The sequence below is a fragment of the Perissodus microlepis genome, chromosome 19, assembly GCF_051167445.1.
Source record: "Perissodus microlepis isolate ML-2025 ecotype Zambia chromosome 19, ASM5116744v1, whole genome shotgun sequence".
NCBI classification, from domain to species: Eukaryota; Metazoa; Chordata; class Actinopteri; order Cichliformes; family Cichlidae; genus Perissodus; species Perissodus microlepis.
The window spans coordinates 20,645,006-20,789,184 of NC_140479.1; the positions used below are offsets into that span (position 1 = coordinate 20,645,006).

General features: G+C 39.2%; 1 protein-coding gene across 2 annotated transcripts; it reads left to right on the forward strand.

Moving 5' to 3' along the window:
* Positions 1–9,817: 9,817 nt before the first annotated feature.
* Positions 9,818–77,106, forward strand: stxbp6 (syntaxin binding protein 6 (amisyn)). 2 transcript variants are annotated; one of them, XM_084914155.1, is made up of 7 exons: positions 9,818–10,156; positions 20,383–20,597; positions 60,841–60,971; positions 61,137–61,302; positions 64,846–64,944; positions 73,846–74,003; positions 75,273–77,106. In XM_084914155.1, the coding sequence occupies exons 2-7, from the start codon at positions 20,444–20,446 to the stop codon at positions 75,294–75,296; spliced, it is 732 nt and encodes a 243-aa protein (XP_084770281.1). In that variant the 5' UTR covers positions 9,818–10,156; positions 20,383–20,443; the 3' UTR covers positions 75,297–77,106. The 2 variants fall into 2 exon arrangements, with proteins under 2 accessions (XP_084770281.1, XP_084770282.1); XM_084914156.1 differs by lacking the exon at positions 64,846–64,944 and having other exon boundaries at positions 9,827–10,156.
* The last annotated feature ends 67,073 nt before the right edge of the window (positions 77,107–144,179 follow it).

Consider the following 144,179-nt stretch of genomic DNA (forward strand, 5'->3'; position numbering starts at 1 on the left):
CGTATCTAGCGTGAAAATAAAAAATAAATAAAATAAACAATAAAAGGTGAATCAAATAGACCATTACGGCAAGGCTGGGATGGTCAATTTGGTAAAGTAAATCTGTTGGGCATCTTTCTTCGCCTTTAGACAATAATTCTGATGGCAAAAGAACCAAACGGGACAGGCAAAAAAAAGAAGAAAAAAAAAAAGAATTAGGTGTGGTAATTAAAAACTGCTTTAAAAATCCAGTGATCATTATGAATATATTCTTTTTTTTTTAAGTTAATTGTTGAAAAATACTGGCCCTACTATAGAAACCTGTGGAACTCCATAACTAACTTTTGTATGTGGAAAACTTTGGGCCATAGGCTCACTGCCAATGCTTATGTTAAAAAATATAGAGAAGGTTGTACATCTGAAGTTAAGGAAACCTTAAAAATATGTGTTTCAGGGTCACAAAAAAATTACCGTAAATTGTTTTTCTCTGGTTGCTGAGATTTCAGCTTTAATGATCCCTTAAAAAGAAGAAGAAGAAGAAGAAGAAGACTCTCCAGCATTGGCGTTGAGTCCTCAACTCCTATCCTCCCACATTTCATTTAGTAATCTTACAGTGTATTTTAACAGCCCTGCGGTCATTTGTGCAATCAGATGAGGTGTGCAGCATGACAGCGGGAATAATAAATCCTCCAAGAACATCTTGTTCTTGCTGAAAAATGTGCCACAATCCAACAGTTAAACTGGAAAGTGTCAGCGATAACTTCCAAGAAACCATTTGATGCGGTCAACAAATCAAGTTTCATTTGGCAACTGGATCTAGATATGGAAGCATAAATGTGGCTATTCTTCTAAAGCTCTCTGATGTTATATAGCCTATACTCCAGTGGGATCTTGCCCTATTGTGTTCAAAGTGTGCACTGGAAGTAAAGACGTCACAATAACGGCTCCAGCCAATGACGTGGAGTTCTTTGAACATCTAGACTGCCTTGATGTGAGAGAAGAATATGTTGCAGGGGACCTAAAGGTGACATTTATAGACTATATGCTTCTCACAAACATTTTTTGCATTTTGCAGGAAGTAAACACATAAAAGAAGCAGCACAATACAGAGAGCAAAGTAGCACCTGTTGTCATTCAATGCAGCAGCTTCCCGGCTGTATAATTCAATTACAAGGAAGTTCTGCTCCGCTTTCCTGTAGTTCACAGCCAGTTAAAGTCATTGTTAATGTCATGGAGCTCTCTCTCTCTCTCTCCCTCTCTCTCTCTCTCTCTCTCTAGGAAACCCTTTCTGACATTTACCCTCTTTGCCTGCAGTGAGCAGTGTGCCACAGATAATGTCAGCTATGCCGGCAGATGTGCAGATTTTTTATTTATTTTTTTTGCTTTTCAAACCAGTTTTTATCTAGATCAATAGTTTTTATTATCTTCCTCAAACTCCTGGCACCTGCTGTTAAAATGTCATTTTCAGGGAAAATCTGTGGTGGTTCAACTACTAGCGGTAAATATAATGAGAGCGAAAACTGATTTTTGGGATGGCGATGCTGTTCTAATGGTTGGTACTCCAATACTTTGGATTGGTCCTGACTGTAATATTTTGCTTTTTTTTGTTAATTAATGGTTTTAGTTCCCCTTTTTTACCATCAAGAGCCACAATGAAGTAAAAACTTGAGTAGATTTCCATTGGATTTATGATGAAACAATCTTGGCATTCTCCTAAATTCTTCTCCATTTTGTTCTCCAGCAGCAAACAAATATATTTCTTATGTTTCAACTCATGTCAAAACCTAATCTTTAAAAAGTTTTTAAGCATAATTAATAGCCTTATTTATTTAGGTTTGTAAATCAACAACAAATGACTATAATCCCTGAAAGTCTAGTTTGTCTCCAGCATTATTTGAGTGTTTCTTTGTGCAAGCCAATTAATTTTGGAAGTTGAGATCCTGCTCGTTATGAAAAGAAAATAATGTCAGATTCATCATTCTTTCCAAGCCCTTTCAATTTCCTTATAGTATCTTCAGCATACACACAGTCAGTCAGTGAGCTTCACCGTTCGGTTTCACATATTAGATGACAGGAATTCCACCCTCGACAAACCTCACATATGTTATTGCCATTATCTTGGACAGTTCAGTGTAGATATTTCCATGGAAAAGGCTCAGTCTGGGCTAAACACTAATGAGTGCCAAGAATCTTATCTTGATGTCATCCATTACACTCTGGTGCTACTAACCTGACTTTAAAGACCTTATGAACACATGTTCTTTTGTTTTCAAGGCTAAAAAGTTAATTCAATAAGTTTTCTAAATCCTCCCTATTTTCTTTGTTACTCATAAATTCAAATGACACTGGTCAGGTCTTGGTTTACACAATCATACCGTCACTGCTTTAACCTGTTCTGGTTTTGATGGAAACCAGAAAGCAGTCCCCTTCCATGACCAAAATTAGGCATTCCTATGTCTCATGTGTTGGATGAGCACTGTGAACCTTTGACCACCAACTTGTTAGCCTTGCTTTGAATTCCAGGACACCTCACATGCATTTGCAGAAATATAAGTGTGTCATTAAAGTCTCAGAGCCAATCCAGAGGGTGTCCTCTAAGCAGATGAGGTCATGTCACATGCTGTTTATTGAGATGAGATGGGCCTGTGGTGAGCCAAGACGCTTGCTTCATCACTTTCTGCAGGATTGCATGGTCGTGCGTACAAACAAGTGTAAGCAATAAGGGTTAGAAACCATAGCTAAAGATACAGATGTTGTGTATTTCAGCTCACGTAACAGTTCAGCCTAAGTCTGCTCTCAGGCTATTTGCTGTGAGAGTCTTTAAAGTAATTCCCTTCTCCCTCAGGGATCTTTTGGCTTTAAGCACTGTTGCACATAATTGGGTAATTTGCATCACCTCTCTCTCAAAAATGTATTTTGTGTGGCTAAATCATGCAATTTAAAACAGAGTTTTTGTCAGGGACCACATTTGGAACAAAAAGACAAGTGTCAGGTCGCTTTGCATGGCAGTAGGAGAACTTATGGTTGCCTGAGGCATAATGAGAGTACATCTATTCAGGTCTGCTGACTTGTCTAACAAGGAAAAAAACAGAAGTAATCTAATGGGGGAATGTGCAGTTTAGAGCAATCCGAGAGCACTTTTTATTGCATTATGACCTATTCCTTTGAAAAAAAATCAGGTGTCTATAAATCGATCCCTGCGCATCAATAGCATTAAAACAGCCTATCCAGCCATAACTTTTAAAGACCTCACTGGTGCGTTCTCCCTCAATTTCACCCTCATTTTTTATTGCTTGTTTGTTAATAGATCTGTGTTTGTCCCAAAGTCTCAGTGGCCCCCATGTCCATCTCTGCATAACTACCTTATCTCCGTTTGGACTCATGGGTATAGCAGTGTCTTTTGTTCTGTCGACAGTAAAAACGAAATTGAAACGGCAAATTGAAATAGGAATCTTAGCTTACTGTGTTACCTAGGGAGCTTTGCACTTTGATAAGCTAATTTAGGTGCTTTTGACTGTCAGTTGGCAGTGAAACAGTGATAAGAGGTAGAGTGAGAGTCAGTCACTGACAGGCAGAGATAGGAGAAAGAGAAGACACAGGACTCTAAGAAGAAAGTTCGAAAAGAGAGCTGAAAACCTGAAGTTGTCCAACCAATGCACAGAGTAAAATGATTCGCTAGTTTTGCACTGCTGTAAAGAAATAACTTGCCTCTTATTTATGGCACCAGGTTCCAACATTTGTTAGACATTTAGAAACGTATGTAGAAATGACCAAGAAAGTAGAAAGCTGTATATATTAAAAAAAAGTAAAAGTGCTGTATTAAAGGACGTCTTTAATGTAATGCATGAATACAGACAGAGTGACTCCTGTGATGATTGCAGGTGCCTTTAAAATGATAAAGGTGACAGTGTTTTGAAGAGTACCATACAATACCCACACACACACACACACAGAGACACTCACAAAGCTATCATTTAGCTGTCCCGCTGCTGTGATAGAGATGGATTAAGTTTGTATTGTTTAATGGTGCGTGCCTCCATTACGGAGTTTTTTGCCCAGTGAGCTGCTCTCAGATTTGGCTTCAGCACACCCCAGAGTATTAACTTTGATTCAGGATGAGCTCTTCTGAAAAATCATTCCCCCCCCAAACCCTGCATAAAGCAGCTGCCTGTGGACAAAATTACTTTCTAAAGTGTTTCCACAGTGCATGGTGACAGGCAAATGCAAAACAGAGGCAGACTGAACCACGTTTCACAATTATTATGTGTTTGGCATTTCACATTGTGTTTCGTTTGTACTCCGTACTACTGCAGCGGCCTTAGAGTGACAGGTTGAATGGTTCATTTTGTATTCACTATTTATTTGTGTTACTCGCCTCTGTCAGTGCGCCCCAGGGTGGCTGTGGCTACAATGTAGCTTGCCATCACCAGTGTGTGAATGTGTGTGTGAATGGGTGGATGACTGGATGTGTAAAGTGCTTTCGGGTCCTTAGGGACAAGTAAAGCACTATACAAATACAGGCCATTTACCATTTACTGATTTTCAAGGTTTTCATGGCTGATTTCTGTAAAAACTGCTAGATTTTCAAGCATTGTACTGGAATTTTATACTGTACATTCTGTAATCTAAATTAAATTATTATTAATAATAATTATAATAGTAAATAAAATCTACAAAAGTAGTGTTCAAGGTATAGTAGTTTACCACTTAGTTGTGCTAAATGAGCGAATGAATAAGTGTGAGTGGTGCATTAGATGAGTTTGGGACAAATTCAAGCAACAGTGTGAGACTGAAAAAACCCCTCTGTTATACTATAAGACTGTAAAGTAATTGTTGTTATTCTTGAACATTTTCTTTCATTTTTTTTCAACAAGTGCAAAGTTTGCCTTTCCCTCATAAGCTGGGTCTTGATTTAATTAGACTTTTTTCCCACACTGACCTGCGTCACTGATTCAAAAACCAGCATTTTATTAGGAATGCAGAATTCAAAACAGAGATTCAAAGCAAATATATTTGGCATTTTTAATAAAGAGACAAAGCCACGCTGATTGATCAGAGCATGAAAGTCATTACTTGCGGTTGGCTGGGCATTAACATGATTGATGGTTAATATCTTCTGCAAATCTAATTAAAGTGTCGGTCTCTGGCAAAGGAATGGTCCTGTGTTGGTCCCAAAATTCAGCAAAACTGTTGTCAAGAATTATGTCAGTGTGAGCGGTTATATGATTAGCTGGTGAGATCATTTTTAAGAAGTGACGGGTCCTTATGTTCCAGCAGTGGCTGAAAGATCATATGGATAAGTCCTGCAATCAAAATAAACAAATGAATGAGCAAATTATATGAAGCCTTTGGATAGGCAATGTCCTAAAATGCCTCACTGTAAAAGGATAAAGAAACTGTGTAATAACCATCAACACAGAGGTGCTTGTTTGTGTCTTCATGCTACACTGAGCACAACTGTGCACGCAGCCAAGCAGCTTGTTTACTCCAGGTGTATTAGAACTGGTTCTGATTACCAGAGGATTTTAACTAAAACTCACTCACGCAAAGAAACTTAATTGTGAGATTCAAGTGGAAAATGCAAATGATAATGTTAGAAAGTACCTTAAAAACAACACAGGTCAGATGCTTCTCTTTCAAATGTGATTAGCTGGGCTACGTGTGCATGAAGAGTGCAAATATACACTTTTCTTGATAAGTGAAATCTAAACGAGGAGTTTCAGACACACCCTTTTCATAACCGTAGTCCTCAGCTCTGGATGAGCCAAGATTCAGGAAGAACTACAAAACAACTGATGGAAGAGTATAAAACATACACTGTCTTGGAACACAAAGCCATACATGGAAAAATCAATGCACGCCACAGCTCACACACTGTGCATACTTACTGAAGTAATGTATGCAGCCACAATAAGACATGTTTTTCTCCCGAGTGAGCTCCCATGCAGCTCTGTAACCAGTGTCTGATGAGTGTGTGTGTTTCATACTTCACACTGTGCAGAGTAAGCTCCAAACCACATGAATTCGGTGTTTGATTTAGCAGGAGTGAAAGAGGGAAGAAGGGAGATGGCGGCCATCTGGCCATGGTGTGGGGAGATGAGAAGCAGAAGCGGTGGTTGGAGCAAAGGGTCCCTCGCATCATTCCATTCCTTCTGTAGTCAGATTCCTATGTTTACCCTGCTCACCACATGGGACTGAGGAACCTCCTTCTCCCTGATCTCACGAGTGAAGTCGCAGGCTGAAAGCGTGTTTATCTTTTCCAGGATTTTGGCGGGAGGGAAAGAGGGGGTTGGGGGGTAGTGATGGAGCCAAAGGAGAATAAGTGCCGGAGAGCCCTGACAGTAGCTTGGAATTGTATAATGTTCCTGGCTATGAGGAAATACATTCCTCTGTGCTAACAATGAGCATAAAATGATGCACAACACATCTAAATGTCTACTTGATATAATGGTGCAGCTGAAAAGAGGTTTCAACAGTGGTTTGAATATCACTCAGTATGACAGTAAAGCAGTTTTGAGGAAGCAATGTAAAAAAAACTAGATGCATTTTGTGCTTCTTGTGTTTTACCATAATGTTTTACTCATAAAACTAAGTGTCAGAAATTACAAAAAGTATAGATTTTACAATTATTGACTGCTGTCTTGTGACCACCTTGATAAAACAGAATGAGTGCCTCATTAATGATTGAAAATTGTTCCTCTAAAGAGTGAAACAGTTAACAATTCTGCATATTTGCAACAGACCTTACTAATGTTATATCTCTTTGCTGATAGAGTCTGTTTTTCAGTGAATGGCTGTAGTTTGTTTTTTTTTTTTTCCAACAGCCTTCCCTACGCAAAGATTCCACTCCTCTAACATGTCTTGGAAACTTCAAACCACACAAGGGGAACCTGGAGGATGTGTCAGTCTCTGTGGTGTGTCATGCATCCAAAAGTTAACCTCAGCATCGAATTGAGCAATGAGCATAGCCAAGGTTTCGACATTTTCGTTGGGCAATCAGTCTTGAGGCTTTTATTGAAACCTTGTCGTTGTTCAATGCTTTGCCTCTTTCATCAGAGAAATTCACTGACCAGGCTTTCCCTGGAGAGACTCAAGTGCCCCAAATCCCAAACTCAAAAACAGGAAACTAATGCCTGCTAATGCCCTTTTCACCCTCTCAGCTTGTGTGTGTGTGTGTGTTCTCATATATGTGTGTGTGTGTGGATCAGTTTCTCGCCCTTTGGCCACTTTCTGCTTTTTCCTCCACCTGGAAAAACGGAGTCATTACAGTAAAAAGTGTTTACTCATGTAGGAGAACACAGAGTGTGTGCAGTGTAGTGTCAAAGTACCTTCTTGTATTTGTCCCAGAGGCCTCACAGCCACAGGAGTCAAGTATTCCCCTTTCAGATCACAATTTATACTCAACAGAAGGGTCTCTGTAACAGAGTGGATGGTCACAAGGTAGCCTCAGGTAGTCTCAGAGGATCAAGAGGGTTTTTTTTTTCAAATTCCACATTCCTGAAATGAACTACATGTTATGCCAGATTGCTAAGCTACGTGCTGCAAGGAATAACAAAGCCATACAAACAGTAATACGATCCCAAGGAAGTTTTGGGAACGTTCATATTTAATTACTGCGGTGCTGTTTGCCAAGTGAAAATGTCCTCTGTTTCTGCATGAAGCAGAGTAATCTGACTATCAGCTGTACCTGTTGTCAGTGGAATGATAAATAAGTTGCATTCTTGAATGAAAAACCGATTGAAATCTGCCATAAATACAGTTAGCCTTATATTTCAAAAAATAGCATGTTGTAGTAGATTCCTCAGGCTCCAGAATGAAAAGCCAGGCAAACTCCTGCAAGTTGTTTTCAATGATTTTTTCCTGGACAAAACAGAAACATGAATTTCTGATTACAGCGTTGCTGTTTTTCCAGCCACAAGTGGTTTTCTTATCATGCATTTCATCTCATAAAGCTGACCTAAGGACATCTGCTATAGTACAGCGGGTCCTCTGCTTATCGTGGCAAGTAAGGATAGCTTAACCGCTCAACAGCTCCCTCGGCAACATGTTAACGATCAAATCCCCGGAGGCAAAAAAACAGAAGCACATAAAATATGAGCTATCTCAGATGAAGCAGAGGTTTCCAAGTTTCTTCAAAATGAAGACAGAGCGTGTAAAAGAAGCCAGATCTATCAGGAGAGGAATTAGGGCTCTGTGGGGAACACGGATGACTCACAACCAGACAAAATCATCCACTGTTTGTGTGTGTGTGTGTTTGTGAATCCCCATGGAGCAGATTTCTGTTGGCAAGGTTGTAGAAAAACAAAAGATGATGGTCCTGAACACTGACACCTCCCACACGTCCGGCGGGGCGTTATTGGAAAGTGTTCAGGTAGAGTAGGCCTGTCTAAACGACTAACTCAAAGGACTTGAGCTTCTTTTTTAGATGATCTTGGGAAATGCCCTAGTCAGCAGTCATAATGTGGGAAACTGCCGTATAACCACAAGTCTGTAATGTCTGCGCCACAGGCAGCGTGATGAGAGTCATTGTATAACACCATTATATGCTGTTGTTTTCTCACGAGGCGATGCTATAAGAACTCTAGTAAGCTGTTTCAGGAGGGGAGACATGTCCAAACAAATATGTAAAGGTGGATAAGCTAGTTTTTCTTTTTCTTTTTTTAAAAGAGAACTTCCTTTATAAGACTTCTTGAACAGTTACTGTTCATGAACTCTTACAGGGAGATATCACATACTATACTTAAAGTCTGAGTCATACAGACTATGCAATAAAACCTATTGGTGTCATAACTGCCAGTATATCATCAGAGGGACTGTGAGGTTAACCTCACCAGGCACTGTAATCCTGTCCAGGCTAAGACCAGGCTAAATTAGTTGTAGAAGATATTTTGTAGGCTAAATATGATAATCAGTCTTCTTCAGTGTTTGAGACAGAAAAAAACAAAAAACAATATATATAATTTCACCACTACACTCACAATATCCTCAGAAGCCAGAAAGCTCTTTTTTATGAGTTCAGCAACCTTGGTAGTGTCATATTTATTTAAAGTTGCAACTTGGGGAAGTCCGAATCACTGAAGAGAAGCTACTTTCTGTTTTTTTTAACCCCCATAAACTATTAGTGTTTCATTCCTTCACAGTACAGTTCAGGACAATTTTGACCCGGGCCACCAACTTCAGAAGCTCTCTCTCCTCTAGCTTACCTTTTGTCTCTTTTTACCCTCTTCTCTTTCCCCTCACCCCCACCTGGTTGCAGCAGATGGCTCTCCTTCCCTGAGCCTGGTCCTGCCAGAGGTTTCTTCCCATTAAAAGGGAGTTTTTCCTTCCCACTGTTGCCAAGTGCTTGCTCACAGGGAATTGTGTGTTTTTTGGGCTTTCTGTCTAATATTGTGGGGGCTTTACCTTGCAATATAGAGCACTTCCTGTTGTTGTGAATGCCATATAAATATAATTGAACTGAATTGAATAGGTGTCTACAACAAACTAACTAAAAATTAACTTGATTTTAACTTAATTTTAGTTTAATCTCACCTTAGAATTAAGTCTATTCTTATGTATTATAAATGTAAAAATGTAAAATCTGTTGGTGCTTGGTTTGTGTTAGGGTCAAGGTTAATCCTGGTAAGTGCTTATTGTACCGAATGATCATAGTTTGACACATTTCTATGAAGTATCCTTTTGCTTTCACTTTTGTGTTTGAATATTATACATATTATGAGTTTTCAAGGGGCAATAAACATCCAGCCACCGCCTCCATTCAGCCTGGGAATTTTCTCCGTCTCGCGAAGCGTACAGACTCGAGGAGCTCACGACGTGGTGGTGTGATACTGTACGTGATTGGCGGGCGGGTGGGTTTGGTTTGTGTGTCTGGGAACCTGCTACTGGTCTCCCATCCATACACACTCACACACAGAGAGAAAGAGAGAGCCACGGTCAGACAGACTGGCTCTCCAAAACCGACAGCAGGGGAAAAAAAACTCTCCTCTCGCGGCTCAGAAACCAGCAACTATCGCAGAAGTGAAGTCGACGCGACGTTAACCTCGAAATGCTCTCTTTTATTTTGAGAGGAAGGCTAACAACAGGGAAGAAGCTGCTTAAAAGTGGGTGAAGTGTGACAGCTGGAGACATCCCAAGGATTTGTTGACTGCACGTGGAAACTGCTCGCTCAGACGCATCGGTGAGTAGTCTCTGCGTCCCCGCTTACTTCCCGCAAACAATCAAAAGTTGGGCAGATATTTTACACAGGCGTACGGGGGGAGTTTCTTGTTATTGATGAACGACTGGAAGACTGCGCCAACAACCTTTCAGCCACTTTGCGGTACAATCAATATGAGCGTGCGCGCGCGCTTGTTAATCATTAACTAGTGCACGCGACGGTGTGACTTATATATATATATAGATATTTGTATCCGCGTTCACGTCCCTGTTTTTGTGCATTAAAGTGTACGTTTGATGCCTGTGTTGTAAATTAAAATTAAATAGCTCACATGGTTTCTGCCAAACGTTTAATATTTGAGCGCTAGCCCAGCATATACAAATATTCCAGTGAAATTCCTTTGAGCCCAACGTGAATGTGGGGAGTTGTCCAGCACGAGTATTATGATTGCAGGGTGTTCTTCTCTGTCATCTGTTTGTTTGCTCGTCTTCATGTCACAGTGGCAAGTTAGAGTATAAAAGCCTCCAGATATTATCCACATACTAATGCACACATGTTAAAGCTGCAAAGGGTTATTAGTTTGAATTCCTTCCAGTGAACCGTACAGAGCAAGATGTTTGAAGGCTAAATATGTTCACCTCTTAAATCTAAAGCGTTCAGTGTTAATATTTGGATAATTTGTGCAATATCCAAAACCAGGTTTTTGGCATCTTTGTGCTAAAACAAAACAGTCCAAATGTGTATGGAAACCAAGCAACTGTTTAGAGCCTCAGGGGCCACCTCTGAGCTTTTAAAAAGGGAATGATAAAATAGTGTTTTTAGTTAAAATGTGTATCAACCAAATGGCCTTTTTAAAGGGAAAAAGACATATGCTTTGGCTTTAAATATATCCTAAAAAATCTCAGGGGTGGCTCTTTACAAAGTCCAACACATGCTTGTATTTAAATACTACTATACCAAATCCCAGAGCAATTCCCACTTTTGTATCTCCACGACATGCTGCAGACCTTGAAGAATGTTTAGTTGGGATTAGCTGTGAGGCTCCTTATACTGCCCCTATGCTCCTGGTGGCATTAACTAACCCACTTACATTAAAATATTGCTTCTTGCTGCCTGAGTTCAGGGTTTAATTTGCTCCGGCATGCCATAAAAGATAAGCTTATACCTTTCCCCATAATTCAGTGTCCAATTACAGTCATGATGTAAACTGTTGAGCCGGCTCCCTCCCTGTGTGTCCACTACCTTGGCTTCTTCTGCTGCTAGACAGCACATATCCTCGAAGGCAGACATAAAGAGATAAAGATCCTTGTTTCTGCGATGCATCTCATATAGTGAACAAATACACTCTGCTGCCAGGGTTTCTGATAAAATGACATTGAGGTCTGGAGTCTGAGGCTTTCCCTGAATTGCTCTGCTCTATGCTGTTTTTTAATATACTTAATGGAAAGGCAATGAAAGGAAGACACAAGAAAGATATAGGGGTGTGTCCTTTAAGTGCCCCTCCCCCCCCTCCCCAATTGCCAATTGTTAACCTGCTAAAATTTGGGTAAAATACTGGCTGTCGTCCCTGTCACTTTTTCCCAGTCCAGTTAGCAGACAGCAGAGGAAGGGCGTGACAATCCTACTGACCAGCTGCCACATCTCAGCAGCTCTTCTGCAAATCTTGAATGACTAAACAACAGTGAGCCTTATCTGCACTAGATGACATCTAGAACTAGCGCTGTATTAATATGAAAAATAATACTTAAAGAAATGTCAGCTAGAGTGAGTTAATTCCAACACATTAAGTGATATTCTTTGTCATGGCAACCAACTCAATTATTTTCAGAAGAGAACCTGATGTTTTTGGCTCGCCTTCAGATTTTTAGTTTCTTTAAATTCAGAAATATGTAGAATTTCGTCTTGATGCATGCTCAATCATCCAGGTAAGTAAATCCACAAAATTTGATTCAGTTCATCTGGACGTAGCGTTTTCAGTGGGAGAAACGTTTCAAGGAACTGACCTCACAGCCCATTGTTCCTTCAGTGGTGCTAGTTTAAGTGATACTGTTTATAAGACTGGGGAAACCTGCAGTCAGCTGAGACTGAAGAAGTCACTTGGGTGAGTGATGAAACGTTTCTCCGACTGAAAATGTTACGTCCAGATGAACAGAATCAACGTTTGTGGATGTAGAATTTCATGCCTAACATCTCTCTCGCCCCATCACAGTTTACTTCAACTCATTGTTGCCAACTTAGTGACTTTGTCACTAGATTTTTTTGTTTTTTCAGCATCCTGCAAAAAAAAAAGTACTCAAAACGAAACACCCCCCACCCAAAAAAACTTCAGGTGGTACTCCTCTGCGAACGCTCTTGTTCTCCTGCTGCTGGCGCAGTTTTTTCACCATCTGCTCTGTTCAGCGAGTGACACCGAACAACAAGGTTTCAGCTAGTGACAGACAGCTGTGCAGCTTATGAGAGGAAAAAAAACCATCAAGTTGCATCTGTTTCTCTCAGTCATCATTTTACTTGTAAACGCAGACAAAAATCACAGCACAGCCATTATATCTAAGTTTGGCGTTTGCAAGATGATGTTGAAGGGCGGCCGCTGAATTTAAAAAAATCCAAATTTTGCATTGAGGGATTGTTGCTCTTATTCAGTATTTTGGCTGTATGGACCGGCATTTTTGTCTCTTTACCTTGATGTATATTTACTTCTGTACTGTTATGCAATGTGTCATGGCATTGGTCCTCTAACAGTCATTATGCTCGTGATCTCTGCAGTGTTTGAGACATCTCTCAGTAAGTGCTCTCTGTCTGCTTTTCTTCTGTTTTCCCAGCCCCCTTCTCAAATGTTTTATTGCTAGAGGGCACTGGGCTCTAAAGAATGAGCTCATATGGGGGCCTGGCATGTCATTCATTGATTCATGGTTAGCCCATGCTGCCCTGGCAATATATAACCTTCACTAACAGCTGACTTGCACAGGAAAATGGATGGGACCTTCCATATCTTTCTGTTTTAAGGGGAGAAAATAACATCCTATTCAGTCTGGTTGATCTATGGTGCTCCCTTTTAACACAAAATGGCCATTAAATGGCATGTGCACTATTCGTTCTCGTGTACATTGCTATATACACATATGCGCGCCATGTGTATTGTGAAGAGAAAAAGTTTACAACTCATTGAATTAACAACAGAATTAAAAAAAAAAAATCCTTGTGCAAAAGATGTTCCTTACCTGAGTAAGTAACAGAGCCTACAGTTTGAGCTTCTCTTAGATTATGTATGCAGACACAGATGTCTCTGTTTATTTTCTCAAAATCGGTGCGATCCCTCTGCTGAGCATGAGCTTCTCAACTATAAAAATCTAGAATGTGTGTAATATGATTTCTTGCCTTGCTGGCATTGTTACCCACGCAGTAAACGGTTGTTTAGGTGTGCATTCCTCGAGTCTCACATGTGGCAGCTCTTCATTTGGATTTGGTTATAAGGAATTTGGAAATTTTGCTGCGTCAAAAACAAAACAAACAAAAAAGTGATGCCTCAGAAGAGAAGATATGGCAATTCAGAGCCCAATGTGCTGGATGCAGATTTGCAGGAGTGGCTTTTATTTCTACTGGGAAAGTCTGACAAAGCTTTCAAAGCCTGGTGATATTGTTTAGTGTCATACTTTTGATTCCTTCTCAACAGTACTATTGTTTTTTCCATGTAAAGTACATTTGACTAAATAGATTATATCTAAAGTGTCTTATCTTGCACCACTGAAACAAACCCCATTGCTATTGGACTTGATTTTTATTTGGCTTTAAATGAAACTTTTTGAAGAGAGAATTTATTTATTTTTTGATATTTTAAAATCTATTTTCAAAGTGGCACTACTATAGAGAGCAAACTATTGGATTCTCCAAGCTATAAAATTAGTCCATTCTAGGATCACTGACCCTCTTTCATTTGCTTGTCTAGGTAACAGCTAGGTGCTAATCAAACAGAAGTTTAGGCACTGGAACATTGAGGTGGGTCATAATAACACAATACCCTGATGTTCCAATCCCAACAAATTCACTCCAAGGACATAGAATTTGCAAAAAAACGCAAAAAAACTCTACAGGCCTCAGCTAGCATGTTAAATGTTAATGTTCATGATTGTACATTTAGGAAAGGACTAAACAAGTATGGCGTGTTATGAAGCGTTGCCAGGCGAAAGTCTTGTCTCTCTAAAAAGAATATATTAGCATTTGTAAAGAAGATTAGGCTAATATCCCTTTGGGTGAAGAGAAGATGGATGAAAGTCAAATAGAAAATAATTGCTTTAAGTTACTTGAAGTTCTACAAGGTACTGAATCATGGGGTCTACTGTTTTTTTTTTTTGTTTGTTTTTTACCAGACTGGATGGAGTTCTGAGAAAAATCTTTCGCTTTCAAATGACTGTACATGTTTTTGATATATTGTGTATGCGAAACTGATTTAATTTTTTTGTATTTGTGGTGTAGTGCTGCATTAATACATCGCAGGCTGGCAGTAACACCTCAAAAACAGCAGGATCGGTGTCGTAATCTCTCAGTTATTTTATGAGAAATAACATTCACCATCTGTTCGCGTGGCAGTGTTGGATATCGCTCAGTCAGTGACACGGGTGAATGACATCACTCTCTAAAGATCTAATCTGTGAACGTAGGTGCGCTATGGAAGGTTTCTTTTTTTCCTGTTAAATCAAGGCCCTGAAAAGAGCCACGAGTCGATGTGAAAGATGTGCATGAAAGACTGCAGATGAGGGAGCGTGTTTTTATATCTTTGAGGCATCTCCCACAGTGGGGTGTGGAATGAAAGAAACTATTTTGTTTCTGAACATTTCCAAAGCCAGTCAAATGTGAGTGGGAGGAGTAGATATGTACTTCTTTTGAAGGAGGACTTATTAGTTAGTTATCGCGTCAGATCATTATATGCGATATTCCCAGCTGTACTTATTTCATATCAGTTCAGCTGAGGTTCAGTCTGCACCGCTTTTCGTATTGTTGGCTTATCAGGAATAAAAAAAGAAAAAAGATTGTTGGCACGCCACTGCAGTGCACCTGTATGTTTAATTCTCAAATATGGCACAAGGGACTTGTTTAACAAACTGTACACTGTGTAAAAATGTTTGGAATGTTTTTCTGGATATTAGTTATGGATTATTCTTACAACTTTCCATAAAGCTGAGTAAATTCCCCAACGTTAATTAACCTAGATTCCCAAATACGGCACCAGACTATATGCTTAGATTATTAAAGCTGTCAGTCTAAAAAGAAAAGTCTTAAGAGTTGGATTTACATCCAGACTATACTGCAGCTCACTGCTTTATATCAGTGATAGATAATTTACTAAACTTTTTAATTACACATACAGCAGAGTAAATATATTTAGTAATAGATGGATTTCAGATGGACTTGGTTGATGTATTTCTTTTAATTAATAATCTTTTTTTAGCCTGTGCCACCTGCTGATCTGGCTTTGAGCTTTTATGCCTCTCCAAAGGAAACTAAAGACACACCTTTAGTTTAGCTTGACAAAGCCTGTATCATCCACCTGTCTTTTGGGCCCATTTTCTCAGCTCCTGCTGTTTCTGTTGCGGTGGAAAGAAGTTGCGGTTCCTGTGTGCTTGTGAGCACAGACTGGAAAGCGGGAGGACCGTGTTGATGCTTAAAGAAGAGGATGTGCAGGCTAGCTCAAAGACCGCACTCCAATGAGGTCCCAGGAGAGCACTGAGCATTGACTGAACACATTTCACATTAACACAAGAGGGGAGCAAGGGAATGAGCAGGAACAGGGCTGGTCCTTTTACTGCTTGGCAATACACAACCACAGTTAATGAAGTGTTTTTGAAAGGAGGTTTTGCTTGAAAATGGGGTGATAAGCAGCCGTAAAGTATATGTCTGTCATTTTCACTGCTACAACAGCTCCTTGGCTGTGACTGTTCGCACAGCTCAGAATTGCATAAGACTGCTCAAAGTCAGACCATAAGCTGTGCACTGGAGCTGGCTACATTTCGCTGCTTTGAGGCTCATGTTTGCTTCCTTCTCCTATTTTCTGTTCCTTATTCTCTTCCTTGCATCCCCCCGCTTCAGCGGACCACCTGAGGGGGGCTATGTGCTGGTGACAACTTGAGGGGTGATGTGGGCAGCCTTCCTTTATAGCTAGAAGATAGTGTAGAAGAGGGAGAGGTGCTGTGGAATAGGGCTTTGAAAGTGAACAAGTCCACTGCACTGATTTGCTACTAGGTAGCAACGAGACCAAACAGTTGATGCATATTTTCTGTATTTGCTTTGCACTGTGCTATCTAGTTAAACAACAAGAAAATAAAATAATTGTGAGCAACTGAAAAGGTTGAACTAATTTAGAGCGGTGCGTGTTGAATTTAAAGAAAAGCTGTGATATACCCCCAGTATTGTTAGCTAAACATGCACATGCTAAAAATAGAAATACCGCATCAATATATTTAAAAAGCTTGTTATATTGGGAGGATTTGATAACTCTGGAGAGCTGTACAGTTTGTGCACATTGAAGTGGGGCTTCTGTCAGTTAATGAAATTAATTTTGTGAAGATTGGGCTCAGTGTATTCAAAAGGAAGAAAAAAGGCTAAACCGTGGCAACTACTCTGGAATTTCTGCTAATGGCCTCGAGGCTGGCTCTCAAAGCGGGTCAGTCTAAAAGGATGTTGGAACCATATTGCAGTTATCTGGCAAACATTATTTTCTGTGTGGTAACTTGCACTAACTTGTTTTGGTATCTCGTCTGTGCCATAGATAAAACCAAGGTTGCTAATGCTATCTTGAATGATAACTTAGCATTTCATCCTTTCATCAAAATGTGGTCACTCCTGACTTTGAAAGATGAACATGCTATTGGCCAAAATGCCAAAAATTAAAAATGCAGAGGCCATAAAACAGCTTTGGTCTGGTTCTGATTTTATTGCTCTAAAAGCTGTATTAACAGTATAGTAAGAATTATCAGTTAATGATTTTATGAATTAATTGGCAGATCAAAGACTTTCTGAATTTCAAATGGGACATAATGAATAAACAAACAGGCTATGGATGTGCTGTCTGCATATGTAACAGTAGACCGTCACTGGGGACAGTGTCAAATACACGAGGAACAACTGTTAATGTGTGTTACTCCTGTTGTTGTTGTTTTTCTTTTACTTTTTTCCCCTCTTGTTCAATTTGTTGGTGGTCTTTTGGCCCCCTCTGTGGTCATAGTGATAGCGCTTCACACTGAGCTCTACTCTTGCTCTGTTTTCTTTAAAAGATGTCTTTTCAACCAGTCAGTGTTCTACCTACACACAGCATCACAGCTGTTGAAATACTCCCAGCTGGAATTTATTGGGTGCACACAAACGCGTCTCCCTTGTTGCATACCCATAATCCTTTACCCAGCCAAGACCTATGCAAATGGACAGGATCATAAGTCCTTTATTAGGAGAATTTGCAAGTCAGAAATTGTATTAAATATGTACATTTTATGTGATATGAGATTTAGAGTTAACAGGTATGTAAAGTAATAGTTAGCACTCCTTAATGAATCAAAGGTCTGCACATTGTCAGGAATAATCTGAAGACTAAGCTCTAGCTAATTCTTTATAAATAAGGCTGCAAGTTTTTCAGTTGGTGCCGGAGCTCAGAATGGCAGTATACTGTGCATGAAAGGTCTAAATTGAAGGAGCTGTCTTATGTTCAATGCAAAATACTCCTGTGCATATTTTGATGGGAAACTGTGCTGTCTCTTAGCCAAAGTCTGCGGTTGTTGGACATCTCCAGTTCCAAAGAGAGACATATTTATTAGCCTCTTTAATTACGCTCTTGGCTGAAGTTTTTGTTTACTTTTAAGATTTGCATTGCTGAAAGAGCACACAAGAAGATGGATAGAAAGAGAGAATGTTTAATAAGTGTTGGCTGTGAAAGATTAAGTTGGAAATGTAGAATCGCTACTACTGCTAGATTGTTACTTAAGCTTTCTAATCTTCTGTGATGAAAGTAGTATGTTTACCTAAAATAAAAAACATTGTCAGCACATGGTGATTGACGTTGTCATTGTAATTTTAATTTGTAGTTTTAATTTCTTCAAAGGAAAAAAAAAAAGAGCCTTTCATATTTTTCAAGTCAAGACCATATTAACATCTTCAGATTTTTGTGGAAGGAGAATATGGTGACCTTGGAATACATTATATCTATGCTCAACGTGTTGCATCTTTGTGGGTGAGGTGCCTGTGACAGGGAGATGATTCATCTCATTTTATAGATCTTCTGTGTGTGATGTAATTCAAATGAAACCAACATAAAAGGATATATTAGAAATCACTTGGAGTGTGATGATGGGCTCCTTTCTCCATGACTACTTATTAGATTATCTTATATCGTAACAATGCTGTTGTGTCTAAGGCTTTTAAGTTCCACTTGTTTTGAAGTATTTCTTTTGGTATGATGTAATCCTGCTTTAACGCTTAGACCAGAAAACACTGAGGGTGCTTGGTAAAGTTTTTCTTTCTGCAGGTTTTGCTTTTGTGCTAATCAGTCAAAACACCAAACTGTACTTCCACTAAGCTGCTGAGGACTAATTTCAAAGCTTGTTGCATTGTTACAAAAGACTTTACTTTGTGGGCAGTTGTTTTTATAAGCAAGTCAGTTTAATGAAAATGGTGTTTTGCAGTCTTTGCCTCGCTGTAGAATAATTCAAGCGCTACTTGAGGCTGACAGATTAGTTCATAAGCAGCAGGGTGGCCTGTGCTGGCCTGTGATGTTTGCGGTTGTAAGTGGCCTGTGTCTGAAATTAATGTGTGTGGCTGAGAAAATGATTACGTTTCAGTCCTCATGAGGGGGTTTGGGCCTAATTAACCTACTTCTTTATGACTGTTTCCTGTGCTCACTCACAGTTAGGGCAACTAAGCACACCCTTCTCTGACACCATCACACGTACTGTTGTGTTTACTGTGGTCTAGTCTCCATCCTCCAGAAAGAGATTGACTAGTAGAAGTTGGCTTGTTGTAATAGAAATATGATTGCTGTTCTGTATCTGTGAGACTAGCAGTACTCTTAACAGCTTTAGCTGAAGTCATTTCATCTTTGTGAGTGGCAATACTTCCAAGGAGAATATTGCCAAAACATTTAGAGATATGCAATGCTAAGCCTGACTGCAAGGGAAATGCAGCTATACAGGATTTTGGAAATAACCTAATGAGCTATGCACTGTGAGCAAATTCAGATAGTCTTTTTTGGATTTTTCTCTGCTGGAAAACAAGATTAACTGGTCCAAGACTAGGTTTGTGCATGGACAAAAGATCTAAACAAATCTGCAATTAAGTACCTCAGCTTTGTGCTGCCATGGTACAAGGAAGTGTCTCCTCTTCTTTCCGAAACCATTAGAATTTTGTGTATAGCACAAAGGATAACAGAGTTCCAATATTTAAAGAGCACTTATAAAAAGTTACTTTAGGTAATGTAAAACTAAAATGTTTAGCAGTTATTTTATACTTTCAGTTTTTAGGAAAAAAAACTACCCGGGTTCCTTTCGTGTGTACATTTGACTTGTGCTGTACAGTGGCTTGCAAAAGTATTTGGCTCCCTTGAACTTTTCCACATTTTGTCACATTACAGCCACAAACATGAATCAATTTTATTGGAATTCCACGTGAAAGACCAACACAAAGTGGTGTACACGTGAGAAGTGGAACGAAAATCATACATGATTCCAAACATTTTTTATAGATAAATAACTGAAAAGTGGGGTGTGCGTAATTATTCAGCCCTCTGAGTCAATACTTTGTAGAACCACCTTTTGCTGCAATTACAGCTGCCAGTCTTTTAGGGTATGTCTCTACCAGCTTTGCACATCTAGCGACTGAAATTCTTGCCCATTCTTCTTTGCAAAACAGCTCCAGCTCAGTCAGATTAGATGGACAGCGTTTGTGAACAGCAGTTTTCAGATCTTGCCACAAAATGTGGAAAAGTTCAAGGGGGCCGAATACGTTTGCAAGCCACTGTATATTGCCCTGTCACTGCCATTACACAATGCTGCTTGCACCTTGTTTCAGTAGATTCACACTTCAAATTAGGATCCGTGTTATCAAAGACAGTAATTTATTAGAAAAGAAGAATGGAAAATGCCCTTAATGTGCTTGCTAAATGAAAAATGTGTGTTTCAGGATATGTGAGATCTTTGCTTTTTCTAAGCACAGTCTAGTTGGTCCTACTTAATTTAATTAGCTGGTTTTCTTCACTCTCTTCTCTTCTTCAGTGAAGCCTGGACTGCTCCACTTTAACTGGTGACCAGCTGTTTACGTCTGCCTAAATCAGAGATGAGTGCCAAATCTGTAATCAACAAGGAGGTGTTCATACCTCACGATGAGAAGATGCTTGCTGCTGTACAGGTGAAGCGGAGGACAAAGAAAAAGATCCCCTTCCTGGCCACCGGTGGTCAAGGAGATTACATGACGTTCATCTGCGTCTCAGGTCAGGACAAATTAAAAACCTCATTTTGTTTGCTTATGTTTAAATGCATTTTATGCTTTTTGCCTTTCTATTTGCGAAAGCGCACCAGTGCAACCGACAGTCACATTTCCACGTGTCTCCCATAATTCTTCCACTAATGTTCACACTGATGAGCATGTTTACGTTTTCCCCTGCCAACAGAATGACACACTAAATCAATTTGCTGCAGGGCTTCAGGTCAATCTTTTTAAATAGATTAGATTTAAGCTGAAATTGATTAATTGCTTTACCAGAAATTCAGGTTTCAGTTGTTTTAGTTTGGGGTTTTTCTCCCTTATTGTTGGAACATTAGCTGATGTATTACTTGTTAATTGAATTACCCAGGCAAATTGTTCATGAGGAGAATTTCTAGTTCCTCTTAATTCTCGTGCCAGAAAAACTGCTTGTGAAAATCTGATACATTTTTCATTATTAATCTGTCTTGAACACTGCTCTGGCAGCAGTAGATTACATGACCGAGGGTTATAGTTAACTTAAGGATGATTATGAGGAATTTAAAGTATAACCAAACAGCTCAAAGCCAGTAAAGCTCTGTCTATGTTGGATTCAAATTCAAGGTTGCCTTGCAGCAGGCAAGTTACTCAACAGTCAGCCTCTTTATTTACACCCTCAGATACATGTACATGAAAGGCAACTGTAGCGAGCGCAAGCCACAAATTGTCAGAGAGTGGACACTGTTTTTCTAAAGGGTTTACAATGAGTCATTTCGCCTTTCATGTGGAAATAAGTCTTGCTTGATATTCATTTCTTGTAATGCCAGTCTCGTCACGTCCCTTGCAGCAGCGTTCACCTTTGTATCTCATTTGAGCTTGGCCACTGTGAAATATATTAAAATCACTGGATGTCCCAATTGCTTATTTTGCATGGCAGAAAAATGTGTTAATTATCCGATGTTGTAGCTTTTTGTTAAATTCAAAATTACTTTGTATCTGAAAATTGGCTATCTATGTTGTTCCTTTGCCTGACCTAACGTCATGTGTTTTAATCTATCTGTATTGTATTTTCTATGTCTTAATCCTCACTGACTTTGATACTCCTTGTGTCTGCTCTACTTGTTTCACAAGAGTAAAATAAACAAGAAATGCATGTCACCATGGGCCAAGGGAGTCCAGACGTTTGTAGAGACATTTGATTTAGGTGGTGAACATCCGTGTGTGAGCATCAAAGCCCCTTGCTGACATGTTTTCTAATGACTCCACACCTACGATACTGTGTTGTTGTCTAAGAAAAACATGCTTGGTGTCATTAGTTGGCTTCCATTTGAGTTGCTGGAATTGCTGCAGTTGTTTGTCCTTTTTGCTTGTTAAATAATTTTAAGTTTGACTGGATATCTCTCCTCAGTATCTTTTTCTGCATTCATTTGTTGCCATCATTGTGTTGCTACTACTTTATCTAAGCCAAAAAATGCCCACTACTACACATTTTACAACAGTTGCAATCGGGGCAGTTGAGTAATTGGTCAATTCACTGACCATCATATCCATAGATGACGGGAACATAGTTAAACATAAAAAATACCTCCAAAATTTGATAACTGGATATTTTTTTTATTCATTAGCTGAGCATTATTCTCAAATTCTCAACTCTGTGTTCCAAACATAATCTTTACCCACATGGACCTCCTAAGTAATGGTAGTCAAAGTATATTTGGTGACTTATTTTAGCATTTTTAAACATCCTCAAGTGATTTATTAGTGGACAGTCTGCCTGTTGTTATTGCAAAAGTTTGGTGGTTTTGCATGCACGTGTCCAGGACTGGGGGAAGAAAATACTTTGGATATATAAACCCAAGATTAATTTGTGCCACAGTGATTGCAATAGAAATCTATGGAAAAGAAAAGCATACCATATCATCTGTCAAACATGGCAGAGGCACACATACATGGTCATGTCTGGCTGCCAGTGGAAGTAGCATTATTGATGATGTGAAAACTGATAGAAGTAGCAGGATTAATTCAGTCCAAATGGGCCATCCAGGCATTTTGCAAAAGCAACCCAAGAGTTTCTCGAGGCAAAGAAATGGGATGTTATTCAATGGCCAAGTCGTACTCCCTATTCCAGCCAAGTGGAGCATGACTTTTAGTTACTGAAGACAAAACTGAATGCAGAGACCAACTGAAGATGGTTGCAGTAAAGACCTGGCAGAGCATCTCAAGGCAATGTCTGTGGCAAAGGACTTTTACTCCCAATATTAAAAGTCATTTTGTTAAAACCTCTTGAATTACACCAGAAAGTATGCACTTCACTCTGGTTTGATTTGAAATGCACTGCAGAGATGTACTGAGATAAATATTTACAAAATCTGCCCTTATTCGACTGCCTTTGCCCCTAACTGTACTTTTATAGAGATTTTCTAAAGTCACTGGCTCCAAACTTGGTCTAAGGATGGATAGGCATGCTGTTGTTGAGTATGAGTAAAAGGACTGTGAACTGTTGCATTCCCACTTCTTTTATTATTTTTTGGTAGGTTTTTGCATTGGTTTACACAAAATTTATGTGGACATAAGAAACGTTTCACATGCTGTCATCATTTTTTTTGTATGTAGGAATGCATGTTGTACCAAAAGAAATCCAGAGAATACACTGTCTGAGAATTCTGCTATCACCACCATTGCACCCATTTATCTTCCCCTAGACACTCTGACTGTCTGCATTAGTGGTCTCCTGACTCGGCTGATGTTTTGTATCACATGTGGGAACAGAAGTAGTGCCTTCACTACTTCTGTTTCCACAAGTCATGTGGCTTTTAAGCCAGCACAGCATTGTTCTAGATTTTATGTGCGTTTTCCTATGAATGTGCTGCACAATAACACCACAAGTTTGAAACTAGTCAGCTCATGGCTCCCAGGGCATTTTAAACAGAGGGCAGCTTGTGTTGCTTACGTGTTCAGGATGTGTGTAACTGTAAAAGGTGTGTGTGTGTGTGTGTGTGTGTGCATAAGGGTGGGGTATGGTGCTCGTTGACAGTCTCATGGCGACAGTAGCATATACTTGAAGCCTGGGGGCCAAGCAGTGGCAGAGTTATGTAATCTGTGGGATGTCACGGCTAAAGGAAGCCTAAAGTACCAGAAGCTGTACTGTAGAGACAGCCACAAGAGATTCACTCTCAAACTGAGTAAGGTAGCAGAATGAAACCACATGACTTCTGCACTCACTCCAGGATCATATGCTTTTGTGTTGTCAAAAGAGGAGTATCTGAATACGTGAACAATCAAGATGTTTTTGTAATAAATCGCTGACCACTCAAGTCTTTGACTTGTGTGTTTGTTGAGCACATGGCTGTTTGTCTTAGGTAGAGAGCTACATTTATTAATGGAACAAAAAAGCCTGGACACCTGCCAGTTGGTGAGCAGTGCCGCTTACTACAAATTACATGTTGCTGGGGGAAAAATGAAACTAGTTTAGCTCACTTAGCTGGCTGTTGTTTGACTTTAGAGTGAAAGCTTGTAAATTAATCTTATGTTAGCAAAGAAGACTGATAATATTCTTAAATTCCCTGTAGCAATAAACTGATTTCCACTAGAGGAGGGGTTTTTTTGCCCACAAGGTCTAGCAGAGAGCTCTCAAAAAAACACTTGACTTTTTGGTGTGCACGATCATCTTCCTCTCCTAATTTGTTTAATGTAGTTCTCTGCATTTTTTTAGACTGTTTCAATCACAGTCTAGATTTAGTATGTATATACACAATGTAAAACTAAACCAGTGATATCTGTTATTCATATTACTGCCTATGCTAGTTGTTATTCAACTTAATGTGAGGTTGCATAATTTCTATTCTTTCTCACTATTTAATTTCCTAGCTCTTTCAAGCACTGTTGCGGTCAGTGCATTGTGATTGATCCCTGTTCACATGCCAAACCACAGTGTCATCACAGTTTAAGTCACTGGTGGATCATTAACTTTCATAAGGGCCTGAATGAGAACAAGGTGTGTTGTGGAAGGCTCCATCAATATGATGAACTCAATTCTGCTCAATACTGATTTTTATCTCTTTATAAAATTCCACTTTTAATAGTAGATTTTATAATTAGGCCATGAATATATGCAGTGGGCATAGTAAAATGCCAACAATTTATAATTTAAGTTTTTGCAAAAGTTCAGACTTTTATCAGTACTGTGGGCATTTTGCTTGTAGTCCAATTGCTTCATCTTCAGTTTTTCAGTTCCTCTTTTCTTGTTCAGAGAGAAAAATGTTAAAACCCAAAACAGACTACAACTGCACAAGAGTCTGGGTCAAAGTCTGTGTGGAAAATCCAAAAGACAGTGGAGAGGTGATTGTCATTGAGAATGGATCTGTAACTGGATTTGTTAAACTGTGGATATTTGTTCTCGTAGAACGGTGGATCCAAAGAGAACCAACATCTTTACTGTTGGCATGCGAGTAAGAATGTTGCTCTCAGGCTGGCTTGAAAGAAACTGCATTTCATCTGCAGATAGGCCTTTGTCCTGCAGTTTGGTATTTAGTTCATTAGTGCAGTCACATCAACAGCAAATGCATCTGAGGGCTCTAGAGTGTTCTTGCATTTCTTCTCACAAAACTCTTAAGTATATATGCTTTTGAGTCCCATATTCTTTTTAACAGTTTGCCCAGGCTGAGCCACCTGACAGCTGTGTGGTAGCCTCTGTCACAACGTTTAGTCTTGTGCTCCTCCGAAACGGCGAACAGACTATCTGTGATTCAGCGCTCTTGCCTTGACCAAGTTAACTATTCATTAACAACATGGTTAATTTTTAGCACTGACTTAGATCACCTGGAGTATAATACAGTGTAAAAATACCAGTTTCTGGGTTCGTTTCAGTCTTTTCATCTTGCATCTGATTCAAAAGTCCAACATTTTTCCCTGTCACATTTGGACAACCATCGGGTAAAACGCCCACGAGTGTGTCCCATTTCAGCCCAAGCCTATCAAAACATGCACTTACCTTTGTGAACAACTCACTCCCTGTCGTAGTCCCTTTCACTGAGTGCATTGCTGTCAGCGCCTCCATAATCTCAAACTCTTTCATTATCCCACGTACAAAGATGAATAACTGGCTTGTGTTGCGGACATCACAGCTTTTGTTCAGAGCCAAGGATAAAAAGGAAAAAACCAGTCTGCTCGATCTGTCTTGGTACAGTTCTTCTGAAGAAGAGTACATTCACTCATGCTTATTTTCTTCTTCCTCATGGCATATTAGCATGGCAGAGTCCACCAAAAAGTCTTTGATAAGCTCTCCATCAGAAAATGGCTTACTTTTTCAAAAGTTTTTATGGAAAATCACAAAAATAGTCTTGACTGCTCTATCACTGAATATGTAAAGCTTGATAAAAAAGTTCTTGTTGCTTTTCTCTGTAATTTCATTTCCCATGAAACCCCAAAACAGTAAGTCATTCTCTGTTGGAGTTTATCCAAAGAGAAAAGACTGTTTGGTGGCTGAAAAGGGACAAACTGGATGATGGGGCGATTGTGGCTCAAGAGTTGGGAGTTCGCCTTGTAATTGGAAGGTTGCCGGTTCGAGCCCCGGCTTGGACAGTCTCGGTCGTTGTGTCCTTGGGCAAGACACTTAACCAGTTGCCTACTGGTGTTGGCCAGAAGGGCCGATGGCGCGATATGGCAGCCTCGCTTCTGTCAGTCTGCCCCAGGGCAGCTGTGGCTACAACTGTAGCTTGCCTCCACCAGTGTGTGAATGGGTGGATGACTGGGTGTGTGAAGCGCTTTGGGGTCCCTAGGGGGGACTAGTAAAAGCGCTATACAAATACATTTACCATTTACCATGTATATTTGAAGCCTGTTTTTTGTTTTGTTTTGTTTTTTTGTGCATATTAAAGTTTTCAGGAGAACATGTTTGCTGGAACGATTGCAGAAGCTTAACATTGACCAAGTTGGTTGGTAACTTTTTGTCTTTGATCACTGGGCTTCGTGTAGTGACTTTTTTCCTGGCCCTTAGGGATGAAATATTTGACCACCCACTGAATATTTGGCCAGAGAGATGTGAAGCTCATTATGCTGATTAAGACACTGATGGTTTTTATGAGATGGGCTGATAATCTGCATGGTTTTATTTTTTTTCCAATCTGAGAGGGAAGGATATATTTGCTCCACTTTGTACCCTTTCTTGTTTGAACAACACACTGTCTTTTCTTTTCATTTTTTTGTGATTTGGGGGTTGATCAACTTTCCTGGGTTGATGTAAGCCGTCATCCTACAACCAGCTATCAGAGTCTCTGACACATCCTTTGTGCACTTGGGAGCTTTACATGAATTTCCATTAAGGCATTCAATGACATGGTTGTATTCATGAATTGCATTTATGCAGGCATCTTATTTTGTGGGTTGGATTACATGTTTAATTTCATATGTTGGCTGGCTCTTACACATGTGCTGAGGCTAATGCTGGTCTCCTGTTTGTGGTGATTGTTTTTAAAGTTTAAGCTTCTTTTTCATCACACCAACTTAATTAAATGTTGAATAATGTAATGCAGTAACCCTCTAGTTAATGTTGTAACACACAGGGATCATTTACTTTGAATACTGTTAATTGGAGCCAGTGACTTACGACAAGTGTGTTTATACATTAATGTTGCTGTCATCTGTCTTGCACCCTTGTGGTGTTAAAAATAAACACTTTCTTGCGTATTGCATTTGTGCAGTTTCAGCTTGACTCCATTCATCATCAGTGCCCTTGTGATTATTGATTCACTGGTGAGATGGGGCGAGTAGATTGTGTAGCGCAGTGGTACATTAAGCTGCTCAGACCAGCTAAAAAATCAGATCAGGTATGACCTTGGTTACCTGGTCCAGAGACACAGAAGTCTGAAATTCTCTGTTCATATACATACGCCTTAGTTTCTGTCTCTATTTGCCAGGGTTTCTCTAACTTTAGCCGGAAGGGGATAGCTTAGGATAAGAAATGAATACTATCCCTAATAAATTAGTCAGCTGATTTCCAGGAATGCCTTTGTTCACTTTTTTTTTAAATGTTTGCCTGGGCCTATAAAACAGACCAACAACATTAAAATGCGACAACAAGACTGCACGTACCGATGATATTTTGTTATATTTAATTGCACCTTTAAAGGTGTCCCTCGAGTCCTACCTCCTATTGGTTTAACCTTTCCCCACAGAAATCACAGAAACTGGATTACTAAAATGGAAAAACGTTCAGCAGTTCCCCTGAATGGTGAAAGACTCATTTCAAATTAAATTTGGCAATTGTTTACAATTATTCAGTCCTCAAAGGAAAATGTAGTTTGACTGTATCACGTTTGAAGGACTACTTCAGGTCAGTTGAAATTTGACCACTGTTAAATCTGAAGCCTATAACTGAGGCAGCGTTAGACAATGTACAAAACATGCAGTATTTATGACCTGATTTTAAGATATTTTGGAATAGATTTGGTTTTATGTATTTAAAAAAAAAAAAAAAAAAAAAAGCAAATTGATCTCTCCCATCAAGTATGTTATGTATAAATGACAGAGGGGAAAGTAACCATGTTAACTGCTGAAACATGTTTTTAAGACCAAAAAGGGAAAAAAAATCAATAGTATATTGAAACTGTTGTGGCCTTAATGTCGTTCTGCAGAATCAGCAAACACCTACAAGTTGCTTGACATGTCTTTTAACATAGACTAGCTGGAGGACTCCCACAGAAGCACATGTCTGAGGAAAAAGGGCGTGCGTTCGTAGAACAAAATAACCGAGATACGACTTCGTTCATTTTAACTTTAAAAACAAAGTCATTTCTAGCTGAAAATAAGCCATTCCTACTTACACTTTTAAGACAAGAAGACAGAAAATTGTGCCTCTGGGGATGGTGCAAAGTTCAGTTCAGTGTACTTTACAGAGTTTTCTAGTTTGCTGTAGCTTTCCTGCTGTATCTGACTGATATAACTTCTTTAAACATCTTGGGGAGTCTGGACAAATGTTTTTTTTAACGAGGTTCAGCCAGACGTGGGTGTGTGGATGACCTGGGTTCTATTCTGAAGATTGTTACCTCTGTGGGTTGCCAGTGCAGCAGCAGTGACTGATGCTAGCCTCACAGTATTTACTGAGAGTAGAGACATACAGCCCACTCACGCACAACAGTAGATACATCAGCATGGCACTAATAACACAATCCCTGTAAGGAATGTGTGTGGTTATGTTCATGCATTTGTGCGTGTGTGTCATCCATACTAGAGCCTCTTTGTGTCAGTGTGCTATGGTGGGCTTATCTAGACTAATTAGGTTCTTGTAGTTCAGCTCATTTCATGGTAGGTTGACTACTTTCTTAAACATGAACTGTCTTCACCTTTCACTTTGCACCCTTTTTAATGTCAGCTTCCCCCTTATTTCTTTGCCTCCTATCTCCCCTAGGCCCTTGATGAAGGCTTTTAAAAGTTTTATGAAAAGTTCTGGTCCTCAAGTGTCCTGAGCTGAAGGTAATAAGCAAAAGAAGTGATAGGTAGATGAGGTAAAAAGATTAAGGAGATGAAATGGCAATATTTTGTGGAATAGTGTGCATAAGTATGCATGCACACTATTTCCTTTCTTTTTGTTGTTGTTGTTGATCTGAAAAAAAAGGTTCGGTCAGATGGTCTGTAAAGAATTGCTGGATAACAGTTTTGCTCATGCAGAAAAACCGAATTTATTGGGATGGCTAAAACTCACTTGACCTTGATGCTCGATTGCTAGCAGACCTTGGGTTGTCATCCAGACTGATGAGTCTCCAGTGCAAGTTGAGCATCCAGCCATAGAGTGAGTGTGATTTGGGAAGTCTTTGTCCACTTCTGTGACCTAAACACAGAACCTGATATCCCAACTGAGTTCTTTTATAAAATGGCTTTAATCAACTTCATTTTTTGGTATCCATCCATCTTCTTCCAGTGATGTGGTGGTTAGCTCAGCAACCTTACAGCAAAAAGGTCCTGTGTTCCAATCCTCTCCACACCTCTCTAGGGTGTGTCCTTCCTCTTGCCCTATGTCAGCCGGTATGGGATTCAACCCCTTGCATCCTGATTTATTGTTACACTTGTTGAAGTTATCACTTTTTAAACTAAATATTTCTGATAGAAACACAGGGACATAATCACGCATACCCATAATGCAGTTTCCTTATGTTTTGTTGTCTAATACATCTTCTCACTCATACAGGACATACACATGGATGCAGCAGGTGTAGCTGATAGATGAAAGGCTTAGGTGCTCTGCAGGTTGACTGTGCTGTGTTTGGTGTTGTGCATACAAAGCCATCCCCTGCAGAGATGGCCAGCCTGTTTGGTCCAAGAAAAATAGGAACATAATAAGCATGGGTTGGGTGTACATCTTTTTTTTTTTTTTAACCAGCACATACTGCTGAAGTTCTGAAAGCTGTATTTGTTGTACTTTTCTGTAACTAAACTGTTTATGAGGATTTTATCATCCAGCAGCTTCTTTTGTCCCAAGATACATTTTTTTTTTTTCATGTTCGTTCAGTTTATCATCCATTTATTCTTCATAAGTGGTAGTCCTGTGTGCTTTTCAGCTGCTTGTGTTGGTACTGCCTTTGTGTGTGTGTGTGTGTGTGTGTGTGTGGCTTTTTTTCCCCCAACAGAAAACAGTAGGGTGCTTTTTTTCACAGGAATCTGATGATTTGTGTGGTGGAGGCAGTGTGTAGCTGGCTTGGAAGACTCCCTTCAGCTCCCTGTAACTCTTCTCTCTTTGGCTGCTGCTTGTGAAACTCTGCTATGTTTAGGGCTCTTTGTTTAGGACAGAGTGTGCTAACACGTAAAGCAGATAGGAGATGGGAAACGAGGCACTGTGCAGGTTTTTTTTTCTTTTTGAGGAGGGAGGTTCACTGTACCTTGCAAGCTTAGACAATACATTTGACTGCTGCAGTTTATTTTTGCTGTTTCTGAATGTTGTGGAAGTGTTGGTGGCCCAAATACGCCAGAGATGAGGTGATGTGGCCAGAGGAGGTAATTATTTGTGTAGAGAACCACACAACACATGTTTTTGGCATCGTGTGCCCTGACCATATGTATTAGCTCTCTAACACAGCAAAGATGTCAGTGCAATTTCCTGTGTACATGGAAAAAGTAATCTTCATGGTGTTCTCAGCTTTTGTTTTGTGCAAACAAAGCTTGTACCCCACATCCTTCCTCTCATCTGTACAGTGTGAAATGAAGGGAGAAACACAGAACGGAGGAAAAAAGAAGAGCTGTAGCACAGGAGTGAGCTTGCCTTCATAAAAGTCAACCATCCGTATAATTAGCTGATGTGCTGTTTTTGTTAAAATCTGAGCTTTCACAGGTATTAATAATCAACTTTAGTTACTGAATGAAATTGACTTTCCAACAAGTTTATGTGGCCAAAACCTCCATCTGACGATACTGAAAATAGAAATGGCTCAAAGGGAGAAAAATACTTTTACGGCCTGTATCTGGTCTGAATAATAAGGGTTGTTTCTGTACAATTCATTTTCATTACACAGCGTACCAACACTCTTTGATTACTAAAAAGTCTGCCAGTGCGTTATGATTCCAGACATTTCACAAAGCTGTGTTTCTCAATCTGTCACACCAATTTGTAGGTAATAACAACCCTCCTTTGGGGTAAGGAGTTGCCAGATCAAATGAAAAAGAAGCCAAGCACTATCAGTGATGAGAAGAATTGATCTTATGGAAATGTGTTATTTATTTATTTTTAAAAAAAAAAAAAACTTTTCATAGACAGATCAGTTCATGATTCTTTAAAATCTTCCCCCACTAAAGATGTGTAATGTAATGCATTACAATCTGTCATGTAATCGGGTTTAGAATAAGAGAAGGCAACCAGGAAATAAGCTGCTCCCGTTTTGTTTTTAATAAAGCCTGACCAATAAATCTGCCAGGTCCACATCAGTTCATTGCCGTTATATTGGTGTCAGCTGCACAGTATATCATCCAATAAATTGACATGAAATTGAAGTAGAGGAAAATCCTTTTTTTCTATAATCGAATGTGTAAAGAAAATTCAGATAAAAGCATGATGTGTGTCTTTTCTTTAGGCCTTCAACCTCTTATCCCTCATCATTATCATTTCTTTTTCCCTTTTTTTTTATTTTTTATTATTTGATTAGCGTCGACTTGGACTTAACATCACAACAATGAAATCAAAGTCAATTTTCTTGACTGCTTGATTTCTCTTTTCTATCAGCTTGTACCGCTTCTTGCATCGTGACATGTCCTTCAAGAAGATTGCTTTTCAGTTCAGGAATAGTCTATTCTTCAAGCACTAATGGACCAAGCAGGAGATTGTTACTATAGCCTTGGCAGTTATAGACTAGTATTGTTTTCACCTTTTGAGTCCTACTGTAATGGGAGCCATCACAATGAGTACTGTGGATGGATTTATATAACCTTATTCTATAGACACGCTTGTCATGGTATATATTTATTGTACACGTGTGTAATTAACATGAACAACTTCACTTATTGACTTGGGATGAAATGGCATCTCTTTAGTTTACTTCATGTTTACTTTGAGGTGATAAACAGTAGTTTCTTAGATATGTAGTGGCTGAATGTTAAATCAGAGTCACTGTAATTGCCAAGAAGGCCTTGAATTAACAGATCATTTTTGTAAAGAACTTTGTGGTTTTATCTTCAGGGACTCATTTGTATATAACAAGAACAGGACAATGCACCACACACTTCTCTGCAGGGGATCTCTGCTGTTAAATCCATGGTTGCTTGATTCTGTACAGTTCCACCTGTTCTTTGTTGGATAAAAGTCATCATATATGGACGTACTAAAGTCACTGTTGGCTGAATGCTACACTATTATCCTGGCTTTGTGCCTTCTCTAAAGTTTATCATGTGTTTGGCTGCAAACTTTGGCACATCTGCAAAAAGTATCTAGTCGTATAAAAACATATGCACATAATGCTGCCAGATGGCATATTTTAGAACTGTGGGTGTAGTTAAGCTGCTTTTATGAGTTCAGTGATGTTCTTCGATACATTTTCAAAATTAGTCATTGATCATCCTTTTTTTAAATGAAGCATATTGTTCTATTTTATCCAAAAGATGTCTTATGTATTTTTTTCTGTGTTTGAAGTGTTAATGCAAATTAACACTCCTAACACTTCCTGAAATTCTTGGCAGCAGACAAAAACTTGACACCTACAAAGTTTGTTGACTAAAACAAATTTCAGTGGTGATAAATGACAGCTCTGAGAGTGGATGGGTCTCCTGTGTGTAAATTTACACACGGGGGGGGGTGTCTCTATGGCTTTAGTATCTGCAAAAAACAAAAACAAAGATGCTCTGCTAGGTTGAGATCAGGTGACTGACTTGGCTGTTGAATATAAGTTCTTTATCTAGAGAAACTTTTACTTTGCTTTTGCAGTACGTCCTACATCTTTATCCATTTGCACTGTGAAGTGGCGTCAGTTTTGCAGCAGCCGTCACACTATCAATAAACACTAGTGGCTCAATTCTACTGGTTATACATTCCCATGCTATATTATTGGCTCGATCATTTTAGACAGAGGATGTGGTATGTTTGGATCCGTCCAAAGAGTTAGTTTTTTTTCCCCCCTAGACTCTACATCCCGTAATTGGTGTTTCCCTGCCCGAGTGTAATCTGGTTTTCCTGTTTCTGGGTGCAGACAGTGGTTTAGACCTTGTTGTTAACTGTGTTTACATTCATGAAGGCAAAGATCTCTTGATTGTATACTTTGATAATCACATGCCTAACATTCTTGACTTGGATAGATGTTGGGAAGGTGTCTTTTTTTGTTTGTTTGTTTTTTCCCTTTTTCTTTCCTCTTTTAAACCAACTATGCAATCATCCACTTTAGTTGTCTTCTGTGGTCTTTCCGGCCTTTCACTGTTGCTGAGCTGGTCAGTACATTCCTTCCTTTAAAGATTGTTGATTTGGCCACTTCTGAAGTTTTTGTTATCTCTGCATAAGGTTTGTTTTGTTTCAGCCTAATGATGACTTCCCTCTCTTGTGCTGACATCTCTTTGGCTCTCATATTGAAAGTTCCACTTAAGGATACAAAATCAAGTTAAGCACTTGGAATAAACTGCAGATCTTTTACTTGCTTAATTTGTGATGTAATCCAGTGTGAAGAGGCCTCACCCTGCCATGAACCTACTTTTGAGTCAGTTGTTGTGTTACTTTGGAGTATTGAAAATTTGGGACTGTGGATAAAATCAACCGTAATTACCAAACAGTCGATGTAATACTTTCATTAAATCCCTCAAGTTAAAGTGTTCAATCAAAACCTGATTGTTTAATTTAAACTCCACTATAGTGGTTCACAGAGACAAAATGGTAAAACTTGTAATTGTACTTGTACTCGTAACTGCCCGGAGACTTATGGATCTAATTGCAGATGGCTTAATTATTTCCTTGCCACAGTTGATCCTTGGGTTGTGCTTGTAGGATTCTTTGTGGTTGTTTCACTTTGTCTGACTTAAGACTTCAATAAGCTGGTGATATCTTTGCATACTTAAGGTCATATAAATTGAAGTGCATTATCTGAAATTGGAGGTTTCCTCCAGAATATTATCTGTGGAGTCCTGGTTTTGTGGCAGTTAAGAGACTCATTTGTTCTACTTCCTCATGCTGCTCATGTATGTCTTCCCTTCATTTACAATTCCTTTGATGGTCAGAATAATTGCATAAATAAAACATCTGTCTGTGCCAAATGGGCTGATCAATTTGTGGATGTCCACTTGTACTTTAACCTTGTGTGCACACACAACGAAATGCATCCAATCTTCAGGGTGTCCAGTATTTTCTTTTAATTCCACCACCAGTTTGTAAACTTGCTCCAGAGACAGATAATGAGGCAACATCATGAAAAAGTTCTTAGTACGTTTTTTAATTTAGTTATATTTACACAGTATAGGATATACAATTTTCTTTATATTCGACTTTTACTATTCCATTTCTGAGACATCTGTTGTCATCTTTACATAACCTTTTAAGTGGATGGGGAGTTAATAAAGCCAAAAGCATGCTGTATTCGAGCTAGCATTACAGACAAATACACACACATAAAGAGCTGTAAGAATGAAATTACCGTGCGATAACCCCGGGGGACTCGTCTGCCTGGCTGAAAAACCTTAACAAGAAGCATGATATTTCTTTTCTGCTTCAGCAGGCCCTTTCTCTGGAGCTGTCCAATTATCTTTTGTTTAAATGTCTTTACTGTATAGCAGCTAGTGCGTGTGTGTGTGTGTGTGTGTGTGTGTGTGTGTGTGTGTGTGTATTTAAATTGTGTAAGAAATTAGCTAAGTGTAGGATTTCTGAAAAATAAATGAAACTGGCTTATCAATGAGACATTAGAATGAGGCGTCTGGCAAGCAAAGATATTTTTATTATATAATAATACTGTTGTGTTTCCAGTTTAGATCATGTTTGAAAATACAGCTCACCTCACTCAAAACTAAGACTACATTAACATATGTGATGTAAAAATGTCTACTGTTATTTAAAAACGGTAAATACAGCCAATAGTTATATATTTTTTGGCTGTTATTCCCAAATTAATGCAATTACAAGATGAGTCCCAGATGTACTGCTGACCCCATTTTTATGCATGATATGAATATTTTAAACCCTATACTGGATATATAGCTTTTCTAGAAATTTAAACTTAATGACCACAAGAAGTGCTGTTGATCTCATTAACTTTCCATCTTTCATATAAGGCAATGTTTTAATAGCCCACAGCTAACTCTGTATAACTGGGCAAATGTCATAGTACACAGTAACATCCACACATCTCTTTGCATTGTTTTTAGTCCTACTGCTTCTGTGCTGGACTTTCCCTGTTGGTGCAACTCATGCAGCTCCTTCACACACAACGACTGTAGTAACACAAAGTTTGTCCAAATGGGATTATTTCATATTCAGTCTCAAGAGATCAGCTGTTGAATCATTAACCTTAACAAGCCATATGCTGACTTTAGTTAGGTTAGTGGCATCTAACCAAGAAGCATATTGTGCAGCCTGAGAACTAAATCACTCTACAAGCTTTTTCTTTGTTTTCTTTGCCTGTGTTTTCTTAACTCACAAGTGCAAAAGGTTGTTAATGTTTTGTGCATGGTACCTAATGTTTTAATTACTAGGACTGCAACTAACTATTATTCTTTTTTGTAGTCTGCCCAGTTTTCATCGATTAGTTGATGATTATTTCAATAACTCTTATGTCCACTTCCTATGGGAAAAACCTCCTTTTCTAGGCTCCAGTGCCTCACCTGCTCAAGTCTACCTATCTGTAAATATCACCCTGTTTCTCGTCAAAGGAAAATGATGACCCAGGAAAATTTTTAAAGCTGCATGAGCCTCTTTACAGGACAAACTCATCTATATGCTGGTGCCTAATACTAGTTAAACAGAACAAAGCAGAGGCTCTGAAAAAGATCTTGCATGATCCATGAGAAGTTTCTGACAGGCAAGCTAACTTAACTCTCTAAAACTGTTTGTGCACTGCAGTAGTTGTTGTCATGGAAGGAAAGCTCCACTTTATGCAGTCTGCAGATAACTGTTTTATTCTGTGAAATGCTTTCACATTTTTTAAAGTCTCTTTCTCCATTTTCTGCCATCCTCCTGTTTTGTCGTTTGCGCTACTTTTCTTCTTCATTAGTATTGAGTGAAGTCTTGGCAGACAATATAGGCAATACTCTCCCCATAGCTTCCTATAGTTACAAAAGCACATTTCCGGGGTTTTAGAATAGGACGTGTCGACAATAAAATTCTGCGTCGATGAATTTTCATAGTTGACGATATCTCTTATGGTGACAAGTTGTTGCAGCCCTTTTAATGACCTTGAGATTACGGCCTGGTCTTTAATGTATCAGCCTCTAGAGAAACAAGTAAAATCCTGGGACGACTTCTTTTTTTTTTTCACACTTTGTTGTATCTTTTCTTTTTTTCCGAGAGGCCAATATGTTTATCTTATATTAGATGTTCCATTTCTTTGTACATTCCCTCATATCCATTCTGGTAGTTTTGGCCAGGAATTTGCTGACATCTGTGAATCTCTGACTGATATTGAGACTTTGAGACATACAAAAACTGCAGTGAAAAAGTAGCCAGAAAATGGGAGCCGCAAATACTTTTTGACATCTAAAATGAAGATAACACTGTATATATTGTTTTTTTTACCTTTATGCTTTGTGTGAACAACTAAGGTGTGTTGCTTATGAAATCCATGAAGTGCTACAGAGAAAAGTACATTTTATTTATGTAATTAACACATTTTGAACTCTTAAAGAAATATAACAAAAGGAAAGACACCCAGCTGAACTAAAATGATCCATGTAGCAAACAAAAACTGTTGTGAGCCACCAACCTTATACCGCCTTTGGACTTTTTGAGCCTTGACCTGACTTTTAAAAAATAATTGGGAAAAAAAGCACTATGCTGCTACAAAATGAAAAATAGATATTTGCAAAATTCTGCCTAAATATGTATTTTACCAGGTTAATGTGTGTGGCGGGGCGTGGTCTGCAGCACTGCTGCAGGGGAGGCGGGCGCACCTGAGCGGCACCCGCAATCACGCCTCACCGCCTTAACGTCTGTGCTATCTGTGCTGTTGTTGGTATATGTCGGGCTGTGAGCTGAAAAGCTACAGCCGGCTGTATGTGTACAGCAACCGTGTGTGAAAAGTGGTCAATAAAGAGATGTTCATGGAAACATCGTCGGGTCTGCCGTGATATGTTTACAATGGGACTTCTGCTCCTGAACCTCTGCGCACAGCGTCTGCAAATCGGGGCTGTCCGAAGTCACTTTAATCTTTACGCAGGACTGTAAACTGTCATCTGTGAGGCGTGAGCAGTGTTTGTTTTTAACATAGTTCACGGTGGAGAATAGCTGCTGACATAATGTGGAGCCGAAGATCCATAACTGGCCTACCTGGGGTTGAAAGTCTCTATAAATGCACGGCGTTTCAGCGGGTACACCGGCTTCCGCAAGTGTGACGCTTATTTTGAGCGATGAAAAAATAATAAAATATAATTTTATTTTTATATTTCAATGTCACAATAATCTTCCAATTTAGAACTACAAGTTTAAAAAAAAATAACTAACATAAATAAAATACACTTCAGCCAAATACTTCTAATTTATTTTCCCAAACCGCCCGGAGCCGCACTATAAGGACTAAAGAGCCGCATGTATGTTGCCGATCCCTGGTGTAGGGTCTCAGAAGGGTTTGCTTTACCTAAGACTTAGATTTAACACAGAAGTATGTTAGGCGAATGCGTTACCCACTATACCTATGAAAAAATAAAATGCTGCTATCAGCGTCTTCTTCTTTTTTTCTCCCAAACTGTCGGCTGTAAAAATATGTTCTCATTGCTCATGGAGAAGAATTGGCTTGTTAACCTTCTGTAAGTGATTGAGGCTGGGACTGAAAATTATTGATTAGTTCTTTTTGCAGAAAAGCCCTTTCAGCTCTCACAGTAAATATTTGGTTGGCTCTCTCCACCCAGCCCTGAGTTTAGAGAACAATGCATACAGCATATGCTGAATAATGCTGTGGCAAAGCAAATATTTAACATTCGGTCTCCGTCACTGCCTCTACACATAAATAAATAGACTTAAGTAGAACTGCTGAGCTATTCATTCCATCTCTGTGAACTGTAATCATTGTCTCAGTTTTACCTTTCAATTTCCTTTCTTTTTTGTCTTCTTTTTTTGGGGGGGGGATTCCCTGATAATTCATAAATTAAGAACTCCAATATTAATGTACATCATCTTGTATTCTTTTGTAGGTTGCACTCTGCAAAGCTGTATCTCTGCAGATATGCTGCATCTCCATACTCTTACTTTGTGCTCCTTTTAATATCTCCTCGGTGCATGCAAAATTTAAAGGGAGTGGGGATAGTTTAACACAGTACATGCAGAAATCTAGTGATATGTTACAAATTGTGGATGGATGGAATAATAATCCACATATCTCTACGACAACTCTACTCATTATTCTACTTGTCTTTTGATGTATTCTAATTATTATTTTTTATCCCGTACTCTGCAGAAATATTCCGTACTTTGATATGCTCAGCATGTGGTGAGCCATAGCTGTCTTAGAAGGAGCAAAGAAGGTTTAAAAACCTATAGAAGGGAAAGCTTCTCTGTGAAAAGCTGGAATAATGCATAGCACGGTTGATACCATCAGATGTAATGAATTCTGAGGTGAATTTGATTCCATGGTCATATGCTTGCTGAGCCTGATGTTTCTTACATAATTTTAAAGCTGCTAAGTATTGATTTTGAAGTGAGGCACGTGGAATTGCTGAGCCAGTACATTTAGAGTTAACTCTATCAATCTCTTTAAAGGGAGAATGGATTAATCTTTGGAAAAGAATTTTGCCTTTTAAGCACGTCCGATTGTAGCTACAGTCTTTGAGAAGATGCAAGGTTGAATTTGGAACTGTGTGGTGTTATGTATTTTTAGCCTTTGCTGCAAATTTTCTGTATGTAATAAGGAATTGCACCACTTTATATTTACAATAACGATGCACTATTTCAATCAACAAATTTTATTTTGAACATGCTTTGCTAGGGAGGTTAACATGGAGAATGATTTGTACTCCCTGAGTAATATGTGCTTAAGGCTAATTCTACGTGAGCCAGCTTTAGCTCTTAACAGTGTGCAGTGCTTATGGCGGTGATTGGGACAGTATCCAAAACAGTCTCCTAGAAATTCTAACTTAGTCTTTAGTCTTTCTAATCCTTTAACTCTCAAAGGCCACAAATGAGCTGCAGACTGAGTGAGAGAGTGTAAGCAGGAACAAATGCTGGAGAGAATGAGTGATGTTATAGAGCAGTCATGCTATGCTAGATTCAAGCAGCACAAGCGCATGGGATTCTGAAGTACTGCAGGTCGCCAGAGGTTTTGTGCACATATATCCACTGTGCTCCTTTACTAATGTTTCTAATGCTGGAGTATTTGGGCGTTGGTACTGTGTTTATTTGCTTGTTTATGAGTCTATCCTTGTGAGTTCATTGCAGTCAGCCCATTAGATGTGGATCAGCTTTGATGCAAATAGACAGCACTGAATCTACTAAGCTTGAGTAATTGGACCTTGTGGGGAACATCAGACCCACTTCTGGAAAATGCACACACTCATTACAGCACAATCACACTCATGTAAATGCACTGCTTCCCATAATATCACTCTTTGTAACGGTTATCTGACAAAAGGCTAATCTTTTGAGATTAGAATAATGGCTTTTTTGGACAAGCACTTTCTTTTTTGCAATTGCAGATGACACAGAAATGTCAAGGTCATTGAGATTGCTTTGATACATGCTTAGGGAGTGCCATGTTGTCACAGAAGGTGAGCAGGACATAGTCAAGTTCCTCCACTAACTTTCAACTTATTTAAACATTTTATAATTATAGAATTTTTATACAAGGGCTGCACAATTATGGCTAAAATAAATGCGATTGTGATTATTCAGTGATTTGATGGTAAAAAAAAGTTACAAACATTACATTGCTCTCACATCCACGTGAATCCAGATGGAATGCGAACGGTTGGTTATTTCAGTGCATTTTTGTGAGCTGTGCAGCTCTATACAGTGTGCGATTCAAGTCTTTATTCATTAATTATACTGCAATTTGTGCTGTGTTTTCAGGTAGTTGAATTAAGTTAGCTGTGTTTCTTTTGTAGCGCTGATTTCTTCCTGGTTAATGTCCCTTCTGCTAAATCTGCTGTATTTCCAAACAACAGAACATTCTCCACTTTGAGGACCTATCTCTGTGGCTTCTGCTCTGCTGCACATTTGAGTTTTGTCTGCTTTTTAATACAGTATTACTTGTCCAAGCCAGTCCAGGAAACTTGGTGAAGCGTCATGGTGAAGGAAGCCGCTGGGATTGACTCATGCAGGCGTGTTGTTGGGTGGTGATTTAGGAAGTGCTTGAATCACTTTTGCTTTTATTTTCAGTATCACTCAGTCGTGTTAATTTAATTGTGAGAAACCAAGATTTTGATCAAGATTAAAATGTGATTACTTCTACAGCTCGGCTTTGTATTATATATTCCATTCACCTCCATCATAATGGATAGATCATTATTTACTGGGAAGTAATTAACTAACTATTTAACATAGAAGAGAGCTAGGTCAACTTCAGTTTCAACAGCTATTTTAGTAAATTATATTTTGTGTATTCATTGTTCCATGTAGTATTGCTCTGAATGTGTCTCTCCATTATGCAGAGGCAAAGTCAAAAGCAGAAAATATGCAAAAGGTTTCAGAAACCTTATTACTGTATATTAGTGTCAACTATGCAGGTGGGTGCATAGTTGCAGTTTCTTAGACCCATCTGTTTAGCCACAATTTCCTTTTCTAATTCTGACTTCCAATATTAGCCCCATAATGTTTTAATCCACTCTGTTGCATCTGGAATGCTGAGTTTTTATTTAATTGGCGAATTCTAATTACATTTGAAAGTTTGAAAATAAGCTTTTAAAAAATGTTAGCATAATCTTATATGAAGTTGGGGTTACAAACTTGAAGCATATAAAGGAAAACACCTTTTTTATGCTCTCTCCTCCTCATAACTAGCACGCTTTACTGTGTCTAACATGCTCATTTTTACCTTGCTACTTTTGAACAAGAATGCTCTATAATCAAGGCATTTCGTGGTGGTTGTGAAATGACTGAAATGTAGAGTTGCCAGAGAAAAGCATGAAATTGGAATTTGGCCTTGTCTGCTAAACTTATCAGAGTTGCAAAATGAAATGGAAAATATAATTGAAACTAGGCTGTTAGTTTTCTTTTCTGTGATTATATCTAACAGAAAGGCAGACCACCTCTGGGACATTATGACACAAAGCTGGTTTTCTGTTTTCTGTTTTTTGTACATGACGATTAACAGTTTTATTTCCAAGAAACTGTGATGGTTTCTTTCTAACTGAGCTGTCGTGCTGTGTGACCTGACTCAATAGATCAAAGTTGAAAGGGAGTTTACTTTGCATTACTCCATCTTCCAATGCAAGCCATACTCTAACTGAACAAGCGGGGGTGAAAGGAGATAGCTAACCCTCCTCGTGTCTTTGATCACGTCATATTGAGTTTTCCTTTTCTGTGATGGCTCTTTGATCATCTCCTTTACTCTCCCCACCCATACCATCTTTTTTTTATTTTTATATCTTTGACCTTCTTGTATTCAACATCTGCTGGCCTTCATCTCTCGTTTATCCTTCATTCAGAACTTTCTCACTGTGTTACTGAGGAAAATGACAAGTCTTTTGATGTAAAGCAAAAACAGGCTTCCCTTAGAAGCACAGTTAGACCACCCGTTAACTTTTGATGAATCACAGATGAATGATTATAACATGTTTAACACTTGAATTCACTTTATGAAATGGTTTAATTGTCTCGTGATTAGTCTATGATTAATAGAAAGGGTTATAATACATTTAAATTGCTGAAGTCATTACTGAAGATGCAGAGGTTATAGGGCATGCAAAGTAACTGTCAGAAAGCTATTGTAGATTTGCTGTAGTACACCCTTACACCACTAGTTGAAGACTAGCTATTAAATGATATGGAGAACTCTTGCAGTACTCTAACTGCATCTTGATTTCTGGAGAGATTTACAAGTTTTTAAAAATTCATCTTGAAAGGATTTAGACTGTGCTCTTCTAACTAAAGTGCAGTAAGTTGGGTACACACAGCATCCTCTGAGCAACGACTAGCCTATGAAGTTGTAGCAATGAGCATATTTTAGGTGTAACAGTATATACAAGGTACTCAGTAAGCTAATAGGTTTTTTTGTTTTGTTTTTTTAAAGGTAACAAGCTTCCAAGTGCATCAGTGTATGTTGAAGGTTGTTTGACTGAAATTGCATCTCCACTTCAGCCAGTTGGTTATGGGTGAAAACAGTTCTGTTTCTTAGCTCCTAGTTAAATAAACTGGCGACAGTGAACCCTGTGAGCTCTCTCTTTGTCTTGCGTTTGTTATTGTAAGCAAAAGCTGGTATGCACATGATATTAATTTATTATATGTTGAAATGATGAGAGACTCCGAACCTACCAGTGCACACTTGCCTATATTTGTATGATTTCTTGGTGTAAAACTGTATCAACTGAATAACTACTACTGAGGAACAGAGCCTCATGACCAAAGCAATACAACGACTTCCACCATGATATTGGTTTTCCATTCTAATGAGACATTGAATCCAGCTTGGTATGTGTATAGCTCCTGACATTAGCAGACACTGCCAAAATAACAAAAACAGAAGAAAATAATAGCATGCTCTGCTGCTAATGTGGAAAGCTGAATAATTGATTTCTAGAGCCAAAAAATATACATTTCTGTCACAACAGGATAAAGAAGGAAAAAGTTTCTCTGTGCCTGGTTCTGCTTACCAGTCACAGGTTTATTAAAACCTTAGCGTAAAGCTGTGAAAATTCCTTGCATTTCTATATAGTGATGGTCTGCTGTAGGGAAATGTCTGAGACATGCTCATCCCAAAGTTGGAGTGACTTGGTTAATACAGGCTCAGAGCTTGGTGCCACCTGTTTTTCATATCTAACTATACTAATGCTGAACACTGACCTTACTCCAATTACACATTCTGCCAACAAAATAGAAGCAAAACTACCAACCAGTTTCATAAATGCTTTAAATTTTAAGTATTTCACATCAAAAGTTAGGTATGCAGTATTTGCTTTTTATTTTGTGTGCAAGCTTTCTTGATCTTCAGGATTTATGATTGATGCCTAAATGTTGGTTTCACCTGAGGTGCTAGTTCATGTGTCTGTTACACATGAACTAGCAGCCAGTTGCATGTCAATGAAAGCTTATAGGTCTAGTGTGGAGACAGTTAATGTAAACCAGAGATTTGTTTGGCATCTGACCTTGTGCTGCTACTTATTGCAAGCCAGCTTTTGCAATAAACAAACTGACACTGAAACAGTATCCTGTAAATAGGCATTTTTTTTAGTTGTATGTGAAAATATGCAGTGTATACAATGTAGGGCTGCAACAATTCAAGTAATTTGACTCTAAAAGATTTGCAACACAAATGCTTGTTTTTAAAACATTGCTCGCCATGGAAACGCAAGCCACATTTGGGACTTAAAACAGACATGCAATACAAACGTATTTAGGAGCAGCATGTGAATAAAAAGTTTGGCAACATTAAGCCCACGCACACTGATAACTCAACAGCAGCAGTGACCATGACACTAGCACAGTTCAACTTGGAGTTGGTTTACAAACACATTGCGAAGAAGCGGCACCATTACTGAGAAGGTGAGCTCAGACTGAGTGATAGAAAATGTGTTTCTCACGTCCAAAACAACAGTGCTGTTCCTGTAATCACCAATAAAATCTTCACTGGGAAAAGCCTGGCTTCATCAAATCACCCGATCGACCAACGCTGATGTGAAGAAAAGCAAACTTTGTCGTGTGATTGTGTGGTGACCACTTACAGAGCCAGTCCTCATTTGCCCCTTTTATAATGTCTTAAGAGTTAGCTGGCCAAATCAATACACGTGAGAAGTTGGCTGCTGCAACAACAAAGGAACCTAGCATTGCTCTGTTCTTGTATCATTAGAAATGTGACACTATCACTGACCATTTAAGCTTTGTTTTTGTTTGCCTTTTCCCTGGAACATGAGAGCTGATGAGGCATGTAAATGAACAAGTCTGTTGAGAAAGCAGTGAAAATTGGAAGGTAATGGTCTCTGTTTTCACTTTGCTTTGATCGATTAGCTTTAGAATAACAAACAAAAGTTCCTGAATAAAGTGCCCGTTAGCTGTTGTGCAATAAGCTGACTGTTTTCTCAAATAGATTTTTTTAACATCCAGGATTTTTGACAACAACCAAAATGATTTGTAAATAAGATTGTAGCGCTCTCAGATGATCTTCAGCTCTAGACACTGAATGATGATGGCAGATTTGCATCAAGACATTAAAGCCAATGTCAGTAAAATCAGTGCATATGTATAATGGCTTTGCAGCTCCATAAATATAGTTCATTATTCATTTATTTTAATGACTAATATAGACTGAGTGGTTTTGAGTGATACACATAGGCAGTGATAGGCAATATAAGACCTGCACCACCTTGCAATCTTAACCTTTAAGAAGATTCACCAGACACAACTTTATTATTCTCAGAAAGATATTTTTCATTCACAAACATTAAGGATGAATTTGATTAATATCATTGTTGTTAAATCCCACCATATTTATTGGTAGCCTGATTTTATCAGCTGTTTTCATATGTTTTTATCAATGTTTATAATGGCCATAAAATGAGAATTCAAAAAGTAAGAGATGAGAGAACCACCCTTGAACTATGTTATAAGTGCTGACGTTACATATGTTTTGCACTTGAGTGCACTTCCAATGTTTGCAGCTCGTGTTTGGAAAGCCACAGATGCAACAACTAGTTGACCCAAGCATAATCAGACAGGCTGTAAACGAGTAAAGACATTTATTATACATAACAAATGTTAGGAAAATCTGTTTGTTTCGTTGTTTCATGTGTCTGATAATGCCATATATTCAAATAATATAGATTATTTATCTGTTATTTGTGCAATTGGAACCCAGTTTCTTTCACTTTTGAATACTGGTGTAGCATTTTTTTCCTGTTATCCACCCAGTTTTTACATCTAGAAAATATGCAGCTTAAAAGGTGATGTAGACTACAGTTATGTCAAGTAAAAATGAGCTGACTTGAAAAACAGTGGAAATTCCCGATCAGCACAAATTTTTTATTTTGTGTATGTGACATAATAATAATAGATTGGATTTATATAGCGCTTTTCAAGGCACCCAAAGCGCTTTACAATGCCACTATTCATTCACTCTCACATTCACACACTGGTGGAGGCAAGCTACGGTCGTAGCCACAGCTGCCCTGGGGCAGACTGACAGAAGCGAGGCTGCCATATCATGCCATCGGCCAACACCAGTAGGCGGTAGGGTAAAGTGTCTTGCCCAAGGACACAACGACCAGGACAGAGAGCCCAGGGATCGAACCGGCGACCTTCCAGTTACAGATGCGCTTCCCAACCCCCTGAGCCACGGTCGCCCGTACCTACAGTAGCTTCATTATAAAGTTTAACTTGTAACAGCCTATATTTGAATGCTGCTCATTTTGTCTTGATTTCACTGATATAAAGAAAGGTATTGCTTGTTTGTCAGTGACGGCTAAATTAGTAAGATTGTTGGACTTCATTGCATCTCTAATTCAGCAGCTGGAGGGGGACTCCAGCTTTATGAATGCTTTCATTTATATGATTGTCTTTTGCAGTGGTTTATTGTGGAAATAAATATTGCAATAACACTTAAAGAGACAATACAGTTTTGTCTTCTTGGGATTTCAAAGTTTATGCAGCAGAACACCGGTAAGAGATCTTAATAAAACTAATGACACACTTACCCTGAAAGCTCAAGTATCTAATTTGACAATATAGTTCACTCTCTTAAAGATTAACGGGAGATGAGCCTGATCTATTATACAGTTTCCAATTGCACTGTGGCTCATTACCATAATATAATCTAAGGAATACACAGGGTATAACCAAATAATGTTAAGCACTGAATGATACCACAGTTTCAATTGTCTGAATAAATACAGTATAATGTGGTATTAGTTCCCATTTCATGAAAATGCTTTTTGATTGTGTTCTGTGTTTTTCTTAGTAATTCAGTAAAGCAAACCCATTTACATTTACATTTTTGAGATGGCCTCTGTGGAACCTGGCTAAAACTACCTGTATATGCTTACAGAAAGAATGATTTGCAATGTATTTTAAGTTCAAACACAAAAAGAAGGTGTTCAATATGATGTTTATTGTATATACAGTTCTTTATGTAACATCTTAAAAAACAACTACAGAAGTAGAAATTGTTCGAAACACGCTTTTCTATTCTACCTGAACACTGAAAATGCTTTATCCTTCCAAGAAGAAACGCCCAACTTTAGAGCAGAAACAAGCAAATAAAAGAGCATGGTACAAAATAATCTGAATTACAGCATCTGTCTCAAATCTACTTTGGGTTGACTTCACAGTCCACAATGTCCATCTTTTATGTACAGTATATGGAACAGACATGTCATCTTGTTCCAAAGGTTGTTGTTTTTTTTTTTGTTTTTTTTTTTAAATCAGTTTTGATTTCCTCCCATTTCGATTGACCCACTTCTTAAACTTTTTTTGGCTTTCCACTGCCCAGCTGTGTCAGGCCTTTCGGACATCCCTTCTCTCACTGTGCTTACAGTGCAGATTTGATAGTGTGCTTGTGAGTGGCATGCATGTTAATTGTGATAATGAAGGTCACCCAGAGGAGCAGCTGGAGTCTCTCTCTGAATTTACAGTACTCCCTGTAGGGAAGTCGATGCCCGGTGTGAACCTCACCAGGATATCGAAAAACACCATATGCTCCCCACCCACCACCTCACACCTTTTCCAGGCCTGCCACTGAGAAATTCAATCATAGAGCCAAGAGCCTTTTGAGATATGTGTGATATTGTGAGCTCTATTGTCCAGACTTGCATCGATTGAAACAAAGAACAAATTGAACTAAAATAAGCTCTAGAAAGCTTGCCCTAGTCAAAGTTGCAGTCATTCCATTTAATCATGATTTTGCCAAGTAGGAATAGAAATTAATCAAAGAAACGCCACCTTGAAATCAAGTGCAGGAGATATGGCAGAAATGATCTCAGCATTTAATTTGTACCTAGCAAACACAAAATAGCTCAGAGTAATCCAGATTGGACACCTCCAGCAAACAAGTCAATATTGATGTTGGTGGAGCTCGATACAGACTCGTGCTGACATTCTTGCCATAATCACTGTTTTTGATGTGGATCCAAGTATGTGGGAGGGGTTTTTGTTGTTGTTTTTCTTTACTTCTTTTCATTTATTTTCTCTGGTGGAAGAATCCTCTCTGTATATGATGGAAAAACTCCTGGGATGAATCTCACCTTAACTTTGTTTGCCATTGTGACTTGTATCTAATTTTTTGTTTTCTCAGATCCAAAAGTAGGCAAGAATACCTTAGTATGCACACAATGAGCATGCAATATTGAGATAATTCAAAAGAAAAAAACCCCAAAACAAAACCACATTGTACTAAAATTCAAATAACAATGGATATACTAGCTGGTATATCAGCTGCATTGAAACAGATTTTACTTTTTCTTCCCAGCGAGGGGAAAGATCAATGTTTGTCATGAAAAGAAAAGTATAATAAAAAGCATGGATGTAATAATGTTAATGACTTGTAATAAGAATACTATTGTACATTCTTTAGATTTGCCTTCTGTTTAAATCTATAAATGTTTTTCATTAAAACAGTATTTGCTTAACACGTGAGATTTGGTATACTAATAATATATAGTGAGATATCTTCTGTGCATCACGTTTTCATTGCATGCGTTAAGGCCAACACCCGGCAGTTAGACAACTTGATGTTTAGTGCTTGTCATGAGTCAAAGGTTAAACAGGATATGGACTGGCACTTTGTGTGCTGTCACCAGGCCAGAGATGCCAGTCTTCTGTTCAGACTTCCTTTGTCAGCCCTGGGTGGTCTTTGCTGTGGTATTTCACATTAAGGGCATGGCATAGCACCCCTGCAGGCTCCCTGACAATGCGGTATCAATACACACTGTGTTAGTAGTGGGATGCCAAGCACACACACATACAAACAGGAGAAAATGCACATTTGTTTGGTATCTCATATATTTCTTAAGTAGAATGTGAGAACACCTGAGGTTACTTTAAAGACATGTTTCTTTTTAGTTTTTAGTTGTTAGGGTTATAAGATTCTCTCTTTTTTCCTGCACGACTCCATGCTAAACATAGAAAGAATGATCTCATACTTTAATACCGATCTCACAACCCCCAGCTGTTTTCCTACTGCATGGAACATCATTCATGGGAAGACCAGATGGAAAGCCATTGACTGCGGAAACAAATGAAACTTTTTCCTGCATGCTCACGCAATCTGTGCCCTTCAGTAACACTGTTTACATGTGTGGGTGTTTGTGACAAACCCTCCTCCCCCCCAGGGTTCATATTCACTGTGTCCTTTCACTCAGTGTTCTGGAGTGCAGCGTCAGCCTTTGCTCTACAACTGCTATTCAATTGGAGATGGGTTTCAGCTCAAGATGCGGTACAATGTCATAATACTCCGATTTACTCTTACAACCTGAGTCATACTATAAAACTATCAGTTTCAATTAGATGTGTGTTTGGTTTGAGACTGTGAGCTGGAGGGAAGCTGTTTTCTACGTTGGACTGAAAGTCAAAATAAATATCTAGCGTGTGTCGTCAAGCCTAATGGATACTTAGTATTTCAGGTCTGCTGTTGTTGATAGTGTCCCAGTATTCACCCTGTTAAGGGTCTCCGATTGATTGATTTGTAATGTCTTTATTACACTTGTGGTAAAACAGTATGCTGCTTGACTTGAATTTACTATTTTTTTTTTAAATAACTCAGTACAGACTCTTTTACCTTGGTGTTTTCATTTTCTTTAGATTTACAGCACTCTCCAGTTGAGCTGTGCACCTAATTTATTCTTTGGGTATATCTCATACAGATCTAGACTGTATTACAGAGCTGTGTGTCATGCTGAAACCTGGTTTAATGTATCACTGCACACATGTTCACAGTGTACTGTTGTATGTGTTTATGTGGCCAGATCACCCTCTGTTTCCTCCCTTGACACCTCTGTTATGAATCCTGCATTATTAATCTTTTTCTCCACTCCTCCTTTGTTCCTGAGAACAGGGATGATGAATTTAAACGGAATGAAGGGAAAAGCAATTAATTTTCTCACCCATGTAATTTGAATAAACTTTCCCTTTTCAATTGACTTTAACTACTGAACAAATGGGCAAATTATTTTATCATTTTGAGACTCCTGTAGTTAATTGTCTATTTCCATTTTCAATTTGGTGGTCAGGTTTCGGGTCAATTAGAAAGGAACATTTGTTTTTTTGTGTTTTGCATGCCCGTTTCCAACAATGGTCTGCAATTACTTGCAGTGAGGGCCTATATTTAAGTGAAAAAAGTACTTTGCAAGCATCTGGGAACTGAGAAAAGCCGGTGTAGTTCTGATAGAAAAATTCTTTCCCATATTTGCTTGATATAGAATTTTAGCTGCTCAACAGTCTGGGGCCTCCTTTGTCATATTTTTCTTTTCATAATGCACCAAATGTTTTCATAGGATGATGGATCTGGACTGGGAGACTAGTTTAGCACAGGGGTTCTTTATCAGTGGAGCCATGCTATTGAAAATTCTTTGCAATATGATGTTGGAAAGTGTTATTGCTATACTCTGCTTCTGAAATGCTGCTTCTGTAACATGTTCATTTTGGACACAATTGTGTTACTAATTAACCTCATTAGATGTTTTGTTGCCACTGTCCTAACTTTTCATTATAAATGACAATATGTTATCAGATTAATAATCATTTTTTAATGACTATCAACATACTGAATGTGTTACACATTGTAGTGTTACAATAACACTACAAACTACGTGCTGACTGTAGCCATATCTTTTTATTGGAGACTAACTTCCTTTTAGTACTCAAAAAAACCAGAAGCTTTGATCCAATTGCTTCTTTTGGACTGCTCGATTATGGCAATTTTTTTTCTTTGTTATTTGTCTTTAAATTTCAGCATCTTTAAACTTTATATTAAACAGGAGCAATAAAATTGGTGGAGGTGGAGGACATGGGTGGGGGCACAGGGTTGTCTAGTCGGGGGTTAGGCACAGACAAGGGGTAGTTTTTGATCATTAAGCTTGTCTCACAAGGTCAACCACCAGTTCCTGTCAGTCACAGTGTCCACCACCTGAGGTGTATGGGAGCATAAAGGCGTAATGGATGCTGCCGCAGACTTGCACGCCATGGGAAACCAGTGTGAAAGCCATGGGGAGTGTGACATGGAGCTAGGCTCCCACAGAAACCTTGTTAAACTTGTCGACTTTCTTCAGATAAATCTCATTTCGTCACCGCATAAGGTGAACTAAACAGTAAGTAAGTTTGGACTTTTAAGAGGGCCAAAAGAATGTGACTGTGAAGACAAAATGAATTCTTCTTTTCTTGGAGGCCAAAATCATAACTGAAAATAAAATCTGATAACTTAGGCAAACTTACTTTTACCATTATGGAACAATGAAAATTGGCTTTAATGAATAAGAAAGAGAACAAGAAGCATGATTGAGCAATATTTTAAGAATATGTGACATAAAAAAAAATTATAAAAATGTAATTAAAATATTTAAAAGAATATGTACTACTCCATGTTGCCTTAATTTAAAATTGCCATTTTAATAACTCATGAGCTTTGTTGTACATACATAATGGAGCCTTCTGTTCTGCGCAAAGTGCATTATTTACTAATTGTTTAGTTTCTTTAGCTGTGTTTATGGCAGTTGTGGTTACTACAATTTTCAAAATTCATCTATGGTATTCATGCAGTATAATAAGCCCTACTAAAATATATTTGACAGTGAAAATATTACATGTAGATTTACATTTTCGACTTTGTGGACATGTACTGACCTTACTCTGTAAAACCTGTAGCCACATAATTAGCAAGGATCCTGTCTGCATCAGTACAAGCCAAATCTAAACTCCTGACATATTGAACCGCATAAATTCATGCGCACACACACAAAGATCCAGGTGTCACACCACATCCGGATTCACATACAACTTGTAGATATGCTTGTACATAAGATTTTTACTTTTGAACAAAAGCCTACACACCCTTTTTAAATGGGAACATCAAACAAATGCCAATCCCTTTTTTGTTAGCTTTAATCTTATAACAAGTAAACAGTGTATCAAAGCAGAAAGAAATAACCTTGTGGCATTGTACTTGGCATACTTGTACTTTAGATAAAAAAAAAAAAAAAAAATCAGACACAAATCGTCTTTTGAATGTTGTCTCTCTCTCTCCTTTTTCTCATTATAGCTTTTTTTTAAAAGTGTACGAACAGTGAACAGTATGAACAGTATGGGTTCTTGGATATTTGGAGGAAGTGCAGTAATGTGTACACCTGCTTTTCAATATTGCATACAGTCAGTGCTTTACTAAACCTTGTCTAAAAGAGAACAGATGGGCTGGGAAATGAAATCTGGCAACAAGCTTGAAAAACACTATTTTGATTCATTTGATTTCACTTTTTAGTGCCAAAGGTAGAATACACTTGCTTGACTCACTCATATTTAATCCAAATCCAACTGTCATTTCAGCTGTGAGCAACTTAAAGAGCTGATGGACAATCACAGAATAGAAAGTCAGACTACCCAGACAAGTAATAAATACTCTAGTATTTCTAAAATCAGTGGATAAAATTATAGCAAGCTGGACTTGCTATAGAGGACGATTTACATAATAAAACTGGTGGTTTTACAGCATTTCCTCAAGAGGTGTCTCAGGATCATAAACAACATATTTGATTTCAGCTGAACGCACTGTTCATCTGGGCTCACAACCCGGTTATTACTAAATAAAGAATTTTGTCAGATCTTATTGAACCCAAGTTTAACACAAGATGTTTTTACTTTGAGCGCATATTGTCCATGGAAATCATTTTAGGTAATCCTGAAGGAGTAAGTGTGGAGGAATGTGCCTTGTTTTGACTGTTTGACATACCAGTTCTTGCTATTGTGTGACGATATGCAGATTGGGTTGCGATGAGGTCTTTGCCTATTAATGTGCACCAGAAGGTTTGGCACATTTCGTATGCGTTTTATCTTTTTCTACACAGAGATATGAGAATGTATTACAAAACCTGACGACCTTACTTTATGATCTCCCTCACTCTCGCTGCGCACTTCTTACTTTTTCAGCAAAGTGGAATATAGAATTTTTTAAAAATCCCATAACATCACCACTGTAGGTAAGGCCTCATTGTAATAAAATGTTTCCTTGTATCCCTGGTTTCTGGCTCCAGAGGAATGTCTGCTATGTGGATTGGAGCCTAGCCTAAATAGCTGAGTCCTTGGAGCAGTGGGTGGTGGATGAGCTCAAGGGAATACAGACCTCACAAGAGGCTTTAGTTTTTTCCCTGGATGTGTTCAGGAGTAGGAGAGAAGATGAAAAAGACAACTGCTATGATCTGTCGCTATGGAAAGTAAAATGGGTTTCTTTTACTTAATATTTTTTGATAATGTTTTTTTTTGCAGTTACTTTATTGGAAAGTAGTACACAGAAAGTACACTGATTTCCTGAAATTGCTTCTGGAACAACATGGTCTTCATGGTCTTTGGTGCTCTTTTGCGATCATTTTGAAGCATCCTCTCTGCAGACACAAGTGCATTCAAGGCATGGCAGCAAAATGCTCTCACAGCATAGCAAATGCACTGAATCTCTTCACTATAAAGTATCATTTCCCAAAAATGTGTCCATCTGCGTACGGGTTTCCATTTTTCTCCATCCATGCAGTTGACAAATGGCTCCGTTACAGCGGAGTTCACCAGGAATGGAAGAAGTGTGAAAAAAAAATATCAAAGATTAAAAATACAACATGAAACGTACAGACAGTGGCTGCAGTGGAAACTCCTGATTTCACTCTAGGTTTTTGTATGTTTGATGCTGCCTCCATTGACGGCAAGGACACTGCAGGTAGGCGGGATGTCCATGAATGCATGGACTGCCTTTGCTCTACTGCCGGCCAAGCATAAAACAAGCTGGTCAAATGTTTGTTTTTGTTTCGTTTGTCACCTGCCTGTATATCTTTGCGTGAACAGAAAAAAACTGGCATATATTACACACAGAAGATGATCAATTTCTGTAGTCTTGCAAAACAAAAGGGGAGTCTAAAGTTCAGCCATACTCATGAAAACGTCTTCAGTGGCTTTGATTTGAACTGAACTAAAGACGTTTTGGTGCCTCTGAAGAGAGTTTGAGGTTTGAATAGCTGACACACGATTTGTTAAGCCTCCGGAATCCTTTTAATGTGTTGTCCTTGGGTAAGTGTTATAACTGGCTGGATAACAGATGCGACTCCAGGCAAGAAGCATCTACAACAATGTGCGTTTTTAAAAAAGCTCATTTGGCTTTGGAATTCTTAGCTTAAATGAAAGAACAAGTTGACTTTCAGAAGCTCCTTCTAACAAGGACACTTGTTTTATTCCGAACATATTGTTTGAACATGATGGATGCACACATTTTTATATAAATGCTATCCATTCATTCTCTAGTTAACATTCAGTTTAAGCAGACCTGAAAGTGGTGCATTGTTGTATTTTTTCCCCCAATATAAATCCTGGTCTCCTGTTTGCTGTTTTAGACAGCAAGGGACCCGGCACTAGCAGATATAGACATGCATCCAGGTCTAGTCAGAGTTTTTTTTTTTTTGTTTGTTTGTTTTTTTACATGTTATTGCATTTCTGCTATTGTAACATCCTAAGCAATAAAATATTTTCAGTCATACAAGTTGCTTTGTCACTTAAAACTGAATCTATGTTGTCATTAAGGGCATTATTGTAATACTATTGTCATGGGATGAACTGCTTTATTGTTTGTGCGATGTTAATCTAATGGTGTCTGTATCTGTTGTGTGAGAAACTTGTGACTGCTAAGAGTCGAAAGCTAATCTGTATAGCCGATATTTATCATATGGACTCCCTTTTACTGTTGGTGCCTTGTCACTGCTAGGGCATCGTCATGACTGAGAAGAACTTGTAAACAGCACTGACATTGTTTTCAAAGCCATGAATAGACTATAGAGGCCTTTGTTTCAGGCTGATGTTGCCAGTCTAGCCTGTGCAGTGGTTCACTGGCGTGACAGCTTCTTTCTCAAGATCACAGTGTGTTCCAACTCGAGCAAAGTGGGGGCAGCTTTAAAATAGACCTGTAATCATGGACCCAGATGGAGAAAAAAGTCTTAGACATGCCCTCAGACGACAGCTCTAATAACAAACAACAAAAGTGAACCTGTTGACCAAACTGCTTAAATGTTTACCTTTCATTCTTGATACCAAGATAGGGGTTTCAAATACTGGACCATCCTCTAATCTGCAAATATAGATCTTCTTGTTATGAAATATGTAGTTCACGTTCACTCATGTGTCACTTTATTAGTCACAACTATTAACGGCTTGTTAACACATCTATAAACTAATCGCATGGCAGGAACGTGGTGAATTTGCATGGTCACGATGGACTGCTGAAGTACACATCATGAGTACACACCAAAAGTGTAGAGAATGAAGTGAGAGGAGCCTGGTCGGAGAGCTTCAAGCTGATAGGCAATACCTGAAATAACTGGTCATTACAACCAAGGTATGCAAAAGACCATCTCTAAACAGACAACACATGAAACTCTGCAGCAGATAGGCAACAACAGCAGAATGTGGTCTGAATTGGAAATTCACATCATGAATGTGCAGCCAACAAATCTGCAGCAACTGCATGATGCAGTCATGTCAACCTTTTCCAGAATCTTTGGGGAATGTTTCACGTACTTCATTAAATCGCTGCCATGAAGAATTAACGAAGTTCTGAAGGCAGAAGAGGGGAATGAGCAGGGTGTAATAGACAGTTTAAAGGTGAAATGAGCTAAACACCCAGCTGAAAAATGCCAAATGTTAATTGCTGAGATAAATGAAAACTATAATGTGTTTAAACAGTAATAAACAAGTTTTGAACTTTTTCCCAATGTTTTTTTTTCTATTATAATCACGGGTTGCCTTGGGGGTTAATAATGACTAATGTGGCGTCATATGTTTAGTATATGATCTATCCTTAGAGAGCACTCTTTTGTTACAAACAGAAAAGCCCTAAGCCAAGACAAACAAACTGCTGCGCTGTATTTCTTTGTAGTCCAGCAATTAGCATCCATTAGCTTTTCTTACTGTGTCAATGACTGTGTCAAAAACTTGCACATGGACATCTAGAGTGTCTTTTCTTTCTGTCATATAAATGTAAATCGCTATGGCAACTGCATGTGCCTAATGCTGGAGTAAATAGACAATTGACTGCTGATGGAAAGAGCCTCATTTTCAAGAGGTCTTTAGCCGACCTGTTTGAGATGGATGCTGCAATGGGTTTCTTTGAAGAAGGGAAACAAAGAAGTGAAATAATTAAAAACATCATGACATTGATATAACAACTATATAACAAGATGACTACAGCCTCTCAGTACAAAGTGAAGTAGACAGAATTTTGTTTATGGACGAAGCTGAGTGTCTCATCTAGCCACACTTTAGATTCTTCTTGGTGGGTGAGTGATGAAACACTCGACTACAAAACAGCGTTTCCCAGACTGTGCACATTATCTTCCATATCTGATGTGATCTTTTGTTATTCTCAGATTTTTGAGTTTTCAAAGCTTTGCTGTGCTGGGCCAAACTGTTGATGCTCTTCGTTATTTGTGGCCTTTGCCTGCACGCTTTTGATAAGTACCAGTGTTGACATGACGATGATGCTGTGTTTTTATAAGGGAAGGAAGGTTTTAATTTTATGCCTATGTGGGTGCCACTTCGTTGTCTGCTCTTTTCATTTTCTCCAGCTGTTATAATGTTGTTAGTTTACCAAAATATTTCTGGATAACATTTGTTTTCATAGTACTCTATTTGATATTTCCAACAATGCCGATATGCAATCAGTAATGCACACAATCATTGCATGATCTGTTATGTCGTTTACAGCCTGTGCCAGAACACCACCTCATGCTCACATTTCTATATTAACAACCACAGCTGGGGTCATGTTTCCTTGAAGTTAAGTTGATTCCAGGAATTTTTCCTCTGATCTCTGCAATCGGTGAAATGTACAGTACGGGTTTCCCTTCAGGCAGCACTACTTGCACATAGCCAAACACAACAAGGGATCCACTGGAGGAAGTGAAAGCATGTCACCATCAGAGCATGAGAAAATAGTCAGACAGGAACCTCAGCATGGCCTTCCTCTGATAGCCAGCCCACATAGAAACAATGTGTTTGGCAGCTTTTCAGTGCTTGTGGTCATCTCTTGGCTTTTACTTGCATTAGTTAGTCAGGTGTTCTTTGTTCGGTCTCAGCTTGTGATACAAATAATGTTTTAAGGGCGTGACTACTGCAGTAAAAGTGAGAGAAATGGATCACATTACAGATTGTTCATTTTATGTTCAGGAAGGGATAATGTATTCATCCATCTTTGTATTATCACAATAACTCAAACTCAGTGAACAGAATAATTGAGAAACCCAACAGCACCATAACCACTCATCTAGAAAATTCTTTTTTTTTTTTTAGTTTTATAATCAGCAGAACAGTGATACATGATACTGTACAAAAAGACAAGCTTACTCTGACACTGGATGTTAAGTATTGATAAAATGGGTTCAACATGCTTCATAAATTCCTTACTTTTTTACTTTGCTAAAGTGTGCTGTTCTCCAGACTTGGTGTCTAAGTGAATATATTTATTATGAGAGCAGTTTAAAGTTCATTTATTACAAGAGCTTCAGTATAGGTTTTCTTTGTCCTTGATTGCTATTTCAATAACGCCAGCTCTTCGAACTTTCAGTAATTGTTTTAATATTCCAGGGAGCCACTCAGACAAGGTGGGAGTCAACAGCTGAATATGAAATTGATTTGAGAGGCTCAAAGGTGTCTGGCAGTTTGATTAAGATCTCTGTGTTGATGCCTTGACAATTTAGCTCCATGAGACAGCGGCTCTCTTACACACATTCACTGATGCATTTCAGTAGTTCGGTGACATTGCAATGTCATCGTATCGTGAAAAAGATACTTAGGCAAACAGTGCTTAAATTAAATTTGCTGTAATTTTTCTCCCCTCTTCATGTGAACCAGGGATGATTAAGTATGCATTTGGTGTGCATTTCTCATGTGACATATCATTTTTTTTCTGTGTTATTCTAAACCTGGAATCAGTGTGATTACTTTGAAAGCAGCCTGACTAGAAAAGCCAGTGATTTGTCAGTGTATACGCTAATGCAAGAATGTGTCAGTCAGAGCTGCTCAGGCTTGAGGGTTCGTACTCATTCATATACATGATTTTATTTTTATCATCGTTTGTGTTCTACACAGTATGCTGTGGGTGCAGAAATTTACAACCAATGAGCCTTGACACCAGTGGCTGCTTCAGTATATTGTAAAGCTACTGTTGGTGTATGTGTTTTGTGTATTTTCAGCATGTTGCATTCTCCTGCTGTGACTGACTGTTCAGCTTTGAGTCAGAATACATTTTGTGAAAAGGATTTCTAGTCACATTTCATTGTGTAGCTTGGCATCTTCATCTAAATAAAGAGACAGATCGTGCTTAACATTTGATAGATTAGTAATTTATCAATCTTGAGCCAACCTTAATTTCTTTGTATTTGCATCTAAAATTCAAGTTTAATAAAGGCCTTTCAAAAAAAAATCTTTTGAACATCGGCTCATTTTTAGTCCAGTCCTTGTAACTCCACTTAACACTGACCTGTGAACCATTCAAGCATAAAAAAGGCACCAAACTCAAGGGGAATGGACCAGTGTTGTGTTCACATAACTACAGAAAACGACCAATTTTGAACTGTATCTATTGCAAAAACACATTCGTTCACATTTCTTTGGTTAAATCTATTGAAAATGCCAATAACAACAAAGAATGTTTGCACTAACAAAGTGATTCTGAAAGACCTGTTGACCTGTGTCTCAGCAGGGTGTGCATTGTGTCCTTAAACAAAATAAAAAAGAGAAAGAGAAATGAAAGAGAACAGAAGAGGTGGCAGGCCTGAAAAACTATTTACAGCAGGTGAACAAGATTTTAAAAGTCATACCCTTGAGAAATAAGAAAAATATAGCAAAGACCTGACCCAGGACTTGAGAAGATGCATGTGACGCTGCATGGGGAAATAACGAAATTGATTAAATTAGAAACACAGAAGAGATTTTCATTGTCATGCAATGCTATCTGTAAAATATCTGCTTGGCTTCATTTTTCATCACGGCAATGAGCCCAAACACAATGCCAATGCAGTAAGTGAGTACCTGAATAGAAAAATGCACAGTGGAACACTAAGTAATGCATTGACCCTGTTGACCTCCCCAGACTTCAACATTATCGACTCATTGTGGGATCATCTTGAGAGAGAACAGAACAAAAAGTAGCCAACATCCAAAAAGGAGCTTTGAATGTCCGTCACGAGGCTCGGAGAACTATTCCTGAAGACTCCCTGAAGAAATTAAAAGAACGCTTTCCTAAGACAGTTCAGGCTGCGTTGAAGGCATTTAAACCAAATACTGACTTTCAAATTCATTGCCATTGAATCTTTGGATTTCAGTGTATGTTTCACATTTCAATATATCATTGCACCATTCCCATTTTCCAGCAGAGCACAGAGAAATGAAGAGTGGCTTAAGGTTTTTGCACCGTATTAATCAAAATGCTGAAAAGATAAGGATAACCCACTTTTCCCCATTTTAAGATGGATATAAATTTGAAATTAATTTTTTTAGAAAGGACATTTGAATTAATTCAGAAAAGAATAATCACATTCATTGATAATAGAAAATAAGGATTAATTCCTGCGCCATGACGAGTAGGCCATTTCCTCAAAATTATCAAGTAGAAATTGTAGAAGAGTAGTGGCTCTGTATTATAACCTATCATCTGCCACCAGTGTAAGTAAAAGATAAATTATTCTTGCTGGGAAGTGAATGACCTTAGGTTCTGCATTTCTACCCTTCAGCACATTGGTTCATTACACCCAGCCTGTCGTCTGCTTTATGAAATTTTCTGCTTTCAAGAGCTCCTATTAGCCTTCACTGTGGCACAAGACAGATGTGATCATTCTGTTCATCTGTTAATCATGGTTGTGATTCTCTATCTGATTGAAATTCTCAAAGAAAAGATGAAGAAGGTGTTGTAGGAAAGAAGAAGAAATGCTTGTCTTCCTCTATCTGTCTGTTCCACCCGGGCCAGCAACTCAAGTATGAACTGCAGCTGTCTAAATGGATACACAAAACGTATCCAAACATCTCTCATCTCATGGGAGTTTGCTTACTGACCTGACATTCAGCCCTACCTTTATTTTCCATTTCCAGAAACGGGTGTGGAAAATCTTTCAAAAAGTGAACCAGAACAACAGGGAAAATGGAACAGCATAGTCTTGTTTTTTGGGTTTTTTAAAGAAGTGTAAAAAACTGGAGAGAATGCAGAGAAAGTGACCCACACACTTCCATCTCTCTGACATGACACAATGGAGGATGTGAGAGAGCGGAAGCAGACGTTTGCTGCCTGGGTTAAAAAAGCAGCGCAGGAGCAATTGTCCCTGAGAATGACACAGAGCTCCAAAATACGGTCACATCATCAGCAGTCAAGGCTTTTAGTTTGAACATTTTGTCCAAATTAAAAGCCTTGACGCGCTACAGAAATCTGGTGGTCTTATTCTCAAATGCCAACACACAGTTAAACACAGAAGTGCAATATAAACATATGTTCTGCAATGCTTGGATAACTGGAGGGGAAGCTGAGGACAGGAGTTTGAGTGAAGCCTTAGTCAGCTACACATAAAATACCCGAAAGAATATGCTATCAACCAGCTGGCAATTAACTCTGATTTGTACATACTAAAGTTACTGATTAAAAATCCCCAGCACCTAATAACCACTTTTAGATTATATTTTATTCATTTGTTTTTGGCGAGTTGTTTAAAAGCATTGCCCCTCACCCCACCCCCACCGAGCTCATATTATGTCTTTCAATTAGTTTTAGTCAGCAGTGCAGAAGAAATATATCACATCAGTGCAGAGACCAGAGCTGTGTCCCACACTGTGTTTTCTGGTGACAGAAACAATATAGCCAAGACTTTATGTTTTTCAAAGTAGTGTAGTAAAAAATGTGGCATTATGTTGTTAGAGCACAACAGAAATTTATAGTGCAGTTTACTGTATATAAGATTACTGCACACAGATTGGTATGAATAATAAAAAAGCCATGTTTACAGGGCGTATCTGTTCAGGGTTAGGCTGTGTCTTCTAATAGGAAATGTTTATCATGGTCTCTGTTGCTGTTGGCTCTAGAAGCGAAGTAATCATTGTTAATGGATCCCTTTGTTTCTGCCGCCTACAGAAAGGAAGCTCATGACTTTTGCTTGACTAATATTCCACATGTGATGACCTGACTGTCCAATTTTCCTAATCAAAACTTGTCTGGGAATCATGTGCATGGGATCTACAGGTTACACAGAAAGCTCGTAATCTGAAATTTAATGTTGTTTTAATTATTGCTCCATTAGGCCTTACTCTTGTTTGGCTTTTGTTTCTACAGTGACGAACAAGAAACCATCCCACGTTTCAATCACAAAGGTGAAGCAGTTCCAAGGATCATCTGCTTTTGTAAAAAGGTCACAGTGGACAATTGACCAGCTACGGCAGGTCAACGGCATTGACCCCAACAAAGTATGTAATTTCCCTTCTCCTTTCCCAGCGAACACAAGTATTGCTAATTCAAAGCATGTTGCTATGTACTCCGTTCTCAATTTTCTTATAGTTACTTCTTGTTCCTTTTCCCTTACTACACACTCTCACTTCTTATTGGTGTCTCCCTTTCACTGCTGTTCCAAGGACTGTCCGGAGTTTGACCTGATGTTTGATACCGCTTTCGATCAGTGGGTTGCTGGTTCATCAGGGGAGAAGTGCACCTTTATCCAGATTCTCCACCACACCTGCCAGCGTTACAGCTCAGCACGGAAGCCAGAGTTTGTCAACTGTCAGTCCAAACTGCTAGGGGGTAAGACGAAAAAAAAACCTTTTCAAAATCCACTGGCTCTACAGCGCCAGACTCGCTGCTATCATGCTGTGCTATAAGCCAGTCTGAATCTAATTACGCATGATGACAAACAGCACCAGGTGTGTATGAAAATGCATGCTTATTCCTCGTACACAGCATCTGTTGGGCGCTCTGCTGACGTGAGGTCAAAGAGGATGTCCAACGAAATATATCAGTTGTGACTCAAAGCATCTGACGCAGATCAGCTGGTTTTACAGCACATATAAACACACTAGAACACTAAATAATAATTTTCCCTATTTTAACATATTTTGCTGTGTGCCTGATGAGAATAATTGTTTTTGAATGATTTTTACCCTTTAAAATAACTCTGACACTGGTATTGAATCAGTGCGCAAACACTCAACTGAACACTAACCTCTGTTTTTAAAAAAAAGTGTATTTCATGCCCAACTAACAAGCAAGGAGGTGCTGATCAAGCGAGTCATTGCATAATCAGCTGCCAAATGTTTTCACCATACTTGGTCATTTCCCTGCCGTAAGAGGTTTGTTTACTGTAGGTGGGTTGTGGTGATGGTAACAATGCAGCATCCTGGGTGGCTTAATCAGATATTGATCTGTTTTTGCCTCCAAGTTTCATCTTTGAGAACTGCTCAGCCTATTGTATTATTCATAGAAATATTTATGAAAACGCATTCCCCAGCTGACCCGTGTGTTGTGTCCTCCTGCACAACCTATATAGAAATCTGCTACCGGAAATACAGGACTTTTTGATTGTGAATCTTATGAAAAATTTATAAATAATAATGACTGAGAGTTCCTGTGATTTGTGGTATTCCTTATGTACGTCGCCTCATGATATGAAAGGGCCAGTTTTATGAATTTGTAGGTTAAAAGTTAAAAAGTGTTATCGGACATATAGTAGAATGTAGGGACTAATGACTGAAATATAAATTATGTGTATAATGACACTGTAGTTCATTTCAGATTTGCATTGTTCCCATTTTTCTTACTGTGCGTGGGAGCCCATCATCTATTCATTGATGACAAACCTGCCAGTTCTTCTCAGCATTGTTATATTGCCATGACTTTCCTCCTACTCTGAAATATATGCTCATATTTAGCTCTCTTCAAATGAACTTGGGGTGTACTTTGTATGTGTAGGTGGGAAGGTAGTGGTGTACCGAAGAGCATTAACCCAGGGTTCATAGAGTAGGATGCATTATGTACTGCAAATGTTGCATATCAAATACATGCCTTCGGTGTTTTAGAAAATTACAAGGCCCTGTAGCATTGATTTTACCATACAAAGTTTAAGAAATCTGAGCAGTGTAGCTCTGATATAAATAGTATAGTATTCATGATATAAATACTTGTAATAAAGTTTTATTTCAAATACAGTTTTGTACATGCCAAACTGGTAGTTGTAAAAGAAGCTATTGACCATGAAGCAATCTGATATGTAACCATCATCTGTAGAGGAAGCTTTAGCATGATGGATCAAAAACGTCACCATAACAGAATGAACAAAGAGGATACTGCCAGTCCTGTCCACTCCAGTTTAAGTCTCACACCAGTGCAAAACAAAAATCATGACGCTGCTCAGGTGTGGGACCATAACTGTGGGAGACTAACTACAGCAATACCTGAGATGGCAGAGTCCTATAAAGACAAAGGTAGAAATGTGAGGCAGATAATTCCAGTGTTGCTAGTAGTTAGTAGCAATCAAGCTCCAAAGGAGTGCATTAAAAATATATTGATTTGCATTCCTGCAGATGGTGTGATGTGCTGTCATTAAAGATGGCAAAGGTAAAGCATGATATTAATGCACAGTAAAAAGTGTTTTCTCATGCATACCCCAAATGTAAAAGGTAATGTCAGGTTGTGTTTGAGCATTGTTTAACATCTTCTTGATGCTGATTACATGACACTACAAAAGTTCATTGAAAGTAATAGATAGATCTTGAGCAACTTTGAACCTTAGCCTGTATGTATATTTATATTTTTGTTAGATGTTTTATATTCTTTTTTCGTTTCTTCCTATCTTTTTTAAAAGCCTTCTCTCAGAACATTACGGTTCAGATGCATGGGCATATGTTTTTGATCCTTGATGAGGCATGTAATCAGTGCAGAAATAAAAGCAGCCAGTGTGCTAATTGAGTTATTATCAGTGCCGAGTTGGGCTGTTGCCCACATTGTTATACGATGTTGGACTCCAATTCCCACCTGTCTAACTGGCATGTATTCGTGAGTTGATTCTGAATTAATTTTGCTTCTCCTGTTTTTCCACTTAATGTTTAATGATTTCCCTTAATGAGAAATGATGGGTTAAGACTTTTCTAGCAAGACGCGAACACCTGGTGTCATTATGTGCAATTTCTCAGAATGTTTTCACCTCAAAAACCAAGCATATATTTTCATGAGAATGAATGGAAATCCTTTGCAGTTACCCTAATGCAGTTTCGGGTCAGTGTTTCTTCAACATTTGCAGAGTTCAAACCTAATGCTTCCTCTAATATGACCTTTGCAACTCGAACAGTGTTAGGCATTCATGCATAAAAAGGTTCAGTGTCAGAGCTGTTGTGTTGTACAGGGTGAACATGCAAGTTCCATACAGAAGAGCTTTAGCCATTCATCTGAAACTGTGCACAGAGATGCATGAAACTTTCAGTGTTTCTTTGTCTTTTGTTTGCCCTGTGTCAGTATTTTATGACTGAGCCATGATTTACACAAACAGTTTTTCCTCGAAAAGACCAGACTGACAATAATTTGAATTTTTACGCCGTAATTGTAGCCGGGGGCACTGAATTTTTCCAGCTTGGGCTGCTAATAATTATGAAGTACAAATGTTTGTGTGTCATTAGTTTAGGCAAATTTGTGTTAGTGAAATTTGAGGGGCGATCGTGGCTCAAGAGTTGGGCGTTCGCCTTGTAATCGGAAGGTTGCCGGTTCGAGCCCCGGCTTGGACAGTCTCGGTCGTTGTGTCCTTGGGCAAGACACTTCACCCGTTGCCTACTGGTGGTGGTCAGAGGGCCTGGTGGCGCCAGTGTCCGGCAGCCTCGCCTCTGTCAGTGCGCCCCAGGGTGGCTGTGGCTACAGTGTAGCTTGCCATCACCAGTGTGTGAATGTGTGTGTGAATGGGTGGATGACTGGACATGTAAAGCGCTTTGGGGTCCTTAGGGACTAGTAAAGCGCTATATAAATACAGGCCATTTACCATTTACCATAGTCTATAATTGTGACTTGGACAAACATCAGACCACATTTTATGGCTCATTAATGATCAGTGCTGAAAATATTTGTAATTCCAAAGTGTTTCCAAACCTTTTCGTTAAACTTTATTTTTTCAACACTAAATACATTTTATACAGGATTAATTGTGTGACCCATTTATACATAACCAAACTCTAACTTCATTACAGTTTATTAAAAAAAGAACTGAACACTTGTGTGCTTAACACAATAATCCAGTCCCTCTCATCCAATTCCAACCTGCGTGTTTTAACAAAGCTGATCATGACTTTTGATATTCTCTTGTCACAGAAGGCCAAGATGTAGGTTCAGTCATTTTCCGTTGCAAGGTCTTTTTGAACAGAAGGAGGAAAGAATTTGTTTCACATCAAGGTCATCTGCTAAGACGAGGTAAGCGCTAAATTAAAAGTCCCGCCCCCTTATAGTTGAATAACTTGCTCCACCCAATTCTAGATATGACCTAGACCTCAGACAAGATATATCCTCTATTAATCAGTGATGAGTTCCACTTATCACCAGTCTAGAGGAACTACAGTATCTTGTCTTCCTCCCATCACTTCCAACTTCCATGGCTGATGGCTGCTCAGGAAGGAGCAGGAGGTTTCATGAAGTGGGGAGTTTTTCCTTCCCACCATTGCCAAGTGATTGATCAAAAGGGGGTCATTACCTTACTATATAAAGGCTCAGTTGGTCTCCTTGGTCCCATGTCGACACAATAGGAGTGCGTTTTCATTTTCTTGCTAATAACTGAACAAATGGGCACAAATTGATGTAAAAGCCAGCAACGCAGTCTCTTAGTAAGGTGCTGCACCACTAGAAAAGTAAAGTGATTCAGCATGTTTTTTCAAGTCTTACAATTCTGTCCAATTTTTTTGGAATGGTGGAGATACAATTTAAGGCTTGTGGTTTTAATTTACACAGGTGTACAGTGTAAGTATTGATTAATGTGATAGAAAACATTTTCATGCTCATTAAACCGCACAGTTTTACATTTAAAAACAAAAAAAACACACCCAGTCAGGAAAGAGATGTGTTGATTTGCAAAAACTATTCCCTCCTAGGGGAGGGTTATTGGAAGTTGGGCCAAACCACACCAGCAAATTGCTTCTTAAAGCACAGCAGTGCTACTAAATTCACTCAAGAGTCAAGGATTCAGTTTTTTCTGTAATTTATCATCCCTCTGCTGTAGTTACACTTTGAAATCTGACTACAATAAATTGTTCATTCAGACAGGAATTAACTAACTTGTAACTCGCTATTTTTTCCCCTGAAAGCCGTACAGAGAGCCATGTTTTATACATTTCAAGTGAGTACAAGGACATTTATTTCAGTGGCATGTGTCCCTGTATGAGATGTACATTGCTGGAAGGGATTTTGAGTTTATATCCAAAGGTTATATGAGTTATGTTCGCTGTCCTTGGCCCCTCTGACAAACTGTGTACATGGTCACTAATGAAATCTGTGCAGAGGTGCAGTATGTGTATTTAAAAAATCATTACAAAATGTTGGCTTTTTTTTCTTTGTTTGAAATTGTTTTTCTTTGAAACAGGGCTCACTGATGAGGTGATATACTTGAACAGCATATAGATAACATGAGCTTTTGGAAGTTGAACAAAATATTAACATTTTTTATGAAAAAAGAAAGCAGACCCCCTGGCCTCAGCCCCTTTACCAGAAAACACCTTGCAGGTGTTATTGCCTGCAAGGTGTTTTCTGGTAAAGGGGTTCTTTAACATTCAGTTAATAAAACTTTGATAGTGCTGATAATGAAATGTTTGAAGCGTTCCTTGCATACACTGCCCACAACATTGCAGTCTGAGCATTTGTGTAAGCCATTCCATAACACATTTCTTCTTTTTGGTCATTCAGATCAAATTGAAAGGTCAATTTCCACATTAATTTAAAGTTTGGGAAACTTGGGGCATATTTTCATAGTCTTAATGATGTATTAATAACTCACTGCCATAATTTGATTCAGTGAAGTAATCCCAAACCCTGATACTTGAGTTGGTGTGAGGTTCTGCTGAAAAGTTGTCTTTGGTCGTCTCCAAGCTGTGACCAGTATATTTAAATTAAAGGTCTTTGCCTGCACCTGTAATTTTATTCAGACTTTTGTTTTAGACTACAAAGACTTTTCCCTTGCAGATCTCGTAATGAAATTTGGGAGTTCTTTGAAGACAAGTAGTCTGTTTTTTGTCATACACAGCCCCTTTTTGCCTTGGAGATTCCTTTAGATCACAGTATGATGACACCAGTCAAGTTGGTAGCAAAGATAACAGCACACTCTGGATGTCAAAGGTTGAAATAGACAGGTTCCCTAGGTTGGTCCCTATGGAGATTAGAGATGGACCGATCCGATATTACGTATCGGTAACGGTCCGATACTGACGTAAATTACTGGATCGGATATCGGAGAAAAATAAAAAAATGTAGTCCGATCCATTAAATATCAAAAAAGCACCTCACAAAACTTGCGACACGTCCTAACTCGGCTCGTAACCGTAGCACGTCGCAGCAGTACCCCTCACGTGATAGAGCGGCTGTGTGTATTTGTAGCCTCGCTAGCAACCCGGCATTTCATCTCCGAGGAAGTTATCCCAGAGAGAAGTAAAGCAAGTGTGTAAGTTCATCTCTGAATGTTTGTAAAGCATTCCCGCGTTAAGCTTAACAACCGATATATGGAGCGACTGCCTCTTCTCTCTCTCTCCCTCTCCTGTTGCTACTTCAGTCATGAAACTGATCAATGATCAGCTGATCGGCTTTTCTGTCGCGAGTCTGTCTCTCTTGTTTGTTTATTGCTTACTTCACGCCAGAAAGAGGAAACCAGCGGCTGAACAACAGCAGCACGTTTAAGCTTGATAAGCTGTTGTTAGAATTTATTTACTTCCTACACCAGGATTGTTTTCTACGTAGCTGACGGCTGGTAACTGTGCAGGGGCGGATCTAGCAAAGTTTAGCCAGGGGGGCCGATAGGGCATTAACAGGGAAAAGGGGGCACAAAGACATACTTTTCTTTCTTATTCTCATTTAAAATGTCTAGCTTTTAATAAATAATTATCCAAATCTTACACCCAAGTTTTAATCTGATGTAAAATGTATAGAAGTCCATTACTGTATATAGTAAGTCTAATATACCCTAGCAAGCTATAGTACTTTTTCCTTTGGGAAGGTACAATCTGTGCAGTCTGCAGTTCTGTTGAAGAAAGATGTTGAATCTATTTAATTATTCTTGGAAAATAATTTATTTCTGTGCATTTTTTTTCACACTGCATCAAATTAAAGTTGATTACGTCAATTAAGCATCATGAGGTGGAGGGTGGTTCCCTATTTGTTTTATTTTGCTGGGAGTTTTAGAACCCTATTAGTTAGGTTGCTTACTCTTTAAAATAATAATGGATTGGATTTATATAGCGCTTTTCAAGGCACCCAAAGCGCTTTACAATGCCACTATTCATTCACTCTCGCATTCACACACTGGTGGAGGCAAGCTATGGTTGTAGCCACAGCTGCCCTGGGGCAGACTGAAGCGAGGCTGCCATATCGCGCCATCGGCCCCTCTGGCCAACACCAGTAGGCGGTAGGGTAAAGTGTCTTGCCCAAGGACACAACGACCAGGACAGAGAGCCCGGGGATCGAACCGGCGGCCTTCCGGTTACAGATACGCTTCCCAACCCCCTGAGCCACAGTCGCCCACTGTATACCGGAATAGGGAGGATGGAGTAGGTTTAAGTTTATTAGATTGATCAGTATTGCTGAACTATGAAATATTTTAGGTGCAGTGTATTTTTTGCATACAGGTATAACAGAATAGCTTTAGTGTTTTTTTTTTGTTTTTTTTTTTACTTGAGTATGAACTTATACAAAAAGCAGCAAGATATTAAAAAAAACTGTTTTATGGATTAAAAAACACACTATATTGGATTCATATCGGTATCGGCAGATATCCAAATTTATGATATGGGTATCGGTATCGGACATAAAAAAGTGGTATCGTGCCATCTCTAATGGAGATACTAATCTTTTGCCCCTAATCTTAAAACCCTTACTCTAATATGGATTGAAGGATTTGGTTGTGATAAATGGCAGTGGTTTCATCAATTTTCCTGTTTGTTTTTTTTGTAATCACTTAAATGATAAAAATGTAAAATCTCAGTTTACAGTGTTTTGTTGGAGAATGTCAGAAAAGCCAACAGTTTTCATATGATGTATTTCTTTTCTTCAAGAGTGTAAATAACAATCTGGGGTTCAAGGGTAGCACAATGACAAAGTGCTTCTTCCCTAATTGTTTCCTCAGTATAGTCTCCACTCCTGTGAAGCATATTACAAATTAGCATTTAAGCTTAGTAAAGACTGTAATCATGGAAATTATGGCTGGTAATGCATTGTGTGATGCTAACATTAATCTGCTGATTAATGCCGCTGCGAGTAGGCAGTTCATGAATACCTAGTAGCTATTTTTCTGTCAGTGCTGGCGCAGCTCTGTGATACATTTAGGATTTAGTACTTTGCTGAAGACTTTTTAAACAGCTTAACTGTGACTAACCTAAAGGCCAACTGTTCAAACAAAGGTCTGTCCTTTGCCTTCATGAAAACAAGTTGTGGGTAGAGTCCTTTTTTTCTCACTGGTTAAACAAGGAATTGAAAGCATCATTCAGGGTTCACGTCCCAGAATTAATGCACACGTCTGTAGGATGCATAAATACTGGTAATAAGATCATTTTTAAACTCATGGACTTGATCACAAAATTAAGAGAACATAATTGAGTTTACGTAGGTTGAAATAAATATTGTGTGACTCTAAACAACTTAAGGTTCTGAATTCTGGAGAATAAAAAAAAAGCAGAAAACTTTGGAACTTGAAATAAAGTGATGTTATTTGATATGCAGGGTATCCAGTATGTATTTTATTGTAAGTAAGTGCTGCCTGAGGTGGGTGGGAAGTCGGGTACAGGTACTTAAAGGAGCTGGAGGGAGTGAGTATGCTTGATTAAATGGAGATTTGGGGGTGAAAATCTAATAGAAGAAAGTAATTTGACCATGGGGAAAAGGTGCAGGATGAATGTGTGGAACAGTGATTGGATTAAAAAAGAAACTGGATAACTGGCTATAGAGAAATAATAAGTGTACATCTGGAGCCAAGGGGATGTGCCCTTCCTGTTTGAACCTCAGCTATATTTTCATTATGCTGCGGTGGGTAATGTCAAGATTTGCATTAATTAAACTGCAGCGGGGGGGAGTAGCATAGCTGTGCCTTTAGGCTCCTAGGAAGTCTGTTAGCTGTTTTATGATTTTCATCCATCATTTTGTACATCATTCTTTTGTGTCTAAATCATTTGGTATGAGGGCTTTACCTGCCATGCTCATTTTGTACACAAGAAATGTAACCTTTGGGGAATACATTGACACGTATTAAGACATTGTTTGACTGATCCACATATAGAAGAATGTAAAGTATTTAATGTTTGGAGCATTTTTCTATTTCTTGGAAGCTTTACTTACTCTATTTAAAGCTTCTTTTGGCCTTTTCAATGTACTTAGCTCTTTGATTTAGTTCTTTCCACTGGTACGCACGCACACACACACACACACACACACACACACACACACACACACACACACACACACACACACACACACACACAGACATCCACGAAACTCTTTTTAATCCAAAAAAATAAATTGAAAGGTGTCCTTTTATCACAAAAACATTAAAATTGTTAATACATTCAGTTTAAGATAAACTATTATCAGAAAATTGCAGTTACAATACAAAAATGCATTTTATACTCATATAGCATCCTTCACACACATCCTTGTTTACCTTGTTTTACCTTTTTGTTTTAATTTTTAAAAACAGGAATATAGGATAATATTGGTATCGGAGTTATAGTTTTTTGTATTATCAAAATGGTTGTATTTGCATTTTTTAGTTGTTCTCATTTTTTTCTCAGTCTAATTTCAGGTACTTTCTACAATGGGTTTGCTCATTTCAGTTTGAAGATGTTTCACCTTAGTTTAGTTTCAGTGCTACTTTTGAATGTTTTGTGGTATTTTTAGATTTGGGCAGATTTAAGAAGTTTAGAATGAATGCTGTATTACAATACAAATGCAATACATTTTGAAGATTCAGTCATGCAACATCCCTAATGCCAAGAATCTTCTTCAAGCAAATGTGATACAAACATGACCAAATTAACAAGTAAAACTGAAGATATTTGCTGTTTTTTATTCTTATTTTAATGTTGTGAGTACACAGTATTGTTCAAGTTTTTGTTAATCTGCTTTTTACTTTTCTTTGAATTAGCGAGAAAAAAAATTCACATATTACTTTGTTTTGGTAATTGTGATTAACACAATAGAATAATGCAAAGAAGCTCTATACAAGATGAAAATGGGTTATTCTGTACTTCAGAGTCAAAATGCTGGTGATATAGGAGAAACTGAGCATTAAGCATTGGCTGCACTTACCAACATCCTTGACAGTACATTTTATATTTGCATGAATAACACCAGCCTCATTCATAATATCTCATTGGAGCTGTTATGCGCACGCTAATGCGTAACAAATGATTGCAAAACATTCTCTCCTCTAAATCACCTGCACACACATTAAACCCTACAGCTTTATTCTAACAGACTGACAGCCTGAAATATTAAAAGCGCTCCAGCATGGATCTTTTGTGTCCAATCTTATCAATCCCATGTATTGTAATAGTAAATGTGACTTGGCTGTCAGCATCTTGTGAAGTGTATCTGACATGCTCTTGTTGATAACTATCAGGTTATTTTTCTTTGCCTCACAGCAGCGCAGGCTGTAATCTGCTGCTTACAGACAAAGTGGAAAAGGAAGGGTTGACTTTGAATTATCCCACCACCCCACACCCCACTTCCTTGTTATGTTTGCCTTTGCTTGTAGTTTTTATTTTTCTAGAATATTTTGCCAGCAAACAGCTTGCCTTTTTTAGCCTCCATTGTTTGAGAAACCCTGGCTGATCATGTTGATTTCTGTGAGTAAAATAACCAAATGCCTTCGACATTGTCGAGACAGGCGCGTCATGGGTTTAGCAGATTCAGCGCTGTGACAGATTGACAAATCTTTACAAAAAGCTCCTCTTTACGATTTACTAGTGCGACATCAGTGTCATAATAGGAGATACTTTAAACTTCAGCTTCATTAAAATTCATCTTGAATTAAAACCCATATAAGTTATCTTTTTTGATAACAGTGGCTGATCAGCTTCCACTTCAAGTGCAGACACTAGGCTCAGAGCAGCACAACGATGGCACCACATAACATAATCTACTCCTACACATTTCATTTGGCTTCTGATACTGCACCTCCTATCAAAAACCCTCCAGAATGTCTCCACCCTGTCTTTTATCTGAGTACTTTCTACAGCCTGTGTTGCAGCCTGCAACACATCTCTGAGAACAGAGGAAAAAAAAGGGACGGGATATTGGTGGGGAGACAAATAAATAGATATGTTTATTGAGTCTGCATGGTGTTGGGTGGTTGTGAGTGTTGGGGTTATATTGAGGATGAAGGGAGTATTAGTCCCAGGGCTTCCCTGGAGGAGGAGAGGATTAAGAAGAATCTGTCTGAAGGTGAAAAGGTCTCATCCTTTCTAGTGAAGAGAATATATTTCCTAGGAGAAAGTATATTTTCAGCAAAGTTTTTTTTTTTAACTTAAAAAAAAAAGGAAATCAAATGGGGAGTGCATGATAATGACAAAGTGTAGAAATGCACTCTGGCAGTGGACAGAATTTAAAATGTAGACATTATACTAAATAGAAAAGGAAGAGGTATGTGGCTCTTTTCTTCCGAGGTCCAGATGTGTTTGCCACATTGACTGTGCTTCATTTACTGTAATTTAAAGAAAATTGAAGGGAAAACTTGTGTGTGTTTCCATTTCATTTAGTGTGCACACGAATGGGTGTAAACATCTATACTCACATCCATTTGTGTGCTGCAGTACTGATACATCTCTACATAAATCGCTTTGCCTGTCAAGTTAACTTCTTTTGAAGGAGCACCAGCTGGCCTCACTGTCTGCTTTTGGGCTCTCATATAATCACTGAAGTAGGTGACTACCTGCCTTGATGCCAGAGGATGTACACTACCTATATTGCACTTTCCTGTGAAAAAGATAGAATCAGGCTTATCAGAGCCTAATTACGCTCAGTACTTCCAAGCTTTACTCTGTGCTGTTGGCTCAACCTGATTATATGCATATTTTTTTAATATTATATATTATCATTTTATATCTGTTTTTAATTAAGTTCACTCACCTGACCTTTTTGATGGTTGCTAACAGATCAATGCCCAAAAAAGACAGAATGATCCAAAGTTGTGTTATATGTTATGCTACAGTAAAGCTGCCCTTATTGTCAGTTCCTATTTTCTTATTGTTCAATGATGTTTGGTAGTGGACTGTCTCACCACAGAGTGAAAGTTCCATTGTAACTCCAGGAGAATTGGGACAAAGCAGTATGAGGTGAAAATGTTAAAAGAAAGTGCAGACATTTCCCTTAAATTACATCAGTATAAAATGACAAATTATATAGCAGTGCAAGTGTTCCACAAAAAGAAAACAGCAGGAAGATTGCTGTTCCTAGTCTAGTTGTTATAGTAGTGCATAATGGCAGCACTCCCAATGTGTGGTAGATTAATGGCTTGTCAGAGGAAACATCCGCAGGGCTGCCACAGCTATCTGAAGATGTGCTCTGTGTCTTATATCCACTACTGGGTCTCCAGGGTAGCCAATGCCGCCGAGCACATATCTGTTCGTTATTATATTGTAGTTTAGGGGGAAAAAAAAAGGCAGCGCAATCACAAAGCTGTCCACGAAAGTTTCAAATTGAAGAAAAGTAGTGCTGAATGTCCCCAAGAATAACCCGCTTTCCTGAAGGAAACGTTACATTCGGAGTTACTTGTGTTGCAGTTGCATTCTTTCAAGTTGGGGAAAGGTTAATTTCCCTTGATCCTACCTTGAAGTAAATCAGCTTTGAAGAAAATTCATTAGGCACCTTCCCACACTGCACCTGTTTGAAGCCATTTTGTTTTTCATGGTTTTGTCTTCCACAATTAACACTGAGGCTTTAGGGTCACTGATTGCACAGCCTTAAGCTGATGTTGCCAGTTCTTTCATGACAGCTAATCTGTTTACATTATTTTTTCTTCTCTTTTCCCCTTGTCTTCTCACTCCTTTTTTGTTGTTGTTGCATTTGCTTGTCTTTTTCCTCCCTTGCCTACGTTTTGGCTTGCTTCTTCTCTCCTACCCTTATCTGCAGGTAACAGTATACTACACTCAGCTGCAGACAGTGTGACGAGTGCTGTACAGAAGGCCAGCCAGGCTCTGAATGAGCGTGGTGAGCGATTAGGCCGGGCTGAGGAGAGGACTGCAGACATGATGAACAGTGCTGAACAGTTTGCTGTCACTGCACACAAGGTGAGTCCATTTGTTACTAAGATGCATTACAATACGTAACCGCAAGGTGGGATTACTATTTTAATGTAGTACGCTGGAATTCTGACTTTGAGATGTTGCAGAATTACCAGTCATTATTGATGAAGATGAAACCTTTTCCAAAACCTGAGCATGTCTGCTCTGTGAAGATAATCATTTTTCCCCCTTCATTGACTCCATTTCATAGTTCTCTATAGGGTGTTCCCTCACTCTGCATCAATCCCACATCTCTTGTTCGTCAGGAAAACTAATTGCATGTTGTTTAATGAGGCTATTAGTGCATGATCTTTTATTTTTATTACTTCAAAACAAGAGCAAATATTGTATTGCTTTGTAACGAGCACACCTGATTGTGATCATCATATATCTAACAACATCGTAAATCAGACGCCTCGGGTTTGCAGCTTGCTGTTCAACAACACCATTCACTGACAGGCATATGATTGCTGGCCATAGTGGGATATCATTGACTTTAATAGTAAAGCCATCTGCTACCTTTTGAAGTTGAATGATGCATTGCACCTTGTAAGCCACGGTGAGATAATTGAAAGACATTTGAAGAGTATTGCATGGCCCTCTCACAGCTAAAAGACGTGTTTCCCTGCTGTGAGAAATTACAAAAACTGTAATAACCACAGGGGAAAAGCAGGGAAATAGCTTTGGTGGTTTTAGAGCATGACTGCACAACCCCCATGAAGAATTTTTCATTTTTGTGTCCCATTTCACTTGATGTCATGAGCATCGAGTGAAATGTGTTATGAAATATGTTTGAAATATGACATGTTTCAAACTTGTCATTTGTCTTGCACGTTATCAAGATTCATGCCGTTGCCTGCCTGAAATCCTCAGTTGAAAGCGTTTTGGTAACCTTAGAGATGGATAAAAAGTCTTGTCTTATTCTGTTTGAGGACGACTTTGAGAATGGATTGGCTGGCTGGAATGTGAAGGATTTGGGTTTTTTCTTCCTACATTTTAACATTAAGCATCTGTACTGCTGAGAGTAGGTCACCTTGACTCTTCGTCTGAGTCCACTTCTGCAATCCCTTGTTGACAGCTACATAGCTGCACTCTTCAGCTTTAATCAGAACCCCTCATTTTTGTGTGCTACTTTACTGCCCCCACTTGATGGATGTGTAGAATTCTCCTCATTATTTAGCACCAACCTGTAGTCTTTCTGCGTGTGCGTCTTCCACACTTTTCTTGCATTCTCTCACTTTATTTTCTTTCAACCCTACCTAAATGTTTCTACAGCTTGCCATGAAGCACAAGTGTTAGACCACTGCCAAAACCAACTGGGCTAAGGGAGGGTCAGCAATCGCCAGTTGCTGTACAGGAGAAGGATTCCAGATTTTATTCTTTGTAAAAGTTTTAATATGATTAAAATTTGTTAACAATGTTAACATTTTAATGTTTTGGGTTACTGTACTCCGGTGCTTCTCGTTCCTAAAGACGGACCGTGCAGGGGACCGAAGAGAGGTAAACAAAACTGCTTGACGCTGTCAACTGAATGTTTCATGCTTCTGTTTGCCAAAAAAAAGTTACAAGCCACAGCTATGACTCTACTTGATAATGACAGTCACTCAAGACACTTCCTCTTTTCGTTCGCTCACACACAAATGAGAGCGTACACGTGTTGAGAGCGTACACGTGTTGCCAAATCATCATCGGCAATTACTCCCTCCCAAGGAACAGCTTGGCTCCCATTTATACTGGTTATTTATGAGAGCTGCGGTAATTATGAAGTCTTAATTTATGAGTGAGGGCGCCCTCTGATTGCTCGACTTTGGATTGGCTGCCAGTATATAACATATAAATAAGACACATATGTAAAAATAGCCTAGATTTGATGCCTAAGTTGTATTTTAATAGATATTTGTGGGAGTGGGAAGTCGAATGAAAGGGATGATCACATTTCTGTTTGACATTTAATGTTTCCTTTTCTGCTCTGATTTTTGGACATTAAACTTGGACCATAATTTCAAAATCTATCAAAATAGTATTAGTTAAAAAAAAAGTTCAAGATATGATTTCATAAACTGCTGATGAGACTGAGTGATGAGTGGTTTGGGTGACAAGATATAAAAATGTTGAAATATTTTTCCCTCTTGTTATGTGTCTGTCATTGAAAAACAACCTAAACTACATGGTATAGATTTTGGGAAGTGTACTTGAAGCTTTCATTTAAAGAATAAGCTTTTAAAGTATATGAATTACTCTGTCTAATACTTTATGTTAACAGGGGTAATTCAGTAAGCCAGCTTCTGCACTGTAAAAAGCAACATGTAATTCTTCTTCTACTATTATCTCGGTGTCTGTAGAGCTAATTTGTCCCTGAACATGGGGATGCTTTGAAACTGATCCTGGCTGTATTTCAACTCTAAACTCTTCGGTAGTCATACCTTGTGCTTATTGTGTAACTTGGGTTGGTCATTATAATATGTATGCTGATAAAGGACAAAATGTCTTAAATAACAGCAGTGGCATGTGGTAGTTTTGTCTTCTTTTAGTTTTTTCTTTTTCGTTTGTTTCTTTTTTTGTTGTTGTTGTTCAATCCGCTCACTGTTCGTAACGTTGGCTTCTTTGATGGCAGGACACCGCCCTCACGCTTGAGATGTATTTGATTCTTTTATATTTTCAGTTTTGTAATTCATGATGTTACAATGCACTGACGAACCTTATCTTGCAGAACACAGAGTTCACTAATGAAATGTTCCGGTTGCCTAACACTTGTGTGCTTTTATTCCTCTAACACTTTTGATGTTACTTGTTTTAATAAAAAAAATAGATATAAAGACAAATTTATATTATTCTGTGTCCTTTTTATAGCCAACTCGATCAGTTCAGTCAAACAGTGGAATCAAAGTCCATGATTTTATGGACTGCTGTTTACCGTTTTGGATTTAGCTCACATTGTTGTTTCCGGCTTATAAACAGCACACTGCTACAAAGTTTAGTGTCTCAGAGGTCTTTATGCCATTTTCGCTGATGTTCACAGTTCCACCTCATCTTTCATCATCTATAATACTGTAAGATATGAAATAAAGTCCACTCCACAATCACAATAAAATGCTTCCTTTTTTCCTTTTGTGGCCTCTTTTTATGTCTCTCACCTCAGTCTGCTGAGGTTAAACTCCAAACCCTATAAGCACATTGCAAGCACTGAAGAAAAAAAATGCATATGTTTTATATTGTCTTTGCATTATATTTACTTAAATATAGACTTTAAGTCAAACTATTGCATTCTGTAACAAACCACCTCTTTGGAAACAGAGTTGTGTGGTTGTTTTGCTACACTACCTACACAATTAGGTAGCTTCCTTTTGAAGGTGACTGAAGATGTTTGTAGCTTTTATTACAACTGAATGAAATAATCTGTATTACAAGTCATGAGGAGGTATTTTAAAATTTTAAACAAACGCAGTGATGCTCCAAAAGTTTTAAATAATTGATTGGAGGTGAAGACAACGCTTCCGTCAGTAGGGAAACTTTTGGCATTCATTGGTGTTTGTCGTCACTTTAAAACTAATATATATAATTTTTACATTTGATTCATTTCTCTTGTTTCAGTTGCAAAGGGTAAGTTGTCCATAATGGCAGAAAGTCTAGGCAGTCTAAGGTTGATAGAACTAATCTTTAAAATTCACTGACCCCAGTCTGGAACATGGGGTCAGAAAAATGTGATGGAAACAAATGCACCGCACTACTAAATACATCCGAGGATGTATTTAGATGTATTTAGACATTTTTCACTGCAGCCATTTTAACATAAAACAGTTGACATGGGTCTAATCCAGTGGTTTTCAAGCAAACTGCTAATAGTAAGTTTTTAAAATTCTTATTTTAGCATTCTTAAGCATTACTGATGTTCTGTTTGGACTCTAAGGTCCCCCTATTGGAACTGCTAAGCATATTTTAATGACCTTTAAAAAATAAGTACATATATATATTTTTCTTTGGGTGGCAGTTTGGGAATAAGGTTTGAGTTTTGGGAGGACATTTCCAGGATAAAACCATGAGGGAGACGAGAACTTCAGAAAGAAACATTCAGCTAAACAGGTGGAGGTGGTTCTCCGAAAAGGAAGAAAGGAATTACACTGGGCAGGTGGTGATGATGGATGTAAGGTAGAACTGTAATGGGGGTGGATGTGGAATGGAAAGGGGAGAAAACAGGTGAACATGTGGGTAGAGAACAAATTAAAGGTACAGAAGCGATAGAGGTGGTGTGGAAAAAAATTTGGTGGGAGTAGAGGAAAGGAGATATAGATATATAGATAGATATAGATAGATAGATAGATATATGCACAGCAGAAAGACAGATGACAGTTAGTAACAGAGCAAATACCTGATCTATAGCTTTAGAGAGAGCAGTAAGTGTAAGACTCACTGAAATCTGTGCACAGGACTATTACTCACTCTGACAGCACTGTGCATCAGCCCAGATTTTTGTCTTGAAACCCACCATCTCTCCTCTCTCTCCCTCTGAGCTCTAGAAACAGTGAAGTCCTTGGAATTGTCTACTGTTTTAGCTAAGATTACAACCCGGTTCATTTGAATACTGTTTTGGAGTCCATACTCATTGACAAAACATTAGGACCCTGTTACTTTTTCCACATGTTGTTTTTATATGTTGAAGTTTTATATCTACAAAATTGGCATTATGCTCTTTGAAAAAGAAAATTTTTTTTAGTTCTTTTTACCTCTTTGTCAAATCCAGGAAAAAAATCAAATACTTAGAAATTGTGAAGACATTTTACGTTTGATTAATACACCAAGCACAGCTGAATTTCCTCTGTACACCACTAGATGGTGTGCCAGCCTTGTAGAAAAACATAAACTCTTATTGGTTAGCATTGCAAGGGTGGTGAGATGGAAGAAATGACTGAGACGTGTTCAGTATCTGTAAATTCTGGTTACAGACAAATCAGAGCAAATCACTAACCTGCAGATGGGTTGGGATTCATTTCCAGTAACAGATACATCATCAATGTAATTATGTAGGAGGTTTGTAGTGTAAAATATTGTCTTGCTTTTTTCTTTTATTAAAAAATATAATCCATATGCTGTGTTTTGTAATAACTGCTTATTACAAGCAGTAATAGAATAGAATAAACCTTTATTATCCCACGGATGAGAAAGTTCGGTGTTACACAGCTCCTGTAGCAAGGGGAATACAAGATATAAAAGGAAGACACAAAGTGGTCCTATACATAAGCAACTGAGGTTTGTATATACAGGTAACGATGTACAGAAATATGTATAGAAAAAACTGTATGGAGATATGTGTAAAATGTACAGTGAACAAACAAGCTGGTGAGTAAGATGACCAAAGGATGTTAAACTGTGTTATAATGGACTGTTAGCAATGGTAGAAGTGTGCGTAGATGCTGTAGTGCCACGTTATAAAAAATACCCCCTTGCAAAATTGTGTTTACAGCATAGGTGTAAAAGTATGAGTAACATTTATTTAATATATTTGGTATATTTCCTCAAATATAAAACCTCTGTGTGTTATATGTTTAATATACATACATATAATGATGAATAGTTTAACTGAGGTCAGAGGGAACACGTGCTACTTAGAAAGGCTGTAGACTCTTAAAAAATCCTAAATTTTCCTTATATATATTGTAGATGAAAGAAATCATAGAATTTATTTTAAAATATTAACTGAGACTCATCTCAGTTAACTTTTTTTTTCACATGTAGTGAACACTGGTGTGCATGTAACACTTTAGTAATGTATTTCTTTAGTGATCTTGGCACAAGACGGGAGAGTTTGTGCAGTCAGGTGTCACCTTGAGAGCTGCATTGACATTCCTGTCAGCCAGGGAATTTGTGTCACTTCAGCAGAGCCTTGGTGGCTGTCTGACTCCTTAACTGGCTGGCCAACCACCCTCAGGGCAACTTCTTTTCAATCTGCCAACCACCCCATAGCCGCACTGGAGTAATTACAAGTTACACCCAGAGGTTAGAAGGATGAATGAATTGGGACTGCACCTCTACTTCTCATTATCACATACAAATCTCTGCAACGATTCCTGAGTAGACCCATTAGCCAGGACAGGATTTTACCTCAAAGTTAAAGTTTAAAATTGACATTAACTGCAGCTGTAAGGTATTCAGAATAGTGAGATGCAAAGCCATGTGTCTGGAAAGGACTTTTACCAACTGAGTACACCAAAAGAAAAGTGCAATAAAAAGTTTTGCATTGCTTTCCTGACCTAATTAGTATAATTAATATGAGTAATTAGTTTGTAATGTATTTTTGGTTATAGTTTACTTAACAGGATTAATAACAATAATCTACAGACTTTATCAGTATGTACGCAGATATAATGAAGAGTTCTAAATCCGTTATTACAAAATACAAAAATTAAGCACAGAAGTAGAATGAAACTAATGAGCTAATATTATTTGAAACTTAACTTTAAGTTTGTGTTTTCTTTTTATCTTTAGAGGAGGGATGAAAGCCAATTTTATATTGGCCTCCAAAGCCCAAGATATTAATATTAATCTGTGTTGCACCTGGTTGGTGAACATGGCACCCCCATAGTTATTTCCAGTTAATTGATCTGACATACTGTTATGGCAGAACCCACTGTTACAGTGGCCTTTTAGCTGTTGATTGGCATATGTATTATGATGCCTTTTTGCTATAGTGCTTATTTTTTGTTTGTTGTTTAAGTTAATATTTACATCAATCCAACTGCCAGGTATCCAGATGATAAGACATTTCCCTTGTTCTTTAGGGTCTGTATTTCAAAACAGTCAATGTAAATTAAAATAAAATGCACTGTGCATTGTTAAAGTATGTATTGCTAACATTTAATTGCAGTAAAATGGTAAATGGTAAATGGCCTGCATTTGTATAGCGCTTTTCTAGTCCCTAAGGACCCCAAAGCGCTTCACACTACATTCAGTCATTCACCCATTCACACTCACATTCACACACTGGCGATGGTAAGCTACATTGTAGCCACAGCTGCCCTGGGGCGCACTGACAGAAGCGAGGCTGCCGGACACTGGCGCCACCGGGCCCTCTGACCACCACCAGTAGTTTAGTAGTAGTCTAAGTCTAGTAGTCTAATAGTAGTAGCAGCAGTAGTAGTAGTCTAATGATGAACACCATCATCATCTGCCATTATTTTAGGTAATGGTGCATAACTGTTTGCTGTCTCTGACCTGTTGACATAACCACATGCTTTGTGCCTTCCTCTGTTATTTTATCCCATACCCTTAATACAGCAGCCCTCAGCTCTCCCTTGTCGGAACCAATGCAGCTGTTCAAGCTGCCTTAGCTTTTCCGCTGTTGCTGTGCTGCTGCAAGCTGCTTTGCAACCCATCTCCACCCCAGCCCCTCCTTTCATGCTGTATCTGACTTAAGTGGGCAATCGTGGCTCAAGAGTTGGCAGTTTGTCTTGTAATCGGAAGGTTGCCGGTTCGAGTCCCGGCTCGGACAGTCTCGGTCGTTGTGTCCTTGGGCAAGACACTTCACCTACCGCCTACTGGTGATGGCCAGAGGGGCCGATGGCACAATATGGCAGCCTCGCTTCTGTCAGTCTGCCCCAGGGCAGATGTGGCTACAACTGTAGCTTGCCTCCACCAGTGTGTGAATGTGAGAGTGACTGAATAGTGGAATTTGAGGGTCTCGAAAAGCGCTATATAAATGCAATCCATTATTATTAATCCTCATTTGTTGTCACTGATTTCTGCCCCGTTTAAGTGTACAGATGAGGAAATACCAATTGTTTCACTTAATACAGTTACTTTCAACACTAAGATATGAGAACAGATACATACGGCAAGGCAGGTAAAAATAGACATAAGGTTAAATAGCAGCAAAATAAGATGACTGACTGATCTTACGCCATGAAGCAGTCAGTCAGAATACACTGTTTACCTTGACTGTGCTGAGATATTCATAGTCACTTGTCTCCAACAAGGAGCTGCATCTCACAGACACAGAGTCAGCACATCTGATGGAGAGGAGGAGGAGGAGGGAGTTCACAGCTACAGTCCCACCACTACTGCTGTCCAGACCCGTTAATTATTAGTGCTCCTTGTCACATGCAATTAACTGCAGTACTGTGTGTCCTGTTCGACTGGGGAGTAAAAGTGTGAGAATAAAGATTATGTTAATTGGCAGAATTAGGATTTTATGTAAGGAAACGTCAGAGACCGGTGCAGCTTGGGTCACTTCAATGATTGCCCACAGTGACTTGGCAGATATGTAGCGAAGTAAAGTGCACAACAGCTGCTTGCTCTAAATCAAGCAGCCTATCCTCCCAATTCTCCTCTCTGCCTCAGAGTTCCTGTGGAGTGCAATGTCAGCTGTGCTGGAATCATCATTCATTATGCGGACATGCATTCACCTCAACCACCCCTTTCTTCCTTTTTAAAGATCAGTACTTTTATTGTTCATACGAGTTTGTCCTCACTTTACTCCTTATGTTTCCTGGATTGCCAAATACTTGGATTTGTGTCGGCTTAAGTCAAATTCTGCATTACTCTAGCAAAAGACACCTAATATAGTTTGTCGTGTTTATTAATAAACTCAAAGGGATATTTTTGAGCTGAATGGATAGACCTGAAACACGTGCCTTCTGAGTAAAAATATCACCTAAAGCCCCTGAATAAATGAGTTTCAAAAGACAAATGGGAGTGGAAGGAAAAAAGATCTGCAGTGACCCACTTCCTTGTGGACCTTTTCATGCTGTTTATATTCACAATGCAGTGTACGCAGGAATATTGTTGCTACGCAAGGCACAGAGCATTAGGATATTTACTGTTTTTGTGAAATAAAAAAGAGAAAATAAATGACAATATGTGACCATGTGCATGTAATATACAACAAATAATGTATTTTGTATTAGCTGCTTTAGTGTTTATGTATGTATAACAACCCTACAAGGGATCTGATAGTATACTACTGTATGTGACATCAATATTGATTCAACAGCACTCCTTTCTAGTGTATCCAGCTGTTACCGTATTGACTTGACTGAAGAAACGGATTGGCTTTAAACAAGTGGTGACGTGCAATCTTTTCCTGCTTCGGGAGAAGTCACCTGATCCATCATAGGAATGAGGCGATCACATGAAGGAATCAGCTGTTAAATACAATCAGCATCAAAATGAAGTGTTTCAAATACAGGGAAGATAGACTGTACAATGTGCAGGAAAATTGTGTACATGTTTGAGGTTCACTTAATTAGATTTGCCATGCATTTGAATGTAAACTTAGCCCGAGATAGATTTGAGTTTAAATGTATGTACCATGAATTTCATTCACTCAGGATAAATATCATAGATTTGCTCAAATGAATGAAATATGCTAAACTACTTCTTAACTCACTTTAATCATGCATATGTTATACAAATTGTTTAAAAATGTACCATGTTTTTTTAAGTTAACCTTGTTCTGAATGACAATTTTGAATAATAATGACATGCAAAACACGCACCCCAAAAATCACAGAGGGATCGTGTGGCATTAATCACTCTTGCATATCAGTTCGATTATGTTTACGCGTCTGTTATCAGAGCAGAGAGAATTGTAACACAGGCACTGCATATGCTTTGAAATGCATGCACGTGCATCACTTAAGATATGGACCACCTCACTTTTTATTTAGCTGAATCCTCTGTTATCAAGCTTAGTTGCTGTTTGAAGGATGTCTTCAGAAGTGCAAAGTCTTCACAGATTTTTTGATATTTCTGTTTTCCTCGGTGAAGCATCGCCATCCTATTACAATCTAGGGAGGTGTCCCATCCTATGAGCCCCTCTTGAGAGCGAACAGGACATCAGTATGCAGACAACGCCCTACAGTTTGGCAGTGCATGCAGCGTGAAGCCACTAAATTATGGTGGAATATGCAGAAGGGAGAATTCATAACATTCTGTCATTTTCTGTTTGTTTATGATCCATCACCACAACCTGGTTGATATTCACTAAATTCCACAGGAGGACTGGGGGAGGCGACAGAGAGTTTTGTGTGCGTCTTTATGCATGTGACTGCAGTGTGAAGTTGTGAATCAGCAGAAGCGTGTGTCTTCCTCTTTATCGACTTAAGAGATTTATCTTGTGGACAAAGGGGCGGTGCCCAAAACCGTGTATATCAGCAAAGTAACGACAACCGTGGCACCAGCGCCAGAGGGCAGCAATTAACATGAATTAATCACACTGATTTAGGCTCTCATCTGGTTAGAGCCCCGCCTTTCTCTCCTGCGTGCACACATACATGAAGAGGCACACTCACCTAACCTGTTATCCATAAATCAAATTAGTTTTGCCCAGAATAATGGGATGATAATGGCTTCTTATCATTTGGCTCTCTGAACAAATAGAGGTCAAGTTTAATGTCTATAGATATATAGAGATCCTCAGATATGTGACATCATCTTCTCATCGAGATAAAATAAGCTGGAGAAGAGAATGGTGTGTAAATCTCCAAATTAATGAAATGACTTGAATTCAAAGCTTCATATTCTGTAAACAGAAGACAGTAGTGACAAAATTCTGACTGTCAAGCCCAAAGGAGGTTCAATGGCTGTTTCCTTATTCATATTCTAAAAAGTAATTATTGTTTTTTTTTTCAGCCTACCCCACGTTTCTATTCATTCATGTAATATAATACAATTTGTCCTTTCAAAGGAAAAATGATCGTCTTGTAGCATAGTGATGTGCTCCGGTGTCTCTTTTCCTGACCGTCTCTACTAAGATCTCTAGTCTCTACTACTTCGACCACTGAGGGGCACTGCAGCTTCAGTTGAGTCCAGTGGAGCTCGAGAACCCGAATGAACTTTGAGCAGCGCGCACCAGCCGAGGCAGCGTCAGATCCTCACTTCAGTGCCAGCCCCTAAAACTTACCGAGGATGCCTAAATCTGCTGAGCTGTCTCCTCCTCCTGCTCCTCTACCGCAATATGACTTTTCCACCAACTCCCGAAGAAACTTCTTTATATCTCACTCTTCTGGTTTTCCTCCTTTCCCCCCTGTTCACTTTCCCTGTCGTGCTCTTACTCTATCGTCCTCTTTTCTTAGAGGCATCAGGTCCATTCCAGCTGTAGTCAATCTAATCCCTCTAATTCAGTTAATCTAATTTTCTGGATATGGTCACACTGCTGATCTCCACCACTGGTTCTGTATAATCTCTCTCTCCACTCAGATTTGGTGCCCAAATCCCCTGGAGCCTGCTCTTTCTCACTCCATCTCCACATTACTTATAAAAAAAGTAACAGATTGGCACCAGTTTGGTGAAGGTTGACAAAATATAACAAATACCAACAGCTTGCTTTAAGACATTCATTAAAAATACAGTATAGAATGATTTAATCTATGTAGCTTTTAGTGTTTGCTATGTTGGGTGCTGCTTGTTTAAATATCGGTGGCATTATGCATGACTTTGCACTCAATGATTGGCACCAAGGCTTGGATGATTCATCTTTCATAATATCACTATTTTGCAAGTCAGATCACTTGTTAGGGGGAGTCTAAGCAACAAAAATAATGATTTCTTAAATTCATTTAAATCAGATTCAGGCTTGCAGTAATATAGATATGAGTTTAAGTATTTTAGTTTTTTCAGAATTGGGTTTAATAAATCTAATAATTTTTGGATATTTGTCACATTACAAGGAAGGCATGTTTGCTATTTGCTCATCTTTACAGTTTTCTGAAGATTATGCACAGGAAGTATACTATAGTGTTGAGAACACATCTAGAAATTTTAGTGGTGGAGCATCTATGAATTACTGGTTTCTAGCAAACTAGTGTCTCTCATTCATTAGAATCAGTCAGTGTTCGGTACATGCGTGTTTGAGGGATTACCAAGGTCTATTAGCAGATAAGAGGGACTTTCTCAGTGGAAATCACTGGAGATACGTTATGTGGGTTAAACACTGTGTGCCCCGCCATTCACTTTTTAATCACATTGCTTGATAAGCTCAGTGTTATTCGCATCTTGCGGACCATTTTAATGCACAGCATCGCGGCATTAAAATACCACTTGTTCCATGATGCGCTCACACTGCCGCTCTTTACTTTGTCTCCCTCACTTTGCCTCATCTATCCGTGGCTCCTGACTGCAGCAAATCTCTGCGGTTATTGTGAAAAAAATGAATGCGTTTTATCCACATGGAAAATCATTTTCTTTACACGCCCTCCTTTAAACTGTTATCATGTAAAAGTACAAAAGGGGGGGGAGGAAAAAAATCCAGTTTGCGTAGGGGGACAGGAATGGTGTCAGTCTCCGTGAGAGGATTAGGGCCAGGCTAACCAGACATTCACAGGAACTGAAAGTGGGCCGAACAGGACACACCCTTGTGTTGTTTGTCCTGCCTGACGGCTGAAGGGAGACAGCACATAGTATCCCTGTGTGTCTGTCTCTTTCTATTTTTTCCTCCCATCTCTTTGGACTTCTCTTTTGATCAAAGCTCTCTAAGTCACACTTCTTTCATCTGTGTCTCTCTGTCCTTTCCCCTTGCCCCCTGCGGCCCACTTGTAGATTTATAGGTCAACCGTCTGGCGATTTCAGGTCTATCTTATTTAATTCCCTCCCAGTGGGTGAGATATCTGCTGCAGTTCAGTTTTCAGAAATACAGCAAGTAACCGTCCGGCGTCAGCTAAGCTGATAGACTGCAGGAATGCAATCTGTGCTGCACACGAAGAGTAAAATAGAAGTGTCCAGGATGAGTCTAATCAAATGGGAGAGTGAATAAGTGAGTGGTAGAGATATTTTTGTTCACAAATGATTTCATTCGTGAGGGCTGATTAGAGTTGATTGGAGCAACATGTGGCTTTGTCCTGTGACCTTCTGTGTCTAATGGAAAATTCAGACAAGTTTTGTCTTGCTAATAACACAGGGATGTGTGAGACATGCTGAAAAGTTTTCTTTTTTCTTTGTTGTCACTTTTTATTATATATTTATTACACTTCCTTGCATACATCTTTTTTCCCCCGTCTCGCATTAGTTCTGACATTGTCCTAAGCTGCCTTTTCTTCAATCTGTCTTCTTTTCCCCAGTGAAATATGGACGTATTCAGGATGACTGCAATGCAGTTGAAACAACAGCAATGGTCTTACTCTCACATCAGACAAAAGGGAGGGTGGCCTGTCATCCCGGCCTGCATAGAGGTTTAAAGAGCCCATGTGCTTTCAGGATCTGGATTGGACTGGGCCAGCTGACCTGCCTCGCCAACAGATCCTAGAAGAAGAAGAGAAACACGTTGCTCTTGTCTCAGCATGGGCATGCCACTACAGAGAGGGAGAGATAAAAGAAACAGACACAGAGAGATAGAGACTGAGAAATAACAAGACAGACTTAAAAAATGGAGAAAAAAAAGAGAGAAAGTTAGAAAGCATAGTCACAGCCCACTCTAAAGTTCAACTTCCATGCATTCACAAAGGGAAACAGTCATGAAACGAAGGCAAATATAACATATTTTTAATACGCAGCACAGAACCTGCTATCATTATCATGATGCAGTATTTTCAGAAACCGACCTGAGAGTCTCTCAGCGTCGACTCAGCCTCCTGTGGTCCGTGTAGGCAAGCCAGACAGGTGTTTTCCATTCTGCATTATCCTTTTGTTCAGTATTGCTGTCACACCTTAGCCAGGCCCCACGCCAACACAGCAGGTGACTCAGTGGCAGCCAGTGCTCACCATGCGTCAGCAAGTGTAAATATAACACTGACTTTGGGGCTTTGGAGTTAATTTGAATGCCATATGCAGCTCACTGTTTCCTTTCACTGATGTTGTATACAGTCCTGACTGTGAAAACAGTGGACAGGAATAACTAGAAACCAATAATTATTGCTAATCAGCTGTACAGATTTGACTGCCATGAGACACGAGATAACACATCAGCTGCACTTGGGGGCTGTTGTGTCAATTTGCTTGGATTTCTTACAGGATTGTAAAGTATTGTTTAAAAGTATGGTAAATTTTTTTTGCGGAAAAAACAATGAAAGGAACCATAATCATATTTTTAACCCTGTAACACCAAGTGTATCATACTCCTGTACAATCTGATGCATTCAATCAGACACCTGCAGTATTACTGTGAACAATAAATCACACAAAAATAATGAATGTACATGTAAACAGTTAAATTATTACACACTTTTCTATAGTTTACCAGCATGTCTAGATCGCAATGGGCTTCTTTTTGTGTAATTCCCTTGTGTCCCATGTGACTGATCAGGACTGTCTGTCAGTGTCCTCCTGCCTGTCAACCGGTATGACAGACAATTAGTGGCAGTAAGAATGGCTTTTGAAGCAGACCCATTTCCCCCAAATTCCCTTGTCACAGCTCAGTGTAATAAGACTATGACTGTAGAAGCACTGCAAGCAGGATAGCGGGGCAGTTACACTGTGCATTTATATTTCAACATCCACTTGGGCTGGGATTCATTTAGAAAGGTACAAACACACACACACACACACACACACACACACACACACACATAAATACTCACCATAGCACTTAGAAAACAGGTCCTGCTCCATCAAGCACAAGCACGGTGTTTCACTCAAGAGTCTGATTATGCCTTCATGTGGTGCACTGAGCCCCAACATCGCTCACTGCAGATGTATTTAATCCACTCGATGAGGGAAAAATTTTTTTAATGTGATATTCAGAATTTAAATGCACTCTGCCACTGCGTGCTTAAAAACTACTAACTTATTCAGTGCACAAAAGCAATTAGGAGAAGAAATGTCTGCATTTGTGAGCACAGTTGATGTTTGCTGCTGTAGCTGTGGAGTGAATTAATTTTCAGATTTGCCAGAGAGAGAAATAGGGGGGGGGGAAAGTTGAAAATGTCAAATATAATCAGGAAATAATCTGTTAATGTGTTTTTCTTTCTCTGGTATCAGTGAACTGAGGCGTTATGTTGTTGGCTGTCTTTAGTTAAGAGAAAATGAGCGCGTGCTTTTTTTCCCGTGCTAAACGTTTGCAGGGATTAACATCACTACGTTGATGCAGCATGTTCAGCTTGTTACTTTCATTAATCGTCAGCCACGTGCTGCTCGAAATTAGTCCGAGTAAAACTCCTAGAAAAGTTGTGACTCATGCTGTCATCTGTAAGTGTGTGTGTCTCTGTTACTCATCAGTTTGGGTAGATTTGCACAGAGAATTTTGCTGTGAATTAAGTTTCAGAATAATTGCTCTGTTTTTGTGAGTTTGCAGAAGCGTGTATTAACTTATTAGTGCCAGGTTATACTTAATAAAGGTTATTTAAGTTAAAACTTTAATCTGAACTTTTTGTATTTATATCGTTTGATATGCAGAGAAATTGCTCACATTCATTTCAAAGAGGAGGCATAAAAATCAGTAACTTTGCTATGAATTATAAACATTAACCTGAATGACCCTCATATTAGAGATCTATTTAAACCTCATAAACAGGATATACAAATTGGTACTTTGATAATTAACTTAAGCGAAAACAAATGAGCAAAATGTTAATTTGTTTGTGCATAAAGAAGCTATTATTTGAAAGTGTTACACAATAATTTAGATTTCATATATTAGCAATTAAATAGGTAATTACATTTGTGAGAAAAACATAGGTGATCATAAGGCATACAGATTAAAGTGCATAAATGTGATTGATAGCTAATTAGTGGCACATAAAGGATGCAATTATATATACATTTATATACTCATATGTGAAGATATATAAAATTTCATGTAGCAGATTACATAGTAGTTTAAATGATCTGCATGTTAAATCCTTCAAACAAGCTTTACCAATTTACGCAGATTTTTCAACATATCAAGGGAGGAACGTTACACTCTGCATGCTAGCTCGTATCAAGGTGGATGATTGAACACTACTCGTTTACAGTGATGGATTTATTTTTACATAAATCAGATAAGCTTAGAGTACTCTTTTTATTTAACCTTGCCAGATTAATCCTAAGCATTATACATGACCAGTAATGCATGACAGCATACATTGCAAAGTGAGTGATCCAGTCTCCAGATGTTAAGTTGTATGTGTATGTAGTGTAGCTTGATATATGTATTCCAGCGTGGTTACAGAACTCCAATTTTAAAAAGAAGTTGGGGCATAAAAACATTATGCAATGACTTGCAAATTGCATAAACGTATTGTATTTATACTTTATTCACTGTAAAACAGAGTAAACATATCAAACGTTTAAACTCCTATTTGAAAATTTCCCATTTGAAAAACCCCCCAAGAAAGGTCATTTTGAATTGTATCATAGCAACATGTCTCGAAACAGCTGGGACAGGGCCACTGTGTTGTATCCCTTCTTTAGCAACAGTACATAAAAGTCTGGGAAATGAAGATACACTTCCTGGAGTTTTGGAGGAGGAATGCGGTCCAAGTCTTATCATCCAAGATTCTAGCTGCTCAACAGTCCTGGATCTTCTTTGTTGTAGTTTTCATTTCATGATGCTCCAAATATTTTACATTTGTGAAAGGTACTGTATGAGCTACAGTCCACTTCAGCAGCTGGACTCTTCTGTGCAGTATGTGGTTTAGCATTGTCATGCTGAAATATTTAAGGTATTGTCTGAAAAAGATGTCGTCTGCATATGTTAGCAGTGATGGTGCCTTTCCAGATGTGCAAGTTGCCTATTTCATAGGCACTAATGCAGAGATGCAGACTTTTGAATTGAGTGCTAATAATAATGGGAGGTTCCTCTCCTCTTTAGTCTGGAGGCATCCACGTTACCCAACAAGAATTTCAAATTTTGATTCGTCTCATCACAAAACAGTTCATAGCTTGGCTTCAGTTGCGTGAGGGCCCAAAGATCATGGACATGCATTCATTTCCAGCCTTGTTCCTTGAGATTTCTCCAGATTCTTGGAGTCTTTTGGTGATATTATGCACTGCAGATTCGATTTTCATATTCAAAGTCTCCACGGTTTTATGTTGAGGAACCTTATTCTAAAATTGTTCCCCAATTAGTAGATTTTTTTATTGCAGATTGATGGACCTCTGCACATCTTTACTTCTAAGAAACTCCACCTCTCTAAGATTCTCTATTTATACCCAGTCAGGTTGCTGACCTGTTTCAAAATAACCTAATTAGTTGCAAAATTGGGTTATTTATTTTCCCCCAGCTAGTACTACTTATTTTTCTATCCAATTTTGTGACATTTTGCTGCCATCAAATTCAAAATGAACAAATCTTTTTCATGAAATAGTACAATCTCTTACTTCTAACATTTGATGTGTTTTATATTATTGTCTTTATATATTTTCTTTCTTTTTGTGGAATTGGGGCTTTAATTCAGAGATAGTGAAATCATTCTCTGTAGAATGTCCGTAGAAAAAACTAATAGCTGTTTGCATGTATTAATATGTGTGATTGGTTGGAAGCATAACAGCTTCACATGCACTTTACAGCTCAAACTGAGTTTATACTAAGAACAAGAACAAATGCAGGGAGCTGGTGATTTGGCATGGAAATCTAGTAGACCTAGTAGTAACTCTGTAGAAGAAACTTATGTCATATGTAAATCGCAGGGGTTTGAGATTTAAAGCTGACCTTTGTGCCCTGACCTTTTGCATCTATCTCTGAGTCAGCAAAGCTGAATAGTGGGCACTCAGCATCCCACTGCTGGATAGAGCGGGAGCTGAAGGGGAAAAATATACAGGACGAGCTGGGACTCTTTAAGCAGAGCTCCATAGGTTGGCGGGTCAGAGGGAGGCACCAGGCCTCTGAGACCTGCTTTGATCTCCTGGTCATGGCTTTATTTTTGCCTCACTTTGGGATTTAACACATGTGCTCCTCTGGTCAGCAGTTTGACTTAACATTAGCATTATTACAACGTGTTGGGCTGTGACATGGATTGCAGGTTTAAACCATTCCCCATGTGATCTATGCATCTCAGTATGATCACTATCTTAAACACCTGCTCATTATGTTCTACAGTCAGTAATATTAAAACCAGTAGCTGCAAAGCCTGTTATAAGGCACCATCTCTTGCAACATTAATGTACCGTTATACGACAGTTAAAGCTGAATATTACATTCACTAACATCAGACATTATGTGCTTTTGCTCTTTGAATGTCATTTACCCTGAGAGCAGCAGCATGTCCAAGTTTGTATTGTCTTAGTATTTTCTGAAGGCACCGTATTAGGGAACATTGAATAATTTATGACCCCTATCAGCCACCAGGAGGAGGAAATTACATAACATCACACCACTCGCTCCAATTTACACCTTACTCGTCTACAAGCACGGCACTCATGCCCTATCAGCTCTAACCAGCTGCAGGGGTCTAAAATTGTCATATCAAATATGATCTGAAGATGAGCAGCTAATAAAATTAATTTAGCCACTGAAACCCAACAGTGATATTTGTTCTTTGGGTAGGGGATTTGCTTTTTAGCTGTTGTACCCCAGATGAAAGGTTTCCCTCTTGTTTCATCTCTGCTATCAACACTCATACCAAACCCCTTTTCTTTCAGTGTATTATTCGTATCAAACATGCTTTAAAGCATCCCGAACATCATTTTTCTTACGTGGGTAGTTAGGTTTTATTTTTACAAAATTTTGGTTTATTTAACACACAACGGTGACTTCTGCTGCTGTAATTTGTATTTAATATAAAACACTAAACACAATCCACCTTGGCCCCTGTGTCACAAATGTCTCTGTTAGTCTGTTTATCTCTCTTCTGTTCAATGAATCTGTCAATCCTCAGTCATGGCAGGTTCAGCCTTGACCCTGACCTGCACCAAACGTGTCAGAGCTGACAGCATTTTAAAAAGCCAACACATGTTTCCGTCCCTCTCTTTTCTTTGTGCTCAGCTGGTTTCCTATGTTCTTTATGTTGTAGGTGTATTTGATAATCACTTGAGTATTTTTGCATTGCCTATGCATCACTAACAATTTTAGACCTCTAGGATTTAGGATGGCTTATCTTCATTTTGTTGTTGTAAATGGTTCTGGTCAGAACTGATGTGAAGCTAGAAAATGTTAGCTTGTATCCTCAAGTATTGAAGAGTTCATACCTCTGCTGTCCTGTAGTATCAGCTTCTGGTGTGTCTCTATCAGACTCAGCCCTCCATCGTTGCCCCTCCCCTTCTCCATTCCTCCATTCCTCCCTCTTGTCTCAACCCCCTAGAGAGGAGTGATACTGCTGATGCATCACCACCCAAGATAATTTGTTTAAATGACAGATTAGGACTATAACTCGATTTGTGTCCAATGCAGTATGTAGTGTCTGTTACCAATCTAATAAAGTCAAACTCCCCACCCCCTTTGCTTCTTCCTCTCAACCCATTCTCCCATCTATATACCCTGCCCCCTTTGCTTGTATCTGCCGCAATAAGCTCCTAGTTCAATGAGAAGGGAAGAGGAGGCGGGGGGCAGGAGAGGTTTGTCTCCAGTGTTTGCAACATGATTGTAGGCAGGGGCCACCAAGGCTTCCAGGTAATTGAATTGCAAGGCCGGGAAGCTGTGAGGTTTGGCGAGGCGCTCATTGACTCATTGATCGGCGCAGAGGGGCTTCAGAAATATGCCTCGCAGTCGTGACCAATCAATCAAACAATTAAGCCTAGTCTCTGCTGCCGCCTGTGCTCCATTTAAGTCTAAACTCTTCGCTCCCGGTGCAGCACATTCCAAATTAATTGCTTCTTTCCACAGAATAGGCCCACCTTACCCCACCCCCTCATTTTTTTACCTGTGGGGGAAAAAAAGGTAAGTGTGAGTCTGCATTTCTATAGAGCTTATGTTAAAAAGTAGAAAAAAATACAAAATTCCTGCTCTGCAGTATGTTTGCATAAGGGATGCTCGTGGGAGGGGGGTTGTGGGTTGGAGTAGCGCGGCCTTTCCTGCGGCATGCCCCTCCTCCTCCTTCCATTACCACCACCTTCATCCCCTTCCCTTTTCCTCTTGCCTCCTTCCAGTCTTACAGGGCAGTAAAACCATGTCCTACAACAGCAGCAGGAGGATTATTCCTCGTTCATGGCTTCGTGACTGGAATCCACAGCTGCCTTCTTCTAGCCATATGGCATTATCTTTTTTTCACTGTGGCACTGCCTATCACCTTAAGACTGCGCCTCCCTGGCATGCCGCCCTAGCTAGCATCTGTCATACGGGACTAGTGAGGGTTTGATGTCTCTCTGTCTTGCTTACACTCTGCCTTTTTTCCTCGCTTTCTTCCCTTTCCCTCTCCCAGTTTTCCCTCAAATGCCCTCCTTCCATTTCATTACAGTCATCGTGGGGTGTAACATTTAGAAGGGTTTAGGAGAGATTGCGGGTCTAGTCTGAAACCTCATGGGTATCTGCAGAAAGCCTAGCTCCCCAGCCCTTTACTGATGCCCTTTTATAGCAGAGATATGATAAATCAGATGTGTCCATTTTTTAGGAACGTGTCCTTAATCTTTCCATTGGCCACCTGGCCTGATTTGTGACCTTGAGGATATGTGTCTGATGCTGCGAGGAGCAGCAGGATGTCACAATTGCACGCACTGGCACACACTACATATGCTCATGCATTCAGTGCACACACACGCACACATGCTCACATACATTCAGGCACATGACAAGAAGCCCACTTGTCACATGGATGTCCTTGAGCTGTAAACACAGTCAGCCTGAGAAGTGAAGGACCTGGGATGTCACGAAAAAAGGTGTGAGGATTACTTCTGTCATCAAGGAGGCATCTGATGTAAACCACCAAAGACAGGCAGAGACAGAGTGTTCATATATATACATGTGTATATATCTATATCTATATCTATATCTATATGTATCTATATATATATATATATATATATATATATATATATATATATGCATGTATTGAGACAGACAAGTGGGGGTGTGTAATTTAGGCTAAATTATACACCCCCACTGCTGTGTTTTATCATTAATGCAATCATATATGTGTGCACACATATTTAATGCTTCTAATGAAGTGCAGTTTCTTAAGATATGTAATCCCCTGTCTGTGTGTGTATGTGTTTTATCATGCGGTCTTGTTTTGTTGTGTGTAGAAATAGTGGGTTTTATGATGAAATAATCCTGCCACAACAGATTGTTTATGAACATCCTTAAATCTGATGCTTTGTGAAGCTCTGCTCCTACTTTTTGTGCATCTGTCGATGTATTTAGTGCTTCTTACGTAGTGTTTTTCAGGGTTCAGTCCTCAGCTTTTTTCTCCTTCATTTTTTATGCCAATAAGCTGAGGTTACATTATCCAGCATGACCCACAAATTGAATCAATAATATTACACATTCTGCGTGTTATTTTAGACAAGTTTTGGTTCAAACAGCCAATCACAAAATGTAATTCATTCACAAACTAGCTTCTGTTTGTTGGGTATATGGTCAGATTTATCAAGGGCTCACCAGTATTCAAGGTACAAAATCTCACTTGTCTGGTTTTATTGTATTATTTTATTCTAATCTTTGATTTTATTTCTTTTTTTTCTATTTTTTTTTTTTTTTTTTGAAAACACAGTTAATAGTGTTAACACCAAAATAAAATCAGGGACGAGAGAGAGAGAGGAAGACAGACAGCAGCAGGAGGCTTGTGTTAACATTTACTTCTAAGCAGCTCCAGCCTGTCTTCAGTAGAACATTTACACTGTATTGAAATCATCCCAAACGCTGTGGCAGCTTATTTTAGCTTGGCAGCACTTATCTCATACAAGGTAATTTTTAGTAAGATGATGTGTCTCTTATCTGTACGTTTGGAGCACTGGATTCTCAGAGTCCTGTGATTTAATATTCACAACGCAGACGGGCATAAATGCTTCTAATCCGACCCGGGAGTTCTCTTTGCTTTCAGAAAATGAACATAAATATTCAGGTCGCTGATTCAGTGATTAAGAAATATTAGAGTGGCTGACAAAAACACTGGAGCACTATATGTTTTCAGGATTGCAAAAACCAGCCTCGAACTTGCTTCTTATTTGTGGGAGTTGATCTTTTTCATGGCTAGTCCCTCTTACAGAGATGTATTTTTCCCCATATCGTCTATTCAGATTTTGAATGTATGCGTGGAAAAAGCTAGCCTATCTAAGACAGGCATCTCGGAAGAAAGACAGCATATATTATATCCTCTAAATTTGCCCCTTTATATTCACATCTTCTCTTAGCTCTTTGCATATGCCTTCATTAAGGGTTCACTCTTTCTCTTTCTCTTGTACTGTGTAACCATGACAAGAAAATGTTCGCTGCTAATTTACTATCACACTTCCAATCACTAATTAGCTTAAGAGAGGAGCTGGTTAATTACTTTTTATACAGTTCACCAGTCACTTCTTTGAGGTTTTGAATACTGGGAAGGTGTTTTTTTTTCAGCTAATATTTCTGTTTTCACTGTATGGCCCAAAGAGAAAATGCTGCTTTATCTTCATTTTACTTTGTATTATTACATTTCCAGTGAAGAGGTGGTTAACATCTTTGTCAGCTGTCTAAAAACATGACAGCTAGCTAACACATACCAATCATGTAATAATAACAAATACTAAGCAACTTATGGGCTTTCTGTTTTTCTCACTGCTGCTTTGAAAATCTCACTACTTCTGACAGTGTGTTACCTGTCAAGGTAACACAGACACACACATACACACAAGCTGTTGTGAATTACAGAGCTTGTTAAATAGCTGTCTGTTCCCATGTTTGTGTCAGAGGAAAAATGAGACAGCAACTGGGGAAACGGGGAGGTAGGCACATCCAATTATTCTGGAGGGTAGGCAAAATTGTAAACATTTTGGCAAGTCGCAGTAATTATGACTGCCTGGCTCACCACTCCAAAGCACTCAACTGGAAGCTGAAACGCATTTGATGACAGATTCTTGTGTGTTTCTGTAACACTGAATGGAAGCTTTTGTATGCACGGGGAGGAGGGAAAAAGACAGAGGCTAGTATGTCCCCATATTTAGTTTTAAGCTCCGGCTCTGTCCGCTCTGACTGCTGACAGTGTGCAGGTTCGCGGTGAAAAGCTGCTGAGGAATCCCACAGGGATCCTGTTAAGGACACTTCATCTAGATGCTGAGACTGCATTGCAGACATACAGGGCACACTCGCTCTCTCACACACGCACACACAGATCATTTTTATTGGGCCAGATTGTAAAATTATACTATCATTTTGGTGTATTTACTTCTGTTATTGATGTTGAGTGACAGTTACCCAGGCTGTTAATACTCAGTCAGTCAGTGGACATTTATATTCCTTGAAAAAATACACTAAAAATGGAATTCACCTCAACATTTTAGACTGATTTCCCCACCCAAGCATTTTGACCAAACATCCCATCCCCTTTTTGATTTTGGTACAGCAACTATGTTGAACAGGTACAGAGAGCTGAAGCAATGTACTATTGAACCGTTTAAAGGGCGTAGATTGATCTTGGTTGAAAGCCATCAATAAATGACCCTCATGATAATCAAAGGCCGATCAATACGTGACCTTGTTACCGAAATACAAGTCAATACACAACCTTGTTATTATCATTTAATGATTTAACCGGCCATAAAATACACATCTGTAGAGTGCTCAAGCAACAGTGACGGCTACAATGGGGATAAAGAGCAGAGCTGAAGTAATTATAGTCAGTATATATTGCATCTTATTGATAAGTGTTTAGAAACAAGCAGATACTTTGCTTTTATTGTGGTATCAGTTTCTATGCACCGGTGACTATTTGATGTGTCAGCAGATGCTTGTTTTATAAACCAAGAAACCATGAAGGAAAAAAAAAACACAAAAGACAAATGTGTGGGATGGTATCCGATTTTCAGAATGTGACAAGGAAAATCACTTTGCAAGGCTGCATTGTTCAGACCTTTGGGAGAAGCCAGAGAACATGTAGAAAGTCAGTGTCAGAACAGGGTTACAGTGCATCCTGTTGGGATCACATGTACCATTTGATGCTCTGTAGAAATATATGAAATATGAGACGGATTCTGAAAGTGAATGAACACATACAACGAGCACTGTATCTGCTAAGTCTTCCCTAGGGTCCTCTCTTACATTACTTGAGAGCATTAAGGAGAGGGTGAAATAAAAACCTGTCTGGTTGACTGATTGGAGGCTCATTTTCTTTATTGGTGGATTTAGGCTCATTAGGACTGTTTTGCCCCATTACTTTTATTTCCAGTAGGCAACGCAAAGATGTCCAACAGCTAAAACATGGGAGCATGGACATACAGAAACTGTAATGCATAGAAATGAAAGAATTATTCACTGTACTAGCAACTGGAGATTTATTTAATGCAGTTTTATTGTATTAATTGCTGTAAAGTAATTGCTGAAAGGGAAAATTGTGGCTGGTAAGCTTTACTTTCGTGCTAGTTCATTAATTCCTCAGTTTTTGCTTTTTTTTTTTTTACAGGAACTATGTGAGACACCTTACCAATGTGCATGCCCCACTGTTGATCAATAACTGAAGTGCTATGCTTTAGCCACTAGCACATTTTTGATGGCTTTAACCTCTAAGCAGCGAATTATAATTGCCCCAATGCAACGGCAAGTTTCTGCAGCTTACACCACTGATGCACATTGTAAATATATACATTATATGCACCTACATGCAAATTTGCCCACCTGCACGCACTTGTCACGTTGATGTTGTTTGTCCACACAGCTGTACACATAGCTTAAACAGAGATAACAGAGCCCGTATTTGAATTGCTGAGAAGGACTAGCAGTGCGTTTGGCTCTTAGTCAGCGGCAAGATGACCTTCATTCACATCTTTCTAGACAGCATAGATCCCTGTGAAGAGGATGAAGGGGATGGAGGGAGAGGCAGGTGGGGTGATGGTGGGGGATGGTGGTGTTGATGTTTCAGTTCTGTTCACTGGCTGCATTTCTATGTGTTTCTGGCTCTGAAACAGATACTCTCTCAAACAGGAGGAAGTGAGTGGGGGAGGATGGAAGACCTCTCAAGGTGAACAAGGCAAAGATATTCACAGATGGAAATATTGGTAGTTGTGGTGGTAAATATTCTTTGCATATCTTTGCAAAAGATATGCAAAGAATACAAATGAAGGCTCAAACCAGGTAGCTGCAGTGCGGAAGACTGAGGAGGAAACTTCAGGGTAAGGTGGAATTGTAAATGTATTTCTCCTGGATTATTTGACAGAATTCATAAAGTTCCTCAGTGAAATTTATGCACGAAACATCCAGAGCCTCACACTACGACACCCACGTTTTATTTCTAATTAAGAAAAATGTGGTAGGTGCTACGTAAAATAGCACTTTCCAACTCGTTCATGAACATTAAAACTATACTGCATGCATAAATTAAACAAACATGCAAAAAAGGAAAAGAAAAAGACAAATGGTGAGATTCTACTGCGCTCTCTACGGATGTTTTAAATTGCAAATGCATACTGCCATACATTCATCTGGCACATCCGGCACCCTCCCAGGCACATAAAGTGTGAAACATGCATGATAGATAAGCCACGGAAGAGCATCCTATGTCCCTTTAATCAAAGTAGCAGGTGTAGTGAAGTGAGAAAACTACGCTGCTAAGAAGCAGAGATTGTTGGATTCCCAGCACACAAACTGATTGTGCAGCTGGGGGAGAGGGACCAGCAGAGAAAGAATACAGTTATACAAGGATAATGTAGGTAAGAGTGTCCAGATTAATGTCCTTACACGGATAGATAAGACGAACACATACTCTTTTGTCCTGGAAGGTCACCAGGTGAAGTATATGTATCTGGGAGTAGTATAAGGTCAGTGTCTTCAGCCAGTGAATCATTATGATAATCGTTCAAGGACATCATCATTGCTCCTGTGGACTATCCACAGAGCAGGTGCCTCAGTGGGTGTGACAGGGAGAAGCTGTTGGGGAGACACCCTCAGCTCCTCCAATAATAAGCGAGCTACAGTGATGACGCTGACTTACTCTCCACCTGCGCCATACGTTTCTGTCTTTGTCTGTGAAAAAGAGCAGCACTTCATCTTGGAAGAAGTTTTCAAAAAATAAAAAAAAAGATTTTGAAGTTCTGAAAAATGTTTTTTGTGTGTGGTCTCTATCTTGCGGAGACCTCAGTTTATTCATTTATGTCTCCTGTCATGGATATTTGTTTTTGGTCTATATCTTATGACTTATTTGAGCTACGCTACTAAGTCCTAATGTGCTTACAAACCGTGCTGGGAAGGTTACTTTTAAAATGTAGGAAATGCAGGAAATCACAAAAAAATTAAACTGAAATAAGCTTTTTTTTTCCTCAGTTCTCAGGAAGATACAACCGCCATCACTTTGTCACATTAAACAAATGTCTAGATTAGTGGTTGAAACTGATCATTTTAATATGGCTGTAGTGTAAGAACTTTTAAAAAAATTGTTTGTTTGAACCTATTTCACTAAACTTCCAAATTGCATTTAGGTGTTCTAAATTAAACGTGCAGGAGTTTCCTCTTCAAAGTAAGCTTAGACTCAAGTATTCAAGACTCAAGGTAAACTCAATAAATTACTTCAAATAATTAAAATCCAGCGTACACTTGAATTAGTGCTTAGATTTCTGCAAAAGAGATTTGTCTTGCAAATGGATATGATGCCAGAATTTGTACCATATACATAAAAAGTATACTGTCATGTTTGTTTAGTTTTGGGGGGTAAAATAATTGCCCCTGTGATGACTGCTAGCAATAATTAAGTTCTTAGTTTTGTCCTTTGACGTGAAAATGTAACAATTGCACTGCTGCTTTGTGCAGATATACCCTCACCGGTCACTGTATTAGGTACACCTGTTCAGCTGATCAGCATGATGAATCACATGGTCAAGACCACCTGCTGAAGTTCAAACGGAGCATGGCTGTTGGTGCCAGAGGGGCTGTCTGGGATTTTCCCCCACAACCATCTCATGTGTTTACAGAGAAAGGTCTGAAAAAAGCAGAAACCTCACAACAAATTATAACAGTTGTGATAGCAATAGAGGTCTATTGTGAGTGTGAAAGAAGTATAAATGTGTTTCTATAGTTACCCCAGTTCAGTTCTTTGGCTTAGTGTAGTAACAGTTTACAGTTTTTGAGTTACATTAAACATTCTTGCTGAGCCAGTGTTGCTGTTGTTGCATTATTAACAACTGTGTTCTTTGTACGTAAGCCCAGGTAATGCAGACTTGTGTATAAGCTGATTGTCCCTCATTAGATGTCTGGATTAAGATCAGGATTGTTAACCTGCTCAAGGACTCTCTGACCCTCTACTTTTAGATTTCCACTTTAAAACTTAGTATTTTAAAGTGTTTTAAACCATTGCCATCTTCACCCACCAATCTAGCATTTATAACAAAACTGATTATTATCTCCACTCAGTTGTTTTGTCTTTTTTAATATCTGAATCTTTTATCAACACGCACTTTGTAGAAACACTTAATAGTCAGCAGGTTTAAGTACGGCACTTTTCACAGACAAAGGTCACAAAAGAGTTTCACATTGAGAAGGTACGTAGTACGTATTCTGTAATTGAAACAGAATAAAACATAAAAGGAAGTAATTATCTAAAAGCCTGTGTCAAAAACAATATCTTTATCTGTTTTCTAAACATGCCCTCAGAGCTAGCAGAGCAAACAGTAACAGGAAGGCCATTCCAATGTAGGTGTTACCTGCAAACCTGGAATGCATGGACTTAACGGGTTTTTAATCAAGTATGATTTACTTTACATTATCAACAACCTTCGGTTTACTGAAGAGTAGACTAGTGTGTAGTGACTCATAAGTGGATGAACTACTTGAGAGTCCAGTGTCTTAAACTTAAGTGCAGCTTTTCCCCACTTAAAAGAAAAATGCATTCACTTTTAACTTTCTGAAGTATTTTTTAAAGGATAATTTTCTCTTGTTGGCAGAAGTGGAGCACTTAGCATCTCCTCTTCATAACAAATAGGTCCTGGGTTTGAACCTGCCGACCAGCCTGTGCCTGCGTGGCTTCTCTCAGGATGTCCCACTATCTTCCCAAAGATATGTTGTCAGGTTAATTCATGAATCTAAGCTGGTCATAGATGTAGATGTGAGTGTGATGTGTTGTCTGATTCTCTGTGTGATGGACTGACAATCTGTCCAACCTGTACACCCTGCCTTTTGCCCTATAACAGCTAGGATAAGCTCCTGTCCCTCACTGGATAAGTGGTTAAGAGAATGGATGGATATTTTTTTTAGTGTTCATGGCATTATTTTTTAAAGAATGACCACTGCACCTGCTGTTGGCAGGTATAGCTACTACCCACTGTTTTGGTTCAGTTGCCTTGGATACTCTCAATAGCCTCTCATTTTTATTTTAAGCCCTAAAATGTTATTTTATTTTTCATTTGTTCAGTCAGTTTCTTACTTAGCTGTGGTGTTTTAGACACAACTCAGGAGAGATGAGATCACGCTGTGGTGTTAACAGATTACTTTATCATCTTGTTCATTCAGTTAGCTCTATTTAAACGTTATACCTCTGTTGACACAGATGTACTTATTTTTATAGTGCTGAGGTTGTTTTTTGGGCCCTGTATTTTCTAGGTAGACTATTTAACCTGTTTGTTTTGAATTAAACAACATAAAAACTACAGTGTATAAAAACGTATATAGTATACATGCAGTTGTCGTATGTTGATGCATTTCTGAATCTGGATCCCTCTTAGAGGTATCTGTTTGAGCCCTTTTTGTTCATCAGATTTAGTTAAGCAAGAAGGTCAGAGAAGAATCATCTGATTCAGATGTGACGTAATCCAGCTCCCCAAGCTGACAAAGCAGGGGAAAGGCGGGCTTTGTGTGCCTATAGTGACTAATGTGCCTGTAAGCACTAAGCTGTGGGGTCATGGGTTTCTGGACACGTGTCATCCAAAGAAAAACTCCAATCCCCCAGAAACAGTTACCACTGGTTTTCAGTGTCACATCCCTTATCAGATGGATGCATTTTTGATATGGTTATGTGGCAAGACACTGGCACGAAACTGAATTAAAATCAAAATAATCACAGGTTCTTTTGTTTTTTTTGGTGACAAAAGAAAAGAAGGAAGAAGGAAGTGTAGACACAGAAAACCAAGCGGATTGCTTGGTTTTCGTTGTGCCTTAAGGTTCAACTCTGACTTCAGCTCTGCTTTGACGCTGGATCCAAATGACAGCCTCTGTTTCAGCTGCAAGACACCAACACTGACAGCTGTGTGTATGTGGTTTTGTCTGTGCTCAACATAACTGGACTGTCTAACATGTTTCACAAACTTACGCATGATAAAACTTTTATGCTCCTAAAATAACGCTAAAGGTAGTATGAAGACACACAGAGAGAAAACACATGAGACAGCACACACAAACACCCAACATGTGCTTTGATCTGTTTACACTGATGAAGAGAGAGGGAATCGGGAAAAAGTAAACGTTTGTCCACCCATTTGCCATGCCAGCAAGGCTTAATTACTCGCTGAATCACACTGGCAGACTTGAAGCTCTTTCGTGATTACTGTAACTCAGAGGAGCTTTTGATGCGTCACTTTGCTCGCTGTGTGCACGCCTTCACCACAAATCTTTGCCACCGAGCTCCGGGCAAAATCTGATTTAAAAAACAAACAAAAAAACTGTCTGATTAGGTAATTTGTAACTTCATTTTCATATTTTGCAGCAGCTTGATTGTCCGACAAATTAAATTAGATGTTAAGATTGTGCAGCTATGTAAGGCTGTGTTTATGCAGTGCTTCGAAGTATTTTGAACTATGCAAAATCATTTTCGCCTTCTTTGTTTAATTTGTGAGCATCCTCTGATTTTCTGATCAAGTCTAACTGTAGCTCAGGATAATGGGAAGCCATTATTTTGCTCATGTAGGCATTCACAAATCAACATATTGCTTACATAATGTTCTTTTTTTTTTTTAATTCCATAAAACTGTTATATTGTAAGTTAAAGGATTACAGTTCTTCCACTAAATCTACCAATGGAAGACTCTTGGTAGCACATGAACAAAGTCATCTGGATTCATTGTTGTAAGTCCACAAAAGTCTGTGGATTCCTTGTTTAGACATTACACTAAAAACCAAACATTTTAACCTCACAGAGGTTTAAATGAGTAAGTCAGGATATCAATTAAATCTATAGGATCCATCCTCAAAACAACATGATTTGTTAAGATTTGCTGGTGTGATGGACTGCCCCTCACAACAACATTACCAAACTTGAAGAATGTTTTGTGTACCCTGAACGTAGCACAATGATCACGGCTTTTAATTAATCTTAAACCATCTATGTACCTCCTGTAATCCGTGACATTGTCACTAATGTTCTGTAGCATAGAAAATAATCTGTAGTTCATCATCGAGAGCTACTGTATTTGCAAGGAAACATACAAGGTTGAAGTCTTGCATGCCCACTCAGGCGTCTGCCTGTCTGTCTGTATCTCGTTCATCTATGATAGGCCATCAGTCAAATTTAATGACAGGTAATTTAGGCCCAATCTGTCACAGGACTATGACGTCTCTGCATGTCTTTCTGTTCACCGGGAGGAGAAAAGGAGAGATTAACAGGAAGGAAGCAGGAAAGAAGACAGTAGGTGGGCAAAGATGGAAACGGAGATGCATTTTTATGGTTTTAATGTGAGTGTCACTAGGAACCTAAGCCTCTATCAGCCCTGATTCTCCAATAAAGTCTCTGGCTTTAATCCAGAGACCTCTTAAATCTCTCCAGAGAAGTATGACTAGCTTGTCCCAGCATCTTACCCAGAGGGGTAATGGATGTTAGACGAGGTTAGAGGTTTACCACCTCAGTGTGTAAAATGTTGCATGTATAGATGTGCATGTATAGGTGATTATTCAAGTGTTTATTCAAGCTTGTGGTCTTGTCAGTGTATGCATTTATACATTATATGTTTGAGGGTATGTGAATTGCAGTTTTTTTGTGTTGTTTTTTGGCTTAAACTGCGGTCACATATGTTAAAACTGCTTGTTGGGCATTCATGTAAAAGCTATTGATTTTTTCCCTTCGTTTCTCAGTGGATCAATATCTGTCCGGGACAATGCATGCAAATGCTGAGCTGAAAATCAGGGAACAACTCCATTGATGCCTTTGCTCTCAGGGTTTCACAAAAAAAAACAAAGATACTTAGATGGTGTCTGAGATTAAGAGCAATGTTTCACATTGGTTTTGCTGTTTTTAGTGGAAGGATGTACCATTGTCTTGTCACCAAAAGCTCCTTCACTGACCAATGTTACCTTATGAGGTATATAACTGCCACTGTGGATGGCTGTCATTGCATTGTTATTGCTATCATTATTTTTTTCAAATTTTTAATCACTATTCACATTAAAATGGTCTCACTGTGCGATGGCCTGTGTAGTTTAATAATTACAGTTTTACTCAACATAGTTATTTAGCCCCATGCTGCTACATTTATTTCTGGACAATTTCATTACTGTGTGTCATTAAATATTCATAGAATCCGAATAAAATCCAGTTGGGGGTAATTATGTGTTTGTTAATATGCAAACTAATCCTTTGTGGTGCATGAAATACTGACTGACAGCTGTCAGCCTAATTTTAACTGTTTGCTATTATTTCTTATAGAATTGTTCTACCACAAATAACATTTTCTCTTCATTTAGTATGTATTTAAATAAATATTATTTAGTGTTCTTTATGCCTTTTGTATAGTCATATTTACTGAAATGGTTCTCACTGGAAAAAAAGGCTAACATATGTTTTATTTCTTTCTAATTTATTGATAATTTTTCATGTGGTTTGGATGCAGTGAAAATTCTGATCTCATAAATCTTCCACTTCCAGTTGTTGAAAATATCAGTGCCTTCAACTGTGCCGGCTTTCATGATTGATTTTTTTTAATTGTTCATTTGTTGATATAGCTATGAGTACAGCACGCATAGTGTCCAAGAAAATGAGAAGTATGGAGCAAAAAAGACAGGAAATAAAATGGACTGACAGCACCTGCTGTATTCTGAAAGGCCGCTGTCTCCACTCCTATCCCATAACCCCTCTCTGCCTGTCAACACCAGAGGAACACAGCCATATGCAGTAGCAGGTGACACTTCCATGGCTCATCACAGTATGAATACACACACAAACACACACACACATATAGCGTATCAAGCTGTCAGTGTATGTGGAGGTCCTTGTAGGAGCATCATGTCTTAGGCATCTTGAAAAATCAGTTCGCCTCCTGCATGTGACACATAACTCACAACGAATATTTTTAAAGATTTGTGCCCTTTTGTTCAAAAGGTTTTCAGAACTTTTTTGCTGGTTGTTGCATGTCACCTTTGAATCTGTGATAGCATCTTGCTGGTGCCATAAAAAATGACAGCAGCTTTTTCACCTCTAGTATCTTTGCTTTATGTGCTGCAGTGGGAACAAGAGAGGGCCAGATTTACTAATGGAAACCCTCTTTTGGAATTCAAAAGCCACTCTCCAGTGACCAAAGATGCACCGTGTATATTTTGTGACAGAAAGGAGCAGACAGAGTTTGGTTGTTTTTGTTTCACATTTATCAAGAATACAGCTGTTTCTAGTATCTAAGAACAGACACAATCCCCAGCATTTCTAATACAGAGATCCAACTCACTCATTACTATCACTGGGGTAGTTAAGCAACTCCTTGCAGCTGGGCTTCTGGGGTGAAAGAAATTTGACCTGTGTTCCTTGGGACCCTTGATGTTGTAAGACTGTCTTGTTGAAACACTTATGAAATATCACATTGAGATCTCTGGATTGGTGCCTCTGGATTGCCTACTGGGGTGTTGGTTGCCATATAGTTTGCCCCACCAGTCTATATGTTTTTCTGTGAAATTGGAGAAGGCATTCTACCACGTGTCTCTGGGGATTCTGTGGGATGCGCTTCGAGAGTATGGGGTATCTGGTCAGTTGCTATGAGCCCTTATATTCCTGTACAGCAGCAGTGAGAGCTTGGTCCTCATTGCCAGCAGTAAGTTGGATTCATTATTACCAGTGGGTGTTGTACTTTGTTAGGACTGCCCTTTGTCACTGATTCTCTTTATAGTTTTTATGAATTAAAAACTATGAATTTTGAGGTGGAGCAAAGAGGTAGAAAGCTTCTGATTTGGTAGCCTCAAGATCTCATCTGAGTTTTTTTGCAGATGATACAGTTCTTTTGGCTTCATCAGGTGGTGGCCACCAGCTTGCTGTGGAATAATTTAGAACCAAGTGTGAAGCAGCCTGAATAAGAACTCTCAACCAAATCAATTAGGGGTCAGGGACGAGTTGAACAACAACTAACCAAATCAAGAACATTTTCAAGGAGGTAGGTGTCGAGGGGTCTTGGCCACAAGTGAGGGGAGAGCTGGCTGTCCATCTCCCACCCATCTGCAGTGATATGGATCCTGATCCAGATCTATGTTCCTACCTTTGCCTATAGTCACGAGCTCTGGGTAGTGACCAAAAGAGTGAGACTGTGGATACAAGTGGCAGAAATGAGTTCCCTTCAAAGGGTAGCTGGGCTTTCCCTTAGAGATACAGTGAGGAGTACATTCATTTCAGAGGTACTGATGGGAGAGCCACTACTCCTCGACATTGAACAATTGAACAATCTGAGGCGGTTCAAGCATCTAACTAGGATGCCTCCTGGGCACATCTTGGTTGAGGTGTTGATAGCAGCTAGCAGAAGGCTTCAGGGTAGACCCAGGGCATGCTGGAGAGAATACATCTATTGGCTCACCTGAAAATTCCCCCAGATGAGCTGTAAGAGGTGGGGCTGGTGAATAGGAAGTCTGGGCTTCTCTGGTTAGGCTGCCGCCTGATGACCAAGCACTAGATATGTTACAAAAAATGGATGGATGGACGTTTATGCCCCTCTCACACGAACTGTACTCAAATAAGTACAGCTAAACTTTTGATTGATACAGTATTTTGAAACTAAAAACATAGAAAGGAACAGCAAAAATATGCAAATAAAAAAACGGAGGCAGTGAACATGATATACATAATACTTTCTAAATAAAATGAAAGAAAAGTAAAATCTGATTAGTGTTTAAGTTATTGCTCTTTATAAATATAAGAAGAATTTTTTCAATCCTTATAAAATGTTGACAGTGAAACATGCCTGTATACAAATGTAACTGGGCCAGATTCAGCTATCCTGTCAGTTTTGCATACACACACATACACACAAAGCTGTCCAAAGCTGACAAGCTCAGCAGGACAGGGCCTTCTTCCTCTTCATCATTTATTCACCAACACAGCACACTGTGGGCAACACATCCTATAGAGCAAACATTTATTCTCAGCATTCTTCAATTTCCCTCACAAAGCTCTTTTCAAGCTTGGTGCTTAGCCGCTTCACTATGCAATGTGCTGGCAATATTGGTTCCATAAGCCAGTTTTCATTGCTTGTATATTGTGATCCGGTCAAATACTGCTGAGAGGTGATATCGGGGTAACTGAATACATGCATGCATGGACAGTATTATGTATGAATGGACAGGATGGAGTCATGTTTTTCACAATGTGTCCCCTGAAGGTCTTAATTTGTCAGCCTAAGACAAAGCACTGAACCAATGGCAGCTCTGGGAAATGATACATATCACCTGAAGTCTATTTGAAGTCCAGTTTGAAGCTACACTTGGTTCCATAATTTTTTGGACAGTGACACAATCTTTGCAATTTTCAAATATCTGGATCGCAGATATCTGTATATCAGCTCAGCAACACCAAAAGGTCTGAAAGACCACAGAAAAAACTAAAGTGCATGATCCCAAATTATTAAGAACAACTAACCAAATCAAGAACATTTTCAAGAAGGTAGATGTATCATTGTCAAAGTCTACAATTAACGCACCCTTTCATTAGTGTCAATACAGAGGATTTACTACAAGCTGCAAACCCCTGGTTACACTCAAGATCAAGACTGCCTAAAATAGCTTGCACAGTTCCAGAAAAAATAAATTAGGACAGATGAAACCAAGATTAACTCCTATCGGAACAAAGAGAAAAAGTAAAAAGAAAAGTATGGAGAAGAAAATAAATGGTACATGAGCCGAAGCATCGTCTGTCAAACACGGTGGAGGTGATAGGCAGTGTCATGGCAGGGGCATATATGGCTGCCAGTGGAACTGGGTTCAGATGATGTGACTGCTCATGAAAGTAGCAGGGTGAATTCTGAAGTGTACAGTGCCATACGCTCTGCTTAGATTCAGCCACAATATGCAAAACAGACTGGCTTGTGCATCATAATGTAAATTTATAATGTGGCCAAACATGTTATGAAAGCCTAAAAATGGGATATTTAGGGATGGCTAAGCCAGTCATGTGATCTAAATCTAATAGATCATGATTTTCAGTTACATAGGACAAAACTGAAGGCAAAAAGACCCACAAAGTCATTAGCAGTATTTTGGTGATTTTTACATTTACCACCTGTATACCTCTCTCCATCTAGGTTGTTTTATAAATATATCTTACTTTATGCCACCATTTACAGCTGGAGATGGGGAGTTTACAGTGTTGTGATACAGTTCCCAAAATGAAGCACATAAAATGTGAAATGGCATGCGCGTTTTTTTTTATTCACATTCCTCGCTTGCCAGAGCTATTCTATGCAGTTTCTGCATTCATGGTTGTGTCTCATAAGTCATACCCTAATGGTATTTTTGCTTGTGTGCCTGATAGATAGTTTCCCCATTGCAAATGGAGTTAAAGCAACAGCAGCATCATTAGCAATACCCCATTAGCACTGTAGTGGCAGGCAAAAAGATTGGAAGATTTAACTCACGTGTTTGTTTGTAATTCTTTTCGGGTACTATTTACTGTTTTTTTTTTCTACTTCATATATTGTGCACAGAGAGGCAATTACATGAAATGACTTAAATTAGCTGCATTTAAATATTCTCACTATGACAACAATATCAGAGCAACACAAGCATTTTTAAAAGCCTTCATGACATGTCATGTTATTGCATCAGTGAATATGTGAGGGAAAATGTAGAGTAGATCATGAAAATTTAAAAATGTGGATGGTAATTACAAGCTTCCATTTTCTAAAATCTGTTGTTGGTATGGCATGCATCTTATTGAGTTTTCCTTTCATACAGTGCCATGATGGAAGTCTTAGCTAAAGGTCTGTACTTTTGGGTCTAAACACACACTAGGAAACATTTAGCAAAAATCACATACGTACCCAAAACAGGATGTTTTACAGCCGCTCAAACCAGGAGGGAATAGCATTGGAGGGCAATGATAAACTAGAAGCTGTGCAGTGTCTATATAACACAATATAATTCAGTTTCACACAGGCATGTTTATATAAGCTTGAAGAGTAATGGCCAAATTTATACTTTTCTATTGAAATATCAACAGCAGCTGAGAAGCATCATAAATCAAAGAGGTGGGCAACATGGTGAAAAACGGGAAATGGGTGCAGTAAAATAACATGAATCCTACAGGATACTAAGAACACATAACTGTATAGTGAGGAAATTCAGGCATATACAGTACTGAGATTCTTTGCACATTTACCCAAGTATTTACCCTGTTTTCGTCATCTTTTCATTCACAACAATCCTTATTATAAGACAGTGTTATTGCAGCTATACCTTTAGCTATTTCAAATTGAGGCTGTATAAGAAATAAAGAGATAATAATGTCTCTTTATGAAAGTCAAATCTGGAGACGTCGCCAGGTTGACTCACAGATTGACAGTCATAGGAGATGCTCCAGAGCAACATGAGTAAGATGGTGAAATGAAGCGCCTTAGACTACAGGGGGTTTATGAGCTCTGTGTCATTCACCCACCCAGTGCCTGTCCAACCCTCAGGGGAGCGGAGGAAGTCCCTTACTCGAAGCTTGAAGCTGAATACATCATGACATTGTCCCCCAGTTTGAATCCTGCTGCTCTCCCTGCTAACCTCTGACATGAGCAGCTCACTTATGCACAAAGGCCACAAAGTTCTATTAGAGGCGCGATGACTCTGCAGACTTTTGCTCACAGCTCAACTGAAAACTTTGCTGCCTAAGTCACAATGTACCAGGCGGGCATGTGTGGTAAGTGCTCAGAAGCACCAAGTTTCGTAATATTAGTCATTTGAGCTACAGAGGGATATAGCAACCTTGAGGCTGCAGTTTTGGCATTTGGAAAATAGAGTTGGAAGATTTAGAAAGGCATGAGTGAGAATAGGCAAAGGCTGTTGGGCTTTTCCCTCACTAATTTTCCGTCATAAACATTCCACCACCCTCTCATTTAAGGATGTCACCTGACTTAATTGCACCCATCTTACCTGTGATTTAGATATCAAATCTGGCATCTGGAGCTATAAAACACTGGAATTTGTGCTATTCAGTCTACCAACAGCATAATTTACTTTCAAAGGATCGTCTAATTTTGATGTTACCCATGTGTCACTTTCCATAGAGGAGCACATTGTTTTACTGGGTTTATTAACTGTGCTGCCTCTCTTGGACAACACTTCAAAGACGTCTCCTTGTGGTTTAGCAAGGTTTGCCAGTGTTTCCAATAAGAAAACCCAGGCCTACTATGGTTCTGCATCAGATCATCTGGGATGCCCAATGGTATACCCGCTTCTAAGCAGGACAAGCAGAAATACTCCCAGTCTCTGCACACATGCACAAATTCCTCCTCTTATAGCTGTTTGTGTATACAGCTCACCAGAAGCAGCTTAGCTCCTTGTCGACCTTGAGGGATCAATGCAGAGGTGGTAGAGCAGAGCTGAGTGGCCATGTGGAAGCTCATAAATAAGAATGAAGGATGGCCCCAGGGGCTTGGAGTGAGGAAGGTTTGGGGGCCATCAAGAAACACCCTGGTATACAGAAGCATGATATAGACACTTGGCTGTCCAGCACCCCCTCACTCATCTGGAGATTCATTACGCCCGTTTCAACATTACTATCCAGTACCCCCATCCCCCTCTGGGGAACCTTGACTCCTTCAACCTCATATGCACTCGTCATCCATGAAAATCTATCAGGCTACAAATTGCAGTATTTATGCTACTGTTAGGTTGCCTTAGAGGCTGAGAATTCCTATTCTTGTCATCAAATATCATTTAATATAATCTCTTTTTCCCACTGCATATCTGTAATCATATATGCAATGCAGGAGTAGGCCCCGGGACTCTTTTTCCATTGGCCTTTCCCTGCATGATGACAGTGCTGCACTCATCACTCACCACATTGCCCTCGGAGCTTAAGCTGCCATTGGATATTGATAAGGCCTTTGAAAAATCACCCTCATAGAAAGCATTCTGCCAACAAGACCTATAAAGTAAGCTGTGGATCTATAAGGAGGGATAATGATGCTTAAAACCTGCCACACCGTACATGCTAATATATCAGTTGCCAATTATGTGGTAATTGTGGATTTCTGCAACAGTGCGCTGTCATTTAGGGGAAAACCTTCAGTTTTACAGGAAATTCTGTTTTCTTTTTTTTTCTTGAAGCTTTCAGTAAAATCTTTTGTAGCTTTCAAGTAGCAGGTATGCTAAGGGAGACATGCAATTAAAGCTTAGCTTAATAACAACACACAACATACAATTATTTCAATCCACCCTGAGCCTTTAGTCAGTAATTATGATTTGTGATTGATATAAAGCTAAGGTCTTAATTCCTTTTATTTATCTCACATACCCATCTATTCATGAGTCTGTGTAGATAAAATACTGAATTAAGTCCATTTCTGCAGTGTGGCTATAAAAGCGAATGTCACGGCAATGAGAAAAGCTGACATTTCTGCTAACTTTGTGTTAAAGTATGATGTGACAAGAACGCTGACGTAGAATCGATTTTTCACTTTACACTGGTGTGATATGAGAAGCATGTTATTCCGTTAACTGGGAAGTATTTAGCAACCACGTCAAGGATTAAATACGACTTTAGAGATTTTTGCTTTAGATCCAGTTAAACTCTTTTTAAAATAAAGCCTGCTGTTAAGGATAGAAAAAAAGTATTCCCTTGTAATTTGTAATATAGTGTAGTATCATAGCTGCTTTAAATATAACGTTCTTTTCCTTTCTTAAACTCACAGTGGCACATAAATGTTTTTATGTCTTTATCTTTTTCTTCTACAATATAAAAAATTCATAATTGAAGTGGAATATGTGAGCAAGGGGGCGCTTCATGGCTAGTTTAAAAATAATATATCACTTTTAATTGGATCACTTAAACGTGAACGGCTTACCAAACACGGTGAAATCTAAACACAAAACACCATTTATTAAGAGTCGTGTCCCACGGCCCACAAGTACTTCAGTTTTTCCTACAAGACAAAAGACCATATAAAGAGATAAATGTGGAGTTGTTTATTTGTAGGAGGCGTTATATTTTGGTCAACCTACCTTTTTGAAAAATCTACAATAAACCCAAAATGCTGTGAGGTTATATCATAAACTAATCTGCAATTTAAAAGTACAACAAAAAATTAATCAAAAGAAAATAAATCTAAGAAAAAAGATTTGTAGATAGATTTATAATGAAGTTATTAAATATTATATTAAATATTTTTAATATATCACAGCAGGGTTTTGCAACGCTTTGAAATCAGGAGCCTTTTATGTTGTTTTGCAGCTAAATCTCATGTCAGCAGCTTAAGAGAGATGGATAGCTTCTATTTACAGCCTAATTATATGCCAGCAAAATTGCTAAACTTGTCTGTAGATCATGTTTTAGTAATCATTAAATGGTTTCTGGTTTGCAGGTGTTTTCCCTGGAGGAGCCAGGGTAATGAAACACATTTTTACTGATCCTAAACTAGACCTAGAAAATATAAAACTGTGGAAGATTAAAAACTGGCTCCCCAAGCCTGATTGGATTGTCTCTTGTCATGAATATAATAATGTAAGTCAGTTTTTAATGCAAACTTCCAGATTGATGTGCGAATAAAGGATATGGTTTGATAAGAGGATTCAATCTGATTTTCTGTTCAGCTCTAAATTCTACCAGAACCACCAAAACCTGATGTGATCAGGGGTTATCTTTTCTTCCTACCCAAGCCCAACGAGAGTGTGCTGCTTCAACAAAAACTTCTACTGTAACTTTGTACTTGTGCTGATGCTTAAACATTTACTAGCTTTATCTACACATTCTTGCATGACTCAGAACTTTTTAAAAAGGATTTTATTCCCTTTTTTGTTCTGCTCATACCCTTCGGTCTTTGCTTTCGTATCTCTGTTTCCATCTCTCTGTATATCTGTCCGTCTCACTTGCTCCCTCTGTTTTTGAATCTAAGCTTCAGAAACCTATACGGGGGAAGATAGCTGACAGGCTATCTAGGTTCTCAGTGAGAACATGACAGATATCCTCTACTCTCGCCTCCATATGCATGTCGAGCCTGAGTCAGTGCGGCTGTTCAGATTGCATTGTGACTGCTCTGTGTCAAAAAAGAAACCTCTCCATTATCTTTATTTATTACTCAGGGAGCCCTGTCACTTACATATCACCCTTACCCTCTGAAATAAAATAAAGTTTAGAGGTAAGAAGAGAACAAACAGAATTCTTAGTCTGTATATTTACCATTAAAACACCTGCCAGATTCACTGTCCCAAACATGGAAACATCAACAGTTTGAAACAATATGTCCCAGTACACTATAGATTGGACTTTGCACACCTTTCACCCACCGTCTGCACTGCAGTAGGAGGCGTAGATGCTCAGTACTTTTATTTTGCTTGGGGTATATATTGATCCAGCCACAGGCATAGTGCTCTAGAAATAGAACCAAAAGAGACAGAAGAGGGAGGGAGGGAGGGGCAAACACCTTTCAGGAGCCTAAAGTAAAACAGCCACTGTTATGTCATGCTGCACCCCTCCACTCTCCCCTCTCTACTTGCTGTTTGTGTCCCTGTCCATCTCCTGATCCAGAATGAGATGACCTCTCTGAAAACAAACCTTGACTTTGCACTATGGGGACTTTGGTTTACTCACTGCTGGTCAGGCCTGTGTTGTGAACCCCTGGATCCGCTCTTAAGTACCGAGACCATGCAATAAATCAAAAGGGGTAATGGCTGTTCTCTCCTCTTCTGAGGTTATTAATGATGTGTGCTGAGAGAGGACAAAGCTGGAAGCTTGCTGCTCCTGCTGGGAGTATGAGCATCGCCTTATATTTAAAAGCCCTATTTCCATATTGTTGCATGTATGTGCACATGTCTGGATCAACTGTGCACGTGCATGCACATTGGTTTTCTCTTTGAAATTCCACCACACATCCTTCTTTATGTGGTAGCAATGCAAACGGGATGATCAAAATGGGATTTGGGAGCAAAAACAGATAGCAGTAACACTTCCTGTCCCCCCCAACCAAAAAAGAAATCTAAAATTTATGTTTAAAGGAATCTCCTCAGACAGCAACAGTCACTGAGACCATCCAAGGTCAACACTGACTAGACTACTTGTAGAGCAGAATGTCTTCCTGTGCTTTATGAAGTAGGGTTGTAGTCAAAGTGCCAAAACAGTGACAGCATACTAATATGAATATTTTATTTAATTAACCATCTAAGTGTAAACTCATTTAATAGTAACTGATGTGAGGATCAGTGTAGTTATCGATGTAAATAAGATGTTAAAGGAAGGTTATGTTAGTCTGAAAAGGTTATGAATATCGTTGAATTATTGATTCATGGCTTTTATGCATAAGAATAAATCATTCTGACAGTTTATTGCCTCAAGGGGCGAAAATGTTTATATCACTGCTCTCAGATTTTTTTATATGAATAACCCAGAAAACAAAAGGAAGATTATGAAAAATAAATAGAATGCAATCTTTACCAGCAATATTTAAATGAGTCAAGTGTTTTGTTTTAAGTTTTCAAATTCTCATATTCACAGCAGGTAGCTCCACATTTTTAAAGGGTTTCTGTCGTCATCCAGGAGCAAACTACTCTTAATAAACGAAATATTGAGTCATTATTACTACAGGGAAACATGCTGTATGCTCATGAATAATTGTGCTTTTCTGTTCCATTTATGATCAGTTTTCAGGCATCGTATACACTTGCAGAAGCAAAAAGTAGAAGCTGTCCTGTGGTGCAGTAAAAGTACGTCAATTTTTTGTCCCTGCAGAAAGTTTAGCGAGTGCAACAAGTCATTTAGAAACAGAAGAATAGTGCTGGGGTTTGATCGTAGCGTGGGGGTTCAGGTAAAGAGTTGAACTGGCAAGATTAGAGTCATTATTCAGAAAAAGTAAAGTACATTACTCATTACTTTGTAGTAATTACTTGCTCCCCAGAAAAGCACTTTTTATACTACTTGTTAAATAACTGTCACATTTCTCCATAACATGTCCTGAAATGCATTATCACCTAATTATACAAACAGTCTACTGTCCCACACACTGACACAAATTCCCATTTTAATGAGGGTATGTATGTAATCTTACTTTTTATTGTTTAAGTATGAACACAAAGCGAAGCTGAAAAGCTCAAAGAGCCTTCAACTCAATCTCCTTTCCGATTCTACAGTACAAACATGTGCAGGTAGAAATGGAGGCTACAGTGCTATAACCCTGACTGCTCATTGCTGCCATTATTTCTTGTTGAAGATCAGGCTACGTCTCCTTGACTGGGGTCGGCATATAGTAGTTTCGCTCTGAGTTCTTCACCAGCTTTGTGTTAGCATGGTGTCTGTGCAAGTTTTCGCAACAAGTAGATGTTGTGTTAGCACAATAATGCAGTTTTTGCACTTTACCATCACGCTCTTATCCTTTTGTGCAATAAAAATAAAAGTAATGTCCACATCACCACTCCTTAAAAGTTCTAGGCTGCTCCAACAAATGAACACTGTAGAAAGTGTATAATACAATAATTTAACTGAAATAATAAAATAATTCTGACTGGAATGATTACTGAATATATTGCGTTTAAGTATTGCTGTGCTAAAGCTTGGGGAACTGAGCACCAGCTAGAAAATCATGCTTTTAATGTAGTGCAGTTTGAGTTAACTGCTGCAGTACTATTAACCCTTTATACAAACTGTAAGGCACATACAGAAAAGAAGGACTATGTTGTCCTAGGAGCATCTCTGCAGCTATAGTCGGTGACAAGAGAAAGCATAACACCAGGGAGCTTATTTCCCACTTTCCAGCCTTTATTATGAGAAAACACTGAATAATGTCATATATGGCAGAAAGATTTAGCCTACAACAGTCCATAATTAGTTGCCATAAGAAGACGAATATAAGCTGATCACGTAAAAAAGTATTATGCCAACATTGTGTTTTTATTACTTTTCATTATAATTTTAAAAACCTCTTAATGGGTTTTTTCAAGCTCTTTCTACATTTGTATAAATGGCTAATGACAACAGAAAACTAATAATACACATTAGCTAACTCAAGAGTTAAGTCATGCACTTAAATATGAGTGTACAAGGAATTTTAGATACCTGATATGGCACTCCTTTTGTTGTTGTAATTTGTGTCTATGTTCATTCAGTGTCAAAAATGAGAAAACTTGAGAAAACCTTTGACAAGCTCAGGTATGGAAAATCTTTATTTTTAACTAAATCTGAAACTCTCAGATGAGGGTTCCACTTTTTTCTTTTGGATGAAAGGAAAGCAAAGGAAGAAGGGAAAGTGAAGAACCAAGCAGAACAACAAAATAGGTGACACGGGAACACTATCCAATGGAAAATGAAGCTGCTGATGTCTGCTACGTAATACAAGTTGACATCTGCTTGTGTCAGCAGAATTTTTTATGGAATGCTCCACCCCCTCTCAAGAGAGTGTCACGGCAAATATTTCATGTCATCGCCAGGATGAGAGGACGAGAGTCTCCCAGGTTCTGTCATGCTCTAACCTCGGAAAAAGGCCAATATCAGCAGAGCAACCTGTCTTTGTATCCGGGCACGATGTGGCCTGTACTTTTAGGAGCAGCACACATCATCAAACCAAATCGATATTTAGATATGCCACAGCAAAAAAAGAAACATTTAAAAACACCTGTATGATTAATTATCCTCAGAACAGTGCTAACAGAGATTAAATCTTACCCATTTTGCTTTTGGAGGTGTGACATGGGTGGTAAAAACAACAAGCATAGTGCGACAGGAAGTAATGCCTGTAGCTGTAAAAATTAGAGCCTGCAATGCAAAAGTCTCATGACCTAAATAAATCAGCACAGACTTGCTTTCAGCTCCTTAGACTGTAATCTATGAAATGCAGGGAAACTTAACGTATTCTACAGCTACCCAAACATATCATGTCCCATTGCATTTGCTGAATGGATTGCATCGGTGTAGATTTAGATTTTTATTTGATGTAACTGCCAGCTGTGGCAAATTTGCAGCCAGTCTGCCGACAGTTTAGTTCTTTTCTGTAATCGTTGGTGTCAGAAATGACTGAAACCTCTAACTCAGAGTCACACGTCAGAGGCAGAAGTGAATAATTCTTTCACTCTACTGTTTGTAATTATGACTTAATCGATATGACGTGAACATGGCATTAATCCTAGCATTGATTCACCCCAGGTGCTTTAAGGTGGCAACTGTCTAATTTGCTTCCTTTTTTCTCACTCGTCTTCTTGTCTACTCTGCACATCCTCCTGTGTCAATCCGTTCATGGTGTGCACGCGTTTGGAAGCTTTGATCATTCCGCGGATGCCTCCTGGTGTGAGAGTGGGAAGCTCATTAGCTGTACCTTTCACCTTTCTGTATGAGACAACAGGACTAACCAATCACTAATTAAGTGGCACATGGATATTACATCCTGTTGTTTATTGGACTCATATTTAATATGTTGCATGTATCCATGAAGTATCTAGAGTTTACTGAAAAATGCTACACTTTAAACATATATACTTGTAATCAATACATAAAATTAGGACAATTATGTAATTCATAGTTTGGTATGTTGTTGATTACCAAACCACCAACTGATTTTTCCTCAATCAGCAATTACAAATGGCACAAATGTAACTGCTCTTTATGCTTGTTCCAAATAACCACTTTATGTTGGACATAAAACACATCCAGCATACACTCGAGCAGCCACCCACAGGTATACCTGTTCAATTCCTTGTTAAGATAATTATCTAATCATAGACAAAGACTGGTCCAAAAAGAGGAAATAGCCAGAAAAGTTCTCTGTGTGAAAATGCCCTGTTCATGCTAAAGGTCAGAGAAAAAATGAAGGCAACAGTAACTCTAATAACCACGACTAAAACATGCCGTGGTTATTAGAGTTACTGTTACTGCTGTTGTGATGGAAGACCACACCCATCAGATAAGAACAGTAAACTGAGGCTATAATTTGGCTCACCAAAACTGTAAAAAAGAAGACAGGAAAATTGTTTCCTTGTCATGTGAGTTTTAAATTCTGATGCAACATTAGAACCGTATGGTCAGAATTTTACTAGAGCAATATGAAAGCACTGATCGAGTCTGCCAGTGTCTGTCAGTGTTTTAGGCTGCTGATGGTGGTGTAATGTGTGAGTGATATTCTTTTAGTCTTTAGTCTTTAATCTTTTAGTACCATCATTTAAACTGTCACTGACTGTGTCCAGTTATTACCACCCATTTTTTGATGGCTGCTTTGAGCACAATAACAATCATGTCACAAAAACCAGAGCATCTCAAACATCATCTGTTTTCTTAAACATGTCAATTAGTTCACTGTACTCAAATAGCCTCCACAGTCAACAACTCCCAATCCAATAGAGCACCTTTGGAATATGGAGGAATAGAAAATTTGTATTTTGGATATGCAGCTGACCAATTTGCAGCACTGTGTGATGCTATCATGTGTCAATACGGACCAAGATCTCAGAGCAATGTTTCCAGCACTTTACTGAATATAATGCACAAAGAATTAAGCCAGTCCCAAAGGCCAAAGAAGGTCGCACCCTACCAGCAAGCTGTAACTAACAAGATAACCTTAATGTACAACATCCGGCTTCAGAAATATATGAAATATTAGTCCCTTCTCTTTAGGTCTATTCAAATATATCACAGCAAACAAAATGCTTTCCTTTTTCTTAATTTATGACTTGGCAGAAAGTTGCACAATAGGTAAAGCCTGATTTTGATGTGAGGTTGCATTTGTTATAGCACCACTGGGCCAGTCTATTGTTTTCATGGCCTTTGGAGCTCTGCAGAAATGAGTAAAAGTGCATAAAAAAGCTTTTCAGGGCACTGCAGTAGTATCCTACTGTATTTATCACCTGCTTGTCCTTCCTCTGTTCTTCTACTGAACTATATGAGTCACCAGCATTTATTTGCTCCCTTTTACTTATACCAATTAATTTGTTTATTTCTTTTAAAATAAACTTTTGACCCTTCTATCTCAATCTTTCTTTTCTGTCCTTGGAAAAGTGTCAGTTCACAATGGATGTTTGAAAACCCTTCACTGGGATAAATTAGTGTAGTTTTAGATTTTTTTCAAGCCTCCTAGGAGGTGCTAAATCAGGTCTTAAAGGAGACAGAGGGAGTGGAACACAAATGAAGCAGTCAGAAGTGAAAGGAAAGACAGAAAAGAGAAGCACAGTGAGCATGAGGAGGCTCTTTGTACTTTATTAGGTCGATATCGCAATCTGAGTGTCGGCGATGCAGTTCAGTTCATACTTTATCAGCCTCTTCTCCTCCCTTTCCGCAGAGAAAATCTCTCAGAAACCATTTACTCTCTTTCTTTGATGTAAAGAACTTAATGTCATTCTGAGGGCTTTCTCTTTGTATTAAAAAAAGAGGTTCCTGAGCTTTCAGATAGCTGTGATAATAGCAGAGTTGTCACTGAGAACTAATGCAAAAATTGTCCTGTGGCTACTACAGTGAACTTGAGCTCATTCCTATTAATATTTTGTGGTCAAGTGTGGGACATCACCTGAGAGAAATGTGCTTTATCCTTGAGGAAAGAGAGAAAGGGAGAAGGAAAGATTAATTTCAGTGTATTTCGTAGTATCTCCAGAAGCAACTAATTAATTATAGCCAAACGAGCCGAGAGAGCGAGCGCAAATTCCCCCTCTAACCAATGGCCACATGGTGGGGGATTTGATCTTGTACTGTTTGTTTTAGCTGCTGTTAATTTCCCACCATGTGTAAATTAGACTAACTAGAACTTCTGGTTTTGGGGAGTTCACATTTAGACCATGCTTTTAGGCATTTTATATGAAAGCATTGTTTTTATTTATATGTATCGTAAGAAGCACATATTTTTGCACCTGTCCAAATTTGTCTAAAATGTAGAATTTCCTTACCTTTGCTAATTTGTAATTTCACACACGTGGATAAAAGAACTACAGCTTTGGAACTATGTAACAACAGTGTTTTTCACTTTCTACTCGCTACTCTCTGGTGTATGGTGACATAAATATGATTTTTGTCACCTTGATATTTGGCGTTATTTTGTTTTTTCAGGCTTCCTTTCTTGACTATTTCACTCTGTTTATGTACTTTGATCCTCAGGATGGAATTGCATAAAGATAAGTAGCAGAGAAAATGTTTAAATCAGCATGTCTTTATCTTGACATTGTAAGCTAAATGTTTCAGAAACTAATGCATTTCAAAGTTATGAAGCACAGTGTGGCTGTCAGAGCAGAATTTGAAAAAACAAAAAAACAATTATATGATATGCTTTACATCAGGTTATTATTCAACTACTGCAAATAGTTTTGTATCCATGTAGGTCTGATGGTTAAGATGGTTAATGTGTTTCAAAAAGTTTCAAAAGTGACACTGGGATTTGGAAAGAAGGCCCCTCTTAGATTCCTCCCCATATTAACGACTAGTTTGACTGATCGGTTCAAGTTGAGGACAAAATGAGACTGTACTTTTTAGGCTGTGGCTCTAAGATTGCAGGACTTTCATGGGACTAAACATCTATCAGTCAGTATCAGTATCAGACCTCTTGTTGATACCTTTAAAAAGCAGATTAAAATCTTTCTTTTATTTCAATTAATCTATTTAATTTTTTTTGTCCTATATTATATTGTCCTTGTACTTTGTGACTTTTGTTCTTAAAAGAACTATATAAAAATATACTATTACTACACAGATGTCAGATTTTTCGGAATAAATGTCCCATCTTACACAAATTTTGCTAATGTAGTTTTCATCAAAGCTCCGAATTTAATATTTAATAGCATAATAAGAAAAAAAATCTCCTGTATAATTTAAAACTCAATGTCAAATCTGTCAGTGAAAGTAGACAGTGAACTTTTTGATAAAGAAAAGCTATCTAACAAAGTTATGCTAATGTAATCAGGATACATTTATTAGATAGATATGCTGCTAATGTATTTCATCTGCTTTGTAGAGGAATATATACAATCTACAAACTAAACAAGTTGTAAATATATCTTTTTTTAATCTTTAGTGAAATTATTTTTTTTAAATGACTGATCACAAGAGTGAATCCTGCAGATTTTAAAAACATAATTATGCAGTCATTAAAACTGAATTGAATGGTATCAACCTTTAATTTGAATTAGTTTTCTCTTCTCCTTATTGTAATTATTTTATTATTATTTTTATATTATTTCTTATTTTGAGGATTTTTCCCAAGACCTCTGACAGACTTCTAGGCCATAGGAATTAAATTATAGTCTAGTTATAGTTAAATTATCCTCAACAGTGCTGATTTAGTACCTGTGACTCCTGCAGTCCTCCATCAGCTGTGATTTGTTGATTCAATCGATCTTCCACTTCCAAGACAAGCAGCACAGTGATCAATTAGAATACTCGGCTTTGGGAAGATTTGCTCCTTGATATGGTTTGGTTGTTTTAGTCTCAGAGTACTTTAAATTTCCTCTTAATAAAGTAATTTTCTAAACATCCTATTGAAAATATAACTTTTTCTGTATTTTAAACTTGTATTAACCCCCAGGATCTAATACATCATACTTTTTTTTATTCTTATTGGTTAATGGTTTAAATGTTTAACACTTTATAGTTTGAAAGCTAAAACAATTGATCCATGGGGTTTTTTTTTTGTTGTTTTTTATCTATATACTTAATGATTTCAAAACTTTGCAGGTCTTTAGTGTTTATGTGTTTTTGTTTAGCACTAACTGTGATGCATGGTAAAATAGGTTCTGCATGAGATGCAATCAACTTTCATTGGTTAACTGTTCTCCACGCTCTGCTTTTCAGTTCAGATAGAAGCAGGTTGGGTTGCGATAAGCCAGGATTGATGAGACACCCAGATCCCATCATGCCACGGATCATCCTAGGCTTGCAAACCAGTGAATTACAATCCTGACTGCCCTTTCAGTTCCTATTTGCTTATTGATCACAGATTGTCATCAATCTTAAGTATTGAACTACTGCTGAGAGGACGGGCATGAATCTTATACCAAATAGCAGCACAAGCCATAAGTTATAGCCAAAATCAGGAGCTACTTGCCCAGTGGAAGCCCAACTCTCAGACTGAGGTTAACACTGTAAATCCAGATCCAAGGCTTGTGATGGATATGTGGGGGCTGAAGGCTACCCCTGGGCACATCTGCAGGTTAATAACAATGTGAGTTTTGCATCAACAGCAATACACCTAAGAACAGCTATACATTATTTTGCACACACTAGACCACACCTTGCACGCTTGGTGCAAGCACATGTATTTGTGCACATGTCAGCTGCATCTCTTATGCACTTTTGTCTGCATTGTTTGTCACTATATCTCACAGCCATACAGCATGCACTATATTCACTGCTTCTCATGGTTTTCCCAGAAAAAGGGAAGGGTCTCGCTGACCTTTCCATTATACTGAATTATCATGTCAGTCCTGGAGTAACTACCAAGAGGATCATTTAACACTGCACCTTTATGTGCCAGTAAAGGCTTTCTAATTCATTTCAAAGTTGTAAAATACTTTCAGTATATTAAATGAACTTATCCTTGCTGTTTCACATATTTTCCCAAATGCATCCTTCTGATGATGCAGAACATGCTTCTCTACTTAGTCACTGACATGTCTGAAAAATATTTTAAAATCTGTTATTCTTTGGCTGAATTCGAATCATTCATAGTTAGCTTGTGTCTGTCTGTGCAGAACATAATCTCTTAAACTGCACTGACTACACATGCAAATCATTGCTTCCTTGTGAGAAGGCTTTTGCTGCATTCCCATTATCTGGAATGAATATGCTGACTGGACATGCATAATACATGAGAAAATGCATGCTTTTGCAATGCGTGTTTTTCAGTGGCAGTACCCTCACGGAGGCAAAACGGACACTTACATCCAGTAAAAGGGACATCACAATACTGGAGGCCCATTGCCTCGATGCAATGCTAAGAAAGAAGAAGGGAGGAAAAAGAAAGAAAAAGAAGGAAAAACTCAGAAGCCCAGAGCTGCTTCTTATTATTGTTGGACTCTCTTTCTTTCTCCCTCCATTTTTCCTGCCTCTCCCATCCTTTCTTCCATCAGCCTCTGGCCCTTTAGCCACCATCCTCCTCTCTCCCCACTGGGCTACCACCAGTAAGTGGATATGGCCTGGATGTTGGCACTAAGCGCTAATTACACCGTCTATCTCACCACAGTGACAGTCATGGCCACGAAGATCTCTGCTCCCTTTTTTGCTAATCCACAGCTGGGGAAAGAATACTTCCATGAGCACTTGCTCCCAACTGATGTGTTTAAGTTGACATTTAGCAGCATACAAAAATGATGGGAATTCTTGCACCACAAGAAAGCATCCGTTGTCCGTTGGCATCACTCCAGCAAATGAAATGGCTTCAGAGGAATTATGACATGCTAATTATCATGTGTATGTACTGCATGTACCATAGATAATTAGATTTGATGTAGTGTCTTGTGTGGTATGATTAATGTGAATGATGTGATGCTGAAATCAGTGGTCATGCAGTCCATTCAAATGCTTGATTTTCCATGTTGCATAACATGTTGCATGTCAAGTTGTGGATGTCTGAGGAGACATGGGGTGGCACCACTGCAGACAAAAAAAGATCTTGGATCATTTACATTGTAATACACTTTACCATCCCTTGTTTAGATGGTAAACTCCCCTAATCCTGTTACTTTAAGCCTTCTTTCAAACCTGAGGCTGCCGGCTGCCAAGCCTATTGCAGTGCCCACTATGTGTCCCAAAACGAATGATATCTCGAGAGAGGCACCTGTGTGGTTGTGGCTAATCATGTTGATCGTGCGCTTGGTCATGCTACCTCATCTCTTGCCATAAGCAGGATAAAGGATAAGCTAACAAAAACAAGCCAAAGCAATGTCGCAGTGAGTGTGCTCACCAGTGCAGTCGTCTTTTCAAAAGACAATCATGTTTGTTTTTGTTCAGTAGAGAGTTGCATGAGAGACAAAAGACAATAGAGATTCCAGCCCACACTGACTTGAACAAATTCTGCCTTGACCCATTTAATCAAAAAAGGAATTTATGTTTACTGGAACAATGTCTCTAAAATTTGAGCTTTGATTACGGCTTTATTTTTTTGCATCACTGGTATTTTTGCAGCATCAAAAGTGGTGATAAGTTGATAAGATGCTGCCTACTTACCCAAAATTAGTAATTATGCGACATGTGTGACACAGCAGTTTTCGACACTTCCTCTTCTTTTTAGCCCTCCTCCAAAAACTGTGGTAAATACATGGGGGTGGGCTTATATTATTGATGATGATGTCTATGACTTCCCTTGCTCAGTGCTGTAGGTAGCGTTACAAAATACTTTGATTGTTAAATGTGTTTTTGATGCATAGCTGGAATCCTCTGACAGGACAGTTTCAGGCAAATCCTCAAAGCTTGAAGGAATGTGTCCACAACAGACCATTCTTATTTTATCTGCTAAGCCTATTTAGTTGCAACACTAAGGACATCAGTGTTTTCTCATTATCATGTTTACTTTTCCCAAACCCCATCTCCTGATACCACACAACAAGGTCAGGCCAATTAAAGGAGCTTTAATGACACTCTAGCAGTGTACTGCATATGCGATTGTTGTAATGAAGAGAAGCTTGAAGACATTGCAACAGGTTCTATTTATACTTTATGTGAGTCAATAGTGATTTTTTTATATATATATATATATATATATATTAATTAATTAATTAAAGTTATCCAAGTAGCATTTGCAATCCCCAAATATTTCTAGTAAGCTGTAGCTTTCAAATATCTGCTGATTTATTTAAATTATTTTCTTCTAGTCATGTTACAGCACACAAAGACTGAGGGTCACCGGGTTTGACAACCTGTCACCTCACTGTCTTTGTAAGGTCTTGTGTGTGTGTGTAGTTCAGTATATTACTTCCCCTGCAGGATAACCTTTCAGGGACATATACCTTCACAGTGACCGGAGTGCTGATCAGCGAACAGGGATGAGATAAATACACGTGCCATTCACAGCCACATGGGATCCCCTCTCCAAATGCAAGGGTGAGGGGGAATGAAAATTAGAGACATTTGGACTTTGACAGTAGACTGCACAATGCAACTTAAACAAGAGCTGGCAATATACAGGAAGCCATAGAGCTCTATCCCTTTAATACAGTTGCTGACCTGTACTGTATATTACAGTGCAACGACTGTGGAAAAGATCGGTTTGGGTCAGCTCCATCTCCTAAGTCAAGGTGATGTAAAAGAATCCGAGTCCTGTCTAAGTGAAGCCCTGCTGACTGCTGACCTTTGTGTCTTTTCCCATCTATCATGCCGAGCAGACTATGTGTGTGCGTTAGTGGTGAAGGGTGCTTGTTTGCGTGCCGGTTGGTGCATTTGGATGTGCATGTGCAAGTGAGGGACTTTGAAGGATTTGTCTTTGTCGTTGTGTTGCGTGAATGAGCAATCTGTCCTGCTCATATTCAGCCAAGCATATCCAGTTGTGGCCCTAGCCCTGCCTGTGGTGACAGGAAAGCCGTGGCAGTTTAAATCAGTTGACATTGTTCTGGCAGTGGGAAGTACTTATGGTGAAGATAAATCTGTTTGTTTTTGGTGATCTGCAACAATAAGAGTAGCAGAGTCCTTGATAGATGCCAATTAGGGTGCAGAATTAAAGAGTAGAGGAAAACAATGCTGTAGATCAGAACTGCATTTTTACTATAGACATAGAATAATAGATAATGTAACTCTAATATTCTTTATAAAAAACACTTTAAGTCTTTGAAATGACTCAAAGTAATGGCTCTTCAAGTAAATCACATTTTCACTTTATTGTTAAAAGTTAGAAGATTGATAATATTCTCAGACATATCTATTATAAATTATAGAGCCCTCTAGCCAATATGCTTAAAATTCAAGCCCTGAACTTCAGGACTTTCCCCAACAAAGGTGCATTCATTCGTCTCAGTTGGGCACTAAACCTTTATCTGTCTGCTCCCAAAATCTGTCTGTCTAACTGAATCTATTTGTGTAGATGTCAGAGAAGCATAGGTGAATGCAAAATTCAAATAGTTAGATGAATTCAAAGCTGGCAAGTAGGCATCATTTGTCTTCCCTCTTGCATGCTCTACTATGACTGCTAGTGGTGGGCGGATCCAAATATTGATTATATCGATACCAAGTTGGCATCGGTATCGGATCGATACTCGCCTGGTGAGATCAATTCTTTACATTAAGTTCTGCTCTTGTTTGCAATGCTGTTAAGAATTTTAATTGTAATTTTTGTATTATAGTTTCTCAACAGTACTTGTTTGTTTTAATTTGTTTACTGATTTGTGTGCACTTTTTATTTAAGATTTTTTTTTAAAAAAGGAAAAGGATAATATAATTTTCTATAAGCATTTTCTATTTAATTATAAACTTTGTCCTAATTATGTCCTGGGTTTTAACTATTTAGTAATAAAAAAGGAAACATCATAAAAAACACTTAAGGTCATGAAAATTAATTGAGATTTAGCAATTCAATGATGCATTCACCTTATTATTAAAAAGTATCGGTATCGGCAATACTGGCCCGTATTTACTTGGTATCGGATCGATACCAAAATTAGTATCACACACCACTAATGACTGCACCCACGTGTAAATCAAATAGTATTTCTAGTAGTGAGAACTACTCGGGGAAAATGTCTCAACATTTTCTATATTTGATGTCTGAAAACACAGATAGTCCATATGTTTTTGGACAAGTATGCATTATTTTGGATTTTTGCCTCTTTATAGCACCACAGAGAATTTTAAATCAAACCATTAATATTTGATTGAAGAGGAAATGTTTAGCTTTAATTCACAAAATTAACTAAAATTGTGTGTTATTTAGGAATTAAAGATATTTTTTCCATACTCACTGTCACGGCTGGGGGCAGTTGTGTGGTGTATTGAAAAAAGGACCCAAAATGCAGGTACTGGCTGGGGTGCGAGTGAGTGTTTATTTACAGCAGTGATAAGGTGACAAAAACAGGAAGAGCAGAGCGGGGAGTAAACAAACCTAAACTGGGAAAACTAACGAACAAAACTTAAACCAGACACTCACGGGAGGAGGAGCAAAATGCACAAAGAGAGATGGCAGAGAGACGCAGAATGAATACCGGGTAACATAGAATAATGCAGACTGACATGGAATTAAACAGACGACGCGACAGAGAGCACAGGAAAACACAGGGCTTAAATACACAGGGAGTAATCAGGGAATGGGCCACAGGCAGGAGACACAGCTGGGAGAAATTAGGCTAACGAGACGGGGGAGTGGTAAAACTGAACACACTGACATGAGACATGAACTTTCAGAATAAAACAGGAAACTAACAGACAGAACCAGACAGGACACTGAACTTGACAGGCGGACTCATAAGTAGACACAATAACACCATGGACAGACAGAGGGAACACAGAGAAGTGGGAGCAGGCAGGAAAAGAACAGAAACCTAACAAATGGCAAATCACAACAGAATACATACTCGGAATGAACAAAAGCATAAGGAAACACAAAACACTGAGTCGGCAGGCTCAGGACCATGACACTCTCCTATTTTAAGAGGCCCAAAATTATCTAGAAAAACTAACAAGTGTAAAGGTGAGAATGTTTTTGATACATTGAAAATCTTTTTCAGTCAATGCCTACCCAAAGTCTAAGAACATTTCTTCCCTTTAAGATCTCTGCCAGGCCTTTATAACAGCCACCATCAGTATCTGCTTATTTTTGCGTCTCTCTGCCCTCAGCTTTGTCTTCATTAACTGAGAAGCACGCTCTATTTGGTTGAGATCAATTGACCGACTTGGCCATTGACGTATATCCCATTTCTTTGCCTTGAGAAACTCTTGGGGCGCTTTTGCAGTATCCTTTAGGTCTTTATCTATTTGCACCATGAAGCTACATCCAATCTGTTTTGCAGATTGCTGAATCTCAGCAGAGAGTATAACATGTACATTTCAGAATTCCTCCTGCTGCTTCTATCAGCAGTCACATCACCAATAAACACTAGTGTTACCCATTGCCATGAATAAGATTGCTTCTGTCACTGCAGACAGGTGACGTGGTAAGCTTTTCATCAAAATCCAGCATTTGTCCTTTGTGCACTTTTCTCTTTCCATACAAATTAATCTTCCTGAGTGTAACTAGAGGTTTTACACCTTTTTATAAAATATCTTTACATTTATGAAAGTGTCTCTTTGTCTCTTCAATGCTTCACTAAGACATGCCTATGTTCTTCAACTGTTTTCTTAACGTGGCTAGATGTTGTCAATGGTTTTCCATAAACAAGGAAGGAATTATGTGATCATCCACTTTGTCTTCTGTGGTCTTTCAGGCCTTTTGATGTTGTTGAGCTGTCCAGTGCATTCCAACACAATTCTTAAACAGTTAATGCAACTTCTTTCTTAAACCTCTGGAATTAAGACTGAAAGTCATATCTTGATTGCTTGATTTCAAATTCTCTGTGGTGGTGTACAGAAGCAAAATTACAAAAATTGCCCCAAAACCTACTGACCTAAGTGTAGCTTCGGAGTATTAGCCATTTCTCTGCAGTTGCTCTTAACAAGAAAGCATCAAACAGCAAAGTGTATTTTCTAACATGTCAGCTATTGATTTATTCCCTTAACCTCTCACCTCCACCCCCTCACTGACTTAGCTGTCCAGAATGTCTAATCGTTACATGAAATATATTATCATAGTTGGAAAATAAATGTACTGATGCGCAAACCAACAAGAATAGTAATAGCAGGGATCAGCATTCCAACATCTTGGTAATGTTGAGGTGCAAGTGTCATGTCAGGGGAATATTCACAGTTTTCCTGTCTTCCACAAGGATAACAATGGTGTATACAATGCAGTGCCACAGATGAGAGAGCTCAGACAGACAGTGGGATGTGTTTACCAGTACCAGAGGCATTCCCCAAGGCTCCATATTAATGGCCGCCTTACTCTGCATCTTTATGTTCATGGTTTTGGAGAGTGGCCAGTTCATTTCTTCTTTTTTCTTCATGCTACTTCATCTCCTACTTCCTACCCCTTGTGTCTTTTCTTCTCCTTTTTATCTTTTACCCTATCTTTCCTCCTCCTGCCTTTTATCTTTCACCCTTTGTTTTTAGCTTGTCCTCTTTCTGCCCCATGCCAGGGTGTAACAGTCTTTCTGTCTCTGTGTGTGTGTGTTTCAAGCCTATCACTCTAGGCTGATTTACTACACCGTGGGGGAGACCAAGGTGCAGGAAATGGAGGTCAGAACTCATTGTTAGTGGCAAATGAATTCTTAATTAGGGCAACAAATGGTGCAGTGCTTCCAGTGTGGCTGGAGTACTCCCAAAGCATCAGAGATCGGAGGCCAGTCACCTACACTGCATGCTGTATGTGATTATGTGTTGGACTGCGGCAAAAATAGGTTATCGTTTAACTTGGTGACAGCATCTTTTACATACAGTCTCAGCAAATTGCAGCTTTAAAATTTGCTCTCATTGCAAAGACTAGCTTACTAATGTTTTAAAATGGAAGGCATGCTGAATAAATGAGAGGAGCGAGCAAAACCTATTATAAAGAGTCTCTGAGCGTGGTGTGGATGTGATATTCTATGTGCCTTAAGTGATAAAGTGATAATGGGAATACAACTGTGTGAGCTTGACTGTTTATGCACATTTAATGAGGACAGTAAGACAGCAGGCATTTTTAAAGTGCCAAGAGACCATTATTTTGTCTTGCTTTCATGTAATTGAAGCCGGCAATACCCTTTCTGGGAAGGGTCAGGACGAGAGCAGTAAAGAGAAACAGCTTTTCTTCATTTCCAAAAATTCATTTTAAAATCTTGGTAATTATTAATAAGTAAGAGCTTGTTGTAGTTTCACTGAATAGCACTGCATAATTACAAATTCCTTTATCAGTCCTTTGGGTCCAGTCATTATGGTGAAATATAATAAGTTTTACAATTCTCTGGCACTCAGTAGGATCTGGTTATTGTGCATTTTTATCACAAAGCCTGACTTGGAAGAAGACGTTAGCAAACTTTGCAAGATTGTCTATAACACTTTTGTCTTAACTTAGTGAATTTGCAACCACTGAATGTGGAAAATCTTTTCCAATTCCAGCTTTCTATCCTCAAGGCTGTGCGGTAAATGATGATTCAAGTCAATACTTATCTAATTAGCAACTCAGCTTGTGACTGCTTGCCTTGACTGTAAAGACAAGTCATGGTCCACTGGTTCCCGATAATTATCTAACAATTTAGCAATGCTGTTGCTGGAATGCAACATATGTCACACATAAACAATGCTGGGTGTAAAGGAGCAAATACACCATGTAAGGTTTATACCCATATTTACTCTCTCCCTTGGCGCATGTGTTATTTTCACCTGTTCCTTTCTCCTTTTCTCTCTCCTCCATCCATCTCTTCCTTCCTCCCATCTGTCCTCTCATCCTCATGTGGTACATCAAACGTTCCCAGGCTGGCTGTATGCTGACAGGCAGCCCACTGACAAGCTCCCAGGCCATTCTGAGGGGAGCCGAGCTTCCCTTCATGAGGCTAGAAGAGACAGTGTCACAGCAAATCCACTCTGGATGCTGCCCAGCCTAGTCAGGCTTGTTCAGAGAACACACTAGAAACAAAACATAGGAGTTCTAGTTTGTGCATCTGTAATGTGTATAAAAGATTACAGCTAATGCAGTTATGTTGCATAACTGAAAAACAAAGGGCAAGGTTAAGATTCATTTAATGTGATAATTTGAGTAGATATAAAATTTCTAAAGTTTAATTCTAGCCTTTTTTTTTTTTTTTTTTTTTTTCTGTGTCCCGTTTGGATCTTTAGCCATCAGAATTGTTGTCTTAAGGCCAAGAAAGATCCCAAGCGGATTTATTTTACCAAGTGGATCATCATGGCCTTGCCATATTGGTCCATTTGATTGACCTTTATTATAATTATGTATTTATTTTATTTTCGGTTGCTACAAACGGGACAGACGTGACTGGGGGATAGGACAGGGAGAAAGAATGAAAGAAAGAGAGGGAGAGAAAGAAACCCAAAGGGGAGAAGAGACGGTGAGAAGGGGGGGAAGAAAGGAAAAAACAAACAAACAAACAAACAAAACGCCTGGATCACCTGTATGGAGAAAAAAAACAGAAGAGAAAGCAAACAACAAAGAGCAACATAATAAAAACAGCACCATCACAATAAACTAGCTAGCAGTAGATAACAGTAGATACTAAATAATAAACGATATTGTGCAGCACGCAAGATAGACAGCGCACAATGTGCTTTGAGGCAGCAGCCAAGAAAGGTGTAGTCCGCGTCTGTGAACACCCGTGTGTACACCTGTGTGCATACCTGTGTGGATCAGCATGCTTGTATTCCAAAGGTTTCTCCATGTAACGATCTGCTAGGGAGTGTGGGGAGCCATAGCCCCGTCCACCAGGGTATGAAGCAGGTATGGAGGAGATCCAGGCCCCAGATATCCAGAGGCCCCAGAGTACAAGGACCCGAGGAGGACCACCAAAGGGGGGGGGAACCGTGCCACCCTCCTGGGAAGAGCTGAGTAGAGCCCCAAACGAGAGGTCACCCCGCAGCTACGGAGCAGAGGCCAGAGGGGGTTGCAGTGGCGTGCCCGCGGGCTCCGCCGGCAGCCAGCTGTGCCAGAGAGGACCGAGCTTCAGGCCCAGAGACCAGAGGCCTGAGGGCATCCCACCCCCCGGAAGGAGCCCAGCCGGGCCACAGGCGCCCGGCCCCGCCAATCGGCCACCAGGAGTGAGCCGGTACATGCATGAGCGCCCAGCCCCAGATGACAAGGACCACCAACACACCAACGTCTAAGGGCATCAGCCACCGGCAGGGAGTGTGGTGAGGGGAGATAGGCCTCCGTACTTTAGAGGGCCTGAGATGTACCCAGAGAGGTTGAGTCTAAGACCCAACCTGACATATAGACACAGACAAACAGGCACACGCGGACACAGACGTGCATTCCCACCCCCATATGCACAACCAAATACTCGGCACTCACCCAACGTGTAGACAGACACAAATAGACACTGCACAGACAGTCGCACTCCCCAAACATACTCTATATCCCAGGTCCAGGTACCCCCGCCCCCAGAGGGGCAAGCCGCACCTAGACCCAGGAGATGTAACCCTTCTCTCTGGGGTGGAGGCAAGCGGACCACCTCCTTATCTGCAGTAGCAGGGAGGCCCCGCATCCCAGACCCCAGTCTGACGGCCAGCACCTCCTCCCAGCCCCCCAGCCCTGACGGCTAACAGAACCGGGGTGAGTGAAGACCTCAAACCTCCCTACGCCCGCTCATATGTAATGTTGTTGTGTGCTGTTCTAAAGTGCATTTAAAACTCAGGAGAGCATGGTACTAGCTTCCTCTCAGAGAGCAGCATGGCTCCTCCCGAAAACCCTCAGTGTCTAAATGCATTTAAAATTGAGGGTAGGGCACCAGCGCCAGAGGTGGGTTGGAGTACAACGACCATCCTCTGGATGCTGTAAAACGTGCCCACCCCCAAGGCCCTATATGTATGTGTTATGTGAGAGTGTGAGTAATGTGGATGTCTAGGTTGCAGAATAAAATTGAGGCACAGGTGGCCAGAAGGGGACAGAGGGGGAGTGCCTCCCCTGCACCCTGGTGACATACCTGCACCCCAAGCCCTGCGTGTGTGGGTGTGGTAGAGCAGGAATAGGGAGGCAGCTGAGGATGGGGAGGGAAGAAAGGGAGGGGCAAGCGGCCCCTCCCTGGGGCCAGCTCCCCCGCTGACCCCAGTAGGCACCCCCACGCTCTGGAACCCACCAGGGCAAGGAGGCCCAGGCCCATCCGGACCGGGGCCCGCAGCAGCAGCACTGCCCAGCCCCACAGAGTCCGGGGCAGCCCACCCGACTCCACCCCAGAGAAAACTGCACCCACCCCATCATCCAATCATCTCCCAAACTACACAAGACAATAGACACCCAGGTTGAGTTCATTCTCCCCCTCTCCTATATCTCTCCCCCCACCTGCAGAGTGAGCTCCTGTAGTGAGGAGACCACCTGCAAAGATGTAACAACCTCCCCACCAGTTAGAGAGCCCCCTAGTTGGGCCGATGCACCAGAGGTCCCCTGCACTGGGGCTGAGCCCCCCTGCACCCACCCGCCCACTGCTCCGGCGACACAACAGCCAGGACCCAAGCCCCCAAGGCCCGGCCAGCACCCCAGACCGGGGGGCGGAGCACCCCCAGACCCCCAAGCCTCCACGCCCGTCCCGGACCCTCCCAGGGGCAGCCAGGCTACCAGGCCAGTAACCAACGTCCGCCAGCACAGACCCTCCCCCATCTCCGCTGTACGCAGCCACAAGGAAAACACCATCCAAGAGCCCCAGAGCTTCTAACCAGGTCATGGCCACAGCCCCCAGGTTAGGCCCTCCAGGGAAACGTCCCTAGGGACTCCCCAGACGCCCTAAGGCCGTCCCTACCCCCACATCAACCACAATAGCGAAGGCAGGACCAAACCATGACCCCCCACCCCCACTAGGTGATGAAGCCGATCAAAGGAGCCCAAAGGGATTGATCAAATGTGATGGCAGAGGTTGTATCAAGACTAATGTGATCTATTAGATGGTTTTTATATTGGTTAGAATTAAGATTATTTTTATTTTTCCAGTTAATGAGGACCATTTTCTTGGCAATGCATAGGGCCGTAAAAACAACGTGGGCTGTGTTTATTTCTGCAGTGACCTCATCCAAGTTGCCCAGCAAGCATACTAAAGGGGAGGCTGGAATGTTACATTTCAGACACTTTGATAAGTCTTCACATATCTCACGCCAAAATTTCTGAACTGGTGGACAGAACCAAAGAGCGTGGATGTAATTGTCCGGTGTATTTGCTGTGCAGTGTGAGCAGTTGTTGGAAGGCGTATAGCCCATCTTGAACATCCTATGACCAGTATAGTGCACTCTGTGTAATATTTTGTATTGTATTAATTGCAAACTGGGATTTCTGATCCATTGAAAGGTTTTTAAGCATATCTGAGACCAAAGGTTTGGGTCTAAGTTGATTGATAAATCTGCTTCCCATTTTGCAATAGGAAGGGATATTGATTCATCTATTTTAGAAAGTGTTCTGTATATTTTAGACAATAATTTGGGGGGTTTTAGACTAAGAAATTGTACCACACTTGGTGGTGTTTGTAATTCAGCTTCACTGGGATTAAATTTCTTTTTTACTATGGATTTAATTTGTTGATATTCCAAAAATCGTTTCTTGTTGATCCCATATTGTATAACTAGTCTGTCAAACGAAATAAAGTCTGTTCCTTCCAATATATGTTCCAAGTATTTAATTCCTTTGCAACTCCAATCTGAAAAGTTTATCATATTATTGTTTTGTAATATGTCCGGGTTGTTCCAGATAGGTGTACGTTTGCATGGGATTAATGAAGACTCTGTCATTTTCAGAAACTCCCACCATGCTGTCAGAGAAGAGCTAATATTGATGCTTTTAAAGCATTCATGTCGTTTGATGTTTGAGCTGATAAATGGTAGGTCTGAAATTTCTAGGTTATTACATAGTGCCTGTTCTACATCTATCCAAGGTTCATCTAAGAAGGTGTGTTTAAACCATCTAGAGATGAACTGAAGCCTGTTGGCTAAAAAATAGTGATTAAAGTTTGGCAGATCTAATCCTCCTTTATCCTTGGTCCTTTGTAGTGTTTTTAAGCTGATACGTGGGGGTTTATCTTTCTAAAGGAATTTAGAAATGTACGAGTCTAGAGATCTGAACCAATCTTGTGATGGCTTATTTGGGATCATTGAAAATAAATAGTTTATTTTTGGCAAGATCATCATTTTTATAGCGGCGACCCTTCCCATGAGTGATATGGGTAAAGATTTCCATCTAGCCAGGTCGCCTTCTACTGTCTTTAAAAGTGGGATGTGGTTTAATTTAGTTAATTCTAGCCTTTTAACACATTTTCCAATTATCCAACTACATATTAGCCAACACTAACACGGACAGTAAAACATCAGATTCGGATGTAACCTCTGGGTCTGCAGCATAAAGTTATTGTAGAAGTGTTTTAAACCTGCATTTCTTATAATGCAGGTATAAAGGTGTGACTTAGCTGGTTGCAGGAAGATGTATACGAGTGTATGGGAAAATGGCCTTAGCTACCTTGCTTTGAGTGGATGTACTGTTCTAATGAGGCTGTGGGCTTACACTGAATAAAACTTGAGGTTAATTTTGTATAATATGATCATTATTAGAGTAAGCCAGGAATGATGATTATCCAAATATGGTCAATATGGTTTGGAAAATAGATATTGTCTAAAGATGGTTCATTCAAACGGTAGTGTGTCATTAGTTTCATTGTCAGATTAAAGCATAAACATAAAATACTATAATTTTATGTACCAAACTTGAAGCACAGAGTTGTCTCTTAATACAACTGTCAGATAATTATTTAAACAACAACAAATGTGGGGTTAGTGAATCCAATCGGCTGTGAAAATCACCTGTCACTCAGAGCTGCCATTCCTCTAACAATACATAACTTTAAGCCTTAATACAATATGAACAGCTTAGTTATGAAATGTCTCGCTTTTGGAACTAGCTTGAAGCAACCTGTTGTTGGCCTCATAGGTTAAAGTAGGCTAGGGCTATCGTTTAGCATCGTGAAAAATAATTTAACTGGTAAAAGTGTTTTATTTTTCCTTTTTCATTTCCTGTATTTTGTCCTTTAGGGCAGGGCATGACTCTATAATCCTTTTTAAGTCTGAAGCATGGGTCCTCAGAATCATCCTTTTTGAATATTAACCCCCTTTGGAAGAATCAATGAGCTATCATTAGACTAATTTGCTAGTTAGCTGCAAGAAATAAAATCAGCTTGCAGAAGCTTTTTGGTGAGAAATTTAATGTCTGCTTTTCTTTGGATCTGTCAGGTTGATATCAATCACTTTTATTCAATTTCAAAGCACTTGCTAATCTAGGTGTGATAGTAAGTAACTGTCAGATATAGATATCAAAGACAAATGCTGAAAGAAACAGAAGGACAACTGATAGGCGAAGCGTATGGGTCTCTTAATATCACTCTGCAGATTACCTCAGTTGACACAGTCATGGGACCAGTTTGAATAAGAGTAGCTCCCCAGGGAGCCTTTATGTAATTTCATCCCATGTTAGTAAGAATCAAATCTGAGTGCTTGTTTCTATTCCTTTTAATCTTTTCTATTCTGAACAGCTGCCAGGATTGCATGTACATTTTCTATTTGTTGTGCTTGTATATGTATATGAGCGAGTCACATGACATCTTTCATAATCTATAATTAAATGCTCTGCCAGAATCTGACAAAGTTGCAGCTGATTAATAACTAATTAATAAAGACAAGGCCCCAGAGGTTGAGGCAAGCCCAGAGCAATTGACAAAGAAATGAATTCATTACAAACAGAACTAAATCTTACAATCTAAACTAACTTTCTCTTTTCTGAGTTCTGCCTTTCATTTGTCTCATTTGTTGTTTTCATCTGGTTCAGCATTTCAGGAGTCTTATCACTGCTACCCTTTGGGAGAAGCTGCCCTGAAATTATCTGAACCGATCAATCTCACTTAACTTTCCTCAGAAGCTTCTTTTTGTCTGCCCTTTGGGAGGAAAGGGTGTTATGTTGTATGCATGTGTTTGTCTACAGGGAGTGCAGAATTATTAGGCAAATGAGTATTTTGTCCACATCATCCTCTTCATGCATGTTGTCTTACTCCAAGCTGTATAGGCTCGAAAGCCTACTACCAATTAAGCATATTAGGTGATGTGCATCTCTGTAATGAGAAGGGGTGTGGTCTAATGACATCAACACCCTATATCAGGTGTGCATAATTATTAGGCAACTTCCTTTCCTTTGGCAAAATGGGTCAAAAGAAGGACTTGACAGGCTCAGAAAAGTCAAAAATAGTGAGATATCTTGCAGAGGGATGCAGCAGTCTCAAAATTGCAAAGCTTCTGAAGCGTGATCATCGAACAATCAAGCGTTTCATTCAAAATAGTCAACAGGGTCGCAAGAAGCGTGTGGAAAAACCAAGGCGCAAAATAACTGCCCATGAACTGAGAAAAGTCAAGCGTGCAGCTGCCAAGATGCCACTTGCCACCAGTTTGGCCATATTTCAGAGCTGCAACATCACTGGAGTGCCCAAAAGCACAAGGTGTGCAATACTCAGAGACATGGCCAAGGTAAGAAAGGCTGAAAGACGACCACCACTGAACAAGACACACAAGCTGAAACGTCAAGACTGGGCCAAGAAATATCTCAAGACTGGTTTTTCTAAGGTTTTATGGACTGATGAAATGAGAGTGAGTCTTGATGGGCCAGATGGATGGGCCCGTGGCTGGATTGGTAAAGGGCAGAGAGCTCCAGTCCGACTCAGACACCAGCAAGGTGGAGGTGGAGTACTGGTTTGGGCTGGTATCATCAAAGATGAGCTTGTGGGGCCTTTTCGGGTTGAGGATGGAGTCAAGCTCAACTCCCAGTCCTACTGCCAGTTTCTGGAAGACACCTTCTTCAAGCAGTGGTACAGGAAGAAGTCTGCATCCTTCAAGAAAAACATGATTTTCATGCAGGACAATGCTCCATCACACGCGTCCAAGTACTCCACAGCGTGGCTGGCAAGAAAGGGTATAAAAGAAGAAAAACTAATGACATGGCCACCTTGTTCACCTGATCTGAACCCCACTGAGAACCTGTGGTCCATCATCAAATGTGAGATTTACAAGGAGGGAAAACAGTACACCTCTCTGAACAGTGTCTGGGAGGCTGTGGTTGCTGTTGCACGCAATGTTGATGGTGAACAGATCAAAACACTGACAGAATCCATGGATGGCAGGCTTTTGAGTGTCCTTGCAAAGAAAGGTAGCTATATTGGTCGCTGATTTGTTTTTGTTTTGTTTTTGAATGTCAGAAATGTATACTTGTGAATGTGGAGATGTTATATTGGTTTCACTGGTAAAAATAAATAATTGAAATGGGTATATATTTGTTTTTTGTTAAGTTGCCTAATAATTATGCACAGTAATAGTCACCTGCACACACAGATATCCCCCTAAAATAGCTAAAACTAAAAACAAACTAAAAACTACTTCCAAAAACATTCAGCTTTGATATTAATGAGTTTTTTGGGTTCATTGAGAACATGGTTGTTGTTCAATAATAAAATTATTCCTCAAAAATACAACTTGCCTAATAATTCTGCACTCCCTGTATGGCAGAGAGAAAGACAGTGCAGAGGGTGGTATTTAGATAAGTACACCCTCTACAATTCAGTACCTATGCTTGTTTATAAAAGATGTGGGATTGAAGATCAAGGAAATACTACTAAAACATAATGCTGTCCAACTATATCTGATCATCCTCACACACACCCTCTCCAACGCAGATAAGCTTGCATTCACAAGGGCGCATGCACACATGCAATGTACACACAGCAACACGCGCACAGTGTCATCTTCAAAGGCACCCAGGGGCGGCATGGCCGACGTGACAACAGCCCTAATGAGCTCGCCTGAGTGGGTGACCCTGGCGCCTGGCGAGAGGAGTGGTGTCGCCATGGAGATGCGGGGGCGAAGGGTCTTAGTCATGGTGTCATGCAGGTGTTTTTGAAGCAAGATTAAACACCTTAATGTCATTTTAGTATTCTTACAAGTATGGAAAGTTACATGATGAGGCACTGGTGTGAGAAAACATCTTAAGAATAAACAATTGTGCTTAAAATACATTTATTACCACACTAGATTTTCATATTTCCAGCACTGCCTGTTTTTTTGTTGTGCGTCTATCCATGGTATTTCAACCCAACATGCCTTTAGCTTATAAGTGCCCATTATTGTGCCTGACAGTCCAAACCATGACATATTTAGAAGTTTGAGGTGTATAATGATGCCTGTGTGCATCCCAGTCTTTCATCATCTTCAGCAAGAGAGAGAGAATGAGAGAAAGACACCAAAAGTGTGAGAGAGGGAGAGAGAGGGAGATAGAGTACGGAGTGAAAGGAATGCGGAGAGCTTCAGGGTCCCCACTGTGCTCAGTGATGATATGCGGGGTAATGAACATCCAGACTTTATGCATCAGAAAAATGACGCTCTGCATCGCCTTGACTGTCAGCAATTTCTGCCCTGTATTGGAGAGATGAGCCCCCCTATAATCTCCTTCCATCCACTCCATACCAGCTGTTGAGGCTTGCTCTGCCGACTTAAAGCCTGCATTTCATTTGTCAGCCTAATGGTGAAATTTGTAAGGAGTTTAAATTCTTGCTTCTCCTGGAGGTGTCATGTGTCATTGTCAGTGGTGTCAGCGGGGAAAGAAACGTGTTTGCTGCTTGGTTTGAAAAGTAATCACTTTAAAGTTAGAGTGAGTTAGTGTCCTCGCAGAGGTACGACACTCAGTGAGACTCAGTTGCGTACAGTTGCAGTTATTATAGCGTAAATGTTGTGGATGCATATATTAAACGGCACATTTTGGCTAATCCTTTAAGTTGCAGCTTGGTTATTTCTCTTGGATGTGATTGCACTGTGTTCATCAGGGCTGAGCTCAGCCGGAGTAATACATAACAGATCTAAGGAAATAATGTTGCTGAAAACTAGTAAAACTGTGTTGTTTTTTCCAAACTGAACACACTCCAAAAGTAAAATGAATGAGATGGGTTGTTAACAAGACAAAATTATTTATTACCAAAAGTGAACCCAACAGCATAGTCATTATTCCCTTGAAACACAGAAATTGTAAAGATGGCAGTGGAAGTCTCTGTAGTGTGATGTATACCCACAGCATTCATTCTCCTAATTACATTTTGACAACCTGAAATTTGTTTAATATCTTTAACCTTTAAATCCTAACAGCCACACTGGCACAAAAATGCATAGCGTGTGCGTGCACACAAACACGCCCGTGCATTTTCCGTAGAAGCACTGGTTTCTTGGCTTGCAGTTGAGAAAAGCCAGAGCCTCTCATCACACATGAATAATTAAAACCGAAATAATGCCTTTGGTTTTTTGCAGGGTCAGCGCACAATCAGTTGGAAAGGTCGAATCTGTGGACTCTGTTTTGAAGGGGGAGGGAATGAAAACAAGCCTGTGCTGCGGCACACAGATGAAAGAGAGGTGTGGTGTTGAGATTGGGTGGCAGGAGGGTAGGGCATGGGATATTGGACGGGGTTTGAGAATGAGATGAAATGGATTCAGAGAGGGCGGATGCCTCTTTGGAGTTATTACAAAGAGGGATTGATATCTTGGTTTGGATGATTGAACTGAGAAATTGATCACATCTGTGAGGCTGGCTGATAAGACCATTTCTGCTGAAGCATTACCACCATGCCTGTTTTTATTACGTATTGTAGATGATATGCTCTGTGTCAGACTTTTTATTAGATTACAGTTGCAGAGCAACATTTCTCCATTTGAATGCGCTAATGTTTACATGCCTCTTTACACGAATACTAAAGATCAAGAGAAGGCGTATTTGTGCTGATGAGCATGTTGTGCATGCATGCAAATTAAAATATGCTAATGTGAGTGAGGGTCTGTATGTACATCTATAATTTGTTATATAAGTATTGACTACTAAGCAGTGACCGATGTGTCTTATTAAACTGAATGAACTTTGATATTCGATATTAAGCTCTTCAAGTAGAAAAAAGAAAATAGTGCTCGTTCTTTATAGTGATTTACAGGTTCCGGTGTGGAAAAGTAGATCAATTTTAATCAGCTTATTCTAAAATTCTGTTGTTGTTTTTTTCCAAAAGAGATACATATGTATGCATTTATGTATGTGTGTATCTGTAATGTTGCCTCTACACTACATATTAGCTAGCTGCCAGTTGTCTTTATTAAGGAAACCAGAGCCTCAACTCAATTACTGTGATGGCTTAGTCCTGTGGTTCCCAACTGCTTTGGCTTGTGACCCCCTAAGAACAAAGCAATAACTACTTGTGACCTATTGTCCCTAGTTCCTGCTATTACTAATGGTAGGGTCAACATACCAAAACTAAGCAATTCTTTCCCATGTCTGATTTTGATGAGATGGGAACAGATAGAACCATTAGAGTGACTGACCCCTCTAAATATAGCACAAAAATTTATTTTTTAAACAGCAGGTCCTACTTTTTTTTAAGCTGAACTAGCAACTGTTGGTTATATATAGGCCATGTGTTCTGCAGTGATTACCGATCTGGTTCTGGGTACAAGGAGAACCTAACCCAATCAGTATTTACAGAACTCTAAGTCCTCATCAGACTTTCACATGACCTCAGATTGGTACCAGACCATGTGTCCATTCTGCCCACTCTAATCATCAATCCGCAGCCTGGTTCACCAGCCGCTGGCACCTGTCAGGATGAAAGACATGGATTAGAGACATAGAGAGAGAACGTGAAAAAGGTTGGCCACACAATACTAGCATCACGTGTTCCGTTGCTAGGGAGGTTGTATGTGTGTGTTTCTGAGTGTGTGTGACTTAGGTCTGTCAGGCCTAGCCGCAGGCACAATGGGATAATATCCAGATTTATTTGTGTTTTTGTGTGTGTGTGCGTATGTGTGTGTGTGCTTTCTCTTCGACTCATGTGTGGCTTATGTGATTGTGTGTGAAGTGCAAGAAAGCTTGTGCTTCTTTGCGATGTTGTCTTGGAAAAGACTATCACCGTGCATCATTCTCACCCATAGAATCAAACCTCCTTATTTGCGTGTGTACACACACACACGCATACACACGCACTCACACACAGCCACATGCACATTGCTTGTACTTATCCCCTCCCCATTTCATGTCTAAAAATAGATCTTTTTCTCAATGATCTCTCTGCTTCTCAAAGCAGGCGGGCATGTGCATGGGGTTAACTACAGCCCATGCTCTGAAGAGCTTTCTCTTTCTCACCCACCCCCACCTCCACCCTTATACACATGCACACGCACCCTCAGAGCAGTCCATTCAGGGTGCAGATGGCAGCCAATGTATCTGAGACAAGAGACCCTGTGCGCTCAGACAGTTAACAGGGAATCGGGCTCATTGACATGCAGGCAGCGCTTCTCTTCCAGTCCAGGAGAGCAAGCCTCACCCTATAGAGAGCTGGGAGGTAGTTAGCTCACAATCTATGACAGCCATGTCTTCATTACACCCTTACATCCTATCACCTCCCTCTGGAGAGGTTAATCTCAGGCTTACAATTAACACAACACAATCTAATGTAACAGAACTTGTAGTAGTTGAGCAAGTATGTGGGCTAAGGATGGACTGCTAAGGAGCTATAAATATGCAGGGTTTTTTTTCTTAATCTTGCTGGACATTTGTTGTTATGCAGAGTACACAATATGTTTGCTTCTATAATAAGCAACTATAAGACTGAACATCATGTAAAATCACACAGACAGTTAGCTCCTTAGCTAGGCGTCTTCCATGTAATCACGCAGTCATTCATATAACCAGGCTGTCAGTTTAGCTGCACAGTGATTATAAAAGAGAATCGGGTGTTTTACACATAATTATCATTTAATATTTACTATTAAATTCATGAACAGGTAAATAAATATGGGTTACGTGAAGTAAACTGAACGGATTTGCAATTTTAGATTGAATTAGACATTATTCTGTGGGTGCAGATGTAAGCTACAACATACTGTATTAGCGGTTGGGTAAGCTGGCAGGTGTTGTGAGAGAAATGTATCATTTATTTTGGTCTATGTGTAGGATTTGTCACAAACATGAAATAACACAAGCTTTTTCATCTGCATTGCATGTAGTGCATGCAGAGTTTTCTTCTGTTAAAACATTTCATGTAGATTCAAGTTTGAACTGACAGCACGTAGCCACAAAAAACACCCACAGTTGCAAACATGCAAGTAGCCAATGTCCTCATTAGGAGGCACAGCGTAGTGTTGCAGGTAAAGGGAAGGTCACTGGGCTGTGATTCGAGTCTACTTGAGTCTAACAAGCAGACAGGATCATGTGGGATTAGTACAGCCA

What these genes read in the sequence shown, in the direction of transcription:
- stxbp6 (XM_084914155.1), top strand. Translation starts at nt 20,444, where the DNA reads ATGAGTGCCAAATCTGTAATCAACAAGGAGGTGTTCATACCTCACGAT. An exon ending in GACGTTCATCTGCGTCTCAG is followed by an intron (nt 20,598 to 60,840) that starts GTCAGGACAAAT and finishes TTGTTTCTACAG; the next exon opens with TGACGAACAAGAAACCATCC. An exon ending in TTGCTGTCACTGCACACAAG is followed by an intron (nt 74,004 to 75,272) that starts GTGAGTCCATTT and finishes ATGTTTCTACAG; the next exon opens with CTTGCCATGAAGCACAAGTG.